Genomic DNA, 144,179 nt, shown 5'->3' with positions numbered 1-144,179 from the left:
ACACACACGCACGCGCGCACGCGCATGCGCACACACACACACGCACGCGCGCACGCGCGTGCGCACACACACACACACAGATCTTAGGCTTGTTTCTTCAAATCAAATTGTAAAATTATTATATCTTGATGTCATTACTTAATAAAGATTATATATATATATATATATATATATATATATATATATATATATATATATATATATATATATATATATATATGGGATCGTAAGCTCTGAACACCTAGATAACCTTTGGAAAATCCCCATATTCTTTGCACCTTAATTCTAATATTAGGCCTTTTGTGTAATATCCCCTGCTTTGCATAGAACCCCCCCCCCCCCCCCCCCAAAAAAAACAAATTGAATGAATTGAAAAAAAAATTCCCCTTGCTGTCGCTGGACAAGTGGCGAGGGGTGAGGAAGAAAAGATGGCAGATGATGAATAGGATGGAAGAGAAAGTCACCTCTATAGAAGCACACATTGCATTTGAGCATGGCCGAAAGCATAGTCATTGGCTACTCTCTCTTTCTTGGCCAAACTCTACATTTGGCTCACTGCAGTTGCTACCTCAATTGTACCAATATCTCACATGTTACAAAGAGGTTTGCAAAATCTCAAGTGTATCTCTCCATCTCAACAAATGTTCCTCTAGCATCGAGGCTAGTAACACAATCATCCTTGTAATATCCATTTTTCATAGCCTTTGGACCTCGACATTTCTCAATCCAAATTGATAGCCTCAATGTATTGCATTGGTTGTATTCATTTTATCACAAAAAAAAAAGAGAAGAAAAAAGAGAAAAAAGAAAAGAAAAGAAAAAAGCACCCACGATGATAGCACAACACCTAGGGGTCCTCAAATTAGGTACATCAAGTGACCTTGGTCGGTTGGCTCAGTCCCTAATCCCCTAGCCTTTTTACACAACCCCCACAATTGTTCAAGGCACATCAAGGGTAGGACATACCTAGGGAGCTCGTCTCACCTATGGTTTGATCTGTCACCCTGAACCATTTGCACAATTCTTTTTCGCACTCCATCTTAGTGCCATTGCAATCAACAATGGTAAGCAAGGCATGGAAGACCATGGAAAGTACATTGTACTCTTCAACCATTACACGTAGCCACTAGCTACCACAGCTAAGGCATCAATGAGCTTAATTATGCTACATTGTGTTGTCAAAATCACAAATGATGTCTCAAGAAGCCTTCAAGTGTACTTCTCCTCAACATCGACAAATTTTCCCACCCCATCAAACCCTTGCTTCATCCACCCATTGCACAAGGAACCAGACCAGTAGTCTTCTAACCATGTAATATCTAAGTATGCACATACACTCACATAATATCTGCACCGCAATATATACATAGTTTGGGTCCTCAAGTGCAGAACAATACTCTCAGCTTGCTTAGAGTTCGACTTGTCTCCCAAGCTAATCAAACTATGTCTTGTGCACGATAAGAAGACTAGCACTACCCTAGGAAAAGACCATATATGAGAGGTTTTCAATTGCAGGTATTGCAAACTCCAACAAAAGTACTGTCAACTCTTCATCAACACTCAACTTTGAATTCTTATCCTTTATCATCCTGCAAGCCCACCAAAGAATCGTGGCCCACCGTTTAGAATCCCCAAAACATCAACATCCATGCCAACCCATGAGTGTGACTCTCAACAAAAACTAGCCCTATCACAAACTTCAACAACCCTATCACCAACCAATCAGACCAACAAAGTGCCACCAACCACCTTCATCCGCACCACCAAAACTCCAAGGCAAATCATAGCAGTCCCTTCCACCCACGTCTTCATTGCATCCCAAAGCCTGCTACCTACGACGATGAGACTAGCACTCATCTAGGAGGGGGGTAATGTTAACCCTCAAATGAACAAAGTGAAAAATCTAGAAAATCTAAAGCGGAAGATAGGGCAAAGACAAAGAGAAACAGAAGACGAAGGCGCACCAAGAAAAATATGGAAACACAAGAAGTGCTAAAAAATCCTAAATCAAGGAGAAAGACGCATAAGAAAAAGTGCAAATCAATACTTTCATAAAAGAGAGCAAGGAGCACCATGATTTATTTTAAGAGCGCCGAGCTCTTACCTATGCAAATTGTAAAAGTAGATGGGCGGTAGGAAGGAAGCTAGGAAAATAGGAGGACAATGGGAAAAATGGCCTAAGCCACGGCCGGCCAAGTAAAAAAGGGGATAAGGGGATGACCACCCAAAAGGGATTTAAGGCTTTGTATATAAAGTTGTAAAGGGAATGAGAAGCTCATTCTTGTATGTGGCCAAAAGTAGCTCTCTTCTTCTTTTTCTTCTTCTTCTTCTTCTTCTTCTTCTTCTTCTTGCTTGCTTGCTTGCTTGATCTTGTGCTTGAGAGAGGGAGTGTGAGAGTGTCTGGGAGTGAGTGTGTGAGGGTGAGGGACCATGGAGGAGAAGCTCTCCATCTTCTCTTCTCTTCTCTTCTCTTCTCTTCTCTTCTCTTCTCTTGCTCGCGACAATGTAGCTTGGAGCGTGGAGCTTGAGGATGGAGCTTGCTTGAAGCTTACACTTGGATCATGGAGCTACCGGAGTGCTCGGGAGAGAAGGCAACTCAATCAAGTATCAGGGTAAGCTCACTACACTCGTTGGGATGGATAGGGCATCGGCTATGTGAGAGGTAGCCATTAGTGCTCAGCTTGGAACACTTGAAACAATAAGCAATCCATGGGTCTCGGAGGTTGATCACCTCTATAATGAGGCCAAAGGTATGTGAGAAGAGAGAATGAAAAAATCAAAGCTGAGAATAAGCTAGTAGTAGAAGCCTCCTTTGACACACTTGTGACACTCTTTACAGAAGTCCCCATGGCGACTCAAGGTCCCCTTCCTAGTCAGATCCATCCTAGAAATATTGATGATAGGCTAGGGAAAGTAGTCCCATTGCCCATCTTTAAGGGAGAGTACAATGAAAACTCTGATCTTCATGTAGTTGAGTTTATTATAGCTTGTATAGCTATCAATGCGAAAACCCTTGAGTATTGATTGGCGATATTCCCTGCCTCTTTCAAAGGCACGACCTTTCAGTGGTATGAGAGATTAACATCAAGAACTTTCGGCACATGGGACAATCTGAAGTTGGCCTTGCTCACTAAATTCAGGTGTGAAGGTTTTGAAGAGCAAATGCGAGAGGAGTTCATGAACTTAAGTCAGTCCTCTTGTGAATGGGTGGAAGTGTATCTCTCTAGAATGGAATCCATATTGAAGAGATAGACCTACCATCACTAAGATGAAGGCATCCAAAAGGGGGTTTTTCTTATAGGCCTATAACCAGAAGTTCGTAAGTTTGTGGAGCTAACAAGACCAATCAACCTAGAGCTGCAATGGTTGGAATGTGCAAGACTGTATGATGAAGTTTAAGCAAGGCTATCAATGATCTTAGGAAGAGGTGTCTTACCTCCTCCCATGCTAGGATAGTATACCCACCAAATGCAATCCCAGAGATTGTTCCCTCTACCCCTATTCTCAAATGCAAATAGTGTTGCAGTATAGTGTTGTTAACCTTAAATCAGAATGGCGAAAAAATAAAGGAAAAAGCGCAAAAAGAACAAAAAAAGAGCTAAGGCGTAGAGGTGGCCTCAAAAACTAAAATGAGGCAAAAAGAGCAATTTAAAAGGAAAGGCGCCTCAAAAACTCTAAAAACTCTTGTAAAAGAGCTCCAGGCTCCCTTCTGTGCCACTTGTAAAATAATAGATGGATATAGGCTTAGGGTATGAAGCAAGAAGAGGAAATTAGAAAAAGGGACCTTGCCACAATGGCCGGTCATGTAACAAGGAATGGGCGCCCATGGGGGTTTTAGGGTTTATATATATAAAGTTCAAAAAGTGAATGAAAACTCATTCTTTGGTGTGTGGCTAACAAGAGCCCTCTCTTTTTCTCTTCTTCTCTTCTTCTTGCTTGTGTGTGTGCTCTTGAGGGAGTGAGTGTGAGAGTGTGAGGGAGTGAGGGATCAAGAGGGTGAAGCTATTCACCATCTCCTCTTCTCTCTTCTCTTCCCTTCTCTTGCCTCGCACATGGCTATAGTGAATGGAGCTTAGATATGGAGGAGGCTTGAGGATGCTTGAGCTAGCACCTAGGATCGTGGAGCTACCGACTTGTGTGAGGGAGGAGGCAACTCATTTCGGCATCAAGGTAAGCTCACTACACCCCGAGAGGATCGACGGCACGTCAGCTAGGTGAGAGATAGCCATGAGAGCTCGCTTGGAACGCTTGAAGCAATAAGCAGTCCGTGGGTCTTGGCGGTTGAGTGAAAGCTCCCACATTTTGGTTCCGTTGCCAAGACCATGGATTCAAGCTTGAGTCCTCACGCACCTTATATTGAGCACCAAAGTAAGGGATTCATCCCCGAACCGGAGCTTGAGGTAGGTAGGAAGTTTGGGTTTTTGATCTTTGAAAAAAGTAAGTACTTTGGGTTATTTTGTTGGTTTGATGATTGGAAAAGATGAAGAAATCATTTCACTTTTTTGCCTTTGACCATTGTTGCATTTAGAGTAGGTTAGGATTAGGAAATCAGATAGGAAAAGCATAGGGTTTGCTGTTGTAAAACAGGGTAAAACAGGGCACAAGTCATGCAAAAATGGAAAAAAAAGAACACTTGGGATGTTAATGTCGGCAAGTGAGTGATTGGGGACATCGAAACCTTACCTGGGAAGGGATTTAAGAGCCAAGAGGACAGGGAAGAGCTCATTTCATGCCTAACATTGAGAGAGTGTGTGAGAGAGCGAGAGTGTGTTTCCAGCATTAATTTGATTCGATCTTGCCACTGAGGAGTTCTCCGCATGATTCAGGTAGGTCAGGACCTCCCTGTTATGTATTTGTTGTGATTTGGAAGGTGGCGTGCTTGGTGGTTGTGCGGATCGTTAGATTCGACGAAATCATTCCTGATGTGACCGTCGTCGTGCACAGCTCGGCCCATCCGAGTGTTAATGATTCTGGGCCGAGTCCCAAAATCGGCCCCCGGATCATTCGGCCCACTTGACCATTCGTCCCTCAACCAACTATACTCGGATACCTTTCACTCGGCCCGTCCGAGTGAAGCATTCGGACCAACTTCAAAATTCGGCCCTCGGCCTTGTCGACTCAGCCCAACACCACTTGAACAAGTCAACACTCAACCCGACTGAATTCACCATTCAGCCCTCAGCCCATTAGGCTCGGCCCACTCGACTCAGACCACTCAGCCCTTAGCCTAGTCAACTCGAACCACTCGGCCACTCGGTCCTCGGCCCATTCGAACTAGTTACCATTCGGCCCTCGGCCTGTCTGAGTGAATCCACTCGGCCTACAATTCCATTTGGCCCTTGGCCCATCCGAGTGACACATTTGGCCTCTGCAACTTGGACGAATAACCCAAAAATGGACAAGACAGCCAGACATGGGTCAACAAGCCTATTAGGCCTAAAACGAAGTGAGAGAGTGCGTAAACCACTTAGACACTTGTTTTCCGCACTCACCCTGAATTTCCACACTTGAAGTACACTTAAGGACAGCTGAAATCCTGATTGAGCATAAGTGCATGGGAAAGAACACACACATATTGAATAGAGGTAAATTAAGGATTGGATGCAATAAGTCAAGAAAATCACTCAAGTAAACACCTCAAGGAACCCACCAGTAGGAGAAGATCCCAAGACATAGACGGACAACCAAAGTACAAAGTAGGACCAAGCAAGCAGCACTAGAGAAGTGGATCTGACCAGCTTATTCAACTTGATCGACAGCTTGGTGGAGCACAAGAATGCGATCATGTCAGAGGAAAGCTTAGACAGCAGGCCGAATGAGGAACTCGACTTAGGAGTTTTTCCAGAGATGATTCAGCAGCTGGTAAACAACTACGATGCACACGCTCGGTATGAGCATCGTAGCACAATAGTAGAAGCCATCATAACAGACTTGGAAGAGGAATGGAAGCTAGCCCACAAGGCACTGCAAGGCATAGTGAAATACAACCAAGACCAGCGTGCTAGGAGCTTAAGGTAGAACACAGAATTGCGCGAGGTATAGCGGGTGATGAACCTGGCAGGTGGGAATTGAATCGATCACGAGAGAGCCCTGGAAGGAGACTTGACATTGAGTTAGCTTCTCATGAAGCGATTGCTCGACAACACTGCAGTGGAGCAGAGTGCTGCAGCACTAGCGACATCATTAACAGGATTAGGAACAAACCAAGGATCTAAGGGCCAGCCTAGAATCCCAATTGTTGCAAAGCAACTCGATAAGTACCAACCCCACAACGACCCATATAGCTTTGTAGAGTAATTCGAGCAAGTCTGTGAGGCCAATGGCCTCACCGACTTGACTCAACACTCTCAAGCATTCGAGCTTTGCTTAGGCGACAAGGGTAGGACTTGGTTCACGAGTCTAGATGTCGGAGGACGGGCAGATTTTAACAGCCTCAAAAACCTCTTCATCAAGAGGTTCTCCAAGCCCGGATACTCTGACAATCTACTAGTGAAACTGATGAATGTCAAGCAGAAAGAGAAAGAGGACATTCGCGACTATGTCACTCACATGATGAGCCTCTTCAAGAGAATCCACGTGGGTGAACGACCTATCGAGAGAGTGGTGTCTAGTGTATTTATCAATGGAATACAAAGTGAGGAGCTGTATAAGGCCTTGGCAGGTAACTTGAGCTTGCAATGAGACTCGATAGCTAGGGTGTTTGAAGAGGCCATTCAAGTGGATGACCAACTGAAAGAGCGGAGCTCCAAGAGCTCAAGTTCAGAAGAGACCAACTCGAGAAGTTCAAAGAGAGCGTCAACCTCTAGTAAACGATCAGGTCCAACAGCCTAGGACAAGGGGAAGGCCTCTGAGACAAACCAAGACTTGATTGAGGTAAAAATAGAGATAGCCAAACTGCAAGATATGTTGAGACAACCAATGTACTTGCACGTCCAATGCGTGTATTGTGACAGAAACCACTTGTCGGTCGAGTATCAAGACCCTAGATCACGACCTTGCACTAATTGCAGTAGATTTGGTCATGACGTTGCGCATTGCAGATTACCAAGAAGACTCCCGTACTCACAACCCTATGGCCAGCCATATCTAGTGAGCAGACCCCAACAATTCTTCAGAAGGGGGGCACCATTGGCCCTTCCTGCACCTAACAATGTTAAACCGACTATTCCTAGAATGGATATAAGCCCTACTTGTATAACAAGACTGCCTGGTCCCTACGTGACTCATCCACCAATTGATGCACTAGTCAACTATGTGGACAAGCCAAATGAGAAAGAGACTTATGTATACCCATACGTCTCGCACGACGACGAGGGCAATGCAGTCCTTATGGACTATCAATCAATGCCGGTGATGGTGTTAGGAAGAGGTCGAGGTAGAGGCCTAAGAGAGCAGATGCAGGATCCACTCATATGTTGGACTTGCAGTCATCCAGGGCACATATCATCACACTGTCCTGAAAGGGAGCAACCAAATAGAGACAAGGCAGACCTAAGGTGCCTAGAGTGCAGAATCGCTCACCTCTTCATTGACTATCCCAAGTGAAAACCATCCTCAAGTTCTAGCCAACGTCCATCTATCCCATTGGGGCTGTTCGGAATCAAGAATCTCGATGGGGAGGCCACATTTATCCCATTGCGTGTCATGACCCGAGCACAAAGACGAAGCAGGCCAGCATATCCTTGCCATGTCCGAGCAACCTCAATGCAGCCTCAATCGGGAACAAGAGCCATAGACGGAGAAAGATTAAACCCGAAGAGAAGGTCACACTGAAAACTGAGATTGCCACTACTCTGCCTATTGGACAAAAGGTCACGAATGCGGAGGCAAAAACCTCAGCCCCTAAGACGGCCGAAAAGGGAAGTGCTAGGGTGGAGGAGTACCTGTATTCGAAGAGCCAACTAGAGGCTATCGAGAAAGTGAAGGAATGGGTAAGAGAGGCCCAAGAGCACCTAAAAGATGCTGAGCCCATCCTAGAGGACGAGATCGAAGATCTCTCCAGCATAAGCACACCAGTCTCACCCCCTCGATCGAAAGCAAGAGATGCAATTGTGTTGCAAGCGGTACCGCTTAGACAAAGCCTCGATGCTATAGGCCAGCAAATCAATCACGGCCATTGGCTAGGACAATCCAGAATAGGAGAAAGACAAGCAGCCAATGACCTCCTTACCACGCTGGTGACCACCCCTATGACGCTAAGCCTGGGAGACCTACTTAGGCAGCATTCCACCCTATGGCAAGATCTGAAGCAATGGGTTGAAGGATCACAAGAGCAAGGTGCCATAGACATGCACAACTGTGATGCAGAGACACAAATACCAAGCCTGATGTTGCACTCTATGCTTAAGTCCTTGCACGTTAATGCTTTTTGGGAATGCACCAAGATGCATGCGGTCTTACATGTCTTAGCCATGGGTGACACAACTAGAAAAGGGATTGTAGACACAGGAGTGGGGGTTAGTGTACTAAGCCACACAGTGCTTTAGACGTGGGAAAACCTGCCTGTGGAGACCACTAGGTTCAATGTCACACTAGCAAACGGTATGAAAGTGAAACCATTCGGGGTACTTAAAAACTGGCCGGTGAAGATTGCAGGTTTCTAATTCTTAGTCGACTTTATAATCATGAAGGGAGTGGACTACGATATCCTATTAGGCCGATCCTGGATGCGCAATGCCAGAGTCATCGAGGATTGGGGTAACCGCTTAATCTTCCTAGGCAATAGAACGAAAGTTATGAGGATAGAGATGGACACGTGGAAAACATTACCAGTCGACTTGGATGCCATCTCTGTGATGCTTAAGGGTAACACTCAGATCAAGAAGTCCTATGGGCCCTTGACCAAGTATATCCCATGCCCGAGGCCCGGAGGATGAGGGAGACTGGATGCATGTCCTTGCTACGGTCAATGTGCCATTCTCAGATCATGAGGCATACGAGCAAGCCATCAAGACAATTGGCAGGACAAAAGACACACCCTCCATACCAGTCTACATGATGGCAAGAACCCTTTTTGGGCGACCTAAGCCAGTCACATTCCAAGTTCCAATTAACAAGAAGGAACTCCAAGAGATTCTGGGGTATTTGACTGGCATGCTAGCTGGCAATCTAGCAGCAAACTTCAAGCCACTCCAAGATCTGGTAGATGGACCTAGGTGGCAATGGACCAGGGTGCATGACTTAAACCTCATGTACACTTGAGCCCTAGTCTCTGACCAAAGACAAGAGATGTGCCAAAACCTAGCAAACGATGAGCAATTGGACGAAGATGATTCCAAGGACGAGCACGAAGACTATCATTCCTTCAGTGTGACGAAAGTAAGGGTGAGATAGACATGGTGGAATACAACAGTGAGGGACGAGAAATAGAACAAATAAGAGCGAACTCCATGCCACAGAAAAAGGGTGTCTTTAGGATGGAACGAGGGGTCATGCGCATGGAATGTGACCCTGCGTGGTTGGAACACACAGGAGCCATAGATTTTGAACCTAACCCAACTAGGTATGACACCAGTGCTTAGAATAGAGCCACCCTCTGAGCTGCGACCGCCAAGAGAAACCACCTCTTCTAGCGAAAACGGTGAGTTCGATTCCGAGTCAAAAATGAGCTCAGATAGTGACCCGAAGATACCTAGACCATCCAAGACCAGACGCACCAAGGGGAACCTACCCGTCCACTTGAGGCACAGACAGTTGAAGGAAGATAGGGCAAAACAGCCTAGGGACACACAAACGGAGGAGCAAAGAAAGCCGTAGGATTTCCCGAGGAGATTTACAAAGTTCAAGAAGGGTGACAAGGTAGTAATCTTGTTGGGTGCCAAATGCCAAGGGCAAACAAGTGAACCCATCGAGGGACCAGCCAAGGTCAAGGAGGTGAACCTAGCACAGGAAGGGGAGACACCCCGACCGGTCTTAATTGTCGATGACTTGACTGAGGAAGAGGAGACAAGTCTTGTTGCTCTCTTGCAAGAGTATATAGACATGTTTGCTTGGTCCCTGGAGGAGCTTAAGGGGGTGGATCCAAGTATAGTAACTCATAACATACCCATGACACCAGACACAACACCGGTCAAGCAACGACCATCCCTGATGAATCCAAAACATGCTCATGTAGTCAAAGAGGAGATTGACAAGCTTATGAAAGCAAGATTCATTTACGAAATCGAGCACACGGATTGGGTGTTGCCCATAGTCATAGTGATGAAGAAGAACATAAATATTAGAGTGTGCGTCAATTACAAGAAGGTGAATGCTGCCACTAAGAGAGACAACTACCCATTGCCGTACACTGAGCACATGCTCAAAAGAGTGGTGGGCAAAGAGACCTACAACTTCCTGGATGGCTTCTCTGGATACAATCAGGTGCAAGTGCATCCTGCGACAAGCATAAGACTACCTTCGCCACTGAGTGGGGCGTCTTTGCTTACATGGTCATGCCCTTTGAGTTGACTAATGCCCCAGCCACCTTTCAACGCCTCATGTGCACCATATTTAAAGACATGCTTCGCAAGGAATTCGAGGTCTTCATGGATGACTTGTGTGTTCACTCGACCTGGCAAGAACACTTAGGCAAACTTTGAGTAGTCTTTGAGTGGTGTCACCTATATCGTCTCTCCCTGAACCCCTTAAAGTGCCAATTCTGGGTGAAACATGGGTGCATCCTAGGGCACGTGGTGTCAAAGAACGGCATTGCCACTGACTTCTCAAAAGTCAGGGTTATTGTTGATCTTTTGCCCCCAATCAACTATAAAGGAGTTCAATGCTTTTTAGGCCATACGGGGTACTATCGACGGTTTGTGCTGAACTATACATTGATTGCCAGACCTTTGTACAAGCTATTGATTGTTTTCGAATGGACTGAAGCATGTCAACGAGCGTACGTGGAATTGAAAAAGGCTTTGACTACTGCACCGATCTTACGAGCCCTAGATTGAACCATTACCTTCCACGTACATATTGATGCTTCGAAATTCACCGTGGGGGCAATGCTATGCCAACCTGGCGAGCACAACCTCGACTATGAAATGAGCTTTGCTAGCAGATAACTCACTGAGATCGAAATGAACTACTGACGACTAAGAGAGAAGGCTTAGACATGGTATTTGCTGTAAAGAAGTTTTGACATTATCTTTTGGCTATGCCTTTTACTTTCTTCATGGACCATCAAGACTTGATGTATCTAGTGAACAAATCCTGCATTACAGGACGCATAGCTCGATGGCTCCTTCTGCTTTTAGAATTCGACTTCTCCATGGTTGTACAGAAGGGAAAGTAACACTACATGACTGACCATATGTCACGCATTCCCATGAGAGAGGCCGCTGGACAAGGCATTGCCGATGAATTGCCAGACGCCCATCTATTCAACCTTTCCAGTGAAAGAGATTTATTCAAGACTGATCTAACACCATACTGGGCAGATGACATCATCTGCGTACTAGATCATGGATTGCTTGAGCGACCAATTGAAAAGGCCCAACTCAGATGATTTATCCTCAAAATCCAACCCTGTCAGTTGATATCATGCCAACTATATAGGTTAGGGCAAGACGGGTTACTGTGTAGATGCATATGTGAGTATGAGATGCATGATGTGCTCATAGAGGCGCATAGCGGGATTGCTAGAGGACACTTTAGTGGAGACATGATAGCGCGCAAGGTGCTCCAGTCTCAACTGTGGTGACCCATGCTTTTTCGCGACACAATACGATTCATCAAGCATTGTGACGAGTGTCAGCAGACAAAGGTCCCAATTCACAAGGATCAAATGGAGTAAATCCCAATCATTGCATGACAACCCTTCGAAAAATGGGGAATCGACTTCGTAGGACCCATTAGTCCTACAGCATAGTATTCACAGGCCAAATATATCATTGTGGCCATGGACTACCTAACGAAATGGGTGGAAAGCGAGAGCGACACGAAAAAATGACTCTAGAATGACTGTCAAGTTCTTATGGGAATAGGTGATCTCACGGTTTGACTGCCCCATCGAACTAGTCAATGACCAGGGCACGCACTTCATCAATGAAGTGATAGCGCACCTTCTATCCACCTTTTTGATCATCCATCGAAAGCCCTCTCCATACTACCCTTAAACAAACAGACAGGTAGAATCCACAAATAAGATCCTTGTAAATGTCCTGACCAAAGTAGTATCTGCTTTGCACAACAACTGGGATAACAAGTTGATAGCAGCCTTGTGGGCTTACCATACAGCTTATAAAATGGCTGTCGGCCAGACTCCCTTTAGGTTAACGATGGTGATACCAATACATTTAAAGAGATAGTTGCTAAATTTCATAAGTCCATGGTGGAGGCATGGACTACAAACAGTATCATTACTTTATCCTTAAGGCTCTATTACTTTATCTAGCTGTTTCTATTACTTTATCCTTAAGGCTCTATTACTTTATCTAGTTGTTTCTATTACTTTATCCTTAAGGCTCGATTACTTAATCCAGCCTTTTTCTACTAGATTCATTATCTTGTTGGAAAGGATGTGTTGTCTACAATTCCTTCAGAATATACCTCTCCATTTTGTGGATGAAAGAAAAACCCTAAAACGTATCAAGCTTGGCATAAAGTTTAAGAAGAAATATCTTCATCCTGTATAGCAATGGTGTAGTCTTTGGATGTACCATCTTTTTAATGAAAATTATTTTTCTTTTTAGCTCTCCATTTTTGGGGATTAGTGCCATTCAGACTATATTTGGTTGTGTATTTGTGGGTGTTGTGTTCTTTATTCTGTGATGTGTGTGGTATATATATTATCCTTGTCATGAGGAGATGATGAAGTTGCTATTGAAGAAGATTGAAGTTGAAGCTAATCAAAGCTAGTTAGAGATTGAAGTTAAAGATTATTTGGATGACTATGTACTACAATGTAGAAAACAATTATATCCCTTACTAATTTGTTTGATTCTAGTTTGGCATACTCGAGATTGATCTATACTTTAAGGTGTTTTTCTTTCGTCACTTTGTTTGCTAGATCCAGGTTATTTTGCAAGTTGATTGATTGATGATGAAGATAAAGTGATGAGCTAGTATTTTGAGCTTCTATTCTCCTTTTCTAAGGTCGCAAGGATGCTCCTAACTAAGTGTGGGGATATGTTGAGTGCGGAAATGATTGTATTTTTAGCTTTTTTGTTGATTTTTGGCTTTTTTTTTTGTTGATATGAGGGTGTATTGATTGAATTTGGATGACTTTGGAAGTTTTTTGGGATAGTTTGATTATGTTCAAGAGATTTCTGATGGTTTTTTATTGAGATATGATGTTTTGATAGGTTTTGTGATGAGTCTATTTGGTTCTTTTATGATCTGTTTTGCCTCTATTTTGATCTTTTTTCTTTCTGTTGTTGAGGTTAAGATGGTGAATAAGTCTTTTGAGGAATGATGGAGAGTGTGTTGAATGGTTTGAAGTGGTTTTGGTTGAAGCTATATGGCTTTTATGCTTCCTGTTGACCCTCTGTTGAGCTTCTATAGAGCGTCTATCTCTGTTCAGTTTCTATTATGTTTGCTCTGTGAATGTTCTCTAGGATGGATGTTTAGCTTGGGAATGTTTTTTAATGCTGGAAGAGGAAGAATGAAAGCTCAAAATAGCTTGAAGAAGTAAAAGAAGTAGCTAAAGAAGACTTGAAGCGAAGACTGCACTGACAATGACAGCAGTGAGCTCTCAAGAGACACTATAGTGGCTTTGGTAACTCTTCATATCAAACATACCTCTTGGGAGGGGTATCCACCACCACCAAGAGAGGATTATTGATTGTAATTTCATTATAATATTCAGTGAGGATATGTGTGAGAGACATCAAGTGTGAGAGTCATTTTCTATACTAAAAAAACATTGTATCTACATGACAAATTGAGATAAGATTATGAAGACATTGAATATGAATACTATGTGATGAAATTCCATTCAAAGTGGAGCACTCTTTTGTATTTTTGTAGTTCTTTGATGGATTGTAAGAAGAATATGAAGAATGTGATCAATTTTGTTAAAGATAAAGCCGTGGGGGATTCTTGTTTATGATGATGCGTGAAGATTTGTTGTGCTTGGTGTTCCTTTTCATGTTGTGGTTACATAAAGGATGAAAAGAAGCTTGTTGATGAATACAATATAGATTTTCTTGTAGTAAGATCCATGTTTCTTTTGTGTTCTCTAGAGAGCTCCAAATATTCGTTACCACTTTCAAAGGTGTGCATTTCAATGGCATGGGTAGTAGAAACTTTTAGAACATGGGATAAACTAAAGCATGCTTTCCTACTAAGTTTAGTCAAGAAGGCTTTAAAGAGCAGATGAGAGAGGAATTCATAAACTTAAGTCAATTTGACTAGAGAGTGGGTCAAATCTTACATCTCTAGAATGGATTCCGTAGTGATGAAAAGATGATCTAGCTACAACTTGGATGATAATATTAAGAAGAAAGTACTTCTTATAGGACTACAACCACATGTCCAAAAGTTTGTGGAAATGAGGAAGCCAACCAATTTACAAGCTACATTGGAAGATACTAAACTATATGATGAAGTAGAGACTAGATTAGCCATGAATCATGGAAGAGGAGACTTGCCTCACTTAATACCAAGAGCAATGTATCAACCCAATTCAACCCAAGGACTAGGCTCTATCCCTACCCATAAATGCCTATTATAGCCTAGTCCCACAAGCTATGCCTCTAATGATAACTCAACCATAGTGGCAATGGTATCAGTTGTCCGACCATGATTAATCAATAGCCACAACCTTGGAGTCCCACCAACTAGTCAATAGCGAGCCCAACAAGGAGTCTTGAATCAAAATTAGAATAGAGTCCCTTTTGTGTCAATACATGCCATTTATGCAATGATCATAGAGAATTCCAAAACTTCACTACAAGTGCTCCAACTTAATAGCAAATATCAAAAAAGAATTTATGAATATGATAACAAAGCAGTTGAAGACTCTAGAAGTGAATACCACTAGTCCCACCAATGTCACAAGAGTAGCTTGAGATGCCATTAGGTCAAACATATGATTTTAAAAATGCCACCAAGTGGGACACCTAGCCATTGATTGTACCAAAAATCAATAATCCCTAGAACTATTTGTATCTACTATTTGAGAAAGAACCCTACAGAAGACATCAGCTCTCTAAAAGAGGTACAAAAAGAAGAAAGAAAGAAGAGGAAGCAAGATTTAAACCTTATGGAGTCAAAAAATGCCAATCCAAAATATCATGTCTAAGCCTACAGGGTTTGGATCCAACTTTGGTCCTAGGAAGTTCCCATTTCAAAGTTACAAAGGACAACAACTCATGGTAGTCATTGGTTAGAGAATGAAAATGGACTACTATAGGTATGGAGCAAAATCATATTTTTTCAAATTACCCCGTAAATCCAAAAAATCACTGGGATGTAAGGCATTGCATAGCATATGCAAAGGAGAGGGCCACACTACAAAATATTGCCCCAAGTCCAACTCTTGTAAATGCCAGCACCACTGATAGTTAGCCAAAAGTACAAGAATCTAGATCCAACTTGTTAGAGATGGAAGTAGCAACTATTATATATGATAAGAAGAAAGAAACAATAGTACCAAAAGAGAACATCCCATCAATAAAGACCATAAATTTCAAACTCCCGATAGTGCCATAGGAAAATACAATATAGAGTAGTACAATACAAAGCACTCCAATCCAATAGAGGACTCTAGAGATAGACCAACAATTGGATTAGAAGGTCTAGGAGATAGAACTAGTAGAAATACCTCCAACCTTAGGAGAAATAGAATTTCAACCTATTCTTGAAGAAAGATAAAAGATGAAATTGGGTATCATCTGATTCCCAAGCCGCCTGGAAAAGCACATAGAACCCATTAAGAAGTATTATTTGATTAAGGACTTGAACACATTCCAATCCAACCTAACGTTCTATAAATTGTTGATGTTGTCCCCTATCTACCAAAAAATATTCAAAAACATCCTCACAAGAAGATGTGGATTGAGAATTATCAACTTAGCAATTGTACCAAAGACCAATAAAGTTGTAGATTCAAGAAAGGAAGTGGATGTGGCTAATGCCTTCCTGGATTCATGCATCCCAAATATTGGTATATAAATTGAAGGGTATTTTATTGCAAATGCACTAACATATGGAGGCTTCTTCATGAATATAATGATAGATGTGATAATAAAAGACTTGGGATTTCAAGGCATATAGCCTATCCAAATGGCTCATCAAACTGGTGGATCAAAGCAAAATAAAGTCCTTGGGCATCCTCCCTTATGTTAAAGCAACTTTGGCTGGAAGAGACTACTAGTTGACCTACCTCATGGAAAAACCTAACTCATGTGGAATCTTTTATCCACTATTGTTGGGAAGACCATGGTTATTTGAAGCAAGGGTTAAAATTGATTCATTTAAAGAAACCCCAACCAAATAAAGTAGTCTTGAAGTTGTATGTCTCTCATAAAGTAAATGGGCCCACCTCTTTGGATGTCACTACTTGCTCTTCCAAAGAAACCCTAGAAGGAACAATTACCAAAAGAAGCAAAGTCCCTAATGCCCATGTGAAACTACCTTTTACTAGACCCCACAATGACTTTTGAAATAAGTTTTGACACTGAAATTGAATCTTGGATGTATTGTTTTCCTAGTTACATGGCTATCCTTGAGGCAAAGACAAAAGAAGAGTTCAAAACAAAAAGCATCATCTTCTCTTACAAAACCCATTTCGAAGCAAAACTGGAGTGTGAAAAGGATGTTTCTCAAAGTGAGATGAAGAATCCATATAGTCAAAGGATGACACTAATAGTAATAAAGTTATAGTAACCACTATGACTAAATATCCTATTATGGTGGTTGGAATAATGATGGTCATTTTTGGATTGGTTAATTGTTCAAAGCATACAAAGCATGTACAAGATGTGGATGAAACAATCTAAAATCACTTTTTAGAGAGGTTCCTACCACCCTGATCAACCCTATCCAAGAAAAGATGATGATGATGATGATACCTTATGCCAAAGAGCACCAAATTCTCAAAAGCAAAGAAATCTTGATATCCCTTGCTAGATTACATTCCTAATGCCTCATCAAAGGTGAATCATCCTATCAAAAAAGTGGTTATCCTTAAGGTACAATTAGAAATAAACCTAATTCCATTTCAGCACCAACTAACATCGTAACAATTACAATCCACAACAATAGAAGTAAATGGTGTGCTTTAGTTATTTAATTAACGTAACACATTTACGTTTGACATATAAAGATAGCTTCCTTAATTGGCCATTAAACATCAGTTCCTTCATGTAATTTATTATCATAAACACAAAAATAATGTCAAACAATCCTTTGAAGGCAGTTGCAAAACAATGTATTTATCTTGCACCTTCTCCAAGGTGCAATGCCATCCTAGCGTTCCTTCCCTTGATCCGGATCCATATCCAAGAACATGGATACATGTATCTGAATCCCATGGATACAATTAATAATCATCTCTCTCTCTCTCTCTCTCTCTCTCTCTCTCTCTCTCTCTCTCTCTCTCTCTCTCTCTCTCTCTCTCTCTCTCTCTCTCTCTCTCTCTCTCTCTCTCTCTCTCTCTCTCTCTAGCTCTTTCTCCCTCTTTATCTCTTCTCTCTCCTTCTCTATCTCTCTCTCCTAGCAATAGTGTGGCAACCCCCTCTCAAAACCAATGCCAAAGGTAATTTATAATTAAGGCTTTATATAGGTATTCTTGTGACTATCAAGGCTCCACTCCATCTCTCGTAATCATCATGATTTCTAATCTTCTTATGATCATCGTGTTTTGTTTAGGGGATGGTAGGATGGGGGTGTAAGTTAGTTTGCATTCTAAGGGGGATTGGAGCTTCCAAGTCTGGGTAATTTGGGCAAGGTGTAGGCTACATGGTAGCAAAAGTTAGTGGTATCAGCAAAACCAGGTAAGTTCTCTCTTTCTTTCTTTCTTAAACTAAGGTTTTAAAATTTATTAGTCCTCCCTAACCCAAGTCCCAAGTCACATGTGGGGAGGGGTAGGAACCTAAGGTTTTAAAATTTATTAGTCCTCCCTACCCCAAGTCCCAAGTAACATGTGGGGAGGGGTGGGAACCTAAGATATGACATCCTCTTTCCCTTAGAGGAATTGAGATGTGGGTTGTGTTATAGAATCTGTGGATTAGGATTCACCATGCTTCTGTTGTGCTACGCACAAGCACTCAACTAAAGGATAGCTTTATGAAAGCAAAGACAATTTCACTACAATGTATTATATCTCAACTATTGTTGCAATAGTAGGGGATCATTACAAGTATAGGGCTTATTACAACACGTGAAGAGCTTTCTAGAATGTCTATCATCCTCAAAGATTACAATGGGCTCTAGGTTTTTATCATTATCTAATTCTAGAGAGGGGCCAAATGCTAAACTTGTGTGGCTTCGCTTATTTGCCAGTTCCTCCTCCTCGTGATCCAATTCAGGGTAATCAACTTAGATATGTCCCACCTCATTGCATAGAAAGCACTATGATTTGGGTACCTCTTTTGGATGTACCCTATCTCACCACAGTTGTGGAACTTCTTACTTGCATCCCTTGAATCATCATAGTTTTCTTTAGTGTTCGCTAGGAAGTAGTTATCTTCAAGAAGTTGATCTTTGTTAAGCCCGATCAAAGCTTTGGATCATATAAGAGCATCTTGCAAGTTAGTCGGCCTTAAGGATTCTAGACAAGTGTCTAATGGTTGATTCAATACATGGAAGAATTTTGTTGGGTAATATCCATTTGTGGCACATGAAGAACCCTTTCATCTTAATGATGTGGAAGGAAGACGACAAGAATCTCTAACTTATAGCCTCCCTGGTATCTTCCTAGCTTACAAGGGTTTTGGTGGTAGCTTTTTATTAGCACCACTACTTCCACCATAAGCATGCCTCACCTATCAGCTTTAGTCTGGCAATCATCGCCTTATTAGGTGCACTTACTCTTACCGCATAGCCTTATTAGCTGCACTTATTCTTACCGCATCAAAATAATCTTCAAGGATTTTGATCTAGACCTCAACATTAGTCTCAACATTTTTCCACAAACTCACATTGCTTAATTTGCTTCAAGAGGAATTTCTTTTCTTGGAGATCAACATTCATGGTTATAGAAGGTGCATGGGAATCAAGATCATATCATTTAGGTTGATTCTTAAGGATAGCTACAACTCTTTTATTCCTAAAATCACAAGTCTAAATGTTAAGGCAACACATGTATAGCTTATTGCTAACTTATTCATTTTATTTCATCTGATACCACATGCAATGTGACTGATTAAGAAGCCCTCAGTGACACAATTTTAGTGGCCCATCAATACATATTCCTAAGTGATGTTGCCCAATACTTCTTAGAATAACACGAGGTTTGTTACCTGGTTCACTTGAGTTGACTTCACAATGAAAGATTCTAGTCACAACCCATAAGAATCACCTTAAATCTGCATTTCTAAAGTAGGCTAAGGTCACTTATCAGTTCATCTAACATTGATCTTTGAGTGTCCACTTTGCACTAGATCACCCAAATCAAAGTTGATCCATGTCACACTTCGAGCTTTGTGCTAGATTACTTGAACCCATGTCCAAACTTGATTCAAAGAGAATAAGAAATGAAGGCGACTATAGCATGTCAACCCTCTATTCATAGGACATAGTCTCATTTTGGTCCCCTAAGTTAGGATTCTATCTAATCTCTTAATTAGTCAACGAGAAATTTGCTAAACTAATGTGACTTTAGAGAAAACCTATTAGTTAACCGAGACCACCCTTAGGCACAAGCATCTTTACCCCCAACAACCTCCCACTTAAAGAAGAATATGCTCTTAGTGAGAAGTGAACTTAAAAAAAGTGGAAATTGATAATTGTACATAAAGTATAATAGGACTAGGAAAGATAACATCTCATCCAACACCCATAAGCTTTTTTAGAAATGCAAAACACTCCGTTGAGAGACTTATAGTGAGCAAATTTGCAAGATTTTGGCCAGGTGAGATCTTGACAAGCTCAATAGACTTGTTCTCAATGACTTCTCATGACAAAGTGATAACATACCTCAATATGCTTTGTCTTCACCTAGAAGACTGGATTCTTAGTCAGGGACCACATCAATAATACCAAGGTCTACCACCAAATGACCTAATTAGAGAGCCTCCTTGCAAGCCTCAGTGGCTGTAATATACTCTACCTCTGCAGTAGATAGGACCCTACATTTCTGCACCCTAAACATCCAAGAAAAAGCACCTCTACCAAATGTGAAGACATAGCTAGAGGTGGACTTCCTACTCTCTACATGCCTTGCATAATCAGAGTCTGTGTACCCCATGACTCCTATATCCTAGCCACCATAACATATACACATATCTGTAGTGGCCTTGAGGTACCTTATGATACTTGTCACGGCATTCCAATGTCGTTTGAAGGCAAGTGTAGCTATATAGCATGCCACAACTTCCACTACAAGTACTATGTCAGGACATCATGGCATACATCAAATTGCTCACTATGGATACATAAGGGAGATCTTAGCCATCTCGAACTTTTGCTCATTAGATTGTAAATAATCACCCTGAGTAACCTTCACATGAGAAGGTAAAGGACAGCCAATAGGCTTAAAATCCTACATATGAAATCGCTCAAGAATATTTTGGATGTGCTCCTTCAGTGCGATGACAAGTAAAGGAGACCCTTAGAGTGATCACGTGCGATGCCCATCCTAAGAATATGTGAGGCATATCCCATGTCCATCTCAAAGATCTTCTTGAGCTAATTTTTCAAGGCATCCAACTCATCACGAGCACTCCCAGCAATCAACATATCATCAACATAGAGTGTCAAAATCATAATGCTACCATCACGCATCAAACTTGTGGTACCATTCCCTAGGTGCTTGCTTAAGGCCATAAATGCTCTTTTTCAACTTGCACACTAGGTGTTCCCTACCTTTTTTCTCAAAGCCCTTAGGATATTATATATAATTTGCATCATGCAAGTCTCCATGTGAGAAAGTTATCTTGACATCCATCAAATAGAGATCCAGATTATCGAGCTGTGCAACCAAAGCCAAAACCAAGCATGGTGTAGTCATCTTGACAACATGAGAGAAGACTTCATCAAAGTCAACATCATGCTCCTACTTAAGACCCTTAGCAACCAATCTAGTCTTATAGGCTGGCTTAGGGCACCTAAGGGTACTCTTCAACTTGTATATTCACTTGTATGGTAAAACACATTTTTTACTAGGCAAAGAAATCAATCCCACATATGATTTTTCAATGGTAAGTCATACTTTGACCACATGGCTCTCTCCCAAGAGTGACTATTATTTGTGTGCATGGCCTCATCATAGGCTCACTAGCATATATCACCATAATATAATCTAGGCCGCAAACCAAATTAGACTTTGTCATCTTATGCCATTAGTGTAGCATCCTCATTGGTGTGGCATCCATGTATATAAGAACTAACTACTTGCACCCTTGTATTATCGTGTTTGCATCAGAGTGCTATTTCTTGAATTTTCTTGATGTACATTTTACCAAGTCCTTCAATTCATTGAGTATCAAATCACAAAAATTGGTGGATTGGTTTTCATGAATGCGTATGAGCCTTGAAGGATTGAGATGTCCCAAAATGAATGAGCATCAACACTAACATGTACATAGTTTGGTCATGCAAGGAGTGGACCCTAAGCTTGTTGATGTGGAATATCTCATTAGACCCTCGCTTAGATATGTATCTTGTTTGGCCTATACAAACATTGAACATCTACTTTCGCTCCAAGTAATGAAGATGTTGAACCTACACTTGAGCTCTTAGACTATGCTTTGTCCCTTGTGAGTGACCTCAAATGTAGGGCATGCCTTTTACAATTTATGCCTAAGGGTGTGGGCCACTAGTGTTTAGACAAAATTTGCAAGTAGAATTTACAAAAGAAATCGAAACTATACTATCTAACATCTATCTCTAGTAGATTGTTGCAAAATAGGTTGTGAGGTTGTATCTCCTATCTGATATTGTGGCCTTGGGCCACTTGAGGATTAGTTATTGTAGGCTATCTAGCTTGCTATACAATAACATGACACTCCTAAAATATCACTTTGCATATCTCAACTACTTGCTCAAAAGCTGCTTATGCATTTTCTCATCATGGAAAATAACATCATGGTTGTGAATGACCTTCTAAGCTTATGGATCCCATAGGTGATACCCCATCTTACCTGCATCCCCATAACCAAGAAAGATGCATTTCACAAACTTAGGATCCAGCTTATTGTGTTTATCATTGGGAACATGGCAAAAATCCTCACATCCAAAGATATGCAAATGAGCATATGATAGAGTTTTAGCAAACCATACCTCCTCTACAATCTGACAACCAATAACAATGCATGAGGATCAATTAATCAAATGTATGGTAGTGGTGACTACCTCAATCCAAAAGTGTTTTAGTAAGCCTACCTGGCTAAGCATATTATGTTATTGATAGCCATTACACTCTTCTTTACGAGGCGGCATCCTTCTACTAGCCCCTCATAAATACCTCCCATTCCTCCTGAATCATCCTATTCATCTACTCAACTATACTATTCTAGGGTGGGGTATACGGGGCAATCAACTAATGTTTAATACCCCTCTATTCACAAAACTACTCAAAGGCTTTAGATACACATTCTCCTCCATTATCACATCATAAGCATTTTAGTCATACCCAAACTGCTTAGAACAAAAGCAAGCCAATATTGAAATGTAGCTCTAAGACTTTCAATTGTTCCTTTATGGGATATGCCCAGACCTTATGTGAGTAATCATCAATGAAAGTAACGAAATAACTTGTGCCACCTAAATATTTACAAGGTATAGGTCCACAAACATTAGAATAAACAAGAGCTAGGAGCTCACCCATGTATGTAATGCCAAACTTCTTATGTGAACTATGGGTCTGCCTACCATAAGGACAATGATCATAAGAATCAAAATACTTATAGTCAAGGGACAAAAGATACTACAAATGGGTAACCATTTCCATTCCCTTTAAGGACATGTGCCTAGGGTGACGATGCCATAATGATATATGGGTATTGGAGCTACTACCAAAACATAGTCAATAAATCCAAATACATGCAAGGGATAGAGATTGCCAACCTTGGCACCTTGAGCAAAGACAAGACTCCCATGGGTAATCTTCCATGCAAAAACACCAAAAGATACATGATATCTTGCATCATCCAACTATCTAGCAAAGAGTAAGCTTTTGGTCAAAGTTGGAATATGGCATACATCATGTAAAACAAACATACTACCCTGAAGCAAATAGTAGTCTAACATCACCAATGCCAATAATATCCAATGCCAAGTCATTTTCTAATCTTACAGAACATATCACGCTGCAATAGGAATGAAACCAATCCTTGTGTGGGATAACATCAAAAGAAGTCTCTCGAATCAAGCAGCCAGTACCAAGAAAAAATGGATGAGGCATCACCCAACTAACTAACATCAAAGAAAAAGCAGTCAAATTATAATCATAATCAATCTCAGGCTCCAAGGCATTTATTTTCTCAATTTTCACACTAAACTTGCTAGGATTAATGCTACAATCATCATACTTATCCTATGCTTTGCCCTTGCATTTCTCATTGCAAATATCATCATGCATCTTATTTGCACTATGGTCTAATATAACCCTACTTCCCATAATAATGACATGTGAGAGAGGCCTTACCACTATAGGACTACCCACAAGATTGAGACCTTTGTGAGTCTCTACCATGGTGGTCATTACCGCTCTTACTATCATGTCTGTCCCTAATAGTCAATGCACGAGAAATATAGGCTACATCCACATTCTTTCTATTAAGTTCTTCATTCAAGAGCACACCCTCTATATCTTGTAATTTTAGCCCAACAGTAGGCATATTTGCACTCATAGTAGTACAAAATCCCATGACTCACATAATATAACCAACAAGAATAAGGGAGGAAGATTGTCCTTAAATTCAGTCCCTGTGAAGACAAGTAGTTGAAAATAAAATGAAACTCATTCAAGTGGATGGACATGGAGGTCCCCTCCTTCATTTGAAGGTCGATGAGTTGGTTCAACCAATACATTTGAGAAGTAGGGATTGCTTATCATAAACATTGTGAATCTTATCCCATTACTACCAAAGCGGTCTACTTGTAAACATAACATTATCGTGGACATGCTTAGAGAGTGACAAAATGATTGTAGATTTACCTAACTCATCCACTTTAGCCCAATCCTCTACATCAAAACATTCGGGCTTTACACCCTCATGTCTCAATGACTTAAGCTGCATTTTTTGCATTGAATGTACCCAATTCGTGCCTTTCAATAACTATAATTTGTGACATCAAACTTCTCAATGTTAAAGATAGAATTGTCATTCAACCCACCAACCATAATACAAGATATGAAAGCATAATCCAAGACAAATAGAGTGTTTTAAATTATAGCAAAATAGCCCCAAAATCATAGCAAAATCAAGGGTTAAGCAAGAGAAACTGCCAAAAGGATGAGTTGTCCACTAACTATAATCAAATAACTATCAAATCCAAGTGATTGCCCTCAAATAGGATGTGTAAAACTGAAATGACTTGTTTCTATAATAAAATGCAGCAATATACCAACAACCAAGTGTGAGCAACCAAGAGAAAAAGACGAGGAACAATTGGCACTAAAGGATACCACAACTATAGTATGTCAGTATAACCATACATGCGGTGTATAATCCACTGAGCAAAGCTCAATACATAATCTAGATTCATATAAATATCACTAACAACACACTGACAAACATGAGTGCTATGTCTAGAGTAAGTGATTAAATCAGCCCACTGTAGGGTAACCACATCCAATACATATCAAGAGAGCATGTATGTGAAGTAAGTGTCCCACAATCTTGGTAAAAAGTAAGCTTAAACTCAAATGTTTAAATCCAAAGCTCTATGTAACATCCAAGATATATGAAGCATAAGCTATGAGCATAAAACCCAATCGATTCTCAAGCCCATAATTGTGTAAGCCATTGAAGTAACCAAGGCATGTAACCACAACCAAGATCAGAGTTAACAAAGCTAAAATCTCAGCTCAAAAGCATACCATAGCATATCAAGAATCCGATAAATGCTCACTACCCTATTATTAATGTTAATAGAGTATGTCAACTCATGTGTGAGTTTGAGCATGTATTATGGCTGGGCACTTTATATAGTTATTTTAGGCATTTTTAGTGTGTAGCATTTTATGCTATTGTGGCATTTATTGTTGCCAATCTACCAGCATTAAATGCTAGCCAACCCGACATATTTTATGGCATTATTCATGCCTATATATATTCTGGGCTCCTCCTTCTCAGCCAGTTCACTTCACCACCTAGAGGTCCCATGGAGAGAGGAGCCAGTGCCAGTGTCTACGCAACCACTAACTCATTATTTTATGCAACAATCTCATGTCTAATATATGGATTCAGTTTCTCGAGCATAGATATGAGCTCTCATTTGTATTGTGTTCTTTCTTTCCCTTTCTTTTTTGTCTTATGTTTCAGCAGTTTATTATACCATATGTTTACACTTCCATTGCTGCTCCACTTCTAACATCTTATCAATTTTCAGGATTTGTGCTCCTACCGTGTTTTCTTATTGATATCAGGACTGTTTTCACCCTTGCTAATCAGGTGATTGCTGCTCCATACATGTGACCTGTTTTACTTGTATTTTTTGCATATTTGCCATCACCTACTGTTAAAATCCCTTTGCTGCTTGCATTTTCCAATTTCGTGCAATTGCACGATAGTTTTTCAGCCTATTTGTGGTAGTACTCAACCAGAATTTTGGTGCTCTTGACTCCTTCCTGGCTAGGAGATTGTACCTTCAGGTCATTTTTGCTATTTTTGGCAGTTTTTGACTGATTTTTTGACTTTTTGCAGTAGCTTTTGTCTTCTCTTGGTTAGATTTTGGGGATTATACTGTATGTGAACTCTTATTTTTTGGAGTCTGTGCTCATGTTTTGGCTATGTTCCCTCTTCAAATACCTTTTTTTCTCTACTTTTCTAAATCCTGTACATATGGCTCCTCCATGCACATCCACCACTGATGACAAGCTCCATGGACCTGATTATTACACGTGGAGTGCGGTGATGAAGGCATGGTTTATCCAGAAGTGGCTATGGTTCTTGGTTGCCGGAGCTATTGCATGTCCTCAACTGTCTTCTCCTGTTCTAGCTAATTTTGATGAACATGGCCACGAGGAAGCAGTGCGTACATGGGATTCAGATGATGCCCGTGCTTACCCGACCTTACTTCAATGTATTTCCAAAGAACTCCTATTAATGGTCACCTCCTGTAGGATAGCTTTAGATGTATGGTCGAAGTTGCAGTTGATGTATGAGGCTCCTTCCACCATGAAGGCTGTTACTCTCTATGGCCAGCTCCAACCAACTGAAGTTTAAAGCCAAAGATATGATCCAATCATTCCTACTTCGAGTTACCCAAATCCAAGACCAAATTCACACTATGCAGTCTGCCCTATCAGAGGCACATCTTATTGGTATGGTACTCTACAAGCTTCCTTAGGAGTTTGATGGAGTGGCGAATGCTTTACGGGCGTAGACATCTATGACTCCTATCAGTTTTCTTCATATGTCCTCGATGCTACTTGAGCATGAGGAGACTTTGCAACTATAGGGGTGGCTTCCGTCACATTATGGAGGTTCAAGTGAGGCTCTTGCACCTTCAGAGAGGGGTTCAAAGATGAAGAAGTTGAAGGCCCAGTGTTACCATTGTGGCAAGAAGGGCCACTTATGGAAGCATTGCAAAGAGTTAGCAGCATCCAAGAAGAAAAAGGAGCAGAAGGCGAAGCGAGATGCAGACTCCTCCAACAAGTCATCATCTGCCTCAAATTTTGACTCAAATCCTCCGGCCAAGGCGAAGTCCAAGGCACATAAGGGATCCTCTTGTTCGGGTCGTGGGAAGGGCTTGATGCCCCCTTCCTCAGCTGCTTTTCTAGTGGTGGTGATGAGGTCATCCCTCACGACTCTCCAATGCTAGAGAGGGAGTGTGAGAGAGTGGTGAGATGGGCAGTAGTTATTATGGTTCCTCCTTCTCAGTCAGTTCAATTCACCACTTGGAGATCCCATGGAGAGAGGAGCCGGTGCCAGTGCCCACGCATCCAGTGACTCACTATTGAATGCAACTGTCTCGTGTCTGATATATGGATTCCATTTCTCGAGCATACATCTGAGTTCTCATCAATATTGTGTTCTTTCTTTCCCTTTCTCCTCAGATTAGTCCCAAAAGCATAACCATACCATCAAGGCACCAAAAGAGTATCCCGAAAGCATCAAACATGCATTATGGACTTTATTGCTTGCTATCTAAACTAAAACTATTCTATTTTGTATAAAACAAAGAATTAAAATCTATATATAATCAATGTTGTAAGTACTCAAATTTGTAGCTCTCATTGTGCTCTTTGTTTCTAGCTGTAGAGCACCTAAATTTAATACCATGTGTAAATGTTATGGCCAAAATACGATAATGTTGTAGAGCTATCATAATTGTCCATGACTTCTATAGCATGCTCTATATCCACTCAAAATGGATAAAACAGCTACTCCTCATCTTAATAAGTACTCAACAAGGCTCACTTAAGCCTTGGGAAACTCCTCAACAAGCATGGAGCAAATTGGAACAAGCTGGAAGAATAAAAGACTCAATGCATACCTCAAGAGGTAGAAAAAATGGCTGCCATGAAACCTTGAGTTGAAGCTTTGATTTTTGGTTGAAGGAAATGATGAAGAAGCTCCTCGAATGGTTGTCTCTAGTACCAATTGAAAGTTAGAGCTTGAGTGGAAGCACACAAGCAAAAGCAAGAGCAAAGCAAGAGCTATGGCCAATGGAGCAAGAGAGCAAGAGAGAGTGACATCATATGTGGGAACTCCAACAGTCACAATATCAAAGCATGTGCACTTCAATGTCATTTTGTGACTAAAGGTGGTGCTTATGATTTATGGAGAAATATATGTGATCTTTATGACATCAGAGCCTTGTCTCACTATTGTATTGATTAAAGAAGCTTGTGGACCTTTACATAAGGAGGGCACTCCTATGTCCACTCATTTAAATGAGTTCCTCTCCATTTTCAGCTAGCTTATCTCATAAAGTCTTTATTCTTGCTTGCCACACCACCCGAGTCTTGGGATACATTCCATACTACCATGAGTGCTAATACTCCTGAAGATGGCTTGAAATGCTTTAATCTAGAGAGTACATTGCTTAGAGAAGAAGTAAACACAAAGAATATTGATGCATCTCATACTTCTCATGCACTTACAGTTAGAGGCAGACATGATGGTAGAGAGAATAATAACCATGGTAGAGACTTAGAATCCAACAAGGGAAATTTTAAGTCTCATGGGCAATTGTGCAAAAAGTCACGTAGTCCTAAGTCCTCTCTTGCTTATTATTATGGACGATTGGGTCACATAAGGAGGCCATTGTGCCATAAGATGCGCAATGATAGGCACAAAAAAGGCAAAGGGAAAGCGTTGGATAATGCCAAGTCTTCTATTGATCATAGTATTATTCCTAAGACCAATGTTAGGATAGAAGAGATAAACGCATTGGAATACAATTCAAATGATTATAATCCTTGCTTCTTCTTCACTTGGTTCTACTCAGTTGCCTAATGTTCAGCTTACTTACTCTTAGTGTTGGCTTCTTGGTTTGGGGGCTTCCTTTCATGTTACTTCATATTGTCATTGGTTTTATACACCTACCGCATTGTTACAGGTTTAGTCAGACTAAGTGATGATCATTTATGTGACATTGTTAGCATAAATGATGTGAGATTGCAGTTTGGTACTAGTGCTCCATTTTTGTTGCATGACGTGTGTCATGTCTTGGGTTTGTCTAAAAGCCTTATCTCAATTGGTGAGCTAGATGATGACAGATATCATATATCTTTTGGTGATTTTACATGGAAGATCACACTTGGCAACCTTAGTTTTGCTAGAGATATCAAAGTTAGTAGCCTATATCCCTTACTTGTAACTAGATCTATTAATCATGTTTTGGATGTGATTGATCTTCCACGTGTATCTTTCTAGCATCTTGTCTTGGGTATATGTTCCTTAAAGGAATGAAAGTCCTCACTCATTTGTAGTACTTTTGCCTCTCTACTCATATTTTGACTCATGTGATCATTGTTTATATGGCAAGTAAACTCATAACTCACATAGAAAGTCTGATTTTATGTGCATGGGTAAATTGTTGGCTCTTGTGCATGCATATGTTTGTGATTCCATACGTTGTCAGTCATTAGGTGTGGTGCAAAGTATTTTGTTACATTTATTGATTATTATTTGCATAAGATTTTGGCCCTATCCTATCAAGTAGAAGCCATACATTTTACCTGCATTTCAATGCTCTCTTGAAATTGTTGAGGACCAATATGGGCAGCCTAAAATGCCTATGATTTGACAGTGGGGGTGAACATGTCCCTAAGGCATTTTAGCAATTTACCCAAATTACCTCAATCAATGTTCAAACTCATTCATCCACAATCATGAAAGCTCAAACAAAAAAAAGGTAGAGCTCTACAGAACCAAACAAGGCATTAACAAAGCTCACTAGTACATCATAAATTGATTAAAAACTGTAATGAGCTATCCAAATATATTTAACCAATCTAAAATCATACAAACACCCTCAAAAATACCAATCAAATAGTTAGAGACCTTAATAACCATAGCCAAAAAGGTAATTCAACTCCAAAAATTAGCGAAAAATATCCAAAAAAGTAAGCATTTCAAGCAATTAACAAGCATAAGAATGAAGGAATCACAAAAAAGAGAAATAAACTTTACCAAAGCAAGTGCTATAATTTCATCCAAGGAAAGTACTTGTAATTATTTTTCAAAGTTATTGTATTCAGTGGGAAACTGAGAGTCGGGTTCACTGTTGTACAAATTGTAATGAATTTAGTTTGGAGTAAAGTCTCACTTAAATCTCTAACTGCATATATTGCAAAGTCCTACGTCATGAGACTGCAAAAGTGGGTTGGGTGTCCACGAAGGTTGAAAATCCTAGAATCTATGTGTAGAAAAAGGATAAAAAAGAATAGATTAAGCTATTCATATGTGTTCAAACTTGTGGACTCCTTGTTCTTGCTACTTATCTTTTAGTGATTTTGTTTGAAGGAGGGACTTGGTAGAAAGAAACTCTTGATACTTTCTAATTTATCCTTTCATGGTGAGAGGTGAGGTTGAGAGAGCGTATGTGAGGTTGAGTTGAGAGGAGTAAGAGATGCATTGAGAAGCTTATCTAGCTCTACTTCTCCCCTTCTTCTTCATCTTCACCTCACCATATTGCAAGTGAAGATGGATGTGAAGATGTGGAGTGAATCATGGGGCATCATCATCATGACTACAATGATCTAAGTTGGCAAGTATGCTCCCTATGCCCAAGCTTCGAGTCAATCTATTGCGTAAGTGGTAGATTATGTTCGCCAAAGGTCTCATGTGTGAATCAGCTAGGTGAAAGATAGCCACGACTATGTGTGTCATGCCCTTGAACCAACAACGGTTGTGTCTTAAATCCTGATGACAAGCTCGTAGAGTGTAAGATTGACCATTGTATCCTCCCCAAGAAGGACCTAAATTGTGCATCACAATCTTTAATTAGAAATGGTTCAATATTCACAATCAGAGCCAAATGCTTTTTATAAGACTTGGAGAATGTCAACATTATTAGAGGCCAAAGCTCCATTCTCATCTTCAATAGTTCATTTGCTTTATCATGAGATCATTAAAGTAGAATGTAATGGATAAATCAAACATTAGCTCCTAGACACCTTTCAATTGTACCATGATAGCTTGAATGAGATGATCTTCTTGGCATTTAATGTAATTCTTAGATTCCTACAACAAACACTACAAATAAAGGTTAGAAGGGTCAAATATAATAATATGAAAATCTCCCTACTTAGTCTCAAGGCAGCTTCTAAATAGTCTTTGCCTCATTTCAGCATGTTATCTTCCATAGTTCTTTGCATAAGAAGTAATAGCATTGTAGTATAAAAGCCATTTTAAGTCAAGGGAAACATTGGAGTCTCTTGCATCCACCCAAGCTATTTTAAGGCCAATAATAAAATTATTATTATCTAGAAATGATGTATTAAATCCAAAAGGCAATGAACCACTTGAGGACCTACTAGTCAAGATCATCTTCAAAGTAATCATGATTGGGATATGATCTCATGAACATATATCTTGTAAGGCTCGAACCTTGTAATGTTCATTGAATCAACTAGCATTGCCATTTGAATATCATGCCCTATCTAATCTAGCTGCTTGTCAAGTAGAGCCTATGTGATGATTATGCCAAGTGAAGAAGATGTCTCAAACATCATCCTTATTGAGGGCTAAGTCACATAGATCATGGGATTGTACAAGGTCATCCCATGCTACTCTTTCTTCCATATCATATACCCCCCTCCATGAGATCTATTAGATGTAGCAAGAGTCATGTTGCAATTGCTTACTAAACGGTCATTCCAATGTCTAATTGGTCCTTTAGAACTTTCCATTGTTTTGCATGTGTAGAAGAATTGTTAGATGCAAAAATAGATATTAAGACAATTTCCTCACCATCAATACTTAAAGTGATAGCCACACTATCAATAACACCTACCTTCTATTTGAAAGGTGGCTTTTGGCTATCCTTGATAGAAATTATGATACTCCCATGTCCTCTTCAATATGTGTTAGAGAAAATTCCAAAGCCTTGGACGGCAAGCCTACCCACATCTTCATCATTAAGTTGGATCTGCTGCTATAAGGCAATTACATCAAATTTTCTTTTCTTAGCAATAGCAAGCATACTTTCTTACATGCCTCCATGCTCAATCCCCTAACATTCCTAGAGACAACCTTCAATATCATAGATTTCTTAGGTTTACAGCCAATCATAGATGTTCTACACAAGTTCATAACCATCCAAAGCAACGTAGATGTTTCCATCAACCAATGGGTTCCTATCTTGCTTTTTAAGAGATATCTTACCATGCTTAGATTGCTTGTGTTTTCCTTTTGTTGATATAAAGAGGAGAATTCTTATTAGAATACTTGGGTTGTGTATCCTTACAATTAGAATGATCGTCCTTTCTTGTAGGCTCAGTTTTACTAAGCTCTTGTTTCTTATCTCCGTTGATTGCCATCTTTGTCGACATTTTGCTTGGGCCTAGATTAGTTGGAGACACTTTGCTTGTCCTAATGTTCTTTGTCTTTTCAGGTAGAGTTGTCTAGAGTTATGCCTGCTTTAGAATAGCCTCCTTGATATCCACTTATTGTCTCTTCTCTAAGCTAGATTTGATTTCAATAGAAGCCTTTGTAGGATAGACTCGAGCAAAATGTCAACTTTCTTTTCCTCGATATCCACTTATTGTCTCTTCTCTGAGCTAGATTTGATTTCAATAGAAGCCTTTGTAGGATAGACTCGAGTAAAATGTCCACTTTCTTTAAAGTAATAAGAATGAGGGAGGGTAGAGAATCAAACTTCCATGGGAGCTTGATGCCATGCTCATCTACCAGCTCCAAAACTTCTAGGAGTTCATCCTTGCAGTTCCATATGGGATAAGCATGCCTTTCCACCTTGAAAGAGCCATGAGGGTTGATAAAGGAAGGAATGTATTGCACTTTCCCTAGAATAAATGCCAGAGCATGAACCTCACCATTTAGCAATAATGGCAAATCAACTAGAGTGATCTAAACTAGACATGCATGCTATAGGATACCATTCAGGAAGGAGGATGATCAGGGTAGAACATGCCCCAAATTGCCATGATGTCCAACACCTAATATCCAATCTCTTTCTTCTCTAGAGCCAACCAAAGTAAGATAGCTTACACTAAACCTATATTGAACTGGGTAGCACGAGCTTGATAGGTAGCCATAAACCATTAGAACGAGCTTGATAGGTAGCCACAAACCATTAGAAGAACTCATCTTCTACAAGGGGCCTCCCGAGGAAGTCAAAAAAATAATGTAGCACAAAAAAAATTTGCACTTTTGTGTGCGGGTCTTTCAAGTGAGAATGGCATTAGGGCTTTAAACACTTGTTTGCTAGCAATCTCCACATGCTCAAAGGGTTAGACAATGTTATTGCTTTGGATATGCTACCAGATTTATGTATTTATTATAATTGGATACAAATAAGTAAGAATAAGGAACTCTTTCTCTAGAAGTGGAACTTTTAGGCATGATGGCTTTTAGCCCTTACCCTATGTTAAAAGTTGTGAAGTTTCTTATTTTCATTAAGATGAAATTTTAGTCATAGGGGCTTTTTAAAAAAAACAATTGAGTATCCTAGCTAACAGATGGTTGGAATGTGAGATTTGTTGGTGCTACTCTTTGGCCTTCATTAAGCTTAGCTTGATCAAAATGAAGCTTGCAAATCGAGGGTAGTGGCGTGTGGAAGATCCATCTCCATGGCTCCATCATGCTGATGCTTCTCCACCTGCTCATCTCCTTCCACCTATGGACATTTCACTACTGCATGCATTCGTGCAAGTTGCAAATGATCACGTGTCAGGGATGTTTTAATTTCTTTAAATGGCCTTAACTTGTTGCCTTAAATTGCCTTCAACTCAATACCAAACCAATCAATTTTGAGAATATTCTTAGATGCAATTTAGTTTACATTAAACCTTGTTTTTTTGTGTGGATGCTCAATACCCTTAAAAATTCACCCCCTTCAATATAATACGGTTGCAAATTGCAATGATTATTGTAATATTGTCTAGGAGTGGGGCTTAGGCAAGTCTAGAAATCAAAATTTATGGTCATGTGGAAGCTTCACTTGACCTATCAAAGCACTAGGCCTAATTAAATAAAAATTGTTAGCTATTAATGGTAGTTAGTTTTTACTTTAGCTAGTCTTTAGTTAGTAACCTTACTAACTTATTAATCGATTAACTAACTTTCGAACTAACCAACTAGCTTTTAATTTTGTGGAAATATTACACTACCAAATTGACATGCTTCACACACTTTATGAATTTTGTAACTCTAAAAGCAGGTAACTTGTGGCACCATAGAAATCTCTCCGTCTATGTCTCTCTCTTTCTCTCTCTCCCCCAAAATGCTTGTCTAATCAATTATTATAATTAATATTATTTAATTATATATGTTGTTGAAATGGTGTGCTATGTGGCGAGGGGTCCACAAAGGTAGGCTACTCTAGAGTGGTTGCAGCCTTCTATTGAGACAGAGCCCCTCCATGTACTTAGGGTGGTTACACACCTAAGTGCAACTGCCCAGGCTATCAAGATCCGGCCAATAAGAAGGCCGGATCTTCGAAAATGGGCGCCCCCCTCTTACACACTGGAGGCGCCCGGCATCTCCCCCGAAAGGGGGTCTTCAATGCTCCCCCTACCCCCTTTCAGCGTTCCGCAGGGCGGGGGAGCTCCCCCGTCTGGTTTCGTCTTGCGGACTCGACGGCTCTCTGATTGGCTCCTCTGTTGATATGTGGGCTCCAGGACAGAGGGCTTCCCTCTGTACATGCCCGTTGCTATTAGCCCGTTGCTACAGAGGGCATTTGGCTACAACCCGTTGCTACAGCCCGTTTCTCCACCTCCTGTGAAGTATCTCTGGCCGCCAGGCTCTCTCTCTATTTTCTGCCCACATGAGTGGGCTCCACGTAGGTGTAACCACCCTGTGGCCGTTGATACACAGGGAGCCATTGCTACACAAGATGCTTCCCTGTGTTGCCCATTTCTCCACATGTATAAATGTCATGTCAGGGGTTGCCATGCATTCGTGTTCATCTCTCTATGTTCTTCTGGATTCATCATCCCTCTCTTCGCATGAAAATATACACATCGTGAAGGTGGAAATGCATCTTTGATTATCATGCATCCAGCTAGGTCTCTCTCTGTTCCAGAAATCGATTTAGGGTTTAATCATGGCCAATTGGTTGCATGTAATTTGCAGGCTTCACAGGTGATTCGCAAGCTTCAACGGAGGTCTTTATCAGAGCTCTGAATCGGAGGCGGAGGTCTTTATCAGAGTTGTGAATCGCAGGCTTCACAGGTATGCTCTCTCTCTCTCTCTCTCTCTCTCTCTCTCTCTCTCTCTCTCTCTCTCTCTCTCTCTCTCTTGATTGACCTGGTAATGTTTTATAAACCATCAAATGTTGGGGAATTCATCTCAAGCATGAAGCACAATTGTCTAATTCAAAGAGTACGAGATTGCGTAATTTATGGAGGAAAGAAGCAGACTAGCTGCTAAAGCAAATCATTGTAGGAATAAGAAGTCAAGCTCTGAAAAGATAGTGCCATTCAGCTAGATACAATAAGTGATTCTATTAATTATGATTGACTTGTGTGATTGTACCTTGTGTGTGCCTCAAGTGTGTTTCTAAGTATGCACGTGTGTGGTGGTCTCCATCATGTTTGCTGTCCCAACTCATGGCTACTGATCACTCCAATCTTTGCCCAGTTTTTGACCTTAACTGATCAGTTTGCAGCAAGTGTTGATCAGTCAAAAACATTAATTTTGCTGTGTTTTGATATCGTGTCTTACCTGTTGTGCATGCATACTGCTACATTTCTGGGTCTGGTTAGTTCATGCAAGTCATTTTTCCATCATTTGCATGCCTAGCTGCCTGTGTTTCAAGCCTGCAACATTTCAGAATGGAGTGGAAGTGCTTGTAAAAAGTGACCTAGAGATTGTCATAAAATATCTTCACATTTTTCTAGCTCTCAAAATAGTCCCAAAAAGAACTATTTCAATAAAAATGATACTCCGAAACTTTGGTAGTAAAATTGGCTCTGAAGGTTCTATAAACTGCAATCATTGTCATTGCCACTTTCATCCCTTATAATTTCCACATTAGTGTCAACTCTCCCACCACTCTTTACTACCTTCATCATCGTCACTATCATCATATCATCATTGCCATCATCTCCTACTGCCACCCTGCTGCCCCTCTACCTCCATGTGATGCTGCCCCACTGTCTTTGGCTTCTCCTTGCCATCACCAGCCTTGTCAGTTGCTGTCACCGTCATATAATGCTATGTTTTCACCTCCTACAGTCATCTATATCTGTGATTTCAACTGACGAGGGGGACTACTGAGTTAATGAGAGAGGTATAGATGGCCTGCACACTATAACGAGATAGCAATGTAGAGGTCCCAATTTTTTATACATATGAGTGAGCTATTCATCTCAAGCATGAAGCACAATTGTCTAATTCAAAGAGTACGAGATTGCGTAATTTATGGAGGAAAGAACCAGACTAGCTGCTAAATCAAATCATTACAGGAATAAGAAAATGAACAAAACCTTCGACTGTTGATCTGATGAACCACAAAGGAGGCATAACCACAACTTCAATTAATCATCAATCAAGCTTCAATTGAAAATAATGGTATGGAGAATTGTATGAACATAAATGAATATCATTGAGAAACTTTCTGAAGTAGAACACTTGCTGACTGCCTGTTTTATTATTAGTTGAAATTTTGAATTCCTTGCTGATTGCTTGTTTTATTATATTGAAAGGCCTGTTGTGATTCTCTTGCAAAAAACTTTCACATGTAGAGTTTGACCAATCTTTCAGCACCAACGTCTTTGGAACACCACAAAATCTTGAAACTTTTTGAGTGGACCCTCATTAGAACTGTTGTTCTACCAATTAATTTATTTAATTGTATTTGTAGGAATGTATTATTGTAAATTTTGAGTATGTTAAACTCTTGCTAGGTGGTCTAGTTTCAATTTGACTTAGGTTTTATTGAAGGGTTTTTGTTTGCTTAACAGTGTTTCATCGTTGCAGTGAATCCTTTCTTAGGTCCGCTATATATGTTTGGCATCTATTACAGGTTGACAATGGCTAAAACTTCTTGTCTATACATACATCCCATCATTTTGTTTGAATCAATGTATTTGTATAACATTTCCTTATCTTTATTGTTCTTTAACCATATTGTTTTCTAATTGTAAGATAAATTGCAATGTAATTGGAGTTATCCTATAGTTGTCACCTTACTATCAATTATTGATATCAATTATGTAAAGAACAATAAACCTGTTTGTCCACATATTGAAAATGATGGATCAATTTTCATGTGTAAGGTGGAGCTCGATGGATTCTCAAGAGAGCACTCCCATGGAGGAGTTTCATCAGTTCGTGTATCAAATGAGCCAAGATGCAATATGCAATAATGACTTCATGTACTTTTCGAGCCAAAGTGTGGGTGCTCCAAACCACATGCCAAGCCACACTGCCATTGGCAATATCCCTGTAAATGTGTTTCCAAACCGCCCTCCTTTGATCAATCCCCATCCTCCTCAATTCGTACCATTCCAACGACCAAGACAATTAGGTATAGAGAGACCCACAACAATACACAATAATGTAATTCTTCGTCCAGTTGCACATAGTCCTCAACATGATCCCTCGACACCATGACAACAAGAACCACAAGCAATAAGTTCTTGTGATGCCAACCAGGACACGTGTGAAGAGGTTGACTTGGTTCAGGCTCAAGAACCAATGGTGCCATCTTTCGAGAATGCCAACAAACAACGTCCACGACGAACATCATCGGAGTCTGATGCTCCTAAACCTCCTAAACCAAAGAGGGCGCGGAAAGGAAAGAATCAGAATGATGGTCCTGAGACACAAGATCATTCAATAGCCACAAAAAACCGTTTGCGCAATGGAAGGATGCATGGACAGTACAACTCATTCACATTCGAGGATCCATGAGTGTGGAGTTCTCAAAGCCACCGAAGTAAGGAGTGGATATATGGTCCAAGGTTGCCACCCAGCTAGCATCGCTATTTCCAGAGTTCGACAAAGATGGTGAGGCATGCAGAAAACGTTGGGGACGCGTTTATGAGTCATATAGAAAGGATAAGGCCCACAATGCCATATCAGGCAATGATCGCAGGATCATTTGTCAGTGGTATAATATTGTGGATGAATATACGCGGAATCGTGCCAGTGTTGTTAGCGATGCACATGCCTCGTTTGTTGGTGGGTTGTCTTCATCAGAAGACAACAATACATCAGTCTCCAATGATCAGGGTGACCACACCCAAGAAGACATTGGCTCCAATGAGCCTTCGAAGATCGTGCATGATCAAACAACCAACCAAGGAGCACGCAATAAAAAGGGTAGAAAGATAGAGGAGTCTCTCAGTGACATGGCTAGCACCGCCCGATCAATGTTAGCCAACCAAAAATCAAACCTAGAGGAAAAAAAAACATTTGAAGAGCGCAAGCTCGTTATCATGGATACACTTGCCTCCTCGCTATCTGGTCTATTAGATGTAATCAAAAGTCTTAAAAAGGAATGATGAATTCAACTGTAGATGAATTTGGAACTTTTTAAAAAACAAGTTTTTTATTCTATCTTTACATCTCTCTTCAATTGTCTCATAAAGTTTGGTCAAATCTTTTGACAGGTGAATGGACGACGAAAGTCTTTTGATAATGTGTGTCATCGGTGTTGTAGTCGTTGTCTTAGCAATGTTTCAACTATTATTGAGTGATTTGGATGACGCGGTCGATGACAGCATGCTATTGCATACTTTGCTGGAGTGCATGGCTCGAGGTTACGTTGCACGTTGAGCCAGGATAGGCCAATGAAGGCACGATCGACGGTCATGTTGGGCCTATCCAAGACCACAAACTTTTATTTGCGATGCACTGGGTGCTTCTGGATTGCATGGTATGTATGTAAAGTGGCCAATGCCACAACAAATGCAAAAATATGCTGGTGCATTTCAAGCCCTTCGAGGCATACCGTATGTTATTGGTGTAGTAGATGGTAATCATATACCCATCATTGCCCCAAGGGAGAACCACGAAGATTATTTTAATAGGAAGGGCTTCCACTCTATTATTCTACAGATAACCGTGGCAGCCAATTGTGTTGTTTGGGACTATGACGTTGGCTGGGCAGGTTCTATGCATGATTGGAATGTTTTTCAACGTTCAGAACTAGGAAAACGATGCACAAACAAAGCTCTGGGACAATACTGTCTACTAGGCGATTCTGCTTATCCTGCATGCTTTTGGATGCTTCCTCCTTTCAAGGGTAGTAAGGATGGGCTATCTTTGGAACGTTATTATTAGAATTACATACAATCAAGTACTCGTATGCCAGTTGAAAGGGCATTTGGCATCCTTAAAGTGCGATTTCGTATATTGTTAAATAGATGTGACATGCATTTACAAAATGTCCCAAAGATGGTGGCAGCATGCATTGTTCTACATAATATATTCATTGTGCATGGAGATGGTTTTGATGATGCATGGATACATCAAGCGATAGTAGAACTTGATAGAGAAAGTAATGCGGCTCATCAAGACATGGACCAGCAAAATAGTTTGAGGAATGGATTAGCAGAGGTTGGTATGCTAACTAACACAGGTACCACACAAGCAATACAAAGAGCTCAAGCAGCGGAGCCAACACAAGAGGCAATCCATCTTGGGGGGGCATCTCGAAGAGACAACATTGCTCGAGCCATGTATCGAGAGAGGGAGAGCGCAAGTGTGAGAACAATCTTTGGTGATTCTGACTCTGCGGAGGAGATGGACGACGAAGACAACGATGAGTAAATACATTCCGACTCTGCCTATTGTTCAGCCCATACTGTTAAGCACAATCACATCCAAGTAAGTAATTTTCAGTCATCCTTGCATGATTTTTTTAAGTTTTCAGTCATCCTTGCATCTGCAGTGCAGGTGGAAAGGTGGAAATAGGGGTGGTGTGCTAAAAAAATTTCCCTCTTTCAATCTTTCCACAAAGAGCTCAGTAGAGCCATGCCTCAACAACATAGTGAAGGGGTTCAACTCTCCTACTCTCTTGGAAGTAAATGAGCTTCCAAAAATCAAAATTTGGTCAATAGCAATTAGAGGAGGTGGAGCTAGGTGTTTCCCCTTCTATGTAATTTTACATCCATCGCATTGGATGTTATCCGAAGGAGCACAAAGCTTTCATTATAATTTGAGAAGCAAAAGTAAAGCTCTCACCTCACTCTGATTCAAGATGTTATCCGAAGGAGCACAAAGCTACAATACGTTAGGGCACACAAATTTCTGGTTCATGGTTTGTAATTTGTGATATATCTACTATAAGGACAGTTGATGCACATCTATTGTTGATAATCGCCAGGTAATGTAAATTTAGTGTTGTGTTGTCCCCAACTAGTACACTTGATTTCATTTTTCTGGTACTCAAAGATAAATGATTTATTGTGTTTTGGTATCTGTCAACTATTGTGGCCTCACATCTAGTGTGTGCCAGGAAATCACAGAAATTGCAGCAGCAACAACTCTCTTTGCAACAACATCAACTTTGTTTGCAACAAAATACTCCATCATTGCTTCAACATTAAGCGCAATCACATCCAAGTAAGTAATTTTTAGTCATCCTTGCATGATTTTTCTAAGTTTTCAGTCATCCTTGCATCTGCAGCGCAGGTGGAAATGTGGAAAGAGGGGTGGTGTACTAAAATTTTTTCCCTCTTTCCACCTTTCCGCAGAGAGCTCGGTAGAGCCATGCCTCAACAACATGGTGAAGGGGTTCAACTCCCCTGCTCTCTTGGAAGTGAATGAGCTTCCAAAAACATGCATAGTAGTCACCATAGAAACAAATATATTGGCGCAGAAAGCAATGAGGCAATAAGGTCATATTCTTGGAGTTCTTTGATAGGAAAAACTTTAGATTCATGCTTTTAGTTTTATTGGTGACCTTTTTTAAAGGTTTATTAGTCGATTTAAAGTGTTTAATCAAGTATTCTAAAAATAATTATTATGAGAATGATGATCAACATCTGTAGCGTCCCTTCATTCACATGCGATTCAGGAAGTGTTCGGTGCGTAGGTGGTGGCCGGTGTGTAAACGATTGTGGACGGAAGATGGACGGACACTTATTGATAACGAAAAGTGTCCACTGCCCAGTGTGTAAGCAGGTGGCAGATAAGTGACCGCCCAAGTCAACTTTTCCTGTGCCCACAAACTGGGCACAGATTGGGCGGGCAATGGCGATGTGTAACCACCCTTAGGTGTGGTAGGGCTCTAAACCATTTAAGAGAATGTCTATAATCATTGATGCTACACGAAATCCATACTTTTTATTTTGATTGTCTTTTTGTTGACTTTTTCTCACTCCATACTTTTACTAAGGCTGGTTACACACCAAATGGCTGACGCCTACTTTGTAAGCTTTTAACCAATCAAAACACTTATTTGAGGGTTGGATATCCACAGTCCTTTACACATTGGAGAGGACATGACCTCTTGTTTACCTGTTGCTAGACATGTGAACTCCCCCCCCCGCCCACTTTTGGACACTCCCCTACCCACTTTATAAAGTGGCAGACAAGGGTGCACTTTTTACACTTACAGCCAATCAAAAAATGTATAAGTTTATTATTTATTATTTTTTACACACTGCGTCCATTTGGTGTGTAAAGGTATGACGCCCATGTCCATGCCGAGTTTCTGCTTGCCCACACTCTATGTGGGGGTTCGTAGTCCATCACTTGGTGTGTAACCAATGTAATTCTACCTCTTCTACTTGTACTATTAGAATGATGTCTTGTTGGCACCTTTTAGATCTTATTCACATGGAGACTCTTTATTTCTCTCTCTCTCTCTATGGCAGGGCCATAGTGTAGCAGTCTGTGGCATTTGTTGGCACAACCAGGAATAAACACTCGAGTCTAGGACTGCCGTGGGCTAGAGGTTAGAAAAGTTAAAACGTATACACATGGCATGCCTTCATCCATGTGCACTATGATGGTAAAACAACGTACCATTACTTTTTGTAAAAACTCGAACGATATTACGAGTCACGATAGTGTGAAAAAAATATTCGGCATGGAACATGCTATGTATAAATTATAAAATGAAGGCTACTTAGTACTTAGTGCTAGGCCTCTCTCTACGAAACAGACACCGACGAGCCAGATGGGGGCCAGGGCCCAGCACGATGAGATTGGTTGAGCAAGCATAAGAAAGTCAGAAAAGAAAACAGGAAAGCTGGAACGTGGCGCTGTTGTGACAGGAAACGCTGCTGATGAGCGGCGCTGCCTTTAAGGTTCTGGGACAGCAGTCAAGGGGGTTGGTGGGACGTAGCATTTGGAGCTTGGAAAGCAAGTGGGAGAGACAGACGTCTAGAGAGAGGATGTGCCACCTGGAAGGAAGAGGAGACATTGTGTAGATAGAGGAGGTTCTCTAGAAAGGGTGAGACGGAGAGAGAAAGGTAGGATACATGAGTAGAAAGAGAGACCTACCTACTACCTAAAGAGAGAGCAGCTACGAACGACAGAGACTTCTTTGCATGCAGTGTCTGTGGTCTGCGTAGCCAGCCTATATAATGGGAGTGAAGGCATTTTTGGAAACAGGCAGGTGAGAGACCTGAGTTGTAGTTTGGAGAGTAGAGTGAAGAAGCAATTGGCTGTTTTGTTAGTGTTGAATCGCAGGAGTGAGGCGGGATGGCTGCTAAGATAGTGGTTGCGACACTGCTTGTGGTGATTTCGATGCTGGCGATGAAGGCCACGACAGTGGATGCCCAGAACTGCGGCCCCGTGGTGAGCAAGCTTTCAGGGTGTCTGCCTTATTTACGTTCGGGCTCCACCGTATCCCAGCCTCCCTCTGCCTGCTGCGGCGGCGTACAGAGCCTTTACAAGCAGACCCTCAGCTCCCAGCCAGCCCGCCGCAGCGCTTGTCAGTGCATCAAGACCAATGCCAAAAACCTCGGGCTTCAAGAAGGCCGTATCAGCTCCCTTCCTGGCCTGTGCGGTGTCAACCTTGGCTACAGCATCTCCGCCTCCACCAACTGTCAGGCGTAAGCACTTCGTAGTACCCCCCTTTTGTTTAATGGAAGCTTTGAAGTTGTATTTAAAATATATAAAAAAAAAGGTTAACAGCTGTTTAAGGGAGTGTTGCTTCAAAACAGGGAAGCTACCTTGACTTGACTTGAGAGTACATAATGCCGTTATTATATAGTCCCCCCTTTTCATTATTCTATTTTCTCCTAATATACACGTCCCTCTCGCCCAATTGCTCACCTTTTCTGTTGCCGAATCTTGCAGGATTCCGTGAAGCCCGCCTCTCGCGGACACAATCGGCTGTGCTCGTGTGCCTACTGTAGTTCTTATATGCTAGCTCCTAGCTGCTGCGTGCCGTTGTGCATGCAGTGATATTACTCTTGGAGCCATGTACTTGCTACTTCATAAGTGACGTTCTGTTCTAGGTTTTTTGGTCTGTACTCTGGCTTTGGAAATGTCTTGCAATCAATTCGCGAGCGTAGATGAGGAAGAACTGGTGGTGGATATTCACAAAAATCGAATGTAATTCTCCTTTCAGCTTTGTTCCTTTGATAGTGGGATCAGGAAGTTTTTGAACCGTCAATTGTGAAGGATAACGAAATGGCTCCCACTGACGATAGATGTTTCCAGACCGAAGTAAAACTTGATTCGTCCAAGAATTTATATTATATAACTAAAATTAGTTCGTCGAATGAATCGAAAAACGAAAATAGTCACGCAGTTTGGAAGGTGAAGATGAAGCCTGAATCATGTCATTATCGTTGTGAGAAGTTAATCTGAGTGAAATATAAGGACAAGCAAATATAGCTTAATGAAACCGAAGAAATAAAAAGGCAAGCAAATAAAGCCTTATAAAACCGAAAGTGTGGCTCGTACGTTTGCGTGAGGCACTCTAGACCATTCTACAAACATGGCAACTATTCTCCATTTTTTTAATCTCATCTTTGGGAGTACTATCCCACTTGGATATTGGACCGTGGCAAACTAAGTGCTATTTTGAAGATGAAATTAATTGCACCTCTGCTCCTGTTTCGACGATTAAATTAATTGCACCTCTAATTTTCAACTGTTTTGAGAATGCCAGATAATCTTCTTCCCTTTTGTAAGGAGAAGTGGAGGGTGGGTGTCACGTGACAGCCCCCCACTTCCCTCACAAGAAAAAAAGAGAGCGCGGGGGTGGGTGCCCCCGCCCTAAAAAAATTGTGCCCACCCCGGTGAAGTGGTGGGCTGAGTCTAGGTGTGGTGCTGGAACTTAAATGAGTTGATCTCAATCTTTGTGAAATGCACTCGAGTTGAAGATAAAATTAGTTGCACCTCTCGCCTTTAGTTTCAACGATTGGAGGATAATAGGTCATTCAAACCTTCATAGCTTCATCTCATTCTCTTCGCAAAACATTTATTCAGAGTAAAAACACATTGGTTTTCTTTATTTACTAGGATAATTCAACCTCCATAGCTTGAAAGATCTTGGAACTATCTGTTGTGTAGTTTCCTATCTTGCTTTTTTTTATCCCACCTCGTGCGTTTTTCCAATATTCCTTATGAAATAGCCTCGTTTCATTTTCTTGATGAAATAATTAATGGTAAAGATGCTCAAATATTCTGAATTTTTAATGTTTGATTGTTGTGATCCCTGAACACTAAGTCGCAATTTCTTTGCTTGGAACATCATGGAACATCATGGACGCAATTTCTTTGCTTGGAACATCATGGAACATTCTTTGGGCTGTTCCCCAATTTGTTATGTATATTTCCACATCAAACATTTTTAACTTGTTGACAGCAAAAAGGATAACATTGATTTAGGGCGCTGTCTTTTTGAACTTGTGCAAATTTGGCCTCTTCAAAAGAAATGGTCTTTAACTTCCAAAACTAGAACATAGTCAATGCAAAATTCATTTGAAATGGCAAGTTATGAAGTATTTTCATATGATTACGTTGATGAGCTAGCGGATCAATGACCGTTCGAGACTTCTCCAGGCCTCGTTTTGGAGAAAACACTGAGAATGTCAAAATCCCCCCACATTCTGCCTTTGACTAGTTTTGCGCAAATTTGAGCTAGATTGTCAGACTTGAAATGACTTTGCGAGGTGAGGAAGCTACAGGTTACATGTTACTGAGCGGTAATAAACATTAAAACGTGGGATAGGCATTGGAGTGTTGCTGTCACTGTTATCCCCTTTTAGACAGTCACATATAAAGCTCTATCTAATGCAAAAATTTCGGGTCTAGAATGTAGTGCAAAAAGAATGAAAAATGTTCTCACACTTTCACGTTAGAACAAAATTTTGATGAAAAGAGGACCCAATGGCATGGAAAAGACGAAAAAATAAAACTCAAAATCGTAATAAAAAATTAATAACAAAAAATCAAAAAGGCAAAATGGAATGAAGGAAGAAGGAAAAATATTTGAGTGCATAAGTTGGATAAGTTGATCAAGTTGAAACATGATTGCGATGACAAATGGGTTGGTTTGCATGGATAAAAAATTAATTTCAAACAATTTTTTGGGCAAAAAAAGGGGCAAAAAAAAATACAAATGTGTGAGAAATAATTCACATCGAAAAGGGACAAAAATATGTAAGAAAATATAATTAAAATTTAATAACATAAAATCAATAGGTCACATAAGTGGGAGGAAAAATAAAAATATTGGAGGGGATGAATAGCTTGAGACTACCCCAAATAGAACATCTTTTCGACAAGAAAAGAAAGTGTTTACATTTGAAAAAATATAAAAATTGCATTTAAAAAAATTCGTAGACACACAAATAAATAGGCTACCCCAAATAAAACATCATTTCGACAAGAAAAGAAAGTGTTTACATTTGAAAAAATATAAAAATTGCATTAAAAAAAACTCGTAGAGACACAAATAAATAATGGCCAATCCATACATTGGAAAGATGGCTTGTAAAAAGGAAAAGTATCCGAGAAAAGGGAAAAATCAAGGCTATCACATCAAACTACAGTTTTTGTGTGAAAATGACACATTCGTATGGAAACACGCCCGATTCACGAAAAATTCTTCAAAAATTAACAACTCATGAATCATTGCTCGAAAAAGGAAACGTGGCTAATTCGAAGGGAAAAATAGGAATATAAGGAAAGATTGTAATTTTGGTGAATGTAGGATACATTCACATGGAGGATAAGTCAAACGATGAAACAACTAAAAGGGCAAGAGAAGAGCATGGGAATGGGTTAGAATAGGGGTGGGTGGGTGAGGAAGGGACCTCAACAGGGCATTAAAAAAATAGGATATTATATAAGGATCAATTAGCAGGATGTTCATGAATGTATATAACCGAGATGCATAGGGACACGTCCCCATACTTAAAATGTGAATAGATTGGTTTAACTAATCAATAGGGACCTTATACTTGACTATGATCCATACCCATATGTCCCCACACTGAAGACACGACATACACATAAATGATTGTAAGAGGTAGGGTTAGCAATACACTTGGCCCTTATAGTTGGTCGATTTAGATTGTCATTGACATGCGTTGGGGAGTCTAAAGTCATCCACAGGAGGTACCAAGGCTCGCCATAGCATGCTTTCATCAGGCAAGGGACCATGCAACAATACCTAGGGAGGTAGCATCGATGATGAAGATCGCCAGTTAAGGTGGTGAAAACGAAGAATACAACACTCAATCTCGGCAGTCACTCATGTTGGGATGATAGATCAGTTGCTCGCCCCATAACTCACATCACTCGAGGAGAATGATTGGAATCCGTATCTTACACCTAGTCTAGAAATCGATATGAGGGATGGTTTAGAAGGAGTATGCTAGCGTACACAGTTGATGATGTATTAGTGCATCCCAACGCATCTGGCATAGGTGCAAGAAGGAAGGCTAGGCAGCCTTGTAGTGTAGTGTGCCAAACAAAGTGATGTGTATGTAGTAATGGTGGCGAAGACTCGTCTCAAGTGTGCATAGGAAAATGAAAATGCACATGATGCTAATTTTCATAACATCTCTCAATCCTCATCTCTCAGTTGATGAAAGGGAAATCAATCATGCTTAGCCCTCTCTCTAAGGAAAATGGCAGGAATACCATGTATCAGAACCATCCTCGCCACCTATGCTAGATCAAATGAGAAGGGAGAAAAATTAGGCATTGCAACGTAGCCATTAATTAGAAAGGGATCATTAGAAGCATTGACAATGGCTTGCACTTGGAGAGAGCTATTAGGGTTGATAGTTAGGACTTTGTAGGGGCCCATCCAATGCAATTGTAGTTTTTCTAAGAACTTGCCAAATCGTAAATGATAGTCTAGGACTAAGTCGCCTTCCTTGAATTCCTTATGGTTGATGAAATGTCTTGATAAGCCTTTCGTTGAGCCTAGGTAGCTTCCGTACATGGTAGGGCATCCTGTGAGTCTTGTCCAGATATTCCAAGTATAGGAGACAATGTTTCAAGGACTTATCATTGCCTAGGCATTCGATGATAGCCACTCACAAAGAGGGTAGTTCTAACTCGATAGAAAAGACCTCTTTTATGTCGTAAACTAGTTGGAAAGGTGTCTATCCTATAGCAGCCTTATAAGAGGTTTTGTATGCCCAGAGAGCCTCTGTAAGTGGATCATCCCAATCACGGCGATGTGTAGCAATAGTCCTCATGAAGATTAAGCAAAGGATGCAATTGGCAACTTCAACTTGACAGTTGGCTCTGGGGTAGTGAGGTGTGGACTTGCAATGGCGTATCTTGTACAGCTCTATCAGTTCTTCCATAATCTTATTGAGAAAGTGAGTACCTCTATCACTAACCAGCTCTAAGGGACTGCTAAAATGGGTGATGATATTCTTGTATAGAAATAGGGCCACACTACTACCATAATCTCGTTTGATTTGGCTTTATATCACTTTGTCACATACTTGGTGTAGACCAAAGTGTATTTGTTCTGCTTTCTTGTGGTTGGCAAATCGATAGGACCAACGAAGTCGATGCTCCACTTCTTGAACAGCTTCAAAGGAAGGACGTGTTATAGTGACACAGTGTTGGTTTTGGTAGGCTTCCCTATACATTGACAAGTGTCACAACATTTGCAATAGTCGTAGGCATCTTTGTGTAATGTAGGCCAATAGTATCCTACAAGCAGAGCCTTTCGGCAATTACTTCTCCTACAATGTGTCCTCATGGCATGCTTTTAGAACTATCCCGATCTCATCTCCTACAACACATCATTGCAACACTTTACCTTTGTCTCTCTTGTACAGAATACCGCCTAACAAGATGTAAGGGGTTGATTCCAACTGAAGCTTCTTCTTCTCACAGTTGGTAATACTAGGAGGATACTATTGAGTGGCCTAGAGGTTGGATATATCTGTGTGCCATGGGTTTAGAATTTCAACTAGGAACAAGGAAGCATTAGGGATGTCTAGGTCATCTTGCTCCTCTTCAGCACTTTGAGGGGTACACGATAGATGATCAGCCAAGACTTGGAAATGGCTAGGTTTGGTAACCACTTCAAAGGCGAACTCCTAGAATAGAAGGAGCCACCTTATCATTCTTCCCTTCACATCTACTTTGTTCATTAAGAAGGACAATGCCTCTCATGGTCCACATAGAATTTGAAGTGCGTTGACAGCACAAGTAGTATCGAAACTTTTCCAAGGCAAACAGCATTGCGAGACACTCTTAACTCCGTCATTGTGTAGTTTCTTTCATGATCAGTGACATTACAACTTGCAAAGTTCATAGGTTGATCTAACTTTAAGGAGCCTTTTTGACATAAGATTGCGCCTAACCCTTTGACAGATTCATCACTGTGTACATGAAAATTTGTAATCCAATAAGGAGACTACAAGATGGATGCTTCAACTAAACACTACTTCAGAGTGTTGAACACTTCATCACAATCAATAATCCATGTAAACTCTACATCTTTTCTCAGAAGCTTATGCAAGGGGACTGCCTTTGTTACAAAAAGTGTAATAAATTGTTTGTAACAGCTCACATGGCCAATGAATCCCCTCAACTATTTGAGGTTAGTTGGTGCTGTTTGAGCTGCAATCTTCTTAATCTTCACGGGTGTGTTGCTATCCCTTGTGCAGAGAAATTGTGGCGTAGAAGAACTCTTGAAGAGCCTCTAAAAACACATTTGTCAAGGTTGAGAGAGATCCCATACTCTCGAATCTATCAAAACATTGCTCTAGGTGTCCCCAATGCTCACGAATTAGGCTATAGACACAAAATTCATCTAGGTATACCTCAATGAAATCGTATAGATGATTTTGGAATGCAACCATCATCACTCTTTGAAAGGTAGGAGAAGTGTTACTATAGAGCCCAAACGGCATCACTCTGTAAGCATAGGTTTCCCATTCGGTTATGAAGATTGTTTTGGATTGATCTTCTTGTGCTATGTATACTTCGTTGTATTCACCGAATCTGTCCAGCCATTATGTCCAATAGTTGGTTTATGAAAGGTATAGGGAAATTATCTTGCTTTGTCTTGGAATTCAGCTTTCGGAAGTCCACATATATTCACAGCTTTCCATTCTTCTTGGGTACTACCACAACGGGTAAAACCCATTTGCTATTGGCACTAGATAGATAAACTTGGCTTCAAGGAGCTTCAACAATTTGGCTTTCACTAGGGCTGAGTAATTTAGATTCATGCGCCTGTGTCTCTGCTTCATAGGTTTGGTATCAGGCTCTAGGTCGATGTGATGCTAATACACTATGGGATAAATCTCGTTTAGATCTTTATACGACCATGCAAACACATCCAAGTTCTCCTTTAGAAGGTCATGCAACATCAACAACTCCTCTTTTGGAAGACTGGTACCCACCTTTAAGTGATGCTTAATACCGTCTATATCCACAAAAGTTAATTGCTTTTCGCCTTCCACTTCGCAGATGAAGGTCCCACTGATTGCTTTTGGATATAGATCTCGCTCCTTTAAGGGAGTGGCCTCTTTGTTCAATGCTTCGTTGAAACTGACTTCTTCCTTCCATGGGGACTCTATTGACTCCTTGGGATGCCGAAATGGTATCATGGCTCTTTCAAGTTTGGTTTGGGAATCAGTTACCTCTTGGCTAGAGGATTCATCGTCTGAGTATGTCTCTAGGAACACCACACAACATGAACAATCTGAGTTTTGCTTGGATTGCAGGACTCGTGTTTGTTGGCAAGGTGCATCGTCATCATCCTTTCTTGAGAAGGGTAGATTAAGGTCACAAGAGTCACTACTACAGGAAGGTGTATTCTACTTAGTCCATTGCTTATGGATATTTTGCCTAAGATGCGATTCATTTACTAATCCAAAAGATATCAAAGTTATCCTATCTAACAACTGGGGATCCTCAACTTCCATAGCCTTTAGAACTTCCTTCTCATTTGTATCCTCTTTAGGTTGGATAGATTTTTCCAATTCTCTTCCATAATCTTCTTGTGCACTATCATCATCGTCCTCTTCAAGCTCTATCTTTGCCTCTTAGGGGCTCTATAAGAGAAAAACAGATTCTTTGTTGTATCATCTACTTTTGCTTTTGCCTTTGGCTCTGCTCCTGTGTCTATCTCTAACTCTACTTTCATCTTTGGCTCTGCTATGGCCATGTAATAGGGAGAACAATATATCTATGCATTTATCTCACTATCAGATATAATTTCAGAAGTCATTACTGGTTCAAGTGTAGCAAGTATTCACCCCCATTGACAAGGACTTTGCATCTTTTGAGAGTTGGCTTATAGTGCCCACCATCAAGGACTCTACCTCTATTTTCTTGGAAAATATATGTTTGACAACTTCTTCATCTATTGATATACCATCTATAACTCCAGTGGGAGAGTCAGTTAAGGCTTCAATGGAGGTGGATCCATTACCTTTTTGCGAACCATACAACTTCAACATCACTTTGCTGGGTCCTGTGCCCTAGGGTTGAGATTCCTTTGAACCAATCTGTCCATGCTCTTGCTTCAAAAAGCCACGGTTTTCTTAAAAGTAGAGGATATGAGGTCTCGTAGGAATTTGGTTTTACCACCGAATAGATTGGTCAATAATCTTGTCCTACGAGAGTTGTCTTCACTTGGGGACAATTGTAAGAGCAATCCTTTTCTTATCAGTATGCTTTGGAATTTCTTTCGACAACTGGAAGACAACATCAGTAAACTGTCGTAATGTTAGGTTTGGTTTGAAGGTATCTAGGTCTTTGACCAAGTCATACTCTTTGATATGATCCAGGACCTTCTCCAATCAACTAGGGAATGGGGCAATACCCACTTTTATATTTTCTTTTTCCTCTAATAGCGAGAATATCTGCACTTCCTCTATCACTAGGGGTACTTCTGCATCCTCTATCTCCTGGATCTATGCTCCTATCTTTATAACTATCTCTGTATCCTTCTGTAGTATTGAATTGCTCTATATTGTACCGTTCTATCCTATACTATTTTTGTTCTCTTTTGGAAGATTGAACTTCACCATTTTGGTAGAGGGAATGTTCTCTTTTGGAACTTTGGGCTCTCTTTTTTTGGTATGCATTATTGCAGCAACGTTTAATTCCACCAAGTTGGAGATAGGTTCTTGGGTCTTCTATTGGTTAGCAATGGTGTTGGCTTTCATAGGAGCTAGATTGGGATAGTCTTTTGCAGTGTGGCCTTCTCCTTTGCATTGATTGCATAGTGGTTTGTAGTCCATGGACCTTCTAGGGTTTGGGCAAGTTGGTGAGATATGTCTCTTTTCCCTACATCTATAACACTCCACTTCTTATCTCTAGCCATCGCTAGACTGTCGTTCTCTATAACTTTGAGAGAGAAACCTCCTTGCCTGAAATTAGGATCGAACTCTCTAGACTTTGATATGATATACTGGGTATTCCAACAAGTTGAATATTGCTTCTTCATCTTTCTTCCTTCTTTCATGTATCTCCTTCATAGAGCAGATATCCTCTGTATGGTTATTCTTTAAACATCACAAACAAAAGTCTCCAGGAATAGTTAGACTTCGGATACATTTAGTAACTAAATATCATGCTTGACGACACTTTCCACACCATGTATTACATCACATCACATCTCTTCCACCTCCTGCAAGATTGGATATGTTAGCAATATTCACCTTTAGCATCTGCAATTGTTCTGTGATCATATCCATAAACTCTTTCTTGATACTTACAATTGAATTGGACAGATAGTCCTTCAATTTTTTCCTCCTGGAGTACTTGTAATAGGGTTTTGCAAAGTCTTTGTAATCACTGCATAGATTGGTTGGGTTGATCCAGAGGGGGTCCTCTGTTTTGATTCTAATTTAGAGCTCTTGTTGAGACTAGTGGTTGTTGGTTCCAGTTGGTAGGGTTCCACTGTTGTTTTATTGGGTTTCCATTGAGGAAACTATTTGAGGCCACTATTATTGTGGTTGAACCATCATTTGAGGTACTATTGTCTACTACCTTGTTTGCTGCCAACCACTGTGGATTAGATGCACTGTACTACAGTAATGTCTACATCTCAAGATGATAGGGATAGGGAACAGTCCCTAGGATTGCATTTGGTGGGTATACCATTCCTAATATTGGAGGAGGTAAGACTTCTCTTCTTGAGGCCATCGGACAGCCTTGCTTTAACTTCATCATTCAATATTGCACCTTCCACTACAGCTTGTAGGTTAATTGGTCTTCTCAGTTCCATAAACTTACAAACTTCTGGTTGTAGAGGCCTCTCTTAGAAAAACTCCCTTCTCGATGTCTTCATCCAAATGATGGTTCATCTCTTCAGTATGGATTCCATTCTAGAGACATATGCTTCCACCCGTTCACCAGAGGACTTTGACTTAAGTTCATGAGCTCCTCTCGCATCTACTCTTTAAAACCTTCACACCTAAATTTAGTGAGAAATGCTAACTTCAGGTTGTCCCATGTGTCAAAATTTCATGTTGCTTGTCTCTCATGCCACTGAAATGCTGTGCCTTTGAAAGTAATGGGGAATATCACTAACCGATGCTCGGGGGTTTTGGCATTATTGGCTATATACACTATTATGAACTCGGCTATATAAAGATAAAGGTTTTCATTGTACTCTCTCTTAAACATGGACAATGAGACTACATTCACTAGCCTATCATCAATATTTCCAGGACCAATTTTACTAGGAAGGGGACCTTGAGTCACCATGGGGACTTTTGTAAAGAGTGTTGCAAGGGTATCGAAGGAGGCTTCTACTGCTAGCTTGTTCTCAACTTTGATTTTTTTCTTCTCTCTTCTCACGTACCTTTAGACTCATTCTAGTGCTTGCCTCTTAATTGTGTCATTCATCAGGGAATTACCTCCACCCAGTTTGTGTGTACTCAATAGAATATAATAAAAAAGGCTTCAGGCTCTAGGGAGGACACTCGTGTCAACATTTCTTCTACTTCTTTCTTTTCAATGTCTCTAATTTTAGATTTCGTTTCACTACAGAGAGGAAGATATTTAGTTCTAAAGGTATAAAAACTCATTTGTCTGAGGATCGCCATAGTGCCATTGTCTTGATAATACCAACTTCAGAGGTTTTCAATAGCATAAGTTGTAAACAACACTCTGTCTACCAGCTTCCAATGAGTTGCTAACAATTGGACAAATAGAAGGTTGCCAATGCACCAAGCATCCCACGTATCATGCTGTTGAGCACCCACGAACAGATTCCAACTCTTTTCCTTCTTGTTCTTTGTGAACTTCAACTGACCACGACTTCTGAAGCTTTTTTACAATCTCGCACTCACTTGATGATGTTTGGAAATTCTTTAATGAAGGCCAAATCTCCCATGGATGGTTATTCTCTCTATTTTTGCTTCGCTTTTCAATTTTGTGAAAAACAATTGGCTATTATGATACAACTTTTTGTAGCTTTAGAAGATAGTGGGATCAGTCCGTCACATAGAGCCCGCATCAAGATAGTGACATGCTTCTGCCATTGAGGGATGCATTTCTTGTAGAAAGTGTCTTTGGCAATAAGAATCTCCAATTCTTCAATAGTAGCAGGAATTCTCCAATTTTCCATTGCTTTTCTTCCTTTTCAATAGTGCCACTTCTTCCATTTTCAATCTTTGTTGGTACTTATTGATAGCACTTTTCCTTGGCTCTACGCAGCAAAAACATGGAGTCCCAAGAGAGATACCGAGAAAAACAAGGATCTTACTACAAGAAAATCTATATTGTATCATCAACAAGCATGTTTTTCATAATTTAATCAATCACAAGAAGAAAAGCAACACCAATCTTCTCAAATCTTCATGCAACATCATATAGCAATTCTCCTAGAAATTTATCACAAGAGAACTTCAATAAATTCTTCACATTTTTTTATAGAAACCATAAAAAAAACAAGAGAACACAAAAGAATGCTCCACTTTGAATGAAAATTATCCTATAGATTTCATATTTCATCATCTTCATAGTCTTCATAGTCTCTCTCATAATCTCTCACTCATAGATATATTGTTTTTAGCATGGAAAATTGGCTATCTCTCACTCACTCACTCTCTCACATATGCTCTCTCTCAATAGTATATCAGAATAATGAAGAATAACAATCCATAATCCCTCTTTGGTCACGGATATCCTTCCCAAGATGTATGTTTGATATGAAGAGTCACAAAGCCACTAGAGTATCCTTTCGTAGCTCAATAGTGTCATTGTCACTTCAATCTTTACTTGAGTCTTCAACAACTACTTCTTTCACTCCTTTGAGTTATTTTGAACTTGTATTAATCTCGTCCCAACACTATAAAACTTTCCCAAGCTACACCTTCCTTCTATAGAACACTTATAGAGGTATACATAACAAAAATAAAATAGAGACAGAGGCTCTATAAAAGCTCAACAAAAGTCAAAAATACCATATAGAAGGTTATCAAAAAGCATTCAACTCAACTATTCAAACCCATCAAGAATCATTCAATACGCTTCTAAACACTCTTTGTGGGAGCTTCTTGCTTGACCACCAAGACCCACGAACCGCTTATTGTTTTAAGTGTTTCAAGCCAAGTGCAATGGCTACCTCTCACATAGCCGTACATGCTCTCACACATACAAGTATGGTGAGCTTACCTCTATGCTCAATTGAGTTACCTCCTCCCTCAAGCACTCCGATAGCTCCATGATCCAAGGTGCAAGCTCAAGCAAGCTCAATCCTCAAGCTTCAAGCTCCATGCCCCATTACACGCAAGACAAGAGAAGAGAAGAGAAGAGAAGAAGAAGAGAGGAGAAGATGGAGAGAGAGCTTCTCCACCACAGTCTCTCACCCTCACACACTCACTCCCTCACCCCGTCTCTCTCAAGCACAAGCTCAAGCAAGTAAGAACAAGAAGAAGAAGAAGAAGAAGAGGGGAGCTAGTTTTGGCCACACACAAGAATGAGCTTCTTCATTCACTTTTTGCCTTTTATACAAAACCCTAATCCCCTTTGGGCACCCATCCCTTTTTTACATGCATGGCCATTTTAGTCGAGGTTATCTTTTTCTATTTCCTTCCTATTTGCATGGTGCCTTCACTTATTCCCATCGTCTACATTTATAAATTGCAAAGGAGGAAGCTTTGCACTCTTTTACAAGGATTCAGAGTGCACTTTTATATTTAAAATGCATCTTTCCTCTTTTGTGCTTGCCCTGAACTTTCAAGGTTGTCCTTGTACTATTACTCTTTTTTCCTCCTATCTAGGGCTGCCTTTTTTCGCTTTACCTTGCATATTTTTAATTTTCTTTTTGCTTTCTTTGCATTGGGGTTAAATTCCCCCCCTCATGTGGGTCGATGATGGGGCTTCGTGGAGATTACCCATGGAGAAGAAATATCATGAAATTGGATGAGAGATTACAGAGGTTGAGGATAGATTTGAGTAGGTAATGGGGGCCTCCAATGTGGTGGTTGATCGCAGTTATTGAGTGTACCTAAAAAAGGCAAATGAAGTACAGCGCCTCGGGGTGTGTCTTCTACCTCATTGCAGGGTGTCCGTGCTAGTGAACCTGGGAGTTGGGTTGAACCTCATGGAAGCTTGTGGTATTGTCCCACACTTGAGGACCTAGTTTGTGTACAATAGAGGTGCTATGGGTGTGACTTAGGGAGATAGGTCTAAATATAGGCGAGCATAAACTCCCTAGGTGTGTCTTGCCCAGTTTGTGTATAGGGGAGGTGTTCTGGGTGTAACTCAGGGAGACAATTCTAACCATAGGCGAAGGGCGCAAACTCCCTAGGTGTGTCCCGCCCTTGATGTGTCCTAAGTGTGAAGTGGGGGGACAAGAGGGCTAGGGAGTTATGCACAAAGCTGGCCAACCAAGGCCATCGGATGCATCTAACTTGAGAAACCCTAGGTGCAATGTTTATGGCACTTTGTATTACATGGAAAAGCTCGTTGTTCCTTTCCTTTTTTCTTTGTGTAGGTCTTTTTTTTATTTTTTATTTTTTTTGAGATACATTGGAAGGGAGCATGCTAGACATCATCTTGATACTATTGAGTAGTTATGTTTCAAGGCGGCCTAAGAGATTTGCCAAGGAATGCATGGATTTGCATGTAGCCCCTTTGGTTAATCCTTACATTGAGAGGAGTAGTAGAGAGAAAGGATGATTACATTTTGAGAATCTGTTATCACTCATATCTTCTAAAAGGCTCGTGCAAAAAGCTGGCAAGAGAGTGGTTCTTAACATTAGGCGGGTCATTGCACAACTATCTATCCCTACATTGATATCAAAATAGAGAGGTGGCAGGCGCTCTTCTTAGGCTATTGGTTTTTTGTTTTAGTAGAATTCGCAAGAGGTGGAGGTAATTACAAGTGGTAAGGAAAGTGGGGTCGGGGCATGTCGTGAACTCATCCAAAAAGTGGGTAATGGAAGGTTGGATGTCGTGCTCCAAAGGTTAGGCATTCTTCAGGACTGGTGGCATTGGCATTGTAGATCAAAGGAAATTGTACATGCCATGCTTCCCCTAGTCAAAATCCACATTGTGGCACCTCGGTAAGCCATGTAGGTGGTGTCATCCCTTTCATATGGTAGTGTGTTGCAAAAAGCCATCAATGCCTTAAAATTAGTGTCCTAGATTCTTCAATGCCATTTAGGTTGGGCTTCATAGCTTTTCACATTTCTTGGCTCTTCCGTGACCTTATCCTCCCAATACCTCATAGGCTTTCTTCTCCATAACATGAGCTTTCTTGCCCTCTCATCCAACCACCGCTTTTCCAACCTCTCTGCGACTTGGATGGCTCCTTCAATCACTGGATGGGGTAGCACTTGATTCAGGGTAGAAGGGTAGAAGAATTCAAATTCAAATAGTGTGCACCCATTCTCCCACTGCTCCCCATGGTTTAATTCCAATGCCCAATTGACAGGCAATTGTTCCTTAGGTTGCAGCATCTAGACATCAAGCATGTCTTGTGGTCTGGCACTAAACTTTCTACTCATGAAGTCAGCCAACTCTTTGCGTCTCCTTTTCTCCTCGATGATTCTTTCTACAGTGGCAAGATCTTCTTCTTCTTGGCCTTCTGGCTCTTTTCATATTATCAACATATTTTCCTTGTCGTGTTTGTGGCTTCTAGCCATTCTTGCTCTTGGAGGGTCCCGAGGAGTCGGTTCTCTGCCTCTAGCGACTTTTTAGTTGATTGCGTGTCCTTTTGGGCCTTAACCTCTTGTAGTTCCTTCAATAGTTGTTCCTTTTGCCTACTCTCCTTCTCGAATTATGCATGGACTTGTGTCTTTACCCTGTTCAGCTCCTCGGTGAGCTCCTCTCCTAAGGTCTTTAATTGTTTTAATTGCTCCTCTGTATCCTTTTGCCCTTGTATGAGGCTTGAGAAGTCCATTTCTAGACCCATTTCTCCCTCTATATTTTCCACTTGTAGCTCTTTTGCACTTTCTTCTTCCTTCTTCGCTTCCATTTTCTTCCTTGCTTCTAACTCCTCCTTTAGGTCATTCACTTGCCCCTGATAGATGGTTATCTGCTTTGTCTCCTCTACTTGGTAGGTAGTGGATGCGTCCTTTTCCTCTTTCAATTCTGCCATGGAGGTCTTTTTGTCTTCTGGCCTGGGAGCTCTTGCACCACGGACTCGTCGTAGTTGGTCGCTCTGCAGGCATGGCCAATGGCATAGACGTTGTGGATCCTTCAACCTTGGACTTCTTTGGGTCCTTTCTAGATTCGACATCCATGGCAACATGTCTCTTTGTCCCTATTATTGGAGCTTCACCACTAGGCGTTGGGTCAAGTTACTTCACCAAGTTCAACAAGTATTGCACCCACACCACCACGTTGCTTTGGTCCACTCCCCCTTCTTGTGAGGTCTCCTAGGTGGTGACTGACATGGCGATCAGGGCCGGTGGTGATGGGTTCATGGGGGCCTTTCCCTTGCCTAGCACAATGGGCTCTTGAACTGTCTTTCTTTTACAATAGTGATGGAGCCTGGCTCATGACTTGGGCTTCTCATGAGCTCTTCGGGTTAGGAGGCTTGCTCTACTGACAACCACAAAGCTAGGGCCATTTTCTCGTCTTCTTCTCTTTTCAACCTTTCCTTGTTTTCTTTTTTCTTTCTTCTTCATTCATCTTGCTCCCTTCTTGACTCCTCTTCCACCTTTCTTACTCGGTCCTCTTCTTCTTCCTGCTTCTTTCTCCATTCATCTTCTAATTCCCTCGATTCCTTTTGTGTGGCTTCTACTTCCTGGTCTTCTTTTGCCACGGTATTTTTCCTCTTCCTTGGGATGCTCATCTTGATTTTTCTTTTTGCATTTTGGCTCCATGGGACTGAGCCCTCCTTCCCTTCCTCATCACTGATGGTTCTCTCACTCAAAGCCTCTTGTTGTTAGTGGGATTGGGGTGGATTTCCCTCTTTCTACATGACAGCACTGGCGATCTTTGGGCTAGTGAGTGCTCAGGGGTTTTTGCTACTACTTCTTCTTGTCTTTCCAAGTCCCTAATGGCCTACTAGATGATGGCAGTGTGTACACCTCCAAAGCCCATGTTGGAGACCTTAGCTATTTGTCATCTTTGCTGTGAAAGCCGAAGACTACCCACCTACTACTGCTTTGGCTCCTATGGCTAGTGCTTTCGCTAAGGATTCCACAATCTTAGGCATGTAGCCATTCCAATTGATCTCATCTAGAGGTCGCAAGGCTCTCGAGCAGTGGCACTCCAATCGTGCTCATCAAGGCATTGTACCTCTAACTAGAGAATTGATTGGACTGTCTTTGCTTGCATCTTGATGTTGGGGTCGAGGATGTTAGCTAAGCTCACTCCATCATTTGTGTACACTTGGGCCTTTTCCATCCCTAGCATACTATAAACATCTCTTTTGGGCTGCCTCTCGGGATTGTTGACCAACCCTAGAGCTCTTTCTACCATTTCACGGCTCAACTCCACTTCTACTATGTGAATCTCTCCTCCCTATCTCATCGTCCCACGGCACCATGGTTTATGTTCGCAGGAACTCCGTGCACTTACTGTAGTCGATGGCTTGGTCGACCTTCTCCATACATTTACCAAGGTTACCCTAGTCGACCATCTGTTTTACCGCTTTCTCTTTCATCACCGCACTCTCTAAGTTCTAAATGCTTGTGAACTTAAGCTGATTGAAGGCTCTTGTTTTCGTTGTTAGGCCATATTTGTCATGTTCTTCTTGCATGAATGGGAGCTTGCTGCCTTTGTTGTGCCCGGCCATCTCAGGTTCTTGTCATGATGTGATAGCTCACTATTAGTTTACTTAAAATGACTTTCTGCAAAAAGATGAGGGGGTTATGAATATATGTTATGGAAAGATAAAGTGCTCAAGTATAGAATGAAAATTTTTGCTTGAATCAGTTCACATAATTCCGCCCAATATTTCATGAAAATTTTCCTTAAGTACAAATTGATCGTCGAGGAGGCCTAAGTCCTAGCCATTCATAGCTCCTGGCTAGTGTAGAATGTGGCAACCAAGTATCCGATACACATGACGAGGTCATCCCCCATATTCGTGGCTAGGTTTGAGGCCAAAAAAGGATGGATCTTTGCTTATAGGAGGGTCTAAGGCTTGCACCAAGAGGTTTGAACTGGATAGCTCAACTATTTATGCTTGCCTCATGGGTGGTTCAATGGGATATTTGTCGACCACTTGTGTGATGGATTGGTCTTGCAGCTCAGTTGATGTGCTGCTCTCTGCTTGTGGAGCAGTTGGAATGGTAGAAGTGTCAGGTTGATTCAGTTTGGATGCAGCGGACTATGGTTTTGGTCGAGATAGACTTGTTGGGGCTCTATGGATTTGGTGCTTGTTGAGTCAATGGGTTTCTCATTCCTTGTTGGGTTAGTATTTTGTTGAGATGGGCTAGAGGGCTTGGATGGAGGAACACACATTCCGCTTGTAGTTTTGGGCAACAAAAACTAGTTGTTGCCTTCATAGTAGCCTTAGGCATGCAACAAGTCTTTGGGCACCCATTGTGGCTTAACCGTTCATCTGTTTCTGTAGTGCCAACTTTGTCTCTTGGGCTTTGGGCATGAGGTTCTGTGATGTGCGGTTTGGTTACTTCTAGGTGGTTGTGGTGTCTGTTTGGGCACCCATTTGAGCTACTGCCTAGTGGTCTTGGATGTGTCTCCTTTAGGTTGCAGCCCGTTTGTCTTGACAGGGTGAGGCAAGTCTCACGACCCCCCTTCTTAGACCTTGAACTTGGTTCCTCTACCAGTGGCACTGCAAGCTACGATGGAGCCACCCTATCCTTGTTGAAAGCCATCAATATTCGAACATTTCCAATGGTGAGGTGAATGCGCTGCAAGTCATAGTCAACATTGTAGTGTGCTTGTTTCTTGAATGCGTGTCCTAGCAGTGATTCCTTACTAGCAGCCTCAGTGTTAAGCATCACATAGAAGATCATAGGTAGACTTTTAGACTCAATAGAGACCACTATTTTGCTTTTCCCAGTAGTGAGTAGGATTACCTCCCAAATGGGTTGACTTTAGCATTGGTAGGTTACAGTTGGGGTTGACTAATGAGGGGACAATGGTCGTGTGTAAGGATATTACAGTCAACTCCCTCATCAATAAGCACATCAAAGACGTGCATCTTCTGGGCAATCACCAATATGCATACGTAGGCAGGTTCTATTGTTTCCTCATCCTTGTCCTCTATCTCAATGATAGTGGCAACCCTCACATTTACAAGGGGTTCTAGCATTAGAGGCTCATGCAATGGGTGCATTGGAAAGTAGTACTTCTTGGGGTAATCGCCATTGAGGAAGCCTACATCCTCTCCTTCTAGGATCTCGAGCTCTACGTTGCCAATTTCGCTAATGTTGCAGACCCTAAAATGCCCCAATCCTCTGAACTTCATCTTTTAATTATGGCCCTTTACAGAGTATAGTAGCACTATGTTTCCTTGCTCAAAGTCACATTGTTTGACATGTTTGTCAAACCAACTCTTGTGTCTTGCCTTTTCATAGATTAACTCATGGGTGGCAAGGAGTCGGGTCTTAGAAAGGCGTTCTAGCTCTACCAAGTGTTCCATCCATGCCTCCTTTCCATCCCATCTCTAGTGTGCCACTCTTAAGCTTGAAACGAAAAACTCCATCGGGAGGATTGCTTCAATCCTGTATGTAATCTTGAATTGTGTTTTCCCTATGGCTGTCTTGTAGGCTGTTCTATAGGCCCATAGTGCTACCATGATTTTATTGTCCCAGTTGCTATGTAAGGTAGAGACTACCTCTTAGTCAATATGTTCACTAGGATTTTGTTCATGGATTCTATTTGACCATTAGCTTGAGGGTAGTATGATGATGATTTTCTATGAATGATCAAGAATGTAGATAATAAATGGGCAATCACTTCATTAATGAAGTGTATGCCTTAATCACCAACTAGCTCAATTGGGCAATCGCATCGTGAGATCACTTGCTCCTAAAGGAACTTAGCCATGGTCCTAGTGTCATTCTTCCTCATGGCCTAAGCTTCAAGCCATTTGGTGAGATAATTCGTCACTACAATGATGTACTTTGCTTGTGAATATTATGCTACAGGGTTGATTGGCACAATAAAGTCGATCCCTCACTTTTCAAAGGGTTGTTGTGCTATTACTGAGGTCAACACCAACTTGTCCTTACAAATGGGTACTTTGGTCCTTTGACATTCATTGTAGTGCTTCACAAACTTATTAGCATCATGGAATAGGGTGGGCCTCCATAGCTAAGATTGCAACACCTTGTGTGCTCTAGTGTCTTTGCTGAAGTGCCCTCCAGCAATTCCACCATATGCTTTAGCAAACAAGCAACTCATGCATTTTGTGCTCACACATGCATCTTCGCAACCACCCATCCTGTCCTAGTCTCTATAGAGCTGGCCGTAAATTAACTGATAGGGCTGAATCTTAAGGATAAGGTGCTTTAGCCTAGCCTTCTCTATAGGTCTCTCAGGCAATCCATGCTCTAGGACTTGGATTATGTCATCTGCACAATACAACATTAGATCAGTCCTGAAAAGGTCTCTTCCATTGGACATGCTAAACAGGTGTGCATCGAGCAAGTCGTCTACAACGCCCTATCCAATGGCTTCTCCTGTGGGCATATGGGACATATGGTCTACCGTGTAATGCTTCTTACCCTTGCGTACAACCACATAGAAGTCAAATCCTAGAAGCAGAAGCAACCACCTAGCTATGCATCTTGTAGCGCAAGGTCTATTCACTAGGTAAAGCAAGGCTTGATGGTCAATGAAGAAGACAAAAGGGATAGCCAAAAGATAATGATGAAACTTCTTTACAATGAATATAATGGCTAGGCCTTCCCTTTCCATTGTGGATTAATTCACCTCCATATATGTGAGCTGTTTGCTAGCAAAGCTCACACGATAATCGAGATTATGTTCATCGAGTTGACACAAAACAATTCCCACGATGAATTTCAATGCATCAATGTGTACGTGGAATGTTATGTTCCAATCTGGGGCTTGTAGAATCGGCGCAATTGTGAGAGCCTTTTTTAGTTCTTCGTGGGCACGTTGGCATTCCGTCGTCCACTTGAATATGATTAGCAATTTGTAAAGGGACCTAGCGATCAATGCATAGTTCAAAACAAATCGTTGATAGTACCTTGTGTGTCCCAAGAAGCACTGAACTCCCTTATATTTCGTGGGTGGTGGTAAATCGACAATGACTTTGACTTGGAGAAGTCAGTGTGGTGATGCTATTCTTAGACACCACATGCCCTAGGATATATCCATGTTTTACCTAGAATTAGCACTTCAAGGGGTTCCAGGAGAGATTATACAACCTGTACCACTCAAATATTGCACGAAGTTTATCTAGATGTTCCCTCCAACTAGATTGAATGCATAGATGATCAACAAACGCCTCCAATTCTCGCCTAAGAACATCTCTGAAGATGGTACACATGAGGCACTAAAAGGTAGCTGGTGCAATCGTCAGCCCAAATGGCATGCCTATATAGGAAAACATGCCCCATTCAATTGCAAATGCTATTTTATGCCTATCATCAAGGTGTACCTACACTTGGTTATAACCTAAGAAGCCATCTAGGAAACTGTAGGCCTATCTTTCTGCTACTCTCTCAAGCATGTGCTCAATGTAGGGTAGTGGACAGTTATCTCTCTTCATTGCAACATTGAGCTTTTTATAGTTTACACACACTCAAATCTTTCAGTTCTTCTTCAAGACAATCACTATGGTGATATCCAATTTGTGTGCTCAATTTCGTAGATGAATCTAGCTTTTAACAACTTATCTATCTCCTCCTTGGCGGTACATGTGCACTTTGGATTCATCGAGTATGGTGGCCACTTAACGGGTGTTGCTTCAAGAGTCATCGAGATGTTATGGGTTACGACCCTCGGATCGACTCCTTTGAGTTCATCTAAGGACCAAGTGAATACATCTATATACTCTCACAAGAGACCAATGAGATCATCCTCCTCTTGCTTAGTGAGATCGTCAACTATGAAGATGGGTTGAGGCTTTTTCCCTTCCCCTTCCAAATTGGCTTCCTTAACCTTAGCAAGCCCTTTGATAGGTTCATTTTCTTGTCCTTGCCTCTTAGCTCCTAATAAGTTCACTACCTTGTCACCCTTCTTGAACTTTGTGAAGCGCTAGGTAGGTCCTGGGGCTTTCATTGTTCTTCAACTTCCAATCCCCTTGGTTTCTTTCTCTTGTTCTCCTTTAATTGTCCGCACCTTAGGTGGATTGGGAGGTCCCCTTTGTGGTGCATTGGGAGGTCCCCTTTGTGCCTTAGGTGGATTGGGAGGTCCCCATTTTCGAGTCACTTTCAGAGCTCACTTCTGACTCAGAGTCAAACTCACAACCTTCACTAGAAGGAGTTTCCCCTAGAGGTTGCAACTTCGAGGCCCATTATGTTCTAAGGAGTGGTGTGGCACTTGGTTGAACTAATCCAACTTGCTCGTAGTCTATCACCTCTAGGTGGTCCGGTCACATTTTGTTTTGAAGACTCCTCTTTTGATACTAAAAACATTGGCTTTTTGTGGCTTGGAGTCTACTCATATCTATTCAATCACTTGGCCATCAGTGTCATACTCTATTGTGTCGGCTTCTTCCTCTCTTTCCTCATTTGTAGAGTAGCAGTCTTCATACTCATCGTTCAAATCATTAGCTTCTGACTACTCATTGTTCCCTAGGCTTCTAGCCTCAATCCTTTTCTCATTTGTGATCAGTGCACCCAATTGTATATCAAGTTCAAGTTGTGCACTTTTGGTCCACGGCCACTTTGGCTCATCCATGAGATCGTTAAGGAGTTTGAGACTAGCAGCTGGGTTACCTTGTCAAGTATTCAAGGGCCCCCTGGAGTTTGACTTTATTAGAGAAAATATGGAAAGGGATAGGCATTGGTTGTCTACTAGGGCTCCTTACCATCATGCAAAGTGGTACTACGGGCGAGGTCTCTATCAGGACACATGGTTGAGGGTTAGTGCCACGGTTGTTTTCTAGGCCGTTAGATCATGATTCATGAGTCTAGTGTCCGTATGGGCCATTCCATGCATTTAGAGGCCTCTGGGGAAGTCTAAATTGGCCGTAGCCTTTGCTTACCTTAGGTGGGTCCAATTAGCCAGAATTGTGCAGTCTATCCTCGCCAATGATAGTGTCTGAGTGACTAACTTAGACCGTTGAGTCCAAGTGGCCTATTTGAGTTGCAGACTCAAACGTTCGAGTCGGGGACCCATCGTCCAAGTCCTACTTGTCCGAGTTGTTGTCTCTAAGGGCATGACTCAGACCATCCGAGTGGAGTGTTCAAGTCCAAGTGGACTAGGGCTTGGTCATCCGAGTCCAAGTGAATGGCTATCTGAGGCTGAATTAGGTCCAAGATCTGAGTCAGAGTCTTGAACTTGGATGGTTTTTGGTTGTCTAAGTGGACTTGTGACTCAAACTGTCTGAGTGGTAATGGGACTCAGACGACTGTGAAATCTGTCCGAGTGTGATGGTCGGGGGCCCATAACAACAAAAAATCACTTAAATACTCCTAGCCCCTATCCTAACATTGCAACAGGGTCCTAACTAGGATCAACAAGCATCAGTTGCACTCAGAGCACACCTATAGGGCTCAAGGATGTGGGAATGCAAATCGATGAACAAATCTATGCTGCTACCCTGTAGCTCTCTCTCTCTCTCTCTCTCTCTCTCTCTCTCTCTCTCTCTCTCTCTCTCTCTCTCTCTCTCTCTCTCTCTCTCTCTCTCTCTCTCTCTCTCTCTCTCTCTCTCTCTCTCTCTCTCTCTCTCTCTCTCTCTCTCTCTCTCTCTCTCTCTCTCAAGCTCTCTCTTAACTGAATGCACACAAATAAGCTCTCTCTCTACCCTATTGGCTTCTTAGACCCTTTCTCTCTTGACCTATTACTTCCCCCTTCTCTCTCTTCACTATCATAATGCCTTGAAGCTCTCTTTTCCATGTTTTGGGCATGCTATTACAATAGAAATCCTACGGTGTGTTTTTTCTTACCTAAATGCATCCAAATCACAAGAAATCACTTACACTAATCCAATCTACTTACCTAAATCCAAAAAATAACAAAAACTTACTTGCAAAGGAGATTGAATACCTCTTCAACTCCCTTGCTTCCTACTTATCTCAAGCAGCACTGATTTGGGGCAAACCCTACTTCAATGCTTGATTCGGAGCACACAAGCACTCAAAGCTTGAATCCATTGGTCCCAACAATGAAACCAAAATGTGGGAGCTTATCGCTTGACCGCCAAGACCCACAGACGTTTATTGTTTCAAGCGTTTCAAGCCAAGTGCAATGGCTACCTCTCACATAGTCATATGCGCTCTCACACCTACGAGTGTAGTGAGCTTACCTCCATGCTTGATCGAGTTGCATCCTCCCTCAAGCACTCTGGTAGCTCCATGATCTAAGGTACAAGATTGATCCTCAAGCTCCAAACTCCATGTCCCATTACCATGTGCAAGACAAGAGAAGAGAAACAAAAGAGAGGAGAAGATTGAGAGCTTCTCCACCATGGTCCCTCATCCTCACACACTCACTCACTCACTCCCTCAACTCCCTCACATTCCCTCTCTCAAGCACAAGCATACCTCAAGGGCACAAAAGATTTGTGCATTTTCCTTGGAAAGCAAAAGGCATATGTCATTGGCTTTACGGATGCAAAGACTATGCTAGACATACGGACTACAGGAAGTCTACTTCAAGGTATTTATTTACCTTCATAGGGGGATCAGTCTCTTGGATATCCAAGCTGTAGAAGTGTGTTGCATTTTCTACTACAAAGGCACAATACGTGGCTGCCATTGAGGCATGCAAAGAGGCCTTATGGCTTTCATGTCTGGTTGGAGAGCTTGGTATTATAGAGGTTTCTATCCTCCACTGTGACAGTTAGAGTACTATCATGTTAGCATAGAATCCTGTCTTTCATGCAAACACAGAGCACATATAGGTGAAGTATCATTTCATCAGGGAAGTACTTGATAGCAAAAGCATTGAGCTAGTCAAGGTACATACTAATAATAACCCTGCAGACCTTCTCATGAAAGGTCTTCTAGCAGAGCGGTTTGCTCACATTGCAGTAGATGGTGGGAGTTGGATAGGTATAGGTTTCTAGCTTTGTACATACTTAGACTTAGCTTATTGTTTTCCTCTACCTTTAGGCATGTTGCCTTTAGAGGGGAGGTTATTAGGAATAAAGGGTCACCATGCCTATGCTTGTGCCTGCCTATGTCACGCGCGCGCACGCACACACACATACACACCCCTATCTAAAACCTTGGTAGTAAATCTTTGTACTCACATATACTGTGTCACTATCTCTCTCTCTCAACTTGCATTGTTGCATCTATAAAAGCTCCATACTCCGTGGTCCGTGCACTTCAACATACTCATCTAGAGGGTGACATGGCTAAAGGCTAGCTAGTGTGAGTTCTCTAGGGGATGTACTCTAAAGACAAATGTGTACTTTTGTCATTGCAATTCATACTAAGTGTAAGTGATGGCTTATCATAATCTTCAATCTCCAGTACAAAGTCTATAGTGCAGCATGGTCACATAGGTGGCATTTTTTAGTAGATCGCATTGATAAATTGTGATTGGCAACGACGGATTGTGATATCATGGCAAAGTTTGAGCAAAAAAGTTGACAGTAAGCCTCAAATCCAAACATTGTGGTGGAGGTGATAAATTACTTTGGCAATGTGCAAAGTGTGATTTCAATAAATTATCATAGCTTTTCCATAATCATATTTAATGTGTAGTGGTGTAAAGTAGTCTTAGAACAAGAGGAGACCACCATTCAGTAAGTTTCAACTAGATTCATGGAGGTAGATTTTGAGAAGAAGTGGAATGATATGTGTGGTACATTTTTCGTACTTAGTCATTGCGAGATGCAAATCCTTTTTTTTTCAACTAAGCAATGGAAGTTCACAAAAATATTTTAATAGTGATTGGTGGTTGATTGTTCCACGCAAGTGATCTTCTATCCTAACCCACAATAACCTCATTGATTGTATATTGTTCCTATAACACCTCAAATAGCTTGAGTATATGATGAAAACAATGTTCCTAGCATGGAAAAGAAGAGCAACCTCATTGGTTGTATATTGTCCCTGTAACACCTTAGATAACTTGAGTGTGTGATGAAAACAATGTTCCCAACATGGAGAAGAAGAGCATACAAGTAGAGGAGGAAGACTTGTAGAAAGTAGAGGATAAGGAGGGCTTGCAATAAGAAGAGGAGACACTCTCAATAAATGTAGCACAACTTGAAGGAGATGAACATACAATAATTATTTGAGAGTGAACTTGACTCTTCTTTTTATAGAGACCTCTACATAAACCTTCTAGTGTATGCCAACCTACCCCAAAACAAACTTATGGAGTCATAGATGCGGTTGTATTTATGATAGGTTCCTCACTTATGTTGGTACTTTATTACATGTTTTTAAACTTTTATGCAAGTCCACATATATGTTGTTATTGTACTTCTCCTTTACCCCTACATTGAATTAACTGATATTTCTTTTAATTGTGCCACTCACCTCACTTGGTCTAGATGGCATTATGAGAGATAATACATAGATGAGGAGCTAGACCAGATTCTCATGCATATGTCTTCAAGTCAAATGATGCATTTTAGAGATAGATCAAATGCTTTGTCCCAATCAACATTGTCACATTTTTCCTCGATAAGCTTTGATGCATCCATCTCTAGCAAGCATAGTTTATGCTCTAGGTTAGCCATAGAGGGATGCTTGGGTGGTGTGCCTTGCTCAATTGGTGTAGATAGTGGCTACGATATATTCTGTAGAGATGTGGAGGCTATGTCTCCTTGTCATTCTAGGAGTCCTCATCCTAAGAGCACTCATTGGTCTATTGCAAGGGGATCTTAATGTGATGTTGTGAAGATGTAGATGCTATGACCCCACGATTGATTACTCCTCTCTTTGGTTGGGATGCCCAAGAGGGTGGCCTGATGATTTCTACAAAGACACAGATGTTGTGGCTCATTTCCATTGATTGAGTGGATGTCGATCACCCACATTCATCATGCCCATAGGTACTATCTCCCCTATGACACTTGGATTTGTTGAGCCCTCTATAGATGGAATTCTTGTAGGTACATCTAATGTAGAGGATTCTCCTAATTATGTTGAGTCACATCCTCCCAAGTGGGAGGGGACCTATATTAGACCTTGCCTACTAGGCTACATATGCTGGTTGAAAAAGGCCACTAGTGTTGTGCTCATGAATGATGAGGAGAAGAGCATACAAGAGAATAGCAAGGACTACATGACAATCATCCTTGTATGAGGAGTTTCTGGTACCATTTGCTACTACTAATGGATTCTCCACAAGGTGGATAATGGAGCGGATGAGCATATAAATTTCCCATAGGAAATCAAGTACATGCAATGCAATAACGTATGGTAGAGGGAAGCCCAAGTGGCTAGATAGGGAAGATTGGAGGAGACTCAAGCAGGACGCCACTTCCTCTTCACAGTGATAGCAACAGTAATGGGAGATGGCAAGGGCGTAGCTAAAGACAAGAGTCATGTATCACCTTGGCAGTGGTAGTACCCACATAACGTACCTAGAGGAATTTGTAAGTTTTATATTTATTATTAATTCTTTATTATTTTCTATGTTGTTCATAATACTAATGGAATTCTAACATGGCAAGTTTATGTTTTTTGATGTAGCACTATCACAAATCAAGATCCCACTGGGCTTGAGACAACATATGCAAAAATGCATGGTTTGAATACTTCCATCGACAAGCTCTATCCATGTTGTGGTCTAATATGTCATGTCTCTTATAATAGCATAGAATATGTTGTGGTCTAAATTTGGATGATCGACGAGCTCTATCCATGTTGTGGTCTAATATGTCATGTCTCTTATAATAGCATAGAATATGTCTCTTATAAATTTGGATAATTTTTTAATTATGTTGTACAACCCTTTTGATGATCTACTACATCAAGAATATGAGTTTTTGAATAGCAATGGGTTATAGCAAATCTTGCAAACCTCTAGAGTTTGCTACTTAGAGCACCCCTATCTTTTTTGCTTTGTACTCTGTCTTATTCCTTCTACCATGTAAGGCCTTATGGCTTACACCTTTTTTATTTTTTTTCCCATTATTACTTATGATTATTATCATTATTATATACATTGTGTGTGGCTTACATTGAGCAACATTTATAAAGACTCTGGCTTATTAGAGTTATACCCTATGACTTATTATAGTTCTATCCTATCCACATTAAAATTGTACATTTTGGGACATTCAATCAACAATTATTTAATTTTGTTAAAGTATTTACAATTTATCAAATAATGTACACTCTTTAAATTTTAATGGCATGATTGGTTCTTAGTCCAATGTGGCAAGATATTGTTCTAGCCCAATGTAGCTAGAAGGATTGTAGCCCTCCCACCCAAGTTTTTTGGCTTGTAATCATCATATTAGCATCACTATTTTTACTATAATTATCACTATCAGTGTTTCTATTAGCATCACTACACAACATCGGCAGTAAGCCACGTGGATAGCGACTCTACTAACAATGGTTCTCTGGCAATGTGTTTAGTGATGCTTTTAGCAATGACAAGGGGAATTCTTCAATAGATTAAAAGTATAACTAAAAATGTCACTATATGCCTAATATGTTGTGTAAGTAGAGCTTTTTCTATGCATATGGCATGCTAGCTAAGATACTAGAGTTTTCATTTGCATGAGACTAAAGTATTGAAAACTTCTTTAGCATCCTTAGACAGCCAATTCATTGACAATTTTTATTGCTAATTGAGAACCTTGCAAGGTGACCCAAGGAAGCAATTAACAACCCTGATACACGTGTCCACAAGGAAGCTTGACCATTACTGTGACTTCTACTAAATCAAGAATAAGCGCATGACCGTTTCAATGGTTCATTGGTAAACTGCCTATTGAGCCTCTACCTCTTATGAGTGGCAATGGCCAACTCACACAAAGGTTTTGGAATGTAAGATATTTGGGGGCAATTCTACAAAATGCATCCAAAGTGGCAAATGTTCATATTTTTGAAATTCTGATTCTAGAGCCCCCATTTGAACTTACAAATAAAGAAAGAATCGATGTTGATAAGTAGTTACATTGGTTGGGCATAGGTGAATTGCATGAGAGGTATTGCTAGAAACTTATTATACAACATGCAATGTCAATGCATATTGTCATCATCAATGAATGCATCTTCATGAAGTTTGTGAGAAACCCAATGTTTTCTCACTTGTTACTTTTTCTCTACATTACTACTCCATGTCAAAGACAATAACTCTTCCTTTGCATCCCTCAACTTCTTCCTCTAGGATTTGATGGTTGGGGTAACCTTTTCGTTGCTATCTTTCCATATTCTCATTGCTTCTAACCCCTATCGCTCCACTTTAAGGTCCTCTTAGGACTTCATTAATTCCTCATTTTGAGAGCAAGTGCCTTGACCTCGACTCCAAGTCATTGCTATAAAAGAAAAATTGGTTTCCATGCCTATTTGGAAATAGATACTTGGTGCTTTTGTGAGATAGGGTATGGCCTTGCAAGACAATGTGCTACCTATGCCCTATTCATCACCTATATTTGCACTCTCCTTCTCCTCTTTTTAAGCTTGAGAATGTTAATTACAAATCCTCCATTTATTGAGGTGGCCATTGAAGTACCCCTTTCTCTCCAAGGTCTTGTAAATGTTGAAATGCAAATTGTACCCAATTCAACTTCACGGCATTGTAGGGCTGAACTCCTTGACAATGCCTTTAGTAGACGGTGATATAATCTCCATTTTGATGGGCGTTTTCTAGTAGACAATGTGGTGAAGTGACATGACCTACATATAGACTTCAGCATGGATGTAGCTATACTTAATGTGATAGTGTTTGCTCTCTTATAATGGTCTAAAAACACTTAACTACCCACCCCTTGTTAGAAACAGTGTTCCACTTAAGCAATTTTGGATTAGCACCTTCCATGGAAAGGCCATAAGTCTCATGAAAATATGTGACAATTTGGCATAACCTTTTTTACTTTGGGTACCAAATTTTGGGGGTTTTTGTCACCTTATAATAGATAGATGTAATGGGAGATGTTACACATTTAGTCTCTTGTAAAGAGGGAGGGGAGAGAGAGAGAGAGACAAAGAGACATATATATATATATATATATATTATATATATAGTCTCTCATTTTCCTTGTATGGTTCACCTATGCCACCTCAGGGATCCTCTCTTTTGGTAGATGATTGAATTTTTCCCTATTCGCAGGTGGAGTGCACAATGGGTCATCTCCTCTACAAATTGGTACTTCTTTCATTTGATTGGCTTTTGGTGCTCTCCTAGAGCCTTCCTTGTGGAATACCCTTTGGGCTCCCCCGTTCAATGATTGCATCACCGCTCCTTGCCTACTTCTTTGTCATCGTTACACCACCACCCTTAAATATAGCTTGTAATGTCCCCATGAGAAAAGTTATTCTCTAAGCACTAACTAGTGAAAAAAATGAGAATTTCTGTTTTACCCATTTAACATAAAGAACTCTAGGTTTCTTTTTAGGTTAAAGATTTTTAAAAACTTCATTATAGAATGGGCTAGTTACTAATTTTTTAATGATTATTATTTTCTATCTATCATCATGATTTGAATCTCACTTTTTATTATCTATGTGATAACAAGCTATGCTATTTGCCATATGCTAGCTAGAAGAAAAAGTATGCCATATTAGCATGCTTACACCTAGGAAGAAATACCCATGAAGTCCTAAGCAAACTAATCAAAGCACACGTGAAGAAATCGGAACCACTTAGTCAATGTCTTCCTAGCAATAAATTGATAACCCTTCCTTCTAAGATCTACAAAACTCTTGGAACATCGTTCATGAAAATATTTCCACACAAAAGGAAGGCCAAATCTTGGGACTATCATCGCAAACATCAATGGAGAGTCAACAAAACGTCATGATGGGTCCCCAAAGAGTTGCTACATGCTCAAGGATACTATTTGAGAAATCAATGGATATTGTCCTCTCACAATGAGGAAAAGGAGAAAAAGACCAAATGGTAGATCAAAGTCAAACACAAAATTTAGGAGATGGAAACAACCAAGCTAAAAAATAGAAAGTCGAACCTTACCTATCAACAAAAGACACATGAGCTGATCGTGACAATTGAGATGAAACTACTCAATGCACTTGCCAATCCCAAAGAGAGATTAATAATGTCTAATGCGCCATTAATTCAAAAAGATTAAAAAAATGACACCCCCATGATGTTGCTCAATTTGAGATGGAAAGCTCAAGGAAAGAGAAACAAACTTATCTTGTGGATTCACAACAATCCAAGGTAACTAGTTATCAATCCATATGAGAAGCTTATGTGCTGGTGGAAAGTCAATGAGAAGCATGAAGTAGCCTCCTCCTAAAATATATTACTCAAGAAGAAAGATCCTAAAAAGAGACAAAAGCCTCATCTATAAGTGCCAAACAACAACCCCAAGCAATTATACTTCTAAGCATCAAAAGTCTCCTCAAACCCAAACATTTGCATGACCTAAAGAAAAATGAGAAGTTCAACAATAGCAACTTAGTATAGCTACCCAATTGAAGGACATAGATCCCCAAGGGATGGTTGAGGATACTACCATGGACTAACAATCCCTCTTTGAGTGTGTAAAGCATGTCACATGTAGAAAGTTCAAGTAGTTGGCTCCTCGAGATGACAAAGAGACAAAACCCCCAAGTCTTAGTATTAGCACATAGTCTAATCAAGAAAATATTGACAAGAAGATGGTAGAAATATCAAATGTAGGTAAACAATGGCCAACCTTGGTGGTTGCTATTTCAATCAAACCATCAAAGTCTCCTCAATTCAAACCTTTCTCATTGAAACAAAAATGAAAACATAATAGTAGCAGCCCTATGCCACTACTCAAGCTATCAAAACAAATCCTAGGAAAAAACAACTAAAGGATGTGCAACAAAAAAAGGAACCAAAAATATTTCCAAAGTTGCATCCGAAACTAGTGAGTTGAGAAATATTTATGAATTATCTGGGGATCCAACTAAGCAGTTACTCTCAAATACTTCCATATATAAACCCAATGATCTTATAGGTACAACCTACGAATTTGAAGTGGGATCCCAATAGTTATGACTAGGATGATCAACTCTACCAAGGACCAAAACCATAATGCTTCAACAAAGTAGGATACAAACAACAAATTTAAAAATGCTATCAACCCAATTCTAATGAAGAAGTGTTCTTCTCAGCCAAATCCTCTAGCAAAGCTAAATCCTACATGAAAATAAAAAACTATTATATATATGCTAAAAGAAGAGGTACAATATGAGAGGCAACCACTAATCATGGAGTGCCTTGAATAATTCAATAACAATGTAAATTTATTTACATACATTGTTGTTCATGCAAACCTAGGAATGTTGGTGGCAAATGAGTATCAGGAATACCTTGAATGGACATTGGCATGAAACAAACAAGAGCGTAATTATACATGCTACCTAGAAACATCCCTTGTGCTTATGCAGCATAGATCTAAAACTACCTTGGAACAATTTCACTTGATTCCTTCATATCACATTGATAATACCTTTTTTTTTTCACTTCAAGGGGTTCAGACAGAAAGACTATTCAAAGTTTCTCTAGTTGTTCTTTCCTATTGGTGTGAACCCAAATATCGTCTACAAATATCTTGAGCCACTCTATAGCATACATTTGAAGATTGCACATATGAGTCATTGAAAGTTGGCGGGGGTGTCGATTGAGCCAAAGGGTATGACCATATAAGCAAATACTCCGGCCTTGATACTCGTACTCTACTTGGTGCTTACACTCTAATCATTACATTGATTAGAATTGGTGTTGCTACACATATGTATGATGTAGTCTCTACTTTTTTTTGTCCTTTTGACTTACATTCATGATCTTGACAATGACCTTATCTCCGTATTCTACTCCTAAGAACCTCTTGATGAACAAGTTATTAAGCACATTAAAGTTGTTCCTCTCGATAACATCAAGACTCCTAAACTAAGTCATGTCCTTCTTACCCAAACAGAGGGTAAAGGCTTTTGCTCTCTTATCCATGTCTTGCTCAAATTGCTCAACAAAATTGCATGTTGCCCAAACAGAGCCCAAAGGCTTGTGCTCTCTTATCCATGTCTTAGAGATTATTTGCCTCATGGACCTACTCAAATTGCTCAACGAAATTGCATGGATGATCACATGCTCTATATTTGTGGCCTTTTTTTGTGATAATTGGGGTTTTTGATTGACATCTTAAGCTAAGTGTCACTCCCAATCTAGTTAGAATTGAGGCAACTACTAGGACAACACTCATCTTTCTACTCTGGTTGTGTCTAAGGGTGATCGTTCAAAGGAAGTGTTGTTCTAGTAGGTGCCTTTGTCCTAATTAGATTAGGAGTGACACTCCCAATCTAGTTAGGATTGAGGCAGCTACTAGAACACCACTGGTCTTTCTACTGTGGTCGTGTCTAATCATGATCATTCAAAGGAAGTAAGATCGATATCTAATGGTCCAACCTCCTCTATGTCTTCTTTGGTTTTGAGTGCTCCTGCCAAGTCTAGCATTCATTGAATTTGTTCTAGTCCTACCTTCCTTATGTGTTATTCTAGTCATTGAGATAGTAGAACCTAGCTACCTACTTCAAAATGCCCCTAGTACTTTGTGCTCCTATATCTACCAATATATCCTCCAACTAGCTCCTTATGTAATCTACCCTCATGTACTCATCATGCTACACAATTAACTATTAGATGTCGAACAAGAACTCAAAATCTAGGTTTTTAGTATTTGAAATTGATTCAAACATTGTTTCGAGCTCTTCTTAGTCAATTACGGCTTCAATGAGATTAATGAGCTCATGCAAGGGAATGTAGATAGCAATGTGCTCTCTCAAGGAATACATGACTTGCCTTGATTGTGGTCAAGATAAGAGTAATCTTTAGCACAAATGGTATCTTAGGAAAATGCCTTATTACCCTCACTAGCTAGATAGTCACAATAAACTCAGTGTTCTTTTTGGTTTCCTACTTGTTGGTGAAGATTTCTCTCCTCCAAGTACTATTGGATCTTGGTTTTGCTATGCTTTCTTGATATCTCCTTCGAACTTACCTTCCCTCTTTGAATGATGTTTCTATGGTGAACCTGCATAGTGGTTATTTAAAAATTATCTTTTGAGTTCCTCTAAGTTGTGATCTCCAATCTTGGGTTGGGATTAGTCCTCTTATTATCCAATCCTCATATGGTCTCTCTTGATCTTTGTTTTTTTCCCTCGTGTGCATCTCGGTATCATAGCACTCATAGCCTATGGATTTAGAGGCAAGCGGATGCCCCTTTTTGCTAAGTAAGGATCACAACCATCTTGGTTACAAAATGTAGGTAAGTTATTCTAGTGCATGCAAGAGGCACTTGCTCAACAAGAAGACATCCTAATATATCCTCTCTTTCAGTATTGCTTCTTTGGAATAGTTTCTTCCTTGAGTGAGTGATCTAGTTGCTAGAGGTCTAGGTAGTATCGTGTGTGGAATCCAAGGGCATCTAAGTCCACTTGTGTTATGGTTGGATGTGGTGTTGTGCACTTGTATCTTCTTGTGTTGGGATCCTAGTCTAGGTCCCAATCTAGTGAGAGTCCTAATCGAGTGAGAGTTCTAGTCTAGTGAGAGCGCTTATGGTATATTGATTAAAGATGAGCAACTCAAGGTAAGGCCAAGATGTAACACTTGTGATGATTCAAAATAAGCAACTTGATGTAAGTGGACAACATGTGCTCAATTAGAGGTAGCATCAAGTGGACCACTCACCATAAAGGACTCTGTGTGTGTGATGATAGATAGCTATAGGCAGGAGATTGGCTTGAAGTGAGGACCAAGCAATCTCAAGGTAGGTGTATGCCCAAGGTCACTTTGCGCCTTCACATGATTCAACCTAGGTGGTAATTTTCTCATCGGTCTGGATTCAAAGTCACTTGGTGTGCATGTGTGCTCAACTCCCAGTGGCTAAGTGATCATCTCTTACCCAATATCGCGAGATCACAAAAGCAAACATGATGCTTTGAACGTTTTTACATGTCTTAAAACTCATTTTGCCATAACTATGCCTCGAGGGGCTTATCTATTTTGTGCCTAAAGTGAGGTGGCAAATGGTTGGTCTTTGCTCAAATGGTGGGATGGAGAGCAAAGTCATGCAAAGAAAGGGAGGCGTGTGCTTCACAACGATGGCAGGGAAGATGCCCTTAGTAGGCCGATAGTGATAACAAGACCTTGAGGAGCTCCCATGATGGCTTCAAGTGGGGGTACTTTATGAGAATGCCCTCAAGTGGGTTGAAGTGATGGAGGCATAAGGGCAGCCTCTAATGGCAAGTGATGTCAAACCCTATAAGAGGTGCCTCGCGAATGGGTTTAGACTCAAGATACATATCAATATGGACCCCCCTCTTTGGTCGGCATGGAAGGGGGGACCCTTGTTGACCCACATGATGTTTACTTTGGAGGTGAAATTCTTCTTTTGTTTTATCCTCGACACCCATCCCACCACTTCATGCTCTAGCTAGGTACCCCACCACTAGTCGATTTCGAGATTCCTTCGAGACTCTCTCTCTCTCTCTCTCTCTCTCTCTCTCTCTCTCTCTCTCTCTCTCTCTCTCTCTCTCTCTCTCTCTCTCTCTCTCTCTCTCTCTCTCTCTCTCTCTCTCTCTCTCTCTCTCTCTCTCTCTCTCTCTCTCTCTCTCTCTCTCTCTCTCTCTCTCTCTCTCTCTCTCTCTCTCTCTCTCTCTCTCTCTCTCTCTCTCTCTCTCTCTCTCTCTCTCTCTCTCTCTCTCTCTCTCTCTCTCTCTCTCTCTCATGTGAGTGATCTATTCATTATTTTACATATGGACTACCACCTTTCAAATTTTGGAAACTTCAGAGATCAAATAAACAAACAAATTCTAGTGCCTAAGATTTCAAAGTCAAAATTGATTGGTGGAACAACCAACTCATCTAGTTATTTCATATTATTTGCCACCACATGATGAGGTTTCAATGTAAACTTCAAGGTGTTCTCACCATGGACTCATTTTCTCATATGGCAATGTGGGAATTTAAAGTCTTTAAATAAATGGAAATGACATTGCTAACTATTTTATGGCATTATGCCTTCCACTGATTATCCTTTCAGCAAGGCATGATGTCCATTTGGAATCAGTGTGTTTGAGAGAAGAAAACGTAAAAGTTAAGTCTCCAAAAATTATCCAATAAATTCACCTTTGATGTGGATGTATAATTTTCCTTTAAAAGTCGTCTTAATATACAAACCAACTATAAAGAAAGCTATGTAGGATGTAAAAAGTGGTGAAAAATAATCATGATGTAATACCTCACAATTTTATCTCCCACTCTTTTTTAGCAAACCTTCTCTTGATTGACTATGAGCAACAATCAAGCACCTAATTGTGGAAAATAGTAAAACATTAATAATCTTCTTGCTATGGGGATAATATAGTCAACTCTTCTTAAGGAGATACATTGTTAAGTAATTTCATAAAGTACAAGAATCTCTCTGCACTCAAGAAGAAAATGCCTAGATTTAGAATGGCTAGTTTTTGTAGTAATATTTGATGTTTGAAACAAGATCCACATAGTTTCTCTAGAGCTTAAGGGTTTATCTTTATAAAGATTATAAACGTTACGAGTCATATTACTTTGCTATTAAATTGAATCAACTTTCATCTCAACTTAGTCGAACTTCCAATTGGAGAGTAGCTTGTGTTCTGTACCTTTGTTAGAAAATGATGTTTTTAGCGCACACGATTTTGAGGTTCCAAATAAAGTATTATCACAATTGGTGGTATGATTATTTTAATGGACTATACTCTTGAAGTAAACCATTGATTGAAACAAAAGCCATATTCAAGAATTAGAAAAAGCATGAAGATGTTTCTTGAAAACATACTTGGATACATTTTGAGGGTTTTGCTTGCCACAAGTATATAGAAGCCAATAGAAGAAATTACCTCCCTAAAACCATGGTTGATCAAGCATTCCCAAAAAGCTATTGCAATGAAAGCGGTATTTTCTTTAAAAAAACCATCAATCATACAATGGATAGTTTCTTGAAGACATTTTTCACTTTTGTAGTGGGCATACCATCTATCTTGGATGTTACATCCCACTTACAATTAGAACATTCATGTATTGTTAGGAGCATGTGAGTGACTTCATTTTTGGAAAGAATAGTTTGCAAAGCACACCAACAAACTTCAAGAGACGAATTTCTTGAACGCGAAAACAAAGAATCTTAGCACAACCCACTGAATTATCACGGCTAAAGCAAGTATGGTAAGCAAAATCTTTTATGTAGTTATATATTTTTCTTGATTTTTGGAGGTCTAATTATTCATGTGCAGAAAGTGATTCTTAGAGCTTTCATTTGCTCTTTATGTTTTGTTTTTTGGTGTTCTTTTGGGTATAGTTGTAGTTGCAACTATAGTTGTAACTATCATTTCCATAACTATCTAAATACTTGTAAGTTATTTGCATTACTATTTTTATGGGTAAATTGATGGTAATTGTGAATTATTATTTTTATAGGTAAATTGATGATATCAAAGGAACTCATTTTTGCATGATGCCATGCTTTGAGCTATAAATTTGCATCTTAGCACACCATGATTCTAGCATTTATGTATATAATTTATTTTCATAAACACAAGGAGCTCTTAGAAGAGAATTTTACAAGAATCACACATGATAAACATTGATAATACTATTAATTTTTAAATTGGATTAAAACTAAGGTAACTTTAAAAGTTATAGGATGTATGAATATTATGAAGTACTCCCTATACAATATTGGCAAGGTGGAAATTTGAAGAATCATCTATTGTCTACCACCTACTAAAAAATCATACTACTTCTATAGCAAACTAGGGTTTTTCTTGTAGAGTAGTGTGTGTGCATGTGATGTATATGTCAGTAGAAGAATAACCTTTCTAAAAACAAGTTGAAAACAAGTGGCTATTCTAAGTACTTCACATAAGTTGCTATTATAGTGAAAGCGCTACTGAAAAGAAGAATCCAACACCAATCACAAGATAGGCAGTGTATGCGAGGCACTTTTCAATTTGTATCAGGTATAACATCCCCTCAGATGCTCTCAATGAATGGCCTAGAATGCTAGATAGAATCACAAAATCCATCATTACTCCTTTGTAAGGGAGTTGAGGGATATGCTCCTTGTCCTTGCAAGCTAAACTTGATTTGTTTCGGGGAGGTAAGAAAATGACTACTCAAGCACTCACGATGCACTGCTAGGTCATGATAGTTCTCTATCATAAAGAGAATATCTTTATTATATATTTTGATACATAAAATATATATTCAAGCACTCAAGATGCACTGCTAATTCATGATCGATCTCTATCATAAAGAGAATATCCTTATTATATATTTTGATGCATAAAATGTAGGAAATCAAACTATATAGTGTGTAGTATTGTAACTATATTTAACCTACCAAAGCCATTGCTTCCCAAAACTTTTCTTTTGCACCGTGCAACGGTTCCCCTCTACAAATTCAAATGTATATGATGCACACACATATCCAAAAAATAGCACATACCATACAGATTAAAGGTTTGATTGATGTATCGTGATGTGTTATGCTAGCATTGGTGTCGTCTAACATATCTGCATCATTTTGTATAGGTGTATAACTACTTTAAGCAATGTTGGTAGGTTATTTCGTAGCCATATTTTGAGAAGATCCTACTTCACAAGAATTGATATTAGCATCATATAAACGTATTCATAAAAGGTGGCTCATAAAAATATAAGTCAACATACCTTCAAAATTTCCATAGTATATATCCATGGTCTTAGAGACAATGGTGTCAATATCAAAACCCAACAATATCAAGACCTTCATTTGATGTTTGCATATATTTCCTCGCATTGTCCAATCACAATTGCAGCATGTCCACTCGCAATGTGCATTGCATACTGTGTATTAGAGCTTTGCATTGCTCGTGCTCTTAACTTTTGCAAGACGATGATCAACTCGAATAAATTTGACCAATAGATTTGGTATTTCTCTTGGGCGGCACACAAAAGATGATAACACAATCTTTTGGACATTGAAGTTCTTTCTAAAGCCCACCTCTTGACCTCTAGATACCAATAATATGCATGGCAGAATATCAAGAGCTCGTGGATTAGCCAATTTGCTCTGTGGTCATGATTTGTGTGCCTTTCGATGAAGAATCAAGACTTGACCAATCCATGGTTACAAGATTCAATGGAGTCATTGGTATATCGGTCAGCATGTGGAAGTATTCGTGTGGCTCTAACCCATATTCCTATCATACAAAATAACTTACATTACAAGCATTGCTATGATTTGGTAAACGAATTTAGAAATTATAAAGCCTTACCTAGTTTGGGAATCCAATTTTCCTTGGAAGTATATGAGAACGTTTTTTTCACTAGCATAAGTTTCGAAGAACTAATTAATAAGAGATGTAGCATCCTCCTTTCTTTTAGCCTCGCTACTCAAACATCTACACTTCATGTTCATAAAGTGACTACGGTCTTGAAACATATTAGCTTGTACTTAAGAATTGCAAACTTTTTTTGTCGGATATTTTAGGCAACATCTTCCAACATGCCACATAGAAGATCCAAAAATAGTCTTACAATTTAATCAATGACTCAATGAGATTCAAGTGTAACATTGAAAAAAATCATTAAAAATAATCCAATACAAAGTTTAATCGGTAAAATGAGAAAGTTGTACATTGTATAGCATTAATTTTCGCTCGTGCATCATCTATCGTCCACACACTTCCCTTCTAAGAAGGATTAAGATCCAATTTGTAATTTCAAAATGCTTTTACTCAAGTGATCAAGGAGCTAGTGTCCATTGAGGAGGCAATGATCCATGCTAATGGTGCCCCATTTCAATGTGCATCAAAATACAAGCATAGAGTAGAGAGAGTCCTGTATTCAAACATGCACTAAATGAAATATTTTTTAAAAAGCTCTTAAATGCAGTATTTCACCCAAAACCTTTGAAACTTGTATTCATTTGTACGGAATGTAATATCGACGGCACGTAAACCGTCATTTCTATACTTATGAAGCATGTGTAGGTACCAATTTGCTTGGAAAGGTTGGTTGGGATCTGCGTACCCCCAGCCGCTGGTGGGGTTGGAGGTGAAAAAGTAGTTTTACCTTGGGAGGCATAAGCGCCCATCGATGGAAGAGGAGGGGATACGCATCGTGAGAAGTTCGCATGAATGACAAAGAAAAAAGGAACCCCTGAAGGCTGGAAGCCTTCTTTCTAATTTCCTTTTTGCGTCATCGAGGACGGAGGAGGGAAAGGCACGTCATCTCGGAAAGCTGGCGGTAAAACTGGCCCTGTCAGAGAGGTGACAGCACTCCACGAACGGAGGTGGCAGAGTCACGAGCCTGTGATAGAGAGTGGCACTTGTTGCGTTGACCTCACCAGGCTGGCGCTGTGGACGTAGCCAACACCAGCTCCAGCAGTTGGCAGGAAGTGAGGCTGCCGAGAGCGATGGTCCTGGAATGGCCTTGTGGTGAAGATTGGCCTCGCTCGAGATGGAAGATTGCCCCCAGCGGAAAACAAGAGGGAGGAGATGTGGTGTGTGGCCTGGAGGATTGAGGCGTGTGAATTAAGGGAAGGCTACTAGCTAGTAGGCTGGCTGTTTTGTTGCCTATGTGGTGGAGATAGCCTTGTGGCTTGGTGGAATGTCGTGCCATGTCTACGGCCTAGACTATATCTTGCAGAACATTGCCGAGCTAGTAGTGAGGTCGGAATGGAGCTATGTGCGCCAATATCATTTCTGGTCCGATTTATGAGAGTGGATGGATAAGGTTGGATGAGGTGGCAACAAAAGAGATCACACACAAATGTATGCAATGCATCCCATAAGCAAAGAGAATGAGTGTCTCAAGCTAGAAAAGCTATAATTTACGTACTTGCTCAACTATCAAACATGAATGTTCCTTTGAATTCTTGCATGCGTTCTTATAATGAATGGCTCTCTCACATATCTTCCATAATATCTTCATGTGGTATCAGAGCCACATCTTTGATGCATGTGAGGATGGGAGGCATCCATAGTTGCACATGAGGTCCAAGTTCAAGATCAGAAGGTCATCATCTTTGAGGAATAGATCTTCCATTGTTGCCCATTATCAATCCCAACTGATTTCTCAAAAAGGTCTTCATTATCAAGAAGACATATAAGGGTAGCCGTTAAAAGAGTTATGCAAGCTCTATTGGTTCAAGGTTGAACCCCTACTATTCTTAACCTCAAGATGTCTGTGCATGGGTAAGGACTCCAAAGTACCAAAAGTATTCGTAGGTGGTTCTTGACTGAGTTATCAATAGGTAGGCCTTTAAGGTCTCCAGAATGTATCCAATGGTACCCAAGTGTCTTTAAATTAGAAAATTTGTATAGAAAAACGAAAATATCATGGTCCTTTCAACTCCTTACCAAGCAATGTCGAAGTGCGGTCGTAGTGAGAGCTAGTTAAGCCCTATCGACGGGCAACCGCCACAAGCTAGAAACTCAAGAGTGTGCAATGATTCAAACCCTCAAAAACTCAATATATGAAGCATGTTTTAGTCGTGCTTTGGGTGTACTAACAAGTCATCCGTAACAATCCATCCAAAACAAGCCACTAATCCTCCTAAACAACTAGTAGCTACTTGCAGCTCCGACTAGATAGTGGGTAGCAATACCTATCCCAAACATCTATTTATCCAATGATGCCATGAATTCAGATATTTCAACAAATAAGTAAAAAATCAGTAAATTTCACACGCACCAGCCCACTCCTCTTCTTGGCATAAGTTGCATGCATGAAACCTTGCCTTTTCATAAAATTACAAAATAAAACCCGTCTCCAAAACCCAATTTTGGAGGTATCATTTCCTTTGCTTTATTTACTTTAGACGTGTGTTTTTATTTTGTAGACTTGTATCTTCATTGTGTTCTTATTTTGTACACTTGTATCTTCATTGATAAAAGCAATTCATGTTTCCGTGCAACCAAGGCTTGCCAAAAGCAATAGCATCTTTCATGTTGAAGACTAGGTGGTTCTTTGAATCCCAAAACTGAGAGAGAGAACAATAGCTGCATTGAAGTTGAGACCTCAGGTTGCACAAGATTCCGTTGGTGGAGCGTTGCAAATTTGAGCACCGGATGGCCGCACCAGTGGAGGGATTGAGGTGGCGCAGAAGCTGCTCTCACAACATTAAAAGATAGAGACAGAAGCTTCAGCAAGCGTTTTATGCAGTTACAAAATAAATTGTTCATCAGATATGGCGAGAGGGCAGCTATAAACAGTAATAAACATCGTCGGAAGAAAAACAAAAGCTGTTTGTATCATCACCAGTAACAGAAGTAGTGGTACAAGTTGGAAAAGTCAGTCCAGTATGTTGAAATCAGTCCCGCATCATCAAGAATATCTACCTTGTTGAACGAATGCCTAGCGAGATTCCTTCTACAAGTTAAAAACAATCCAACAGCGATATCCACCGCGTTGAATGCCTACCAAAATACTTTCAAGGGCTCTAAAAACCCTAGGAAAGAGAGAGACGTAGCCATTCCTCTAAGCAGTTAGCTAGAATACAACATGATATCCGGCTCAGGGTTGAAACCTGTGATTTTTCTTGAAGCCTGTAGCTTATAATACAAGGGGTTGGCAGTCCCAAATAACAATGGTGACAAATTTCTCGTGTACAGAATGTGTTGAGAAACACAGCTTACCGTAGCATCTTCCAATCAATTTGCTTGGTGGACAAAAGCTGATAAAGTTGTCAATGCCCTCCACGAGACCAGAATCTTGATGTGAGGTCACGATCAAACAAGTACCTGAAGTTGAAGTTGTAGGACGCCCACTCTATGCAATGAGATGTGCTTCTCTGTGGCTTCGACCGTATGCACCTCTGTATAAGTTCCTTCTCTCTCTCATTAACATATTGACAAGCCCAGTCAAGAAGACTGCCAGATGGGATCGATGCTTCTCGAGCATACCATTCCAGTATCTTTGGAAGACGAACCTTTCTATCACTGTGGAGGCTAATACTGGCTTGTAGAAATTCTCTTTTGGCAATCTCCAGCTCCTCGTGAATATTCTTGGCTGTATAAACTCGTACCTGATCACCTAATCTCCATCAAAAATCTCACGAAAGCCATCAAAGGGCACAGGAAATATTGCAAGTGTAGTCAGGCTCAACAAAACTTGCAGTGAAGAGTTCTCTACAAGTTAAAGACAAAACTTGGCCTGGCAAGTTGCAACCATTCAACAGCTGGACAAACTCACTACTCAACTTTTAATGGCCAGAAGTGCCACCTGAAACTTGAACCACAAACGCCCTGTCTGATGCTCACCCAGTTTTCTTGGAGGGGCATATTGGCTCAGCACTTCACCCAATCTTGTCTTTGGACACACCCCTATTGGTAGACCAGTAATTCCCCCTCTCATTTGTTCTTCTCAATATAAAATCTGAATACTGTGGGTGTGGCTTTCAATAATGCAAGTCAAGCAATGCCCATGTACCTCAGTGAACATTAAAAAGGTGCTCAATATAACAAACACATTTGGCATGACATGAATGAGATTGCTGGAAAGCACATCATCGAGTTCAAGCTGTACAGCATTTTCAAGAGGCTCTTTCATTGGAGCTTAGACCATACTATATTCCCTGATTCTAGCCATAAGAATAAAGTGCCACAAGATTGGCCTCGCTTATATGGCTCATGTCACGTGTGTAAATATCGATAAACCCTGGCAGCTTATATAAATCGAGTCTCAACACTTGTTAATGCAACTCTCACTAAGTTGAATCGTCAGGGCTTTCTAGTAGCTTCCAATGTATAGTAACTAGATACTTACAATTAAAGTATAATGTACAAGGGTCTTAACAATGACCTTTTTACCACCTCAAAATCCTTGGGCAGTAGTATCCAATGGTTTTGCTTCATATCTGGGCCAGACCTGAGACTGCAGAAATTTAGCCAGAATCTAACCCTCGTAAAGTAATAGATTGACTTTGGCATTCAAGCCAATCCTATAAATGGAAGTGCCAACAAACCAGGACAATTGCAATACTGTAATTTCAGCAGACACTAGTCAGTTTTAAGTGAACTTTCATGATATTCTGTTCCCCTAAGTCATAAGATCAAACTGTAGTAAGTTTAACTGAACTTCCATATTTTTATGTTCCTTTAAGTCATACAATCAAACTGTTGAATTAAATTTACTGGCTAAACTCGAAATTCTGACTTTTAGGCAACTTAATCACACTTTTAAGAGCTTGACAAGAGATTGAGTAGATGAAACAGCTAACTAATTGAGAAATGTGTAAATACACTACAGATATCTAAAACCTAAACCACATTGACAAAAACAGAAAAGAAAGTTACATCATTTTGGGTGCTAATACTAAGTCTTTCTAGAATTTTATGATTTTCTTGAAAGACCTAGCACTACCACCGAAAATGATCTTAGGTGTCACCATAGGGAACTACTAAACAACAATACATCAATAGTTTTTATAATTCTCTTGAAAGACCTAGTACTAGCACCCAAAATGATCCTAGGTTTTACCATATTCAGTAAGCATTTCATGAATGACTCAGTACTAGCACCCAGAATGGTCTTTACATGTCATCATAGAAAACTAAAATATAAACCAAATCTAGGCTTGTAAGAAGGCATTCAGACAGCTGGACAATGAGCTGAAATTTTATATTTATCTCAATCTAAAACCAGCACTTAGTTGTGAGGCTTACTGCAGGATCTGATCGTCCTCCACAGCAAAGTGCGAAGCAAACAAGTGGTTCTGGAGTTTCAATGGCATATGAGCGCCTATCATCACCAGCCTTGAATTTGGATCCAGGTAAAAGAAGGTTCTGCAGCCACTTCATAAAACCAAGGATGGACATTTGGGCTATATCACAATTCGTACATGTATTAACAGCTACTAATTTATTAAACTTCCAATGCTTTTGGATTGTATGCAGAGACTGTTTCAATCAGTCTGTCAAAGTAAAGCGCCTCCTATAATGTCTACCTGGGTGGGGCGATGTGATCTGCAGCCCAAAATGCAATGCTCAATTGTATGGGCATTGATAGACCGGCCTCCAACTTTATAGGCAGCCTGCACAGTACAGAAACATGAAGTCATTTTTCTTAGGTTCCTTCTTGATCTCAGTTTTTCCATAATTTTCTCGAACTGCTCCTTTTTTTAATAAATCTGACAAACGCACAACATACATGTCTGTATGCGTGTGCACGCACATGTGCGTGTGTGCCTGTGCAAGCACATGCAGGGGTGCATAAGTGCGTGCATGTGTCCTGGCCCAGTGGCCAGTTGGCTTCTTGTACATCTGGTTAGCTTTAATTGAAAACCCGTACACAAGGAAAATAGGGAAAGATCTGGAAAAAAATGACACACGAGAAGCTTTGTGACCTTAGGCTTTTCCTATTTGAGTAAGCACACTTCCCAAGGACACATGTAAAATGTTTGTGCTTAGCATGCAGAATTAATCACACTGAGACTCGAGAACAAGAGCAACTAATAGGGATGGAAAAGGGCCCCAATCTCCCTTTAAGATCTCTTCCTTAGAGAACAAAGAATTTTGGAAGACACCCAGTCTTGAAGGGCCAACTTCATTATCATGAGTATCATTTTCCATCTTATCCTCTCAGATCAGCCAACTTTTCCTAACAAGGATTCCCTTCTTTGAGGCACTGTGTCACTGTGGGAGCTCTCCAATCGCTCCATATAAGGGCTCACAGCCTAACTAAAGTCTAAGACTATGGGATATCACACCATTGCTGTGTCACCTCACTAGGCATTTTGAGCAGTTATGCTAACCTAACCTAACTCTAACTCCTTATATATCAAAGAATTTTATAGAAGTACAAAGACTTTCGTGTCTTACCCTGTGGTAGACATTTATTCTGCACTCTTGTATTGGGAATAGGAAAAAGTAATCTTTATGTCTAAACCTAATGAGGGTGTACACATATAGCCTAGCCCCTTATGGAAAGTACGCATGACAAAAAATAGAACTCCAATTTGAGACATTTCCATATCTCTATCAAAGAGAGAGACTTTCTGGAGGAAGAAGCCTATATGATTCAGATGTCACCCTCTGTGTGTGTGCGGGGACGTGTGCGCTTGCTCCTGCTCAGTGCACTGAACCTGCCTGCATCTATGCAAGAAGAAAGAGCAAGGATCCCCAAGCCTTCATTTAGAGAACACGAGAGCGATGAACCAAATAGAGAAACTTGCCCTTTGTAAAAACCACTAAGACGTTCCTCCCTCCACCTTTGACTTCTGGGATCCATCCACTCAACGAATAATATGGTTTCCGGGTTCCATCCACCAATTCAATAATATGTTACTTTTGCTTCGACTCCTATGTTAATGCGAGGAGTGTGAACTACAGCATTGGGGCTGATTAGCCTGGAGCTGCCACATCAAGCTACTGGCCTGGCAAGCATGGGGGTTTGGCAGTTAGGCCCACTAGCACAACACGGTGCACATAGTGCTATGTGAAAGAGCATAGTTCAAAAGTAATTGGTTTTCGAATACTTTTGTCTTACCCTCTGGTAGACACTTAGTCTGACTCTAGACCAATTTACCAAAAATAGGCAAAATGAATCTTTATATGTAGACCTAATGAGGATGTACATGCATAGCCTAGACCCTTTCTGGGCAGCAGGCATAAGGAAACATAAAACTCCAATTCAAGACATTCCGTAGCTCTGTTGAAGAGAGAGACTGCATGATATGATCAAGACATAGAAAAATGCAGGGTTTGATGATTAGGCCTAACTAGCACAATATTGCTATATTTGGTAGGTGGCACATGGCAAGCACATAATGCATGGCATGACACATGGGTGCACACACAGTGCCATGTGAAAGAGCATGGTCAAATCAGTAAATCTTTTTTAAGGCAGGTTAAGTGCAATTACCCTTTGAAGTAGAGTCGTGCGCTTCAAGTTATTTCTAGGTATCCCATATGCCAGATAGGCCTGCAAATAGCAGAAGACTCAATATCAAAATGTTTCCTTATTTGAAAGTTTTGTTCTTTTAATAAGCTGTTTTCTGGCATAAGAAAGACAGTAAAATGTGGTTTCTTTATTGCATCAAGCACTTCACTGTACATGCAGCAACAGTGCATTATAGATGTTGATCCAGAATGCTAGCTTTTCATCATGCTTCAGCTGGCTTGCATCAACCTTCTCTAGCTGTTCCACCATCAACCTGAAACATGCAATAAGACCAGGGACAACTAGCTCAAAGCCTGCAGGATTGACATACGAAAATTTAGATTAAGTTTCATATTCAATAAGCAGTGACCAGGAGTAGGATCATGTTAGTTAAAGGAAAATACAAATCTGCACATAGACTGCCTCATTTCAGGAAGGTGCTCTCTCGTACCTACATACACTAAATTTATTGCCCACTTCTGTTCTATGTTTCAACAATAATCAAACTGCTTATTGGTTCTAAAGTAAGCATAGATTCGTGACGATGCTATTTCACCCTCCCTGTGACTATTGCAAACTTTGCAATGTCCTTTTCACCTCAAGTTGATGACACGTTTGCTACTGAACTTGGTTTGTTTAAATCCACTCATTGACCAATGACTTAAGTTCCAAATGTAAATTACCGAAATTCGCGGAGCATGCGTGCCACATTGTTTAGCCTGTCTTTATCTACAGAAATCCATGGAACCTCTACCATGCTACTATAAGCCCCTGCACCTCCACCTTTTCCTTTGACTTGAAAAGGGTCCACCAATATGTTATCATAAGTGCACTCAGTTTTACAGCCAGGAGACCATCCATCACTAAAAATACCATGAAGTGAGGACAGACTAGTTGAAGATGAAGTGCAAGACGATGGCGATTCTGGTACTCCAATCTGTGTTAGCGGTGGATCAGAGAGTTTGCAATAGATGGTTGCCATGCAGCGAATTAGTTCTTCCGACAGTCTGTTTGGTGTTTCAGATAAATACTCCCTTAATGGGCGGGGTCCATCTTCATTCAAAGGGCTGGCATTACTCCTCAAGGGAACTCCCTTTGGTGCCTGTAATGAAGATTGAACACTGACAAGTCAGTTAAATTTTGTGGCATTCATAACAAGCCCAGCTAACCTTTTAACTCTCACCGCTTTTTCATCCCTCGAGTGAATCCACTGGAGGTGATCCAACAAACTTGGTATTACATCCTTGGACATCTGGACAGGAGCTAGTAGCATTGGTCACACTGGTTATGAAGTGCTCTTAGTGTAACTACTGTTACCAATGCTACTACTGCCCGTCCAGATGTCCAAGGATGTAACACTTCACTATCAGATACGCCCCAATTTCCAGATGCAAGATGAGTTTGGGATTTCAACAACTTTCAACCAAGACTTCACCATTTAATAAGCTTAACAGTTTTTACCAAAAAAGAACTTTAAAAGATTTTCATTCTATATGAGCCTGCTAAAAGTTAAACACCAAAGCAAGACCAGGCATAAAGGTTGAAACTTGATATCTACATTTTGATTCCAGAACCTAGTTGCCAAGCATTTCTGCCAGTTTGCAAAAACATATATCTAAATGTGTGGATGTCAGCACAAGATAAGTACAGAAGCAGTACCTTACTGACTTGTGTGAGACTCTGTGAGTGTGATAGCTGCATCTGTCCTTCAATGCTCATGGTTTCACCTAGTATAGAACCATGTCTTGACTTTGGAGGGATAGACAATGAAGCTCTGCCAGTACTGTTCCCTTGAACTGCTGAAATATTTCGTCGGTGCTGCATTGGATGGTTTTGTCTTTGTTTACTGTTTACTTTTATAGACTTGGTATGATCTTGCTGCAGCTGCACCTGTGGCTGCTGTATTTGTTGACCTCCATCCTGTGAGTCCTGAGGCTCAGTTTTCTGCTTCACACTAAAGAGAGATGATGACCGAGAAAAGCAGCGGCTAAAAAATCGCCGATAAAGGGAGAGAACATGTTGTTCCAGGTCCACCACCTCCTCCTCAAGGAAATTGATTTCATGTATAAGCTCTTTGGTCTTCTCACATGATGAAACATGTGTCAGTAACCAAAGAATGTAAATGTCATATTATTCAAACAGCTAAATCTGCACTTTTATGGCATGCAATCATCTATGTAGTTGCAGCTTGACCAGAATATAATCCTCAGCTCATAGATAGAAAAACATATATCAAAAGAGCTTCAAATACCAAGACAAAATAGATCACACTGTATCTCATGTTTGTCCACACCAAAGCATCACATGAGAAGAAGGCCAATTTTTTTAAAACCTGAGGTGTAAGATGTCTATGACCAGGCGATATAGCACTAGAAGCTCTTCCCATTGCTTTTTCAAGAGCATGCCTGACAGCTCTTTCATTTCGAAGACGTCTTTGCAGCTCTTCCACCTGCACACCACTTGAGAATTTAACAAGAATTCCTTCCAAAGCTGTATGTGGATGTTCCTTCGATTAACAATGTGATGGTAAATCTGACAACTGCTTTAAAAAAGAGAGGTGTCTGTTTGAAGAAGTAAGCAGCACAAAAAACACATTCTGACAAATATACATCTTGCTCTAATGCTGCTCTCTGATCCTGTAATGCATGTTTCTTCTTGGCAGCTACACCCAAGGCATCCTTTGAGACCTGTAATATCCAAAGAAAAACCCCAGTCACAAAAGTTGTAACTGCAAACATTGTCACATATAAGCACCTTGGACTAGCCACCAGCTGACAGACAAATAGGACCAAAAGATCATCACATGTAGGAAATTGGATTCCCAGACTATCATTCTTTGTAAATTTTAAGAACTCTGTTCAGGATGCTAAACAATGTTTATCAGTAGATTTCCGGAGTACATTGCAAATTCTCCTTCTTTACCAGACTTGGGGACTACTTGCATGGATTGTTAAGTGTGCAAGTCTTCCATATGTATACCAGGTTACTTGAGACACCCTAAAATCCATCTGGGATTAAAACAAATGTATGATTGATCCGCTTGATATTAAAACAAAAATGTGATTCATTCATCTGAGATTAAAACAAATATATGATTGCAAAGCCAGCTGAAGCTTGGAGTGCAGAGCAAATAAGCCTAATTTTATGTTGTACATCAGGATACAGCTTCTCAAAGTTGCTTCAACCAGAAAGCTCACTCACACCTGCACATGCTGGAAGTTGCTGGGAGAGAGGTCCCAATTTTCAAGATCCAAGTCATTGTCTGGAGCACTGTACACATCCACAAGAGAGAACATGGATTTTGAATTCAACAAGGTTTCAGGGTTCAAGAACACTGAAGAAAGACATGAAAATTGATTATACAGACAGAGAAGAACGCAAATCCATAACTTAATTGCATCACACACAACTAAGCCAAGTATTGTCATGTCAAAACACATAATATTGGCATACTAGTACAGTTATCAACATGAGGTGCATGAAAATCTTGCATATTCAACCTAAGATACAGATGATCTGTGGGCTTTTATTCCAGTAGGACCAAAATTCATAGAGAATGTCCAGCAAGTATTAATGAGCCTTCAAAATGTTTGACATTGAGTCCTTACATCTCACATTACACTATATTCCAGATTATCCAGAACAATTTCGAGGTAACATAAACCACACCTTTTTGTGATCACCAAAAATTTACCACAATATCTAAACTTTGAGACACAAATGATGCAATGTTTGCATTGTACAAAGAATGCAGCTGGAAACTTGTAGCCAAAACTAAATCCTATTACTTGTTTGAAGAGAGGACAAAGTTACATTTACACATTCTACAGACCTGGAACCACCAGGCCCTTTCTTCAAGGGATATATTCCAAGATGCAAAGAAGGCAACTCCTATAAGTTGTATCAAAGCAACTACGCACTGCAAATGAAGCTGTCCTGTTATCCGAGCCAAGTACCATACATGTAAGCAACAAGTCCACATCACATTCACCATCTATGGTTAGCCAGTAGAGCCTACTGTTTTGTACAATATACTATGTGAAAGATCCTCAATGAAGTCAGACTTGGCAGACTAGCAACTTGACTGACATAGATATTTCTTTGTACTTGCCCTTTGTTAAAGAAAAGAAAGAAGATCAAGTTCTACAAAGGGCACCTTCAAATAAAACCTCTGCACAGGATATTAAAAGCCAATAAAAGGAGATAATGAAATTTTACATAACAGATTGATCAGGTCAGCTTTCATTCACCTGTGCTAATACAGATCAAAAGGTGGTCCAATGTGCATGTATGTGGATTGCACAGGATATTAAAAGCCAATAAAAGGAGATAATGAAATTTTACATAACAGATTGATCAGGTCAGCTTTCATTCACCTGTGCTAATACAGATCAAAAGGTGGTCCAATGTGCATGTATGTGGATTGTCAAACCATAAACAAGATAAGATTTATGAATAAGATTCTACTATTTAGGATAGATGACATCTTGGATCAGCTTCAAGGAGCTTGTGGGTTTGGCAAGACTAATTTAAAGACTGGAAAACATCAAATCAGAAGTATTCTTTAGTATAACCTTGAGACAATTTCAGAACTACTTTTGGATTATTTTCAATATTTCATGATGTCTTTTGACCCTCAAACACTCCACACTACCAACTGGACAATGAAGCGTCATCTAGCACCTTTAAAGATGATATCATATCATTTTCTATTCAAGAATAGAAGAGGAACGTCATGAATGTGTCTTGAGAAGAAATTTCAAGAGTTACAAAAGCATAAGTTGTTCATCAATGGGAGGAGTGGATTATTTCTTTAAAAAATTATCCACACAAGAGATGTATAAGAATTTGCTAAAATTGCAGCCTTGCTGCATGATCTGACCAAAATTCTATGTTCAAATGGACAGCTGAAAAAATAAAGCCTTCAATTGAATGAAGCATATGCCATATGGACAGTTTTGATCTCATTGATTCTAGAAACCATTTAAAGCTCATTGTGATACTTCCAGCAATTGCATTGCTGCAGTCTGGCCATACCATGGGCTTCAAAAGTCAGAACTACAGCCAATGGGAAAAATTTGGGAATATATAATGATGGATCCCTTGCCATAGTTCATGCTCTTGCAAATTGGAAACAACTTCCATAGATTAACAGCCTCAAGTATTTTCTTACTTAGACGAACTGTTGAGAAATGCTAGGTTTTGCAGAAAAAACATTGCATGTGTGTGAACAAGACTAATACACAATGAACTCAAACAAGAATGCAAAGAAGAAGAAGAAGAAGAAGAAGAAGAAGAAGAAATAATAATCAATGAAGGAATGCTAAATGAATCAATGATGAAAGGGGTGAGATACAACTGAAAGGGTGCTCAAGGAGCAAATGCTGTCCAACAACCATTGTCTCTCATGGGAGCAGGCTGAGGGAGTGTTAGAAAGAGCTATACTCCAAGATGTCAAAAGTGGGTGCAGCGATGGAAGAGTAGAAGATTGATGCAATAGACTACACAACACAAGAGAAAAGAGAAATGGAAGAACACTGCAGAAAAGAGCTCAGAAGAGTGCTCAAGAAATGGAATCCATATACCAAACACAAGACAATCGTGTCCAACAATGAGTCATCAGCTGTGTGAGCATTGGCACTAGCTCCCTCTTGTTGGGTGTAAAGTCCCTTTGGGTGTAAACTCCCATTAATCTCCGAGTGTATAAACTTACGGGTGTGAACACACCCTTATTTGTACTAACATATAAATACATTTTTATTCTTTGTGTACGTAACATTTACTGGTACACACACCTTGGGATTCTCTCACTCTCACTCTCAACTATGCTCCTGCTCCAGTACTATCCTGCACTCCATTGCACTCTAATGCAACAAACTGGTATCAGAGCTCCAAGTTACAATGTTCGTGCTTCCCATGAATGCGAGTCAGTTTTGCACACGAGAAGAAGCCATTCACCTTTTCTGTCAGTCACTAAGAGCAGGCCAGCTATCGTTCACATCAAACTGATCAGGCTTGTTTATCACAGTTTCAGTTGACGACCAGTGTGAACAGCAGTCGACAGGTGTGAGGTCGCAGGACGGGCAGCTGCGCAATAGGTCAACGGACCAGGTGTAGCAGGTCGACAGGCGCCGGGGCAGTCCTAGAGAAGGCAGACCGTAGCATCGTCGCAACCAGGCGGACACTAGCAAAAGCAATCATTAGCATCACTGCAACCAAACGGCCGACCAATCAACAACTCGCATGGGGGAGACAGGCAACCACATGAAGGTCCACCAAGTCGCCACACATGCGCAGGTCCTGCGGGTGACAGGGCATGGTCAACGACTTGGCAGGCCCATTTTCTTTCATATTTTTTGTATTCTGCATTTTTTTTATTCCGCTTCCTTATCAAGTGTTCGCCATCACAAGCACAATGTGCCATCTTGACCGAAAATTTTGGGGCTTTTCCTGGATTTGGGAACCGTGATACAAAACAGGACAATCTGATCCAAAAATTGCAAAAATTATGCACATTGGATCTGAAGATTTTGGGGCTTTTCATGTATCAATGAAATTTTGCTCAACTAAGCCAAATTTACTGACATTGGTGCATATTTGGACCTACGTAATTCGGGGCTTTTGCAAAAATTTGTCAATTTTAGCTAATTTTTCCCATTTTATGCCCTCAAGATCATGTATTAATGCAAACGGAGCAGATTGGTCAGTAAAAAATTGGGACCTTTGCTGAAATTTGAGAATTTTTGAAAAATCAATATTTGAAATGCACTTTTTGGGAACATTGTTAAAGCAATCTTGGTGTTGTAAGCAATGAGATTTATCTCCCACTTGTGAGGTTTTGGAGAAATTGCAGAGAATTTCAGTGTTTTTTGTGTATCAGAAGTTGACTTGGTCACATATGTATGTAGTACACATATTGGGCAGACCCCATTGAGTTGATATATTGCTAAATAGTCATGTTGCAGCAGTCTCAATGCTCATTTGCAGATCTGGGATTGTTGAAGATGTATTTTTGGTGATATTGTTGAAGCGGGAGTCACCTGGCAATGATGTATGCATGGATTATATGCTGAAATTTCCATTCTACTGCTGAAAGTCATCCATTCTACTGCTGTACCTATACTTCAATTGAATCTTGCTCTTATTGTCTGCAAATTTGGGCTGATATTAGCTGAATATTCAGCTCATTATTTGCTGTCATAAATTGTGGCATTGATTTTTGGGTGCATTGCATGGCTACAAATGCTTCTAGCAGCAATGACACTAAATCCCTTCTTGAAATCAAGAGGCTTGATGGCACTGGCTTAGACTTGTGGAAGGACACGATACAAGGCATTTTGTTTTTCAAGGATTGTGATGATGCTCTTTTGGAAGTCAAGCCTGCAGCTATGACAGATGAGGATTGGGCTAGACTCAACAAGAAGGCCATTGCATACATTAAAATGGTTGTATCTAATGATGTACTTGCAAACATAAAGCGTCTTGATACAGCTTATGCCATATGGAAAAAGTTGATGGACACTAATGAAAATACAACTCCAGTAAATCAAGTGCATCTCATGCACAAGCTTGTAAACATGGAGTTGGATGAGTCTAAGCCAGTATCAGAGCATTTGAGTGCTTTCACAGGGATATTGAGTCAATTTGCAAGACTCTGGTTTACAACCCTTCAATGATAAATTGAAGACTATTTTCTTGTTGATGACTTTGCCTCATTACTGGAAGTCTTTGGTTGTTTCACTAAGCAACAACACTGTTTTAACCTTTGGTGGTGTTAGGGGCTCTATTCTCAATAAGATTACAAGAAAGTCCAGTGGAGAGGGCAACAATTATACATGTGAAATAGAGGGTGTAGGTACCATTCACTTGGTCCTTGAAAATGGCCAAGAGCTGATTTTGTAAGATGTCAAATATGTACCTGGCATAAAGAAAAGTCTAGTGTCAGTTGGGTAGCTTGATGCAAAGAGGGTATTTTACTACCTTTGGTGGTGGATCTTGAAAGGTCCACAAAGGCTCTATGCCAATTGTTAAAGGCAGCAAAAAGGGGACTTTGTATTATTTGCATTGTAAAGAATTACCTAGCAAGTTTTTGGTTGTGGCTGAAGTTCATTCCCAAATGAAACTTTGGCATAAAAGGCTTGGCCATATAAGCCAGAAAGGCCTTCAGGTTCTCTCCTCTTTAGGGAGATTTGATATAAAAGACTCTAGTCTTGTCTTTTGTAAAATGATTGCATGTATGAAAAACATGTAAAGTCTCCTTATTACTTTGGTGTCGCTAAGAAGTCCAATGCTCTTGACTTAGTACACTCTGATGTGTGTACTATGCCTGTTAATTTGCATGGGGGTGCACGGTACTTTGTCACTTGTATTGATGATTTCAGTAGAAAGTCATGGGTATGTGTTAAAGAGGAAAAAGGAAGTGTTGGATGCCTTTAAAAGGTGTCACGCTTTTGTTACCACACAAAAAGGACTTAAGTTAAAAGCTATAAGAACAGATAATGGGGGCGAGTATGTTTCTAATGAGTTCAAAAAGTTTTGTGAGATGCATGGCATTAAGAGAGAGTTGACGGTCCCTTACAATCCTGCATCAAATGGCATGGCTGAAAGATATAATGGTACACTTTGTGATAGAGTCAAATGCATGTTGTCCACAGCTAATCTCCCACAACACTTCTAGGGAGAGACTCTTAAAACTGTAATTCATGTATCCAATCAATCTCCCAATCGTGCATTGGAAAATGGCATTCCTAAAGAGGTTTGGTCTAGCAAACCTACTTCACATAACCATTTGCATGTCTTTGGTTGTGATGCTTTTGTGCATATTCCTGTAAATCAGAGGACTAAATTAGACATGAAATCCATTAAGGGCATCTTCATGGAATATGGAGATGAGGAAGAGATGGATTATAGAGTTTGGCTTCCTCAAGACAGGAAGATAGTACATAGCTGAGACGTAGTATTTAATGAGGCAAAGTTACTGAAAAATGCTACACATAGTGATCTTGACAAAAAGAATGTCAAATTTCAGCATGAACAGCCAACCATTAGCTGAAGATTCTGTCCCTTCTGATGCTGAAAATGAGCAGCAACCTATTGTGCTACAACCAGAAGATAATCGACAGCAAATAGATGCACATGATGGAATAGGACAGCAAGAAAAACATGCTGAAAACAGGTTACAGCAGCAAGAAAATGCTGAAAATCAACCACTAGGTGATGGTGTGCACATACCTAAGGATGTAGGCCCATTGCCTATCAATACAGATCATTGAGTAAGAAGGTCTACACAAATAGATGCACATGATGGAATAGGACAGCAAGAAAAACATGCTGAAAACAGGTTACAGCAGCAAGAAAATGCTGAAAATCAACCACTAGGTGATGGTGTGCACATACCTAAGGATGTAGGCCCATTGCCTATCAATACAAATAATTGAGTAAGAAGGTCTACACGTGTCAGAAGGCAGCCACAAAGGTTTCAGCCATCTTTGGATTGCATTTTATTGACTGATGAAAGTGAGCCTCCGACATTTAGAAAGGCACGGTCATGTGAAAACAAGAGAGAGTGGGAGCTTGCTATGCGGGAAGAGATAAAGTCTCTGTATGCGAACAACACATGGGAGCTTGTACCTTTGCCCAAGGATAGGAAAGCTATTCTTAAGGTGAAATGTATTGATGGGAAGCCCAAATACAATGCACGTTTGGTTGCTAAGGGCTATACACAAAAGGAAGGCATAGACTTCCAGGAGGTTTTTTCACTGGTAGTGAAGATGACTACACTCCATGTTTTGTTTACTCTCACTACATCCTTGGATTTAGAGTTGGATCAAATGGATATAAAGACTGCTTTTCTTCATGGTGACCTAGATGAAGAGCTGTACACGAAACAGCCCAAAGGTTTTACTATTCCACGGAAAGAGCACTTAGTTTGTAAGCTGAAACACAGCTTATATGGGCTGAAACAAGCCCCTAGACAGTGGTATAAAAAGTTTGATACTTTTATGCTCAACCATGGATTCAAACACGGTCATGCAAATCACTGCTTATACACTAAAAGGGCCGATGATGAAAGCCTTATTGTGCTGGTCTTATATGTGGATGACATGCTGATTGCAGGAAAGCATAAGAGTACTCTACATGCTCTTAAAGGGCAGCTGAGTTCAGCCTTCTCAATGAAAGATTTGGGAGTAGCTGAACACATTCTAGGCATGCGCATTAAAAGAGATAGAGGGCAGCACTTGTTTCTCTCATAGGACAAGTACATCAGCAAAGTACTGGACAGATTTAATATGGCTAATGCTAAGCCTCTTGGTGTGCCTTTACTGCCATATACAAAGCTTAGCAAAGCCAATTGCCCAAAAGATGATACAGCTGCTACTGCTATGAAGGGCATACCTTATGCATCAGCTTATGGTTCTTTGAATGCCATGGTTGCAACTCGTCCTAACATTGCTCGTGCAATGGAAGTTGTTAGTAGATTCATGTCTAACCTTGGCAAACCACATTGGGAAGCAATGAAATGTATCTTTAGATACTTAAAAGGTACACAAGATAAGTGTATATGCTATGGAAAGGGTACACTAGAGTTGCAAGGATTCTGTGATTCGGACATGGCAAGAGATATTGACACTAGAAAATCTACCAATGGGTATGTCTTTACTTTGGCTGGTAGGGTTACTTCTTGGTGTTCAAGGTTGCAGAAAATTGTAGCAGTGAGTACTACAAAGGCTAAAAATATTTCAGCCACCACAGAAGCTTCTAAGAAGCTATTTGGCTTGGCCGTTTGGTCAAGGATTTTGATCTTCCTTCCCGCACTCCAATGCTTGGTTGTGATAGCCAGAGTGCAGTATGTCTGCTTAAAATGCCATGTTCCATGCACGTACCAGACATATAGATGTTCGGTATCACTTCATTCAACAGGTCTTGGATCATGGTCTTGTCACACTAACTAAGGTCAAAACCCAAGATAACCTTACAGATATACTCACTAAAATTCTTGCAAAGGCTCAGCATGAGCATTGCATTCGATTAATGGAAGTTAGCTAGCTTAAAGGTACCACTTTGGGCCTTTAAGAGGGAGGTTGTTAGGTGTAAAGTCCCTTCGGGTGTAGACTCCCATTAATCTCCGTGTGTATAAACTTAGGGATGTGAATACACCCTTATTTGCACCCTAACATATAAATACATTTTTGTTCTTTGTGTACTAGTAAACTCATCCTGGGATTCTCTCACTCTCACTCTCAACTCTACTCCTGCTCCATTCCTGTCTTGTACTCCATTCTCTGATACAACACCTCTCTCCAATAGGACCTGCTCTAGAAGATTGCAAGTGAATGGACCACCAATGAAGGAGGAAGCCTGAATAAATAGGCATAAAATAATGCCCAAAATAAATCAGGTTGGCCAGCATCATGATGGCCCAAAAATAAAGTCAGCTAAAAAAGCCAAAAACCATAAAAAATGGACACTAGAAAAATACCTAAAATAATCCCCTATGCCCAATCCACAAAGACACATGCATAGAGTCACTCATGACCTAACTAATCTACTAAGACCTCTCTCAGATCATGCATAATCTAATACAATACAATGATACAATGATAATGACTCATCAAAGTCCATACAACGAAGACCATCAAAATAGAACCATGGATATCCAAGTAGTGGGTGATCAAGCCACCACCAAGATGCCTCTCAAAGAACCTAATGCCAATGTCGTTCATACCTACTCATGAAAATAGTCTATAGAGAAGAATCAAGCATCTCTCTATGTTTGTCACAACAATACCTCGCAATAGCAAATGTGACCATGGATTCCTTGCCTTCAGTCAAACCGCCAAAGTGTCCCTCATGTGAGCTTGGACAAGAAGCCAATCCTGCTCTCTACTAAGAAACAACCTTGAACCAAGATATCAATCCGAGCTCCAAGATTTCAAACTTGCCAAACTTTAGTCCCCCTTTAGATCCATCGCACTTATATATTAGTATAGATGAGACACACTTGCCCCACCTCACTACCCTCTCACACTCCCTCTTTGTACTAGAGTCATCACGAGGAACGACCACATCATTTGCGCTAGAGAGTAATAAGAGGGGCAGCCAACCCCTTCCCCTTCTCTGAAGAAGATGACCCCTTCTAAGCTTGGGCCAAGGTAATCCCTTCCCCTTCTCTGAAGAAGATGACCCCTTCTACGCTTGGGCCTTTACCTTGGCCAAAGGATCCGAGTCGGATTCAAAGGAGGATGAGGGTGACTCATCCGAAGAGTCTATATCTTGCTTCTTCTTCTTCTCCTTTTTCTTCAGGAAACTCGCTAACTCCTTATAGTCCTTGCCTACATATCTCTTCTTACCAAACTCATAGCATTGGGCCTTCGAATTCTTCTTCTTGTCACTCCTCTCTGAAGCTGCAAATGCCTCATCATGGCCACCATACCGAGATAGAAGCCTCCCCTGTCATCTCAATGATGTCTCATGTTCAAGCAGCATTGAGGACATTATGTGTGAAACTGACTGGTATCAATGATGTTTGGGCCTGCAAAGCACTGGCTACTCTATCAAACCCCAAAGGCAACTTATAGAGCACAATCCGCACAAGATGAGCCTCTAGAAGCATGGACTATATGTGTCAAAGCTGATCCTATACCTATGTAACACAAAGCAAGAAAGATTGAACAATATCTTTAGGCTCAAACTTCATTTGTTAGAGCTGTCCGTAGAGAGTAACAACACGCATGGTCAAGGGAGCCTTGTCTAAGCGCAGGGAAAAATGTGAGAATGACAATATTTTGACTTAACCAACTCGATCAATTATCACCATGAAAATTAGGAGGGAGAGAGAGAGCGAGAGAAAGAAGAGTTGACACTGCATTGAGAGGGGAACCAGCCCCTCATCCTTAACAAGAATTTATTGAAACCACTCATCTGGCCAAATCTAGCTAGAGAGAGAGAGAGAGAGAGAGAGAGAGAGAGAGAGAGAGAAAGGGGGAGAAGAGTCAACACTGCATTGAGAGAGGAATTTATTGAGAGAAACATTGGCTCCTCATCCGGCCAAATTTAGCTTCTGGAAAGCTCGTTATATAGATTCATTGATTCATGATTTATCTCTTCGATCATGAGCATCTAGTTTCACTTTTTGAAACCACTCATTATATGGGCTTCTAGGCAATGTGACTATCTGAGTGTAAAAATCTTAGTCATCTGAGCTTTCTGGTCAATCTGATCTCCTGACTAAACTTTTAATTTCTCTTAGGCATCTCATCAATGATGAATCAAGTATAATTATAGGGCATTTTGGACATTGATCACCCTTGAATAGACATATGAACATTTAATCATATTTTAAAACACTTAAATAATATAAATCGCCTTTCAAAGTACATGAGTATTAAATTAATTTAAAATCATTGAGCCAATACGTCTTGGTAACAATTGATATACAAAAGATTTATTACATCCCTCCCTCTTGAAATCCATCTTATCTTCAAGACCTTGCTTGAAGTATTTCTAATCCTACAACTCCTTCATAAGTTGCTAGTATTTTTGGATAGTCTTTAAACTACTCTTTTAGCATCCATTTAGAATCTAAATGAAAATAACTTTTAAATTTCAAAAGAAATTTTCTAGAAACACAAGTTGATGTAGACCCATGAGCTGTTTATATAGCCCCAGATCTGGCTAGGATTAGGGTTTTTCCTTCCCCTAAGGACAATTCACACTCAACTATCCTTATCCCCTCCAGTATAAGAAGAGTTCACATGCTTACATTCTCAAAATATTTGCATGTGATTTCTCAATTTGTTGACGATTCGCTTTAAAGGGTACTTTAGTATATGTATTCTAATTAGCATACTTTTTTCCAAAGTTATGTTGTCGTGCTTTACGTAAATCCTTATATTAATTATTATTATCATTGTTTTCTGTGTGTGCAAGTTATCTTTTATGATATCCAAAGAGGAACATGAACCAAGGGATGACCGATGAGAAGTTGGAGGAGATATTCACATGTAACCCCCATCATTTGGCGGCAATGAGCAAACCGCTCGGTTGGAAGACACTTCGTAAGAAGGTCTACGGGATTATCATTTGTATGTATCTTCAAAAGCTCAATGTCTTTGATGTTAAGTACATCCCTGATAAAGTGATACTTCACTTGTATGTGCTTTGTGTTTGCGTGAAAGACAGGATTCCGTACTAGCATGATAGCACTCTGACTTTAAATAACTTGTATATTACATGGAATATGTCAAGATCAAATATCCACGTCATTAATCCACTTAATTTGCTTAGGCTATCTTTCTTTACATCCCAAACAACAATATCCTTTGTAACTTGTATCAATGTCTCTCTTGCATCTTCTATGATCTATTTACCCTTGATATTATCTACATTCTCTTTCTCAGTATCCGAACCTATTGTGAATTGCCATGATGGTATGGCTCACAAATTCAATAGTTGTATGAGATCAATTGAATGCTAGAGCCTACTCTTTTTTTATTTTGAGTTGTGCAGATTTTGTACTCATGCATGTTAGATATATCTACATCGCCATAGAGGTTTGGAAAATATTGGCATCTCTCTTTCGTATATAGACATTTGGGCATTGATTATCTCTCGATTTAAAGCTACGACAACTTTTGGTCGCAAATTCTCCTACAATGCGGGATCACATCCACATGATGAAGGAGATTTGGGATAAGCTTGCATCCCTTAGCATGGATATTTCTTTGAAGGACCTAGCTGTGACACCTCTCTCACATCTCCATCATCGACATGTTTCTTACTCGTTTTCTGATCATATGAAAGACCATTTGCTCTGGTTAAAGTATCTCCTCATGTTCATCTACTTCAGGTGGATCCTCTATTATAGGTTCCAATAGTAGAGACACTTCATAAAGCTTCAGAAGATGGATATGAAAAGCATTGTAAATTCTCCAATGCTCCGGAAGTTGTAACCTGTAACAAACATCATTAATCTTTTTAATGACTTGAAATGGCCCATAATTTCTTGCTACGAGCTTAGTGACTTGGGATGAAGACTTGTTAGAGCTTCTTAGACGAGCTTTATCAAATTTCATCCATACCTAATCCCCTTCTTGTAAAATCAATTGCCTTCGATGCTTATCTGCTACTATCTTTTGTTTTTCCTGATCTCTTTGAATAGCTCATCTAACTTGGGCGAAAATTGTATCTATATCACGCATAAACTCATCAATATGAAATATCCCCTGCTCGGTTTTGAAAATAGGTAATAAGAGTGGTTTTCCTTATGTGATCTTAAATGGTGCTTTACCTATAGAAATATGAATTGTATTGCTACATCCATATTCTACCAAAGGCAAGTACTTTTGCCATTGTTGGTTAGCCTCATGGCAATAGTACTTTAGCATATCCAATATTGTGAGATTGGCTATCTCACTTTGACCATTTGTTTGAGGATGATAAGAAGAAGAAAATATAAGCTTTATACTCAAATTTTCAAAAAGAGCTAGCCAAAAGAGACTAGTGGTTCGTGAATCTCTATCACCCACGATAGATTATGATAACCCATGATACTTAAAATTTTGTTGAATAAATATTCTAGCCATATGTTAAGCCTTGATAGTCTTCTTGATTAGAATAAAATAAGCCTGTTTGCTAAACCTATCAATAATAATTCATATATCATCATTGTCGTTTGCTGATTTTGGCAAGCCAAAAAGCCCTACAAACTTTTGGCAATCAAACTTAATTTTTTGGCACACAATACATTCTTTGATAAATTGTTCAATGCCTCGTCAAAGACTTGGCCAAAAGAAATACATTTCGCGTACCTTGGTTCTGGCCAAAATACCACGATGAGCTACGTAAGAAGTTGCATGACATTCTTCAATTATCTTAGGCCTGAAATCTTTAGTAATGCATAGCTTATTCTCCATCAAAAGAAATCAATCTTCCATAACATAGAAGTTTACCATTTTATCAAGTTGTAAACTCTTTCCAAGTGATTTTAAAATCTTCATCAACAGTATACATGTCTCTCATATTAGTGAAATCTGTATGATGAATCATAGACACTGCATGAATCTAAGGTCTTTTTGATACGGCATCAACCACCTTGTTTTACTTCCCAGAAATATACAGTATTTAAATGTTAAATTGAGTTAAATAATTGCCCCATCAGATACACTTTTCAAAAATCTTTTGTTGGCTGAGAAAATGTCTCAAACCATCATGGTCTATCTTGATGAGAAATTCTCCACCTAAAAGATAGTATCTCCAATCTTTTAAAGCTTGAATGATGGCCATTAACTCCTTTTCATAGATAGTAGCATTCTTTTCTGCATTTTGCAACCTTTTGCTTACATAGCCGACTGCATGTTCTTCCTAATTTAAGACTGCACCAATGCAATTTCTTGAAGCATCACATTCCACAAAGAAAGGTTTTGACAAATTAGGTATAATCAAAACAAGTCCTTTGTCAATATAGAACTTTAGAGCTTAAAAGCTTCCTTCTCTAGTTTGGTCCATCAGAATGCAACTGCTTTCTTAGTTAAATCATGCAATGGTCTAGCAACCACTACAAACCATTCAATGAATCTCTTATAACAAGGGCATAATCCCAAGAAACTTCGAATTTCATGAACACTAGTCAATTTTGGCCATTCTACAATAGCCTTGACTTTTTCTGGATCCATCTCAATCCCACTTTTGGATATAATATGGCCCAATAGTGAATCTCTTCCAGGAAAAATTCACTCTTTTTGCTATTCACATAAAGTTTGTGTTTGCGGAGTTTTTAAAACACTAAGTGTTACTTATACTCTTCTTTATCTTTTGAATGAACCAAAATATCATCAAAGAAAGTATCTATAAACTTCCAATGTGCACTAAAGATTCTTTTCATCATTCTATTAAAGGTTGCAGGAGCATTGGTGAGACCAAATGGTAGCACAAGAAACTCATACAAACCAAAAGTTGTCCTAAATGTTGTTTTATGAATATCTTGAGGGACAATTCTCATTTGATGGTAGCCACTCTTCAAGTCAATCCGGCTGAATACTTTGGATCCATTCAATCTATCCAAGATATCATCCATTCTTGAAATAGGAAACCTATTTTGAATTGTAATTTTGTTGAGAGCCCTGTAATACACACACATGCGCCAAGGTCTATATTTTTCCTACACTAAGAGGACTGGAGAGCCAAAAGGTAAGGAACTGGGTCTTATTAGACCTTTCCCAAGAGCTCATTCACTTGCTTCATAATCTCCTCTTGTTGTATTGGACTCACATGATAGGGTGGTCTATTTGGAGGTGAGCTCCTAGGAATGAGATCAATGTGATGATCTTTTAGCCTCTTTGGTGGTAACTCGTCAAATAAATTGTCTGCAAAACAATCTTTATACTCCTTTAAGAAACTCATTTCGTCCTCGTTTATATCTGAGATAGACTCTTCAATTCTATACTTTGTTAAAATCTTTAACAAAAATCAAGTACGAGAAAAATAGACTTTTTCATTGCTTTACAACTATGTACATGGAATAAGATGAGGATAGAGTTTCCTTCCACTCCCACATCAAAAGATACATTTTTACCCTTGAAAGAAAACCTAAACTTATTTTGATTCTAATCAATGGCTGGATCTATTCTTCTATGCCAGGGTATTCCTAACACAACATCACAATGACTAAGATCTCCCACGATAAAACTCTCATGATCTACATAATCTTCTATCTCAATTCATAGTTTTCCAAGAATAGAAGTAACTTTACACTCTATTCCTTGAAAAGTAGCACCTGTTCTAGACCTCTCCTTAGGTAGATGTCAAGCTTCAACAATCTGAGGATGGATATAATGATATACAGCCCTTGTATCAAATGAATAAAAACAAAGTGATTAGCAATCTTATCCCAAGTCATAAAAGGCTTCATTTTCTCTAACAGAGTTTCATCTTGTTCCAAGGATTTCTTAGGTACAGCATTTACTTGAGGTGTCTTTTGGGGCTAGTTTTTCTTCTTTGCCTTATTAGGACATTGATAGCTATGTGTCATTTTTCTCCACAACAGAAACATCATCCTTCTCTTCTATATTTTGCTAATCGCCGATATGTTGGCTTCTTTTTTAATGGCAAGGGTGGTCTCCCTCCATCCTTATGCTTTGGTTCTTATTTATCTAGCTTCTTTTGGTTAAACATCTTGGTCTTCTTCCTTTGCGGTTCTTTTTTTTTTAGGCTTTACCAAGCATCCATGGCATATACAGCCCTTCACCTTCTAAGGCCGCATCTTGGGTTGCTTCCAACGTATCAGGCTTTGTTATCTTGACAACTCACCATATTGTCGAATGTAATCCATGGCTTTCTCATCTCTATATTAGAATGAACTTTCTTCAGAGATGTAAATTTAAGAGAAACAACTACAAAACTATTGATATATATTTTAACATTGTCTCCATGGCTTTGCTTCAGCTCATCCCTTCTTGTTGCACATCACCTTCAAAAAGCATGCAATTGAAACTTCAACATGAGAGCTTGTTTCAAATGAAAAGAGAGACCTCCAATATAAAGGTGTGGGGCTTGGATGCTTAAAAGTAAAAAGTATAGGCTACAAATGACAAGTGTTTATTGAGAATGACAAGTATAAGGACACTTGTTTCTTCAAAATGACACATACCCTCTTCTAGATGTCACATATCACTTTTCTATATAAAGAAGCTTCCAAACCTTCTACTCTAAAAATCTCTCAAATGGTTGAGAATTTCAGATAGCTGCTAAGGACAAAATAGTTTCTTGCGAGATTCCAGAGCCTTTGACGCAAACAAAATTTCCATTTGAGCAACTTTCAAAAATAGCAACCTCCTAAATTTTAGGAGTCACCAAATTTAGCTTCTGAAAAGCTCATTATATAGGTTCATTGCTTCATGGTTTGTTTTTTCGATCATAAGCATCTGGTTTCACTTTCTGAAACCACTCATTATATGGGCTCCTAGTCAATGTGATTATCTGAGTATAAAAGTCTTAGTTATCTAAGCTTTCTGGTTAATCTAACCACCTGACTAAAATTTTAATGTCTCTTGGACATCTCATCAATGACCACTCAAGTATAATTATATGGCCTTCTAGCCATTGGCTACTTTTAAATAGAAATATGAATATTTAATCATATTTTAAAACACTTAAATAATACAAATCGCCTTTGAAAGTACATGAGAATCAAATTAATTTAGAATCATTGAGTCAATATATCTTGCTAACAATCGATATACAAAAGGTTTTCTACACGTACAATAACTGAAGCTTCTCCCATACTCTTAAAGCTGTTTTGTAAGAGGTAACCACTGGGAGAACCTCTTTAGAAATGTAATAGAGAATAGCACAATATCCACAGGTATCACCATAATCCCATGTAAGCATAACTTCCTCGTGGTTTACAAGGTCCCAATCATCTAAAAAAGGGTTACTCAATAGCTCCTCAAATCACATATTGTAATCGCTTCTATACATTACATGCTTTTATAACAGCACTCCATGTTAAGTATTCAAGGCCATGAAGTTTGTCATCAGTGGAACAACAGAGCGTGCCATTTGGAGAGGATAGGATGAGAACATAAAGGAAAGAAGAGAAATAGAGAGAGAGTACAACCAAACCCAACACAAACTACACTTTAAAGAGTTCACATCTAATATAACACACAAAATTTGACAACACACAACTTAAAAAGAATGAGAACAGCCAACCGACTGCAAGGCTGACCTGAAAATACAATGGTTGAGCCTATAGATACAACAAATACTCAAAATAAAGAGTCAAATCAGAAAAGAAAAGCTCTTTGAATAGTAAATGCCGCAAAAAACTGTAGGAAACATGTCGCAATCTGCCTAGGAGAGTGGAGACGGTCAAAATGTGGGCAGTTGTAGTAACAACGCAAAGATCTGAGACTGTAAATAGGCCAATTGAGGACAGAAGCAGGTTGCCCTGGTCAGCAAAAGGCTGAAAAAAGTAATCAGGCAGTAGCGGGCAGACCTGCAACAGTAGAAAGCAGCATGTCACGACCTAACACGAATGTCTAATACCATGTCAAAAGTGCATGCAACAATGGAAGCATGGAAGACTGTCATAATAGACTATACAACACAAGAGAAAAGAGAAACATAAGAACATTGCAAAAGAAAAATGCTTAGGAAATAGAATCCTTATACCAAATGTGAGATAGTCACATACAATAGCAAGTCACTAGCTGTGTGAGCATTAGCACTGGCTCCCACCCTCAAACAGGACCTACTCTAGAAAATTGCAAGTAAATGAATCACTGAGGAGGAGGAAGCCTAGATAAATAGGTATACAAATTAGGTCAGCCACCATCATGATGGCCCAAAAATAAAGTCGGCCAGCCCAAAAATATCAAAAAAACTATAAAAAATGGGCACCAGAAAAATACCTGAAATAATCCGTTGTGTGCAACCCACAAATACACATGCACAAACTCACTCATGAGCTAACTAATCAGCTAACACAAAAATGTATCCCGAGTGACTATGTCCAAGAAGAAATCAAAGATAGAGGGTTAATGATAGCAAGATAGAGGACACGATATGTAAAAATGCAACAGCCTCCAAGGCTCAAACAAGAACAACACAAGAGTGTATTGCTTGGCAACTAGTCTCTAAAGAAGGAAGGCAGCTGGCTGAAAGCCCAGGAGGTCTCCCACAGTCGACAACACCACCAGCAGTGACAAATGCAGCTATAGGGGTGCCATGCCATAGGTTATTGCAAGTAACAGGAAGCTGGGATGAAACACAACTATTTTGGAGATGGTAGCAGCTAGCAAAACCACTAGAGGGCTGGCAGCAGCTAGAACAGTTGTGGCAACAGGGTCCACAACAGGGCTGAGCCACCAAATGGTTGGGTGGAATCGAGTTGAGGAGTGGACTGCAACAACTAGTGAATCATGATGAATGAGGATGATGGTCATAGAGAGCTTACACTAAATGTGAGAGTGAGAAATAGAGGATGGAAGTCCACAACATGTCCTTGTATAGGAGTTCTTTGGAAATTTGTCCTACCGTCAAAGGGAGCCCAAGTGATCACCCCAAATAGGCCAAGGCATTGGACTAAGGGTACGCATCGGCTGCCCAAGGATCTACCGAGTCCTGCAAAGGCGGATGAAATCAGCAATGGACTTTTTTGAAAGGGCTTTTGGTGTGATTTGTTCAAAAGATTTAGCATTAAGTGATGGTTTCAAATCAATGTTCGTCCTATTGAGTCATTATACCCCGAAGTACGCGAAAATAAGGATGGATAGCCCCATGACCTTCAAAAAACAAGCAATACAATACCACACACTACTAGGATAAGTGCCTAGCGATATCTAAGTGGGTGTGTGTGTGCCAATCATATGGAGAATATATGTAGAGAAAGACAACACAGGTAACCAAGCAAGACAACCAAAGCCAACATCCAAGCATAGGGAAAGATTGCCATTGGAGACTGCTATGTAGAATGCCACGATTATGCTAGATCCAAAGTCGATTACTCTTACGGTGACCGAAAAGGGATAAATGCGCACAGATGCATGTTTACATGAACAAAATGCCGATGTATGGAGTAATACAAAGGAAAATGCAAATGTTCATGCAAAATGCAAAATGCAATGGAACAGTCACTTGGACAGTACCCTCAAAGGGGAATTGTTCACTTGCCCAAGTGTCCTTTTACAATCATATCATCCTGACAATGCGGATGAAGTTACAAATATCCATAACATATAATAATAAAATGTCTGAAAGCAAAAATGTGTAAACATCCTTACTATCACTATCAAGAGAAAAAAACCACCCCGTCTCAAACTAGAAGAAGAAGTAAAAGAGAAGCACCCTTTCCTTATCAATCGAAAGTAGAGGAGGGTGTACCTAAGCCAATCCGTGGTAGAAGATATGATAGAATCGGCTAGTTGACCACCTTGGTCAAAAAATCTACAAAATTGTCACTTGACAACACAAACTCTAGACTAATGATGCCTAACTCAACCTGCTCGCTGGTAAAATTGTAGTAAACAACCACGTGCCGTGTCCAAGGAGAGATGCTAGGATTGCACACAAGGGCAATGATACTCTAGTTGTCACAGTAGACAATTGTGGGCAACTCACAAGAAAACTGAAGTGCAACCAACAAGTTCCTAACATAGATGGCCTCCATAGTACCATTGAAGAGAGTCCGATACTCTGTCTCAGCCGTGGAAGCCGCCACTATCTCCTACTTACGGCTGGCCTAAGAGATGGGTGTCATGCCCAAGCTATAGAGATAGCCACCATGAAAACGCCGGGTGTCACGATCTTCTGTTCAATCAGAATCAGTGTACCCTTGCAAGCATAAATCATGACCATAAGTTAGTCCAAAATTCTAGATACATCTTAAATATGTTAACACACAAAATCAAGCAATCCAATGAGCATAGTTGTCAGGTACGAAAAGTATGATATGATACGATACGATAAAATACAGTACTAAATGGTACCTTAAGATTTTATAAGGTACGGTACGATATTAGTATGACAAAAAAACTAACTTCATTTTTTTTAAACTATAAATAGTAGAACACATGTTTAAAGTAAAACTAGCAATGACATTACAAAATATCCTGAATACATGAGGTAAAAAGCCCTCGCAATCACATGCGAGCAGCAAACATACGGGCCACGGTACAATGTACTGGATACATCATACAATCATCAACGAGTGAAACTGGATATAATCATCAGTGATAGTACTAAGTAGATAAAAAAAGGTGAGACTCGAGAGACCTGAGGCCTAGACGCTAAGATGACTCATGAGGCATCACTATCATCATCATCATCATCATCATCATCTGAGTGCTCATCAAGAGAGTTTGAAGATGACTCCTCGTCACCGAATGATGAGGCACTCTCATACTCATCCTCACTGATAAGGTTACCATCATCATCAAATGATGGCTCCCTAGGCAATGACGGTCTAACTGTAGGCAAGGGGGGAATGTCATCATCACGAACTGGACGAGAGCTACTAGAGCCCCGCCTCATATATGTTTACAAACCACCTGAATCACCCCTCGTCGATCTCGGAGGGCGTCGAATGACCATGCCTGCTGGCAACTCGAACTCCTCGCCCACGAGCACGCTGACTACGAGTGTCACGGGTGCCTGCTACTATAAGCTCTCTATAGAGCTCTACAAAGATCTGCTCCTCATCGACCTCCTGATATACACTCGCAAGAGTGTCGCCCGTTAACTTGAATGTATCAACATTCACCTACATAATGCACATAAGATAATAGATTATAAATACTAAATTGTTGAGTATAATACTATAAAGTAACAAGTTGAAACCAACAAATTTAAAGAGTAAACTTGACTTATCATTTTATGGTTAGGTGTTTACCTGCTTTGGACTACCCATACTCATCATGGCCTTCATCATGCGCAAGTTAGTGCGGCAATAGACTAGCCGCTCTAACTGTCGTGTGCTAAGACGATTGCGAATCTTCGTGTGAATGAGAGAATAGGCACTCCAATTTCTCTCACATACACCCGAAGAGAAATCCTGCGCAAGGACTCTCATGGCCAAGGACTGAAGAGTCTCCAGCGCATATCCAAAATTTTGCCACCAAAATAGAGGCTTTACAAGTGACTCCCTTCTCCAACAAGTAGAAGAAGAAAATGCCACATGTCCTCTCTGATCTACATAGCATTCAAGCTCCTCTAGGATTGTGTTGTGGTAATCTATGGGAACCACACGAGTCAAATATGCAAGCTCATCTGACCGGAGCTCTCTGTCATCCATGATCGCCGGCGACTTGTAGGCCGGATGCACCAATGCTGCAAAACCATGGATGGGCCTATGCATCCATGCCCATCTCCTCTCTACTATCTCTATGATGTATGCACGCTGAGAATCTGTGATCATCGTGCAAGCCCGTATCTCCACCAATGCCACTCTGAAGAAGTGAACGAGAAGGCCTATGATGGACCCCTCGCAATCAATCATGCGCAACACCCTATAAAAGAGAGTCTCGACAATCACAATGGCACGGACTTTCTGCCAAAACTGCTCATCAAGACACAGCAGCTGTATGGCTTTCGCCTCCTCTGTCTCATACTCATCCCACTCATTCCATAGAGTGGACATCACTGTTTGGCGTAGGGCAGACCGCACCTCATAAAGCCGCTCCAACAATAGCTACGTATAAGCAAACCAAGTTGAAGAAGGCTTCTTCAACTCAAGTTTGCAATGCTCGCGATACATCGCAAGCACCTTCACCTTCACCGTGAAGACGGTGGCAACAGATGTAGCCTTGTGTACCACCCTCTTCACCCATTTTAGCTTCCCGATGTCCTCCATGAGCAAGTCCAAACAATGACTTGCACATGGAGTCCACACGATCGAAGGAAACTCGGCCTCAAGCAAACCGCCCATGCGCCGACAATTGGATGCATTGTTGGTCACAACTTGCACCACATTCAACGGGCCCACCTACAAGCACATTATACATGGCACAAATTATAAAAGCTTCGGGGAGAGATGAATCACGAATCATGACTTGAAAATTCTAATTATGATTCATGAATAATGAAAGCAACTTTAAAAAGACAATGTGTACCTCAATGAGAGCTTACCGAAATGGACCGGCAGATGAATGGGCCGGTCGTTTTTCTTCCCCTCTTGCCGGTATCTACGGCCCACAAAAAAATATGTGCCAAGTGGACATGAAACGAGTATGTTGATGATACTCCGTTTCTTACAGTCACTCCATCCATCGGTGAGAATGGAGCAACCGTATTTTGTCCATGCGGCCCGAATAGGATCAAGGGCTTTATCAATCCTCTCCTCCTCTTCATTAATCTTCTCCGTCCTCATATCATTGTATGAGATGCCGCTCCATCCTTCACATGGGCCCCCATTGGCAATGGTTCTCACCATCTTCTTCCATTGCTCATGCTTTAGGATATTGAATGCAAGATTGCACTCGATCACCGTTCGTGAAATCTCAACATTGGCAGGCAACCGATCCACGTATATGACCAGGAGCTTGAGAGAGAGAGGATTGCCTCTCTGGTACCGCATGAACCTCTAACCTTTGCCTTTTGCCAATGCCGGAGCCCGAAGCAGATGTGGAGTCGGCACCACCAATGGTGGAGGCCTCACCCGCATCGATCGAAGATAGGCCTACATTTGAGGCTTCCTCATGAGTAGGCATAGGTGTAGATGCCGCCGCCACCTCCTCCTCTAGTGGATTCCCCTCTCATCTTGGCGAGAATCTCGTCCACAATGTGTTGAGGCATCGACTTGCACGGAGCGACTTGCCCCCCCGTCTTGGAAAGATATTGAAGAAACCGGGTTGCACCACTTGTGTAGCTCTTCCTGCAATACTTGCATATCCAATTGTGGGAGTTGGACTTCTTTGTGTTTGTCATGGGGACGTGAAATTTTGAGATGCTTTAATCTTGCTAGTAACATTTGATTAAGTTACTGATCAAATGTGCAAGGTTGTTTAGCACATGTGATGCACATGGCAGTTATTTCATGGAAACGGGCCAACGACCCGGAGAATGCAGTGGGTGTTAAAGGCAAAACTTGTGTTAAGTTATGCCAACTGGGTCTTGGTGGTCAGTTGGTGCCAGGTTGGACCCTAAGACAATTGTTTGGCCATTAAGTATCAGTGGAGACACTAGGGACTAACATTAATTAATTAATTAATGCTAGTCTAAGGGTCAACAGAGGTTGGGAACCACTCCAAGTTTTAAATGGCCTAGCCAATTTCATTCCAGATGGGCATGTTTAATTTTGGGCAGGGTCAAAAGGGCTGCAATTAATTTTTAGAATTAATTAATTTTGAAAAATTAATTTAATGGCTGAAAATGCATCAGGAAGGCTGCCACTTGGCAAAACTTTCCCATGCAACTAGGGAGAAGGCTATTGGAGGGTGGTGAAAGCTGAATGCCAGCCATTCGGAGCTTGGTGGAGGGAAAGGAGGTGATCAGATTTGGCTCTAAGAGGCGACGATGACTGATCGCGGGCCGTGACAGGACAAGGGGCAGCAGGTTTCCTCTTCTGCCTCAAGATAGGCGGCGGTAGGAGAGAAGGGCTTGCCAGCCAAGCTGATGTTTTACCTCCCCCTTTGAAGCTGTTGGTGCCATCAGATTTGTCATCAAAGTTATGAATCAGAAGATACATTTCGGCTGTTTTTTTTTTCATAATGGAATTGCGGCTGATTTTCTCTCTTTCTACAGCATTCTCTCATCTCCTCGAGTCTATACTCAAGTGTTCTCAGCAATTCTCAGCCATGGGTAGCAGAGTACAGCCAAATTTGGTGGACAGCAGAGAGTTTACTACTGTAAACCCTAAATTACAGCAGTAATTAGGGTTTAGCAGCCACCTTGGGACCCGTGCCCTCAGTCAAAGGCATTGTACACTGAAATCAGCACCGGAAATCCGTGGAATTGTGAGGATTTCAGATGCCAGCCCATCTATTGTGAATTTGGGGCAGCATTTGACCAGTTCGGGTTCCATTAGAGCAAGTCCTAGGTGAAAATCAAGGGGAAATCTGACCGAATGCTTTGCTGATTATTGAAACAGCAAGGGGCTTTTGAATCAGCCAAGGAGATTGTGAAATCTCGGCTTGTAATTTATCCATCAACAATTGAAATTAAAGAAATACCGAAAGGGGCGCCAGTTTTGGGGCCAACAGGGTGTCCACTATCCAAGTTAATGAAGGTAAAGTGAGCATTTCAGTTTATGTTCATTTGCTAATTGTTGTAATTAAGTGCTTAATCAGGTTAAACCACCCTATCCGAGAAGGAAGGCCGGTTTCATAGTTCCATTGCCGGGATAATCAATCAATCTCTTGATTTGGTGAGCCCGAGGCACCTGATTGCAAGCCAAAGCTTTGTGCTAGTGCTGATTTTTGTGCTCAGCTGAGAAATTACAGCAACATATCTTCATATAGTGAGATGGAATCAAGCAGTGATGATGCCTCTCAGTATGGACATTCTCATGGGAATGAAGGAAATGCAATGCCTAATCTTGGACAAGGCTCTCATGATGGACAACAAGCTGAAAATGTTGCTGTTGGGCAAGATGCAGGGCCTTCAAGCCATCATGAGGTAAATGACCAGTAAAGTGACGAGGAATTTGATGACTAGTTCAAGAATCGGATAAGGACAGCAGCAAATCTCTTTGCTGAATTGGCAAAGGATCCTCAATTCACCCGATTTTTGAATGCTCCGAAGAAGGACAGCAAGGGCAAGAAGAAGAAGTCAACTTCTACACCTTCGGGAAAGCAAGATGCACCGAACGTAGTGCCAAATCCTTCACTTGAAGCTCCTAAAGAGGCCAATGAAGCTAAACAGTTGGTACCTATGGGGCAAGGAATGCAAATGCAAGGCCATTATGGAAGTGCCAATCCAATGGATTTTGGACAGCCGGGCATGCATGCTATGATGGGATAGCTAGGATACTTTGGTGATAGCATGATTTTTCATGCAATGGTTGGCCAAGGGCTGCATACGGGAATGTATGACACAAATCCCTATGGTATGCAGCAGCCAATGCATGGTGTGCAAGGCCCATTGTTTTCGGGTATGGCTGGAAATGTGCAAAACCCTATGTATAGTAGCATTGGCTTGATGCCTGGGGCACAAAGTGGAATGTTTGGCAATGCATCTACACCTCCGAATGCTTATGGGGCTCAAGGAATGACTGTTGGTCATCCAAATGCTTCATTTGGGCTTGGTCATGATGTAAATACAGCAAATACACCCCTTTTGCAACAGCTAGTGTATAACAACTTGACTCCCAAAGGGGAAGCAAAAGACTATGATGAGGGTGGAAAAGCAATGAAGTTTGAGTCCTTCAGTGGTGCACAACATAGGCTGAAAGCTTTGACCTTCGTTCAGCAGTTCGATGCAGCCTATTCAGGGGGAAACTTCACCGAATCCTCTAAGATTCGAAAGGCAGCCACTTTCTTGAAGGGGAATGCATTGCAGTGGTGGTCCGCGCTCTTGATGCAAGGTAGAGCACCGTCAACATGGGTACAATTCAAGCAAATGTTTGCATCGAATTGATTGACTAGTACCTTTGAGGTGGACATGATGACAGCTTGGAACAAGCTTGATGCTAAGGAATGCAAGAATTTAGAGCAATACAATAATAAGTTTTGGGATGCATTGCTGCCCGTCACTTCTTATCTTCCTGTACCCCTTCATGAGCAAGTGGAAAAGAATGTATGTGGGCTGCCCAAAGGAATCAAGGATTTTTGCATAAAATCCACCGTGTCTAGCATGTCTTAGCTCATAGAGACTGTTGCTACAGCCGATGCTTTGCTGCGTGGAAAGGATTCGGGCTTCCAAGAGAGCGGGGAGAAGCCGAACAAAAAGTTGTTTAAGGCTGAGAAAAGGAGCATATCTTAAAACCAGCCTGAAAAGAGGCCAAAACAGCAAAGAAAGGGCTCCAAATCATTGGCACAACGTAAGGAATTGATGGCTGCAAATAAATGCTTTATTTGTGAACAGGAGGGTCATATTGCAAAGAACTGTCCCAATAGGCAGCAAGCTGCAAAATCAAAAAATCAAGGAGATCCTAAGGGTAAAAGGCCCAAAACATCAGTGGGATTGGTGCCCGATGTTGTTAGTGATCAGCCCAATGATGATGCTAGTGAGTTGTACAAAGCATGGGGCAAAATTAGGGATCAGCATGCATTGATCTTCTTTGATAATGGTGCACGAGCCAACTTCATCTCTACTGACATGGCAGCCCGTCTAGGCATCAAAGAGAATGAGATGGGAGCCATGGGGAAAGTTGGAATGGCATGTAAGGGTCATGCAGAACCTGTCACACCACTCATTGGAAAGCTTCGGTTGCATATACAAGGATATCTGGACAGCAAAGAGTTTTACATTGCTCCACTTGAGGATTGTGATATGTTGCTTGGTATGCCATGGTGCCACCGTATGCATGCAATGATTGATTCATATGCAAAAGAGATCACTATTCAACATAAGGGAAAGACACTCACACTTGCTGTAAAGTTGAAAGGGAAATCTGTCCTTGTTGTATCTGCGGCTGCTATTTCTAAAGTAATGAAAAGTCATCTTTCAATGTGTTTAGTTTTTGCTAAGGATAAGGATGATAGTGAGAATGTTGGGAATATGTCTAAATTAGAGAAGGATCACATGTCATTTCCGAAAATGTATACTGATTGCTTCTCTCAGTCACTTCCAGGACAGCTATCACCTGAAAGACCCGAAGATCATGGCATAGACCTTATCCTTGGAAGTAGCCCTCCTAATAAACCACCCTATAGAGTCAGTGCAGCCCAACAGGAGGAGATTATGAGTCAGGTAAATGAGTTGTTAGAAAAAGGGCTGATTCAGCCCAACTTATCTCCTTTTTGTTCTCCAGTGCTTTTGGTGCAGAAAAGGGATGGTTCATGGCGTATGTGCATTGACTATCGTGCTCTGAACAATATCACGATAAAGAACCGCTTTCCGATCCCTCGGATCGATGATGTTATGGATAGATTGCAAGGGGCAGCAATATTCAGCTGTATAGATTTAAAAAGTGGGTATCATCAAATACGCATTAGACCGGAGGATGTGCCTAAGATAGCTTTCAGGACATCTTTTGGGTTATATGAATTTCTTGTCATGCCTTTTGGACTTACGAATGCTCCTGTCACTTTTAATCAGATGATGGATCACATCTTTCAGCCACATAGAGCATTTGTGGGTACTTTCTTTGATTACATGATTGTCTATTCAAAGAATGAGACGGAGCATAGAAAGCACTTGGACATTGTTTTCAATGAGCTACGTAAGCATAGGCTCGTTATCAATGACAAGAAGAGTGAATTCTTTTTGCATGAAATCCACTTCTTCGGACATATTGTATCGGCTGATGGTATTCGTAAGGACCTTGCTAAGATTGAAGCAATACGTTCATGGCCAGCTTTGAAGAATGTTCATGAGATCCGCAGCTTCTTGGGTTTATGTTCTTACTATAGAAAGTATGTACGCAGGTTTGCTGAAATTGCATCTCCATTGCATGCTTTGAAAAAGAAAGATGTGCCATTTAGATGGACAGCAGTGGAAATTTCAGCATTTGAAAAGTTGAAGGAAAAGATGACTTCAGATCCTGTGCTTGTGTTGCCTAATCTAAGGAAGTCATTTGTGGTTCAGTGTGATGCAGGTGGTAACAGCATTGGGGCTGTCCTTATGCAAGATGGCCAAGTTGTGGCTTATGAAAGCCGAATTCTCCACGGTGCAGAGAGGCATTTATAGGTTTATGAGAAAGAGCTCTTGGCTGTAATTCATGCACTGTCTATGTGGAAACATTATTTGTTGGGAACTGATTTTACAGTGCAGACAGACCATCAGACTTTGAGGTACTTTCTGACGCAAACAAAGTTGTCAAAGAAGCATATGAGATGGGCAAATTTTCTCTCTATGTTTCATTTTCAGATTGTACACATTGATGGTAAAAATAATGTTGTGGTTAATCCACTGTCACGTAAGCCACAAATTTCAGCCGTCGCTATGGTTTATCACACTGAGTTGGATGCCATGAAAGAGCAACATGCTACTGATTCGGACTTTGCTAATGTTTATGATCAGCTTTGCAATGGCCAAAGGCATGAGCATTTTATACTAAGAGATGGATTTCTGTTGATACATGGACGACTGTGTGTCACAAAGCAGTTGAGGCCTAGAGTGATCATTGAAAGTCATGCTCCTCCGTATGCAGGACACAGAGGTATTGATGCCAAAGTCAAGGCAGTGGAGCATTCCTTTTATTGGCCAGCTTTGAGGCGTGATGTAGAGCAGTTTGTTAGGGCATGCATCATATGTTAGAAGGTAAAGCATGATAGGCAAAAGATGCAGCTTATTGCAGCCCTTACCTATTCCAGATAGGCCTTGGCAAAGCATTGCTATGGACTTTATCTTTGAGCTTCCTAGGACACCTACAGGGAATGATGGGATATGGACTATTATTTGTAGGTTTAGCAAACAAGCCCATTTCATTCCGGTGAGGAAAAAGATAAAGGTTGCTCATATGGCACGATTTTATATGCAGCACATTTTCAAGTATCATGGTATGCCTGAGTCGATCATCAATGATCGAGACCCTCGGGTGACCAATCTATTCTGGAAGGAATTGTTTGAAAATATGGGTACCACGCTGAAATTCTCATCATCCTTCCATCCGCAGACAGATGGTCAATCTGAGGAAGCAAATTCCACAGTGTTGGATCTTTTGAGGTGCTATGTTTCAGACCACAAGACACAGTGGGAACAGTATTTGCCATTGGTTGAGTTTGCATACAATAATACAGTGCATAGTTCCACTAGCAAGGCTCCATTTGAGGTGGTTGAGGGTGGCAAGAAGGTTCCACCTATTTTGCACACTAAGGATAAGATCTTTGAGGCTGATCGCTTTGTGGAAAGCTTGGATGCAGCCGATGCAAAGATAAAGTATGCACTTCAGAGGTCACATGACAAGCAAAAGCGGGCAGTTGATTGCCATAGACGTGCTTTGCAGTTTGCAGAGGACGATTATGTATTGCTGCGTTTCGAAAAGGCAAGGCTGAAAAATGTAAAGGGAAGAGAGAGGTTGTATCCGAAGTTAAGCATGAGATACTATGGGCCCTTTCAAGTGTTGGAAAAGGTCAGCGATGTTGCATATCGGCTGAAATTACCTCCACATTGTCGGATACACAATGCCTTTCATGTCAGTTTGTTGAGACTTTTCGTGGTGATGCGCCAGAAGATGTATCTGCTGAAATTCAGCCAGAGGTTGAGGAACTAGATGAGATTTTGGTACCCGAGCAGATTTTGGCACATAAGGAACGGAAGGTCAAAGGTAAAGTTTCCAGAAGATATTTGGTGAAGTTTCAAAATTATTCACCAATGGATGCAAAATGGATGGAAGAGGATGACTTGGCAGACCATCCTCAGTTGTTGCAACTTTATCTTGATGCCTTTCAGTTAGAGCTGACTTTGGATCGGGCTTACTCAAGTTCAGCCGAGCGGGCGTCCGAAGCATTGCTTGATGCTCAAGGGGGAGGTAGCACTTCCACTCCACCGGTTTTGGACAGCTCTCGTATGTAGTGGATCTCGGATGTATTCAACATGCATCCAAGGTACTGTGCTGACAGTATGTCTACCATGAGGTCACTACTCAGTGTACTAGTCACTATGAGATACATGTATATGAGTACAGTTGTCACCGCGGCTCTGAGACTATACTTATGCATGAGTTTTTGGACCAGTTTGGCATGAGTTTTTGCCTCAATTTTGAGATCAATTTCTGATTAGTTTCAGCTCAGTTTTTAATTAGTTTGAGAACCGTTTATGATCACTTTGGGATCAATTTTGCATCGGTTTCTAATCGACTTTTTTGACCATCAGCTTGTGATCAGTTTGGAGTCACATTTGCAGCCATTTGTGATTAGTTCTCATATCAGTCCATGATCAATTTATGATCAGGTCATGCTCAGTTTGTAATGGTTTACAGCTGATTCCATGGACAGCCGCATGTAAACGAATGTCATTGAAAGTTTCAGCCATGGTTTATGCTGAGAATATGCTTCACTGTGATTTTGAAGTCAGAACGGTTGAGAAACATTAGTTATGGATGCATCCAATGGTTTCTAGCAACAGTTTTGGACTGTTTTTCAGTTTTCTATTATGTTTTGTTGGCTGGAAATTTTCAATAAGTTTTGTGCATATGCAACGGTTTGACAACAGTGGCCAATGTTGTGGTGACTGTCATACCAAATTGAAATTCCAGTGCAATATACTTTTTCTTTGGCCCAATGCAGTGCAATCGAGGACGATTGCAAGGTTTTCAAGGGGGAGGTCTGTCACGAGGACGTGAAATTTTGAGATGCTTTAATCTTGCTAGTGACATTTGATTAAGTTACTAATCAAATGTGCAAGGTTGTTTAGCACATGTGATGCACATGGCAGTTATTTCATGGGAACGGGCCAAGGACCTCGAGAATGCAGTGGGTGTTAAAGGCAAAACTTGTGTTAATTTATGCCAACTGGGTTTTGGTGTTAGACCCTAGGACAATTGTTTGGCCATTAAGGGTCAGTGGTGACACTAGGGACTAGCATTAATTAATTAATTAATACTAGTCTAAGGGTCAACAGAGGTTGGGAACCACTCCAAGTTTTAAATGGCCTAGCCAATTTCATTCCAGATGGGCATGTTTAATTTTGGGCAAGGTCAAAAGGGCTGAAATTAATTTTCAGAATTAATGAATTCTGAAAAATTAATTTAATGGCTGAAAATGCATTAGGAAGGCTGCCACTTAGCAAAACTTTCCCATGCAACTAGGGAAAAGGCTGTTGGAGGGTGGTGGAAGCTGAATGGTAGCCATTCGGAGCTTGGTGGAGGGAGAGGATGTGATCAGATTTGGCTTTGAGAGGTGACGACGACTGATCGGGCGCTGCGACAATACAGGGCGCAGCAGGTTTTCTCTTCCGCCTCAAGAGAGGCGGCAGTAGGAGAGGAGGGCTTGCCAGCCGAGCTGGTGTTTTACCACCCCCCCCCCCCCCCCCGCTTTGAAGTTGTTGGTGCCATCAGATTTGTCATCAAAGTTACGAATCAGAAGATACATTTCGGCTGATTTTCTCTCTTTCTACAGCATTCTCTCATCTCCTCGAGTCTATACTCAAGTGTTCTCAGCAATTCTCAGCCATGGGTAGCAGAGTATAGCCAAATTTGGTGGACAGTAGAGAGTTTACTGCTGTAAACCCTAAATTACAGCAGTAATTAGGGTTTAGCAGCCACCTTGGGACCCGTGCCATCAGTCAAAGGCATTGTACACTGAAATCAGCACCGGAAATCCGTGGAATTGTGAGGATTTCAGATGCCAGCCCATCTATTGTGAATTTGGGGCAGCATTTAACCAGTTAGGGTTCCATTAGAGCAAGTCCTGGGTGAAAATCAAGCGGCAATTTTCCCGAATGCTTTGCTGATTATTGGAACAACAAGGGGCTTTTGAATCAGCCAAGGAGATTGTGAAATCTCGGTTGGAACAGCAAGGGGCTTTTGAAACAACCAAGGAGATTGTGAAATCTCGGCTTGTAATTTATCCATCAGCAATTGAAATTAAAGAAATACCGAAAAGGGAGCCAGTTTTGGGGCCAACAGGGTGTCCACTGTCCAAGTTTATGAAGGTAAAGTGAGCACTTCAGTTTATGTTCATTTGCTAATTGTTGTAATTAAGTGCTTAATCAGGTTAAACCACCCTATCCGAGAAGGAAGGCTGGTTTCAGTGTCCCTCTCCACATGGATGGCGTGCAAGTTGAAGGCCTCATGCTTCTCGCGTGTCATGGTGCCAAGGCGAGGCAGGAGGCCCGATGAAGAGGAGAGAGTCAAGACTTGTCACTCCGATCGGCAGTGATGCTTGAAGAGGAAGGGGATGGGGGGAAGAGGAGACAGTGAGATGATGCTTGAGCCTTGAAGAGGGAGGGGATCGGGGAAACTTGGAAAGTTGAAAGAAGAATGAACTTTGAAAAGGGAGAGGATGGGAGGAAGACTCAAGAGAAGGGGGAAAGAGGAGAGAAGAAGAGGAAGCTTGGAGGAGATGGAAGCTTGATGCAGCCTTGGAGTCTTGGAGACAAGAGGAAGGGCTGAGGAGACAGTCGAGACTTGCAAGAGTGTGTGACGTGTCACGTGTGTGTGTCGCAAATGATCAATCATGCCCAGTTTGCGCCTTTTTCCCCAGCTCGTTTCGCGCGGAAACTCCCTGGATAGCTTGCCTTGTCCCGCAGGATACGTGGCCAAAACATGCTTAAAATCTCATACGAAACAGTACGGATACGTACCATACGGTTCGTATGGTACGAACCTATCTGTTCGACACACGAGTGCAACCCTGCCAATGAGACATTCTAGGTGCATTAAAATATTGACCAAGCAAACTAACTAAGAATGCAAGATCTAGCCTAGTATGAATTAACTAGAGTAACTTCCCTACAACAAAACAATAGGTATGAGCATCACAAGGTTAACCCAAGGTATCCTTGTGCAAATAGATAGTGAGATCTAGAGGTGTGGCCACTAGTCGGGTCTGGTCAATGCAATACTGTTTCACCAATTATACGGAGTACTTCTACTAAAACAAAAAGATACTTTTCTCGGATCTAACAATCTCTATCCCCAAGAAATAAGATAACAAATCCTAAGTCTATCATCTCGAAGGTAACGCAAAGATGTGCCTTAATTTCTGCTAGAGCCATAGAATGTGAGCCAATAAGTAATATATCATCAACATATAGCAAGATATAGTTGATCCCTATGCTAGTGGTGTACACATATAGATTTGGATCATAGGGTGTAGTAGAATGATATCCATGAGTCTACAAGAACTCGTCCATCTTGTGGTACCAAGATTTCAGTGCTTGCTTTAGCCCATAAAGAGCTTTCCGCAAGTGAAATACCTTGTCAGTTCAGTCAACAAAAGAAAAGCCGAAAGGCTCCTCAACATAGACTTCCTTCTCCGAATAACCATTCAGAAATGCACTTTTGGCATCCATCTGATAGATTGACCAACCATGGTGAGCGGCAAAAGTACAACCAACAGACAAAAGGAGATCAACTGAGCAGTAGGTGCAAAGGATCCTTTATAGTCAATGCTATGCATTTGCATAAACCTTGCACTACAAGGGGAGCCTTGTATTTGCCTAAAGTACCATCAACCTTTAGCTTGGTCCTAAAAATCCACTTTGTTCCAATAACTAGCTTGTGACAATGACGATTCACCAAAGTCCAAGTCCCATTGCAATCTATATCATCCAGTTGCTTCATTATGACATCACGCCACAGAGGGTCCTAGAGAGTCTCTTGCAAACTGCCCACCTCAAAATGTGTAATATAATCAGATGTAAAGAGCAATGCATACGAAGCATAAGGGGGCAAGCCGAATTGACCTTCTAGGGCCCTCCAGAGCAGGGTTGCACTCGTACGTCGAACAGACAAGTTCGTACCATACGAACTGTACGGTACGTATCCATACTGTTTCAAACGAGATTTTAAGCATGTTTTGGCCACGTATCCTGCGGGACAAGGCGAGCTATCCAGGGAGTTTTTGCGCGAAACCGGTTGGGGAAAAAGGCGCAATTTGGGCACAATTGATCATTTGCAACACACACATGTGACACGTCACACACTCTTGAAAGTCTCAACTCTCTCCTCAGCCCTCCCTCTTGTCTCCAAGACTCTGAGGCTGCATCAAGCTCCCATCCCCTCCAAGCTCCCTCTTCCTCTCTCCTCTTCCCCTCTTCTCTCGAGTCTTCCTCCCATCCTCTCCCTTTTCAAAGTTCGTTCTTCTTCCAAGTTTCCCCGATCCCCTCTCTCTTCAAGGCTCAAGCATCATCTCACTCCCTTCTCTTCCCCCCATCCCCTTCCTCTTCAAGCATCACTCGCGATCGGAGTGACAAGTCTCGACTCTCTCCTCTTCATCGGGCCTCCGGCCTCGCCTCGGCACCATGACACGCGAGAAGCATGCGGCCTTCAACTTGCACGCCATCCATGTGGAGAGGGACATAAAGAAGACCAACTCCCACAATTGGATATGCAAGTATTGCAAGAAGAGCTACACAAGTGGTGCAACCCGGCTTCTCCAACATCTTTCCAAGACGGGGGGGCAAGTCACTCCGTGCAAGTCGATCCCTCAACACATTGCGAACGAGATTCTCACCAAGATGAGAGGGGGATCCACTAGAGGAGGAGGTAGCGGATCAGCGGTGGCGGCATCTACACCTATGCCTACTCATGAGGAAGCCTCAAATGTAGGCCTATCTTTGACCGATATGGGTGAGGCCTCCACCATTGGTGGTGCCGACTCCACATCTGCTTCGGGCTCCGGCATTGGCAAAAGGCAAAGGTTAGAGGCTCATGTGGTACCGGAGAGGCAATCCTCTCTCTCTCAAGCTCCCGCTCATACACGTGGATCGGTTGCCTTTCTTAGAGAAAGGCAACGACAAGCCAATGTTGAGATTACACGCACCGTGATTGAGTGCAATCTTGCATTCAACATCCTAAAGCATGAGCAATGGAAGAAGATGGTGAGAACCATCACCAATGTGGGCCCATGTGAAGGATGGAGTAGCATCTCATACAATGATATGAGGACGAAGAAGATTGATGAAGAGGAGAGGATTGATAAAGCCCTTGATCCTATTCGGGCCGCATGGACAAAATACGGTTGCTCCATTCTCACCGATGGATGGAGTGACCGTAAGAAACGGGGTATCATCGGCATACTCGTTTCATGTCCACTTGGCACATATTTTTTGCGGGCCGTAGACACCGGCAAGAGGGGAAGAAAAACGACCGGCCCATTCATGTACCACCACATTCGGTACACTATCATTGAGGTACACATTGTCTTTTTAAAGTTGCTTTCATTATTCATGAATCATAATTAGAATTTTCAAGTCATGATTCATGATTCATCTCTCCCCGAAGCTTTTATAATGTGCCATGTATAATGTGCTTGTAGATGGGCCCGTTGAATGTGGTGCAAGTTGTGACCGACAATGCATCCAATTGTCGGCGCATGGGCGGTTTGCTTGAGGCCGAGTTTCCTTCGATCGTGTGGACTCCATGTGCAAGTCATTGTTTGGACTTGCTCATGGAGGACATCGGGAAGCAAAATGAGTGAAGAGGGTAGTACACAAGGCTACATCTGTTGTCACCTTCTTCACGGTGAAGGTGAAGGTGCTCGCGATGTATCGCAAGCATAGCAAACTTGAGTTGAAGAAGCCTTCTTCAACTCGGTTTGCTTATATGTGATTATTGTTGGAGCGGCTTTATGAGGTGCGGTCCGCCCTACGCCAAACAGTGGTGTCCACTCTATGGAATGAGTGGAATGAGCATGAGACAGAGGAGGCGAAAGCCATGCAGCGGTTGTGCCTTGATGAGCAGTTTTGGCAGAAAGTCCATGCCATTGTGATTGTCGAGACTCCCTTTTTATAGGGTGTTGCCCATGACTGATTGTGAGGGGTCCACCATAGGCCTTCTCGTTCACTTCTTCAGAGCGGCATTGGTGGAGGTACGAACTTGCACGATGATCACAGATTCTCAGCGTGCATACATCATAGAGATAGCAGAGAGGAGATGGGCATGGATGCATAGGCCCATCCATGGTTTTGCAGCATTGGTGCATCTGGCCTACAAGTTGCCGACGATCATGGATGACAAAGAGCTCCGGTCCGATCAGCTTGCATATTTGACTCGTGTGGTCCCCATAGATTACCACAACACAATCCTAGAGGAGCTTGGATGCATCCAGATCAGAGAGGACATGTGGCATTTTCTTCTTCCACTTGTTGGAGAAGGGAGTCACTTGTAAAGCCTCTATTTTGGTGGCAAAATTTTGAATATGCGCTGGAGACTCTTCAGCCCTTGGCCATGAGAGTCCTTGCGCAGGATTGCTCTTCGGGTACATGTGAGAGAAACTGAAGTGCCTATTCTCTCATTCACACGAAAATTCGCAATCGTCTTAGCACACGACAGTTAGAGCGGCTAGTCTATTGCCGCACTAACTTGCGCATGATGAAGGCCATGATGAGTATGGGTAGTCCAAAGCAGGTAAACACCTACCATAAAATGATAAGTCAAGTTTAATTTTTAAATTTGTTGGTTTCAACTTGTTACTTTATAGTAATATACTCAACAATTTAGTATTTATAATCTATTATCTTATGTGCATTATGTAGGTGAATGTTGATACATTCAAGTTGATGGGCGATACTCTTGCGAGTGTATATCAGGAGGTCGATGAGGAGTAGATCTTTGCAGAGCTCTATAGAGAGCTCATAGTAGCAGGCACCCGTGACACTCGTAGTCAGCGTGCTCATGGGCGAGGAGTTCGAGTTGCCAGCAGGGGCATGGTCATTCGACTCCCTCCGAGATTGACGAGGGGTGGTTCAGGTGGTTTGCAGACATATATGAGGCGGGGCTCTAGTAGCTCTCGTCTAGTTCTTGATGATGGCATTCCCCCCTTGCCTACAGTTAGACCGTCATTGCCTAGGGAGCCATCATTTGATGATGATGGTAACCTTATCAATGAGGATGAGTATGAGAGTGCCTCATCATTCGATGACGAGGAGTCATCTTCAAACTCTCTTGATGAGCACTCAGATGATGATGATGATGATGATGATGATGATGATGCCTCATGAGTCATCCTAGCCTCTAGGCCTCAGCTCTCTCGAGTCTCACCTTTTTGTATCTACTTAGTACTATCACTGATGATTATATCCAGTTTCACTCATTGATGATTGTATGATGTATCTAGTACACTGTACCATTGCCTGCATGTTTTATGCTTGCATGTGATTGCGAGGGATTTTTACCTCATGTATTCAGCATATTTTGTAATGGCACTGCTAGTTTCACTTTAAACATGTGTTTTATTATTTATAGTTTTTAAAAAAATGAAGTTAATTTTTTTTCATACTAATATTGTACCGTACCTTATAAAATTAAAGGTACCATTTAGTACCGAATTTTATCGTACCGTACCGTATCATACTTTTCGTACCTGACAACTATACTCCAAAGTGAGATCCACTGAAAGGATCCCCGAATCCCGCATGGTTTGCTGGTACAATGAGGTAATGGGTCTCGCAAAGAAGGCCTAAGAGCTGAAGTATCTGCAAAAAAGTCAAGAGCGGGCAGTAGACCCAGCTCATTAGACACGATCTCAAATGATGTGAGCAAAGGTAAGGACGAAGGGCCCAGTACAGAGGAAGGTCAGGAGTGGGTAGTAGATCTAGCTCAGTAGACACGATCTCAAATTATGTGAGTAAAGGTGAGAAAGAAGAGTCCAATGCAGAGAACTACACCATATCCCTCTCATCGAAGGCGACATCCCTCTGAACGATCACCTTGTTCGTCCAAGGATCTAGGCTTGCACTTCAGAAAAATAGCCCACAAAAATCAAGAGATCTGCTCAAGGGATGCACTTTCCTATCTTGTCATCAGAAGTGTGCATATAAGCACGACTATCAAAAACTCTAAAGAGAGAAATAACATGTTGAGGGCCAAAGAATGCCTCATACAAAGTCTTTTTAGGAACCGTAGCAGTTGGGCATCGGTTGAGGATGTACACTAAAATGTTAATAGCCTCAGCGGCCCAAAGGTGCTCAAGAAGCTCTGCTGCGAAAAGCAAAGAGACATTCCTACACTCTATAGCTCCATTCTATACAAGGGAGTTAGTAGAGGTAAGCCCCATGCAATGCCCTACTCCTGTAGAAACTCAAAAAACTCATGAAAGGTAAACTCACCACCAAAATCACTCCGCAAAGTACCCACACGACAACATGTCTAGTTATGAACTAGCAATACCCAAGCATTGAAATAAGTGAAAGCATCGGACTTGTGCTTAAGGAAGTATACCCACATGTATCTAGAGAAATCATCCACTGCCAAAAAGAACTACAGTGCACCATTCAAGGCCGCAGTGGATGTGGGACCACAAAGATCTACATGAATGAGCTTGAAGGGTTCCATAGAACGAGTGATAGATTGCTGAGAAAAGGGTGTACCATGCTGCTTATCTAGCATGCCTTACGAATCTCTTTAGATAGTTTTAGATGTGGAAGGCTCTCAACCATCCCCTGACGTGATAGCTCATAGAGAGAGTCATAACCAAGATGTCCCAAGTGAAAATGCCAAATACGCTCAAAGTCTATAGGCTCCCGTGTAGTAGCCAAAGCCTGGAAGCAATGGAACTCCGAATTATCGGCAGTCAACTTAGTAAGAAAGTATGTCATGTAGTAAAGGCCATTAGGTTCTCGTACCACGAGCAATTACTATACCAGTCTGAGAATCTAGGACCTCGACAATGATCGTTGTGAAGAAAATTGATTGCCTCAACTGGCAAAGCTATTGAACAAACAACAAGTTCACCCCGAGTTGAGAAACATGATAGACATCATCTAGCGATGCGAGATACAGACTCAGGTCGATGGAAAAACTGATGCGACCCTGGGCTTGCATCTTGACCTAGGAGTTATTTCCTACATAGACACTCCCGACTCCAGGGGCTCAAGAAATAAAAATGTCCACTCTAGGAGTCATGTGATGAATAGCTCCATTGTCCACAAGCCAAACAGATAACTGACATGCTTGGCTATGACAAGTGGGCCTCGGCAAGCACCTCATCAAGAGGCAACTCATAGATGTGAATGAGACTTGCATCCAATGTCTCTAAGGGGACGACATGGGCCTCTGCAAACCAATCAAACAAACCCTCTGAAGTTGAGTAGTTCGCCGACTAGGACAATGGACCGCTCGCAATGTGGGTCTGGCCTCTCCACTACCCCTGCTAAGGCTTGCTACCACCATGCTTTTGTTGGGCATTACCCAACTGGGGTGCGCAGATCTGATTCTTGGATTTTGGCTGTGTGCCTCTTGCCTTAGATCAACACTCGTCGTCATAATGGCCAACCTTTTAACAATGTTGACAATACATTTTCTTTTTCGGTACATTCTACCATTCAGGTTTAAGTGTAGATTGAGTGTTTCCTTGGGATTCATTAGCCCTATTTCGACTTTGATTTTAATTTGAGTATTGTCTATCCTTGTCCTATTGTCCCCTCTGAGAAGAGGTAACAGAGCCCCCTCTAGCGAGGATGTGTTATGAAATTGATCGAACAACCGTGCGTAATGCATTGCTCACACTCAAACTCATAAAATGTTGACATATAAGACTGTGAAATCACCTGCTGCACAAAATGGAAATATTTTCTTGGCAGCTTATTAAGGAGCACGATGACCTAATTGTTAAAGGACTTAGGAGCCCCAATGGTTCAAAATTCAGTGAGGACACGCCAATACTCTGCCAACTTGACTTTCAAGTCATCCTTGTCTATGAATTTGAAATTTTGGAGCTCATGATCCAAATTGATGCAACCGGTCCTATCCCAGGTCCTATCCCAAGCCGCATAGCAATCAATCAAGTGTGCCTAACGCTCGGATGCTAAGTCGAAATGTTGAAGCTAAGAGTGAAACTTAGGCAACAAGCCCTATAAAAGCTCGACCATAGCAGAGGCATTACGAGTCTTCCATGAGCAGACAACCTCGTATGGAACAAGAGCGAGATCAAGTTGGGTTTCCAACTCCTGCACTAAATCCCATAGGTTCTAAGAGTCTAAAACATACCTCATCAAATTTGACCAAGTGGTATAGTTTGACCCGTTAAAACGAGTCTTGTCATTAAATGCATACTTGGAGAATAAGAAACTAGAATCATGAGGTGTCCAGGAAGATTGATCGATGGGATAAGATGGAGGATAAGATGATGGTGGTGGTGGATAAGAAGGAGGAGATAAAGATGAAAAGGCAAAAATAGGCCATTGATGTCCAATCAGTGTCAATTGTTGCATAGGTACCGAAATAGATATAGCTCCATATGATACCATAGGTGCAAGTGGAGGCACTGGGACATGATACCCTTATCCAAATGTCACCTAGGGCACTACAGAATGATCGAATGGTCCATTAGATAATGCCATAGAGGCAAACTGCAATACCAAACGATCCACACTTGAGAATGTGAAACCAATCTTCCTCCTCCCATAGGGTGGTAAATAACCTAATTAAGCACTATTTACAGTAATTAACAAATTCACAAAATTGAAATGCACACTTTACCATATAATCTTGGACATTGGACACCCTGTTGGCTCCAAAATTGGCCCTCCTTTCGATATTTATTTAACCTAATTGAAGAAGAAGTTGATGCACAATGGGATTTTCCCAATCCCTTTCGGTATTCCAACTCCCCTTGCAGTCCAAAATGAGTAACAAGTCTTCAATTTGATTTTCCCCTTAATTCGCACAGTCATTTGACATTTAACTGCTTTGATGGAGATGGAAAATGCCCCAAATTCATTGATTTGTTAGTCCCTCCACCTGAATTTGAATGAAAACAGCTTCAGCCCTATTGAATCCAAGTATTGGAGCTTCCAATTTTTGGCACGCTTCTCGAGACTATTGCTAAACCCTAATTTCTGCTACATATTAGGATTTACAACAAAGAAATCTGAAATTTCTCAACCTCTGGTCATCTCAATGTTGTAATCTTCGAAGCTAGGCTGTAAAAAGACTGGGAGATGAGAGAGAATACTGAGAAGAGGGAAAATTCAGACTTTTTTTATGAAAAACTAAAGAAAATTTGTCACTTACTGCTGATGACCTGTCTCAACAGCTTGTAGATGCAAAGAACTAAAGAAAATCAGTCATTTACTATTGTTGCCCTGTCTCAACAGCCTGTAGATGCTGTCACCTGCTGTTGATCGGTCTTCTCCTACCCCTGGCTGCCTCAAAAGGTCCTCCAATGGCTACAAATCAAACTAGCAGCATCTCCTCTCCCTCTCTTGCAGGCTAAATACACTAAAATGCCCCTCTCCAACCTCTAAGGATGTTTTCAATCTTGCATGGGTATTTTTGACAAGTAGCATCCTTCCCAAATGGTTTTTCCAGCATTATCAATAATTAAATATTAATTTTCAGTCTTTAAATACTGAAAATTAATCTAATAATTATTTCGATGCCCTGAAAAATAATCTGACTGGCCAATAATTAAATCGCCTATTTGCGTCATCTTTGACCATCAAATTGGCATTAAGTACCATTAAGCACCACTTCTCTAGTGTCACCAACTGACACTTATTGCCAAATGAATGACCTAGACCAACAACTAGCACCAGATACCACCAAGTACCTATGCGACATTACTTATAGCAACTTTTGCCTAACATCCCGTGATTTCCTTGGGTCCCGGGCTCGTAAATTTACTCTAACCCTAATTACACCTCACATGTGTAACATTCACTTAACCATGTGATTAAAAATTAATCCATATGTTAAGTGAGGTTTCAAAAATACATGTCCTCGTGACAATATGTCTGGGACACACTCCCAGAGGGATAGCCCGAAAGTGTATGTGTGAAAGGTCAAGCCTCTGTCACAAGTACAGCACCCGAAAATAAGTATATAGAGGTCCTAAAGGCTAACGGAAGATAAGGGAGGGATAGATTGGAGCCTAAATGGATTTGTGATGGATGTTGTTGTGGGAAACATCGTACGTTTCTTTTGTCCATTTAATGCACTGGATGAAGATACACCTACTCCATTTTGACCATGAGAAATACAATCATTTGAAGGAAAAGGAAAGGCAAAATTTTTAAAATTAATATTCTGAAAATTAATTTAATAAGCTGGATAATGCTAGAAAATGGGATTAGAAGACTGCCACTTGGCAAAGCTTACTCATGTAAGTGAAAAAAACGTTTTTGGGGGCTAGTAGAAGTATATTCCAGCCATTGTGAAAGAGAAGGGGACTATTAGAGAGCAAGGAGATATTGCTAATGTGATTTGCAGCCACTAGGGAGCAGTCCTACAATATAGGTGACAGCAATTTGAAGCCCTCTAGGTGCAAGTGACAACAGCCCAAGGTCCTTTTAGCACAAGTGACAGCAAAAGGAGGAGACAGCAATCAATCTGGTGTAATTTTTCAACATTTCTCATCGCACGATGAAACTCTAAAATTTCTCTCGCTACAACATTCTCTCTCATCCTACAGTCGTCTCTCAAGTTATCTCAATAAAATTCAACCATTTAAGTCATCAAAGGTAGAGATATTGGAAATTCTTTGCTATAAACCCTAATTTACAGCAAAAATTAGGGTTTGACAACCACCTCAAGATGTGTGCCCAAATTTGAGGGTCTAAGACTTCAATTCCAACCAACTAAAATTAAAGAATTTCAAGGAGATTTAGAAAGCTAGTCAGTCCATATTAGATTTGAGGCTTAATTTGTCTTTTAAGGAGCAGGGTAAAGGCAAATCCCCAAGCAAACCAATAGGAAATCGGTTTGAAGGCTTGCTAGCCATTTATGACAGCAAGAGGCACTTGGATTAGCTAAGAGATTAGTGAATCTCAATTGTACTCTATCCATTTGCAATTGAAGATAAAGAAATACGCAAGGGGTGCCAGAAACACGCAAGGGACGCCAATTTTAGGGCCAATAAGCTATCCATTGTCCATGATTAAAGTGGTAAAGTGTGTGTTTTCAGTTCATGTGAATTTTATACTTGCTGTAATTGTTGGTTAATCAGGTCATTACCATCCTATCCGAGGAGGAAGACTGGCTTCAACAAATCTAAATGCTAAAGTTGAAAAGTAGATCATTAGACTTTCTATCACTATTCAATAGCAAGAGGAGGCTATCAAAAGAGCTAGGATAGCCATGGCATTGCAAGACTCAACCACCTACAATCTTGTTCTTCATGCGAAAAAGTTGTCAAGGCTAATTTATGCCAATTAACTAACAATCCCCCCTTCAGATCATCTGTGATTGAACCTAAGAGAAGAAACATAAAAGGAAATGGAAAGGTCTAACCTTAAAAGAGACGATGTCTAATCCAATACAAGAGATTCTGATAGGAGATATACAAGGTAGAAAGACATTTGTAACTGGAGCACAAACATGGTATGTCCTATTAACAAGCTCGGGGACTTAAAGTTGGGGTTTATTCAAAGGTGGATGTATGTGGCTCACAAGTTGATCAAAAGCTAGCATGGCTCAAAGGCATAGTAGTGCACATGAGCAGGGGTCCAAAACCCAAGTATGGCTCTTGGGCCAATTCAAAGGCCATGGCATTGGTTACAAAATCTCCCTAAAAGATACAACTCCTTGGAGAATCTCAAAGAAAGAAAATATTGAAAAGAATACAAATCATTCATATTAAAATCCAAGCACAGTACCCCACAATGTAGGCCATTGTAGCACAATTATTTTAAACAAAGAAAATGAGATATGTGATGGAAAGATCTTAGCACGTGTGTGTGCATGGCTAGTGTTTGGTTCCAATCAGATTTTTTTTTCAATTTTTAAAACGTTTAAATATTTAAATATTTCATGGGGTAAAACTCCTTCCTCGATGTTGATGTTGCCCCCTTGTGACAATAGCGCCCATCATTAGACACCTAGCAAGTCATTTTAGCATGGTGGCCATGGTCATGGGCTCGAGACAAGGTATGCGAATGCCAAATGTGGCTGGCAAAGACACGACAATGATGCTCAATAAAAATAGATGTGTCCCTTCAGGATAAGATAGAGGCAGTGCTGTGCATCAGGCCAGGACTGAGCAGTGTCAAGCGGGTGACCACAAGACGAGGCATAAAGGTCAAACATGCATGTAGGAGGGCCAGGAAGCAGGCTAGAGTAGACATGCAGACAAGGTGACTAGAACAGCAGCAGTGTAGTGGCCAGGAGGTGGCACAACAAGCCAGGTGGCATATAGGGAAAGGCACAGAAGTGTTGAACGGCAGGTTGGGCAGTGTACAACATGTGATGATGTGGCACATGGCAACAATGTTGGCTACAAGGCAGTGGCATCTGCAGCAGCCAGTGGAGATTGAGCTCAAGCAAGCGGCTACCAAAAACTGGCGTTCTTCTTTCTTCTACAGCATTAATGGATCTTGATGCTCTCATACCAATATTGGATAATGGAGGTCGGGAAGTGAGAACCAGCAGCTATAGCAGATGGAGCTTGATGTGTGTGTGTGTGTGTGTGTGTGTGTGTGTGTGTGTGTGTGTGAACTCTTGCAAGTACACAAAGCTGAATAGATAGATCAATGGTATGAGATATAAAAGTACAAATGATAGGCCTCAGTATATATGGCCTATGTACACAACTAAAACTTTGACCCTTATTAAATGCTGGGTGGTGTGAAAGTGTTCCCACCTAAACACACACACTAAGACACACTAAAAGTGTCACACATGGAGGATGATAAATAACTAACATTTTCAGACGTTTGGAATTGTATTTCAGGCTGGCTTCAGGCATCTAGGATTCTAGGGTGACTACTGCAGATGACATGAAGCAAAACTAACTAAAGAAGGATCGCTTCATCAAGTTCATTTTTTCTTTGTATAGTCATTCTTTATAATTTTGTGAAAGAGCTGAAGTGGGCCCTTCACACGGGGATGGACCCTATTGCATCACTCTTGTTAGCAATTTGATCAAGTGTGATCTCTATCAAATTACTCCAAGCTTAAACATGAGGGAGACTCCACAAGTGGTTTTAATGAGCTCACAAGTGTAAATCCACACCTGGCCTAGATCATGTACCATGCTGTAGGCGTCCATACTGGTAGCTAGAGACTGATGGCTGGCCTACCAGCATATGATATCAGGGAAGATGTCCAACCAAGAGTATTTGAAAGTGGTTATCTTTGGCGAAATTTGTTATGGCTGGAGAATACTATCACGTGGTGCTGCATACACTGCCTTGCGTTTGAGTGGCACTCCCCATAAGATGTTCCATGCATGTTCCACTGTTCCTTTTTGAAAAACTGTGGAAGACCTTGGTTGCACAGCTAGCAAGGACCTATCGTCAAGAACTAACTTGATCTCTTAGAACAGCCAAGTTACTACTCAAAGACTGATTCAGAGACCTAGAAAGTGTTTGCTCACGTGCACACAGACGTCTATTACCTTGGAACTCCATTGTATGCACATGATGAAAACTTGTATGCGATCAAACTATGTGCACGGCAAATAAGCATCTAATTGCCGATGTATATAGGTCCAGTTTGAGATATGACTGACTTCACTTACCTGTGAGACCGGACATGCCTTGCAGTTGTGGCTTGCCCTTTCAACCAGCTTTTGGATGAGGAAGAAACTTTAGGTGTCGCGAAGCCAAAAGCCAACTCGTCTCGAGTATCCTTTCTGGTTGCTCCTTTGGTTTTAGTCATGGCTAAGGCTGGACATATAACCCCAGTCCACCGTCTGCAGATCGAAAGTAGACAAAACCCTTTAAAATTACCTCCTCCATACAACTGCTGAGTAAAACGAATAAATATGAACTGTTTTCATGACCTCGCTCTAGAAATGGAAGGCTTGATAATTCACTTGGGCGTACAAACGGGGTAGGTTGGCTTCGTTGAGCAAGCATAGCCTTGAGAAGCTTTTCTCTACCATTAGCTTTGATCCTTTTCCGAGACCCTCAGCGTCGACGAAAATGTGTGGAGATGGGTTGAATTTTGCGGGCAGCTAATTGAGAAGCAGTTGCAAATAATCTTAGTGCATTCAAGTCTTACATCTGGAATCCACCAGTGCAGGATGATAGACTGTAAATTGCCTTGAAGCCACCAGGCTGTGCACATGCAAGACGATGACTTCTTGTCTTGATTATGCAACACGAATATAGCTTCCGGCAGCCAACTTTAGGCCTTGTTAAGCGTAGGACTGAGGATATGAATGTGGAGAATGCAGCCCGATTGATAAATCTTGCAGACAGAGACATACACAGAGAGGGAGAGAGAGGATGCGAATGTGGTTACTACACATCTAGCAGACAAGGAAGTAGTGATAAGCATGAACAGAAAGAGCGTCAGAAAGAGCGTGGCGTGGAGGCTAGAATTGTACGTTCGGGAAAAGAGAGAGAGAGAGAGCGCCTTGATTGTCCTGTCTTCTTCCAAAAGGGTGGAGAGGTAGAGTCTAAGAGTTGGAGTTTATTCTGGCGCAGCAAAATTCAAGAAGGTTGCAACCCCAAATGCAGCATTGCATACAGACTCCATAGCGCCACACACCCCCCTGCAATCTACCATTTCTGTGTTGTGAAAAGTGTATGCAATCGAGTCTCAAAGACCAGGTTGTGATGCGAGTAGACCACACACACACGTGATAGGAGGGCCACTTGGCATTTATTAGACCCAGCAAGTGGTGTTGCAAGATGATAGAGAACAAAGGTAAGCCCAAGAGAATTACAAGTAAAAGCAACTTCTTCTTGGGGAGGCCATCCAAAAGTATAGAGGATCTCTGAATGTTACATGTTAGAGTTGTATTGCACCTAGCACCAATGGGGGGAAGGGAGTCCCCCCTCCCTCAATAGAACACAATTGCATTTATGCATAGGGCGAGTAGGGTCTCCAAAAACCTTGTGAGCCCATCCTATCCCCAGTGAAAAACGCTCTATGTAACTAGACGTGAGCTAAGCCCCATGTTATCTTTCCCTTGCACAACACAACTCTTATGCAACTTAGAGCTTAGTATTTTCTGTGTTACAGGTTATGCAACCTAGAGCATAGTCCCTTTGAGTGTTATAGGTTATGCAACTTAGAGTCTAATCTCTAGTGTGCATGCCTCATTTTTGGCAAGACCACTTTGACAAAGTTGTTAACAATCATTGTGTTAATTTAGTAGTTGAACATTCGATCTCCTTTACACATTGAAGAGGACATGAGCTTTAGTGTACCTATGAAATTGGGAAATTCCCAGTCCACTTTTGAACAAGGAGTCTCCTCCCCCACTTTACAAAGAGATGGGCAAGGGTGCACTTTGTGCTTGAGCAAGCAATAGGAAAATTATATGTTTATTATTTTTCACTCTTTTTCAAAGTATGTGTTTATGTGTGCAAAGGTGGCATGCGAAAGTGCAGGCAGATACTCTAGGCAAGGGTTGGGCATATGTATTCAATTTGTAAACTCAATTTGTACCACCCTTTTAGTGTTGCACCATCAATTATAGGTCCTTGTCTTTGCGAGCTTAACATAAGGCCTACACTTTATGTGGCAGCAATTTTTTCACAATGCTAGCATTAAACATTGTACTTCATGATGCTAGCTAGCATTTAGCATGGTACTACTATCATCACCTTCACACATGATGTTGATTTTATCCTAACTTTGAAGCAAAAATGTGTGTGTTATATGTGCCAATTGATGATGTTTATTACTTCCTTGATGTCTTGTGAATTCACAAAGTAAATGCGCAAACAAGGTTTGATTAATATACATTTAAGGAGCATCAGCTAAGATCATATGCTACATAGGATTATACTTATAGTGGCTAGCCCAATTGATTCGTGTATGCACTCCCAACTACATGTTCACCCAAGTTTCTTTGCCATCGCAAGCAACTTGTGTAGTTGTGCCACATCTTTTCTCTCCCAACCATAAGGTTCATTCCTAGTTTAGGTAGAGTAATTCACACAAATTTATGTAAGAAATCACACTCATCATGAGAAAGATAAGAGGAAATAAGAATCTTTGAATGTCAACAAGAGTGTAACTCATTAAATTATGCCCAAGAAGGAAGGGAAGCTAATAATGTGTAAAATTCCTATCAAAGCACCATAAGATTCTCCGAACCATCTCACATGGTTAACATATAATTATGAAAAAACGTTTATGCTTAGGAGCTACAATTGATGTTTCCAAAGGAAATTGGACCACATGTGCACCCATGTGCATTGCATTATGAAAAACATTAACTTTTCTTCAATGCTAAGAATTCCCACTCCTAGTTCCATGACCCAAAGCAAAAATGTAAGAACAAGAGATAGAATATAGGATTACAAAGGGCAAGAGTTAGGATTGGAGCCCCTTCTTGAACTTAGAATATAAGGGCAACACTTCTCCATAAGGTGCTTCAAACATGATCAATTGTTGATTTCTTAGTATTTATCAACTTGCAACTAGCACAAATTCTAGAGTATTGCAGGTCCTTTCTATATTACCCTTTCTCTTTGACTATTCTAATGTTAGATTAATGTCTTTATTATACTAATCATGGGAGAAAGAAGAAATTAGTCTTCAAAGAAATACAATAGTAATCCCATGTATATAGAGTCATTTGTGTTTTCTCTACTCGAGAGATATGGCTCTAGACTTTAATGATGTATGACAAAAAGATGCCACTACACCCAAATCCATGACATTCCTAGTGGATTTATCCTCATGTAAGACTATCCAAAGGGTCTTACTTGATATTATACTAGTTTTAAAAATGTGAGTTTAGGACAAAGGTCCTTGTTTTGTACTACCCCATAAAAAAGAACTACATGTGCATGCACATTTTCCTCTAAGAGAGTTTTTTTAGAAAATATTATAGGATCACACATCCTCATTCTTTACACACAAGGATATGCATTGTGCATAAGTTGATGCATATAGTCCACATGGCTCAAGTCACAAAATTGCCCATTGTCATGGCTTCTTATATTCCTACATATTTGGCAGCCTTTTTAGCCCTTAAATCCATTATTAGCTTAACTATTCATGTAAACACACAATATCCATCCTACCTAGAAGTTTTATTGAAAAATTGTCACTACGCTTGGTAGACCATTTTCCAATTTTCAAACACGTACTTGATTGCCTCAACTTAACAACTTTCGTTTTCATTGAAGGAAGATACGATCAAAAATTGTGCAAGGAAAATTAAGAAGCAAGTATGGATAGATCTACCGTGGTTGACATACTAGAAATTTGAAACCATATTAGTTGCATGCCATGTCGTGATTTGAGGAGGATTGGTATCTTCTTGTGCAAGAAGATTCATTTATATTGTGAATTGGGTTTTTTATTCATGAGAGCCTCCTTTCTTATAAGGTTTGGAACATGGATGCTTGATAACTCTATATAGGTGAGCTTTCCTCCTCATCGATGATAACCTTGTGAATTCTCAACACTCATTTGACATCAAATTTTTAAAATTGTTCTCATGTGATTTATAGCAACAACTTCATCCAACCATGCTTTATGTGCTTTCAATTCCATTGTCCACAATTCCATTTTCTTTTCAAATAAAGCATGGTTGGATGAAGTTGTTGTTATAAATCACATGAAAATAATTTCACAATTTTGATGTCAAATGAGTGTTGAGAATTCCCAAGGTTATCATCAATGAGGAGGAAAGCTCACCTATATAGAGTTACCAACCAACCATGTTCCAAACCTTATAAGAAAGGAGGTTCTCATGAATAAAAAACCCAATTCACAATATAAATGAATCTTCTTGCCCAAGGAGATACCAATCCTCCTCAAATCATGACATGGCATGCAACTAATATGGTTTCAAATATCTAGTATGTCAACCACAGTAGATCTATCCATACTTGGTACTTAATGTTCCTTGCACAATCTTTGATTGTCATCGCAATTCTCACACAAAGAAGAATACCTTCTTTCAATGAAAAATGAAAGTCCTTAAGTTGAGGCAATCAAGTGCATGTTTGAAATTTGGAAAATGGTCTACCAAGCTTAGTGACAAATTTTCAATAAAACTTCTAGGTAGGATGGATATTGTGTGTTTACATGAATAGTCAAGCTAATAATGGATTTAAAGGCTCAAAAGGTTGCCAAATATGTGGGAATACAAGAAGCCATGACAATGGGCAATTTTGTGACTTGAGCCATGTGGACTATATGCATCAACGTATGCACAATGCATATCCTTGTGTGTAAAGATTGAGGATGTGTGATCCTATAATATTTTCTAAAAAAACTCTCTTAGAGGAAAATGTGCATGCACATGTAGTTCTTTTTTATGGGGTAATACAAAACAATGACCTTTGGCCTAAATGTACATTTGTTTGACTACTATAAAATCCACTAGGAATGTCATGGATTCAGGTGCATTGGCATCTTTTTGTCATACATCATTAAAGTCTAGAGCCATATCTCTCACGTAGAGAAAACACAAATGACTCTATATACACGGAATTACTGTTGTATTTCTTGGAAGACTAATTTCTTCTTTATCCCATGATTAGTATATTAAAGACATTAATCTAACATTGGAATAGTCAAAGAGAAAGGGTACTATACAAAATGAGATTTTTCTTCAAAATGCACCAGTTTTTTCCACAAATACTTTTAGGGATTGCATAAATTATTTCATAGCCAACAAGAAGACATCCATGAGCTCATCTATCTTGTAATGAAAGTCCTCTTGTGGAAGGTATCTCCTCAAAACTTGATTTAGTTTTGATCTCGTGCTACACTTGGAGGAAGCATAAAGGTGATATCTAGCTATTCGATTTCTTCTACTTCTCATCCATCTCCTTAAATGGTAGCAACAAAAGTAATCTCTCTTCTTCTTCTGCTCCTCCTCCTCCTCCTCCTCCTCCTCCTCCTCCTCCTCTCTCTCTCTCTCTCTCTCTCTCTCTCTCTCTCTCTCTCTCTCTCTCTCTCTCTCTCTCTCTCTCTCTCTCTCTCTCTCTCTCTCTCTCTCTCTCTCTCTCTCTCTCTCTCTCTCTCTCTCTCTGCTTTAACATCATTGATCTCCTAACTAATATTTCCTCCCACATTCCCACATTTAAGAATTCATTTTGGATTCTAGAATCCTCGACATATCATGCATTTTAATCTTGAAAGGAGATTAGGACCCTGCTTGAGTAAAGACAATTGGAATAGGGGTAAGATGTGTATGCTAAGGATTTGCAAGCAAAATGTACATGCCATCTAGGGGTTGACTGAGTGTGTCCATTGGGCTCCATCTTCTATCTCTAGTGCTACCATCTAGCTCAAAGAAACTACTCCTAGTATAACCAAATGAAATCACCTCCATGTTTATGAGAATGAGTGTGGAAAAAGACTCTATAGAAGCTACAATGCAAGGCTTCTCCATTGGCAACAAAGCTCTAAGCCGTATTGTGAGCCCCACATGCCCTTCTAGAGTTATGGTGAGATTAAACAAACCTTAGCATGATCAATTTTGCTTCTCCACTTGCATCTTCTTTCTCATTCACACATTGAAGGACTTCATTGAGCTTGCCTCCTTAGGAACGGAGGCATCATGAGACATGTATTCAGTTCAAGGTATTCCATTTTGTGTTTTAAAGCAATGTATAGATATATTGAAGCAATACATGTCCTTGGCAAGCAATAACCAATGCCTCAATGTAGTCATGAGAAATGTATAGTGCTGACAATTCAAATGAGCCATAGTTGATATGTTCACAGTGTCATTTATGTTTGTATTTTAGTTGGTTGTTATGTTATATAATTTATTATTTGTTTGTTTCTTCATATTTAGATCTTTTGCACTTAAATATGTGGTGTACATTAAGCTTTTATAATATTCCATGGATTTATTAATACCTTGGTGTGTGTGCATCCATGCATACAATAAAAAATTCACTCACTTTGATTCAACCATGTAGTGCTTAGGTGAACGCTCAGTGATCACACCTTCCCCCACATTGCTAGGCACATATGTACCATACCCTTTCAATACCTTGGTACCACTAGCTTACACTCATCATTGTATTATTGTGTAAATACTAACTTCTTTGTTTGTTCAAGTTGGGTTGGGGGGGGGGGGGGGGGGGTGTTGTGCATGCAATAAAAATTTTATTTCCTTTGATTGAATCATATAGCACGAAGGTAAACACTAGTGAACATCACCCCTTTCCCCACATGGGTGAGTACAACATTCGAATGCACCATACCCTATCACTGCCTCAGTAGTACCACTACTTCATGATCATCATTACATAGTTGTATGTGTATAGATTCTCTCTCTCTCTCTCTCTCTCTCTCTCTCTCTCTCTCTCTCTCTCTCTCTCTCTCTCTCTCTCTCTCTCTCTCCCAAAAAACAAAAGCACGCATAGAAGTTCAATGTTATTGTGATGATCAAAGGAGAAGCATGAGAACTTCAAAATCAAAAAGCCACACATTTGAACATTTTTGGAATTGTGTGTGCCACTTCTATTCATAGGAAAGATTATGGTAGCATATGTGTTTAACCTTTTAAGATTCTCTCTTGAAGTATGTGAAATTTTTGAATGAAGTAGAAACATCACATAAGAATAGCTTAGGATTGTGAAATCCTTTCAACATATAAGAGGGCCATGTTTCTTTTCATCTAGAAGGGAATGTGAGCATCATATTTGGACTATGATTCTTTATGTGTATAATCTAGATCTACAATATAAAAGGATAAGGTATAAAAACATTAATCTAACAAGAGTACTGCTTTTCATTTCCCTAGTAGTGCTACATTTGAACATTCCATAGAATGTATTGGCAGTTGCATGAGAGAGAGAGAGCATGAGAGAGAGAGAGAGAGAGAGAGAGAGGAAAATGGGGTTTCTTTTGAGATATGGATGATTGCACACAAAATAGGCCTCTTAACATTTTTACATTCTTTGGGTTGTAAATAAGCTCCTTGGTTAGGCACACCATGTTAGTGTGTTAAGGGTTCTATTCCCCTTATTTTAATGTATCTTTTTATTGTCCTTTCAATTAAATTGAGCTAACAATTCTACCTCTATTTTGTTGGAGCAAGTTGCTAGCTTATTGAGATTATGTTTTGTTTGGATCTCTTAAGTTGTTGAGGAGCACACATTGAGCTCTCTCTTTCATACTATCATAAGAAAGTCTTCAAACAAAGTGTTCTTTCTAATAACCGTTGCTAGAACTTAAAAGAAGCACAAGAGGTGTCTTTTTTAATGACCTTTGCTAACTGAAAAGAAGACTTTCCTCTCGAA

General features: G+C 40.6%; 4 protein-coding genes across 10 annotated transcripts; 2 read left to right on the top strand and 2 right to left on the bottom strand.

The window, feature by feature from the left end:
• Positions 1 to 42,368: 42,368 nt before the first annotated feature.
• LOC148038113 (non-specific lipid-transfer protein A-like) lies at positions 42,369 to 43,315 on the top strand. The gene is made up of 2 exons (XM_087669126.1): positions 42,369 to 42,904; positions 43,152 to 43,315. Exons 1-2 carry the CDS (start codon positions 42,552 to 42,554, stop codon positions 43,159 to 43,161), a joined length of 363 nt encoding a protein of 120 aa, XP_087525252.1. The 5' UTR covers positions 42,369 to 42,551; the 3' UTR covers positions 43,162 to 43,315.
• Positions 43,316 to 83,645: 40,330 nt separating this feature from the next.
• On the bottom strand, positions 83,646 to 137,560 carry LOC148038110 (uncharacterized). 7 transcript variants are annotated; one of them, XR_015689055.1, is made up of 13 exons: positions 136,781 to 137,557; positions 136,517 to 136,690; positions 92,060 to 92,126; positions 91,466 to 91,543; positions 91,189 to 91,305; positions 90,516 to 90,935; positions 89,540 to 89,958; positions 89,031 to 89,130; positions 88,839 to 88,898; positions 86,923 to 87,009; positions 86,642 to 86,770; positions 84,237 to 85,002; positions 83,959 to 84,084 (listed from the first exon to the last, which is right to left on the bottom strand). XR_015689055.1 is itself a non-coding variant. In XM_087669115.1 (12 exons), the coding sequence occupies exons 2-12, from the start codon at positions 136,654 to 136,656 to the stop codon at positions 83,860 to 83,862; spliced, it is 1,842 nt and encodes a 613-aa protein (XP_087525241.1). In that variant the 5' UTR covers positions 136,657 to 136,690; positions 136,781 to 137,560; the 3' UTR covers positions 83,646 to 83,859. The 7 variants fall into 7 exon arrangements, 6 of the variants coding, with proteins under 6 accessions (XP_087525241.1, XP_087525235.1, XP_087525223.1 ...); XM_087669115.1 differs by lacking the exon at positions 84,237 to 85,002 and having other exon boundaries at positions 83,646 to 84,084; positions 136,781 to 137,560; XM_087669109.1 differs by lacking the exon at positions 83,959 to 84,084 and having other exon boundaries at positions 84,206 to 85,002; positions 86,642 to 86,761; positions 136,781 to 137,558.
• LOC148038112 (uncharacterized) lies at positions 111,910 to 113,316 on the bottom strand. The gene is made up of 2 exons (XM_087675561.1): positions 112,246 to 113,316; positions 111,910 to 112,116 (listed from the first exon to the last, which is right to left on the bottom strand). Exons 1-2 carry the CDS (start codon positions 112,990 to 112,992, stop codon positions 111,910 to 111,912), a joined length of 954 nt encoding a protein of 317 aa, XP_087531687.1. The 5' UTR covers positions 112,993 to 113,316.
• LOC148038111 (uncharacterized) lies at positions 125,361 to 126,302 on the top strand. Its single transcript, XM_087675560.1, has one exon. The coding sequence runs from the start codon at positions 125,361 to 125,363 to the stop codon at positions 126,300 to 126,302; it is 942 nt and encodes a 313-aa protein (XP_087531686.1).
• Positions 137,561 to 144,179: the final 6,619 nt, after the last annotated feature.

The sequence above is a fragment of the Lygodium microphyllum genome, chromosome 3, assembly GCF_053477565.2.
Source record: "Lygodium microphyllum isolate KBCC chromosome 3, Lygodium_microphyllum_v1.1.10, whole genome shotgun sequence".
NCBI classification, from domain to species: domain Eukaryota; kingdom Viridiplantae; phylum Streptophyta; class Polypodiopsida; order Schizaeales; family Lygodiaceae; genus Lygodium; species Lygodium microphyllum.
This window is presented reverse-complemented; position numbering and strand designations above follow the sequence as displayed.

Excerpts from the sequence above, each read along its gene's own strand:
- LOC148038113 (XM_087669126.1), top strand. The coding sequence starts at position 42,552 with ATGGCTGCTAAGATAGTGGTTGCGACACTGCTTGTGGTGATTTCGATG.
- LOC148038112 (XM_087675561.1), bottom strand. The coding sequence starts at position 112,992 with ATGTCCACTCTATGGAATGAGTGGGATGAGTATGAGACAGAGGAGGCG. Across the intron at positions 112,117-112,245 it reads GTATGGGTAGTCCAAAGCAG|GTGAATGTTGATACATTCAA; the intron begins GTAAACACCTAA and ends TGCATTATGTAG.
- LOC148038111 (XM_087675560.1), top strand. The coding sequence starts at position 125,361 with ATGACACGCGAGAAGCATGCGGCCTTCAACTTGCACGCCATCCATGTG.
- LOC148038110 (XM_087669097.1), bottom strand. The coding sequence starts at position 136,656 with ATGACTAAAACCAAAGGAGCAACCAGAAAGGATACTCGAGACGAGTTG. Across the intron at positions 89,959-90,515 it reads GTCTCACACAAGTCAGTAAG|GCACCAAAGGGAGTTCCCTT; the intron begins GTACTGCTTCTG and ends TCTTCATTACAG. Across the intron at positions 86,771-86,922 it reads GATCACATCGCCCCACCCAG|TGGCTGCAGAACCTTCTTTT; the intron begins GTAGACATTATA and ends GGTTTTATGAAG.